The sequence below is a fragment of the Pholcus phalangioides genome, unplaced genomic scaffold, assembly GCF_987345545.1.
Source record: "Pholcus phalangioides strain wild (caught in Gottingen) unplaced genomic scaffold, Ppha-v1.0 ptg000005l_1, whole genome shotgun sequence".
NCBI lineage: Eukaryota > Metazoa > Arthropoda > Arachnida > Araneae > Pholcidae > Pholcus > Pholcus phalangioides.
This window is the reverse complement of record NW_028301598.1, coordinates 6,897,859-7,042,037: the sequence shown is the minus strand read 5'-3', so window position 1 is coordinate 7,042,037 and position 144,179 is coordinate 6,897,859. Positions and strand designations below refer to the sequence as shown.

The 144,179-nt window shown below is 35.8% G+C and overlaps 4 protein-coding genes and 1 non-coding gene across 12 annotated transcripts in view; 2 read left to right on the top strand and 3 right to left on the bottom strand.

Moving 5' to 3' along the window:
• LOC149085812 (uncharacterized) overlaps window positions 1-26,088 on the bottom strand; it is a 50,031-nt gene extending 23,943 nt beyond the window's left edge. The window contains exons 1-11 of one of the 2 annotated variants that reach the window (XM_089232239.1): window positions 25,638-26,088; window positions 23,382-23,554; window positions 21,052-21,122; window positions 18,532-18,698; window positions 17,459-17,547; window positions 13,872-13,981; window positions 13,532-13,634; window positions 10,524-10,610; window positions 10,005-10,095; window positions 906-957; window positions 135-244 (exon numbers count right to left, since the gene is read on the bottom strand). In XM_089232239.1, the coding sequence (XP_089088365.1) occupies window positions 135-244; window positions 906-957; window positions 10,005-10,095; window positions 10,524-10,610; window positions 13,532-13,634; window positions 13,872-13,981; window positions 17,459-17,547; window positions 18,532-18,698; window positions 21,052-21,122; window positions 23,382-23,554; window positions 25,638-25,989 (1,405 nt within the window). In that variant the 5' untranslated portion in view covers window positions 25,990-26,088. The remainder of the gene's footprint in view (window positions 1-134; window positions 245-905; window positions 958-10,004; window positions 10,096-10,523; window positions 10,611-13,531; window positions 13,635-13,871; window positions 13,982-17,458; window positions 17,548-18,531; window positions 18,699-21,051; window positions 21,123-23,381; window positions 23,555-25,637) is intronic. The other variant, XM_089232238.1, reaches the window with a different exon arrangement.
• TRNAV-GAC (transfer RNA valine (anticodon GAC)) lies at window positions 16,758-16,829 on the bottom strand. The gene has a single exon. It is a non-coding gene; the product is annotated as a tRNA-Val (tRNA).
• Window positions 26,089-26,389: 301 nt separating the features above from the next.
• Window positions 26,390-52,031, top strand: LOC149085811 (tRNA (carboxymethyluridine(34)-5-O)-methyltransferase alkbh8). 4 transcript variants are annotated; one of them, XM_089232237.1, is made up of 12 exons: window positions 26,390-26,591; window positions 31,105-31,333; window positions 36,670-36,786; window positions 39,745-39,945; window positions 41,234-41,304; window positions 41,396-41,502; window positions 43,703-43,830; window positions 46,517-46,556; window positions 48,728-48,794; window positions 49,021-49,176; window positions 51,209-51,358; window positions 51,486-52,031. In XM_089232237.1, exons 2-12 carry the CDS (start codon window positions 31,159-31,161, stop codon window positions 51,948-51,950), a joined length of 1,677 nt encoding a protein of 558 aa, XP_089088363.1. In that variant the 5' UTR covers window positions 26,390-26,591; window positions 31,105-31,158; the 3' UTR covers window positions 51,951-52,031. The 4 variants fall into 4 exon arrangements, with proteins under 4 accessions (XP_089088363.1, XP_089088360.1, XP_089088362.1 ...); XM_089232234.1 differs by having other exon boundaries at window positions 26,397-26,564; XM_089232236.1 differs by lacking the exon at window positions 26,390-26,591 and adding an exon at window positions 26,623-26,674.
• A 2,849-nt stretch (window positions 52,032-54,880) lies between these two features.
• Window positions 54,881-70,527, bottom strand: LOC149085810 (uncharacterized). 4 transcript variants are annotated; one of them, XM_089232229.1, is made up of 8 exons: window positions 70,360-70,527; window positions 67,249-67,521; window positions 66,849-66,948; window positions 66,250-66,463; window positions 65,981-66,173; window positions 61,605-61,705; window positions 59,054-59,094; window positions 54,881-55,180 (listed from the first exon to the last, which is right to left on the bottom strand). In XM_089232229.1, exons 1-8 carry the CDS (start codon window positions 70,391-70,393, stop codon window positions 54,976-54,978), a joined length of 1,161 nt encoding a protein of 386 aa, XP_089088355.1. In that variant the 5' UTR covers window positions 70,394-70,527; the 3' UTR covers window positions 54,881-54,975. The 4 variants fall into 4 exon arrangements, with proteins under 4 accessions (XP_089088355.1, XP_089088356.1, XP_089088359.1 ...); XM_089232230.1 differs by having other exon boundaries at window positions 66,849-66,945; XM_089232232.1 differs by lacking the exon at window positions 54,881-55,180 and adding an exon at window positions 57,488-58,791 and having other exon boundaries at window positions 70,360-70,525.
• A 7,802-nt stretch (window positions 70,528-78,329) lies between these two features.
• On the top strand, window positions 78,330-135,097 carry LOC149085809 (uncharacterized). The gene is made up of 13 exons (XM_089232228.1): window positions 78,330-79,144; window positions 81,115-81,209; window positions 85,710-85,788; window positions 88,916-88,983; window positions 94,173-94,244; window positions 100,731-100,853; window positions 102,369-102,422; window positions 109,348-109,490; window positions 115,626-115,679; window positions 121,212-121,282; window positions 125,401-125,478; window positions 127,506-127,611; window positions 133,838-135,097. Exons 1-13 carry the CDS (start codon window positions 78,341-78,343, stop codon window positions 134,893-134,895), a joined length of 2,805 nt encoding a protein of 934 aa, XP_089088354.1. The 5' UTR covers window positions 78,330-78,340; the 3' UTR covers window positions 134,896-135,097.
• Window positions 135,098-144,179: the final 9,082 nt, after the last annotated feature.

The window sequence follows — 144,179 nt, the reverse complement described above, 5'->3', positions numbered from 1 at the left end:
TATATAAAAAAAAATTGGATTTATTAAAAACTTTCACAAAATTTCAATTTTTAAGGTCTTGTTTATTCTGTGAATCTAAAGAATGAAAATAAAAATTGTGAAAAAAAAAGTGTAAAGTTTCCATAATTACATACCAAAAGCTTTAACAACATTGGACAATGCTCCAGCAGCCCCCTGCCTGACAGATGGTATAGGATCTTTGAGGTTTTCGAAGAACAAAGGGTATAGTAAGGACATCACTCCTCTTGGAAAAAAAGACAAAATACGTGTCTAATGAGTAGTTTGCAAAATCAAACAAAATACAATAGAGCCTCCATTAACTAAGTGTCTATCAACAACAAGGCCTTTATTAGCCAAGGAATTTGCTGGACCAAAGTAGCCTATATAAAGTCACATAACCCCTTTACTGGTAATGTATAACCAACAAGAAAATGTCATGACATGCATTCATTTTTGCCATAGTTTCTGATTAATTGGTGTATTTTAAGTCCATCCTTCCTGGACCAATCAAATGAAGATGTCTAGTTCCCGTTACAAACAAAAGAGGGTTGTCAATTTGATAAAAATAGCAGCCATTAAAAGATTTGAAAAAATGGCAAACTTATTCTATATAACTTTTTATTTCATACATCATGTAATTTGTACAATCATTTCAAAGAATCAAATATGTCATATATTCTTTTTTCATTAATCTCCATAAATCTGTATATAGATTTGAAGAAAAATAGAAATGACATTAACTGTTCTTTTTCATATTAGCATTGTAGAAAATTCATAAAAATGATAATTTTTAATTAATAAATGGTGAATTTAGGTTCAATCAAGGTTGATCTTAAAATATCAGTATCAATTATTGTAATTTTTACCTACAATGGAAAAAAAATTATGTTGAATCATCCACTTACCGAGATTCATCTGGGTAACATAACACAAAGTTTCCACAGGCCAGACAAGCAGCTAAGTAGGAAGAAAAGTAGATATAATTTTGTTAGAAATATACAAAATCCAAACACAATGTAACAGTAATAAAACAATAAAAAGACATTGATAAAAATAGTCAAAGCTTAATTTGACTGCTTTCAGTAATTTTAAGACAATGAGCATAAAACACAGCAACACTACCTGAGATATTATTACAGTGAAATTTCCCAATGACCACCACTAACAGGACCGAGCAAATGGAGCAGTTACTGGGAGGTTACCTTTGTTAAGAGGTTCAATATTTCTGAAACTGCTTGTAAAATTATAACAACCCATGCTATAATTAATTAGAAAAACTGTTTTTGTAGCGCAAGACATTTATTTTGTATTGAAAATATATGAAAATTTCATGAAGAAATTTATGATCTTTTATTGTTAATTTAACTCAAAAATTTAATGAAGAAAAATATGTACAGCTGTGCTGCAATCCTTACATTCTGGGACATGCATTCTCCATATCAGATTCATCCTCTGATGCAACCAGTTATTTTTTATTGTTATCTAAGGCAATCTTTTTAATTAGTGCTTATCTGACTCTTTGGTCTATGCCATAGCCACTTGCCAAATTCTAACCCTAATTTCTGCATTGTTCTTTCTGAAACACGTCTAGCACAACCATTAGCATCTACTTGGGGAACCCTGTGGACCACATTTTGAAAACCCACTGATATAGGAAAGTACCCATAGTTATTTTTGTGTTCAAATGGCTCAAAGAAGTAAAAACTCCTTCAAAGCAAATCTTTAGGGTTAATTTTCTTATGTGATAATGCTGATAATGCATTGTTTTTCTTTAATTTTATTTTCCAAAAGTGGGCATTACTTGGCAATCATAGTTTGAAGCAGGGCCGGTCTTAGACCAAGTGGCACCCGGTGCAAAAGCATTAGTCAGCGCCCCCACCCCAGGCACAAATCGTGTCGGAGGAGGAAATTTTTGCTAGTCATTACTTGTCCCGTAAAATACGGGACAGATTTATTCTACCATATTATAAGACTCTTGGTGTGGTGATCGTCCTCATCATCCCCACGTCTTGGTTGGATATTAAGAGACGAAGAAGTCGGGAAAAACTTTCTTCCTAGAATGGGATTACTGCCATTCAACTTGTAAACAAGGATAAAACCCAACTTGTTTGATTTAACTAACAGATTTAAAAACATTAAAAAAGCAAAACGTTACACATTTATGCAGGGAATGCATCACGAATGCATCATTTTTCCGTATGATTTCTTTCGTATTTATAGAACTCATGAACTTCATTTGAAATTATCCCTTTCAGACCCAGTACTAAAAAACGGAAGGGGCAGGTAAACACCAGCTAAAGCACCGGGACCTGCAGCTTGGGCAGGCCCCCCCCCCTAATTATTCTGAGCAACTTGGGTCCCGAGCGGAATGGGGGGGGGGAGGGAACTAGTAAATCCTTCTTTTTCTGAGCATAACTATTTCAAGGAGACTCCAAGAAAAGAGTGCTCCCGAGAAAGCACGCTACGGCCCTGGAGAAGGGGCAGAGCTGTCTTAAGAGCATCATGGGCCCCCGGGCAAACTGGTTTTTCTGAGGCCCTACCTAGTAAATTCTAGGAAATTTTAACTAGATCTCATTTTTGTGAGGCCCTCTTCTCTTGAGGCTTCCAGGCCGTGCCCGGGTGGGCTCATGCGTTAAGACGGCACTGGGAAGGGGTTGTTTTTTCTCTCTAGATTTTTTTTTTAACCTCGGGGACTTCGGCTTAAATTTCAACGATAATTCATTCTTGAAGTTTGGACTAAACATCCCTGAGGTTAAAAAAAGAATATCTCAAGCGAAAAGAAGCAACCGCAAGTTTGTGCATACAGGGTGCTATAAAAGGATTATGCATAATCGCCGGTAAAAGTGATAAATGTTGCAAAATTTATCGAACTTACTGAGACGATTGGCGATTATGCATTACCGATATACTTTACCGATTCAACGCATTTACCGTAACATACATAGATACTGTCTAGGAGCCTCATAGGAGGCTTTACCGTTACTCACAGGGTATCTGGAACAACATCTATGAAACTCCGAAAAGATGTTCAGTTGTGCATATGTACGGTTAGTTAAAATTTTTCATACACACATATGTTGCACTCACGGGCAGCTCGAGACAAAATCTCTACCCGAGTGGGGCCAATTTTTGGGCTCCCTGACCTCCCCAATTAAAAAAAAAAAATGTTTGTTTCTTTCGCTTTGTTTTGAGATTCGTTATAAAAAACAGCGATATTTTATGCCATAACATATGTCGAATTTCTTTTGGCCTTTTACCTTGGATTTGGCGCTCCTAAAGCGGGCAGAAATAATTTTCCTATTTTTTGCTCTTTTACCTCGAACTTAACGGCCCTCCTATAGAGAGGGCACAAATGAGTTTTCCTAAATATATTTTTTTTGCGTTTCCACTTCGGATATAATGACCCTCCTAAAGCGAGCAGAAATAATTTTCTGTAATTTTTTTCACCCATTTACGTCGGATTTGGCACTCCTACTAGAGGGGGCAGAAATCATTTCCCCTAACTTTTTTTCGACCTGTCTACCTCAGAATTGGCGCCCCTCCCTACTTCGGGCACTAATAATTTTTTCAAATTTTTCTTTGCCCTTTCACTTTGGATTTGACGCCCTTTTAGAGCAAACCCAGTGCCGCTCAGCTGCCCCTGGTTGAAGTAAAATAGGAAAGTCTGACGAGTCGGGAGACTGGCCAGTGATCGGGCTTTTCTAAAAATAACCGTACTATTATATACACTCAAACCCTTTTGGTTTCTTTTTTTTTGAAAAAAAAAAAAAAATCTCATCTCGGGCATTTTTCATGTATATTTTATAGATACTTTTTTATAAATACGTATCTTAAAGATATTTTTCTAGTAATGTATATTTAACGCGTTTCGCGCCCCTTCTCATTTGGCGCCAGGTGCAGTTGCACCGGTCGCACTGCCCTAAGACCGCCCCTGGTCTGAAGTTAACCTTAATGTTAATGCAAACCACGTTCTGTTCCAAGAAAATGTGGCTGTTTTTCAGAAGTGCTATTATGGGAGATTTTACTGAAATTGATGCTCATTACATATAACATTCACCAACAACAAGAAAAAAAAATTAGCGTGCAGTAGGTTGTAAAGTGCAATATTAAGCAGAGTTTTAGCAGGTTAGCAAGTGTACATCTCTTATAGAAAGTTACAACATGAACTTGACTTTCAAACATATTCTTTTAAAAAACAGCTTAAAAGTAGGAGCTAGGTGAGTCGTGATAAAATTCAAGATTTTTAAGCACATCATGATGTCTTTACACAGAGAATTATGTTTTTGCTTATTTCAATCTGTTCACTATTATGCTGCTTAGTAATTTTATCAATACATCTGAATCTGCATAAGGAACAAACACATTAAACTAGAGCAGGAGCACCATGACATCTACCACACTTTTTTTTTTTGCACCAGTAACACAAAAATTGCTGTTACATTTAACATAAAGTAGTGATTTTTTATAATAAATTTGGACATTCGTGGCTACCACCCTAGCAGAAATTACACATGCACTTCCAGATACATAATTTACCGCTGTGGTGGTCGAGTGGTTATAGTAACGGACTCGCGATGCGAGGATCCGGGTTCGAACCCCACAGTGGTGGTCGGCTGAAGTTGGTTTTCTGTGGTTCCCAACTTCAAGGCGCAAATGCGAGCCGATCTCCCCGTTAAAAAGTCTCGCCACAGAGAGCAACAGTCCTACAACGATAAATCATTCAATCATAACACTTCACTCATAGTTAGAAAACTAGTGGCAGATGGCAGCACTACACATAACAAGCATTACATAGAAACAACAAAAACTTCACGTCAGGTTTCACTACACGTACACGCACATTCCGTCCCGCATGTACCGATTCGTTGGGGGGTTCCGCGGGGCGGGGTGTGGACGGGGTGCACGTGTAGTGTCGTAGTAGTAGGTAGGGCTTCCAAGAAAATGGCTCGGGGATCCACGATGTTCTTAAGTCAGCCACCTCGTTGGGCAATTTGCCTGTTGTGGCGTTGTATTTGTATTTGTATTTGTATAAACATCAAGTGCCAACAAGATAAAGCTTTTGGATATTTAGCCTAAATGCCCTTAACAGAAAAAATTATAAATCATTCTGGCCATAATTACTACTACGTAACCACACATGCATCTCATGAATATTCCCCTGGGGAATTTCTAACAAATTGGTACATGCTGGAACATGTATTCTGAGTGTATGAGTGGCCCTAACATTATGTAAGATGCCAAAGTTATGCATATTTCCTGTTCAAGTGGTGTGGCCACTGTCTTCCACATTTTGAAGTGAATGAGATAAATAAGCTTCTTTATATGTACCTTGATGAAAGTATGTAGAGAGCTTTGTGTCATTCATGGTTTCAGAAATAGAAATCACAGACATACTTTTAACATTGACGGAAAAAAGTTTGTTTACAATAATGCTTGTGAACATTACATATTTCAAACAGCAACACAGTGAATAGCAGAACTACTTTGTGAGAAAATATTCACCTAATATGCATGAAACATACAACAAAAGTCTTATTTGACATGCTTAAAAATTTAAATAAGCTAAAGCTAACAGCCTTGTCATGGTTTTTATTAGAGATGGGACAAATATTCAGTTGCTATTCAGTATTTAGCCCTTTTGTCAAATATTTGGTTCCGCCAAATAATGCTTACATATTTGGCCAAATATCTGTGTAAATGTAAGCACAAAAAAGTAATTAAAGAAATTATAATATGACATGAATGTCGCTCTTCACTTGTTAATACAAGATATACGGAAGACTGGATGTTGTGAAGATATTTATTATTTGAGATGTTGATTTTTTTATTTCTTTTTTAAGGAAGGAAAAACTCATCTCTGCCTCTACCGGGAGTCGAACCCGGGTCCCTCGAATGCCGGAAATTATATTAATTGGAATTTTTTACATAAATTAAAAATTTACTGATTATATTTTAGTTTTTGGTGTATATTCATTTCTGTGAAAGAGGTTATCTCAGGAAAGAATTTCTAGGATAAGGAAAACATGAAACTGAAAATGGATGTGGAAGGGAGCATGAATTATAGAAGTTCACTAACTTAAGGATGTACCTAGACAAGAAATGTATCGAGCTACTGAGAGGGGGCAAAGAACATCAAGAGAGAAAAAATAAGTTGTACATTTTAAGGTGCATTAACATTTAAAAGTAACTAATGGTTGACATTTTCTTAATTAGATGTAAAATTGTAACAAGTGTTGAAAAAAAATTCATTCTGTAAGTACAGTGATACTTTGGCTAATGAATGCCTCAGCTTATGAATTTTTCAGCTAATGAAAATTTTTCATGATTTTTCTGCCTCGGCTAATGAATATGGATTCAGCCAACAAACACTTTTGATGAAAATGCATAGAAAATACATAGAAATAGAAAATGCATTAAAAAAGGTAACCTACATTTTCAGAGCATGAATTTTTTCAGTGCAAGACTTTTAACATTGAATTGAACAGTCTGGACATTCTAAGAGCTTATTTTTTCCATCTGTATGTATCATACACAGAAACGAGCTGACCAAATCACAAATATATGGGGGAATTATACGAAAGACTAGGTTGTGTCAACACCAGCTTTAGAAAATTTTCTAAAGCTGGTGTCGGTTGTGCGTGTGAGTACATTTGAGTAAAATAAAAAGATCTCCAGTACCTTTATCTTCTTGTAAATTCTCATTTATCCAATTTTAAAGCTGTTCATTTTAGCTTTTGGTCAGTTTTACCAGGGTTGTTCGGTTTAAACCATATTGGTTTTAACCAAGTGGTTTTTTTCAAAAAATCGCATAAAAGTGGCATAAATATAATATTTTTCCCTTGCAAAATATCATATTGATTCATTATTAGCCAAACTTTTTCATTCTTACCACATTTCTAGTCTTTGGGAACATTCTGATGGTATATCTTTAAGTAGTATAAGTGGTTTTTTTTTCTAAAAATTTCATAAAAATGGTCTGAATATATATATTTTTCCATGTAATGTACCTTAAAGTTATATATTGTACCAAAATTTCTCATTACTACATTTTCTAATTTTGGGTTGCATTCTAATGCTCTATCTTTAGCAAATTCATAAATGAAGATCACATTATGAATTTAAATATGGCAGTGGTGTATTTTCTCATGGGCTTTTGTTTTTTATTTTCCTTCACAAAGAAGCAGAAACAATAGTGACTTCACCATCATGATAGAGATAGGTGGTCTTATAATCAATCTAATAAAGACACTATCTGCCCCTAAAGGACAAAGATACCAGTTCATTGCTTCAGCAGCGCAGTGGTAACATGCTGGTCTTTCATTATGAAGGCTGCCGTCAAAGTCCACAGGTTCGAATCTAGGCAAGAACACCAAAAACAAGTTCTTTACCTACCAAGCCTGGGGTGACCACTGATAGATGGCACCTTCTTTTCCCACCCAACTTCACTGATTGCAAATTGTCGTATGGTGATATATAACTGGAGTCAGTGTGCGTTAAAATATTTCATTGCTTCACAGACATTTTCATTTTCTTTAAATAACTAGCTGCACGTTTCGTACTGTACATCACCACCAGGCTTAATATTCTTTTTTTTTAATACTTTCACCTTTACCCCTAGCCCCAGTTAATCAAGTTTTTACTGTACAGTAGTAAATGAGTAATGAAAAAATAATCAGTTATTTACAGGGCATTTATAAATAAAATTCAATGCTATATAATAAGAACCACCGGTCAAAATGACTTGAAAATTTGCATCGATACTCCTGAAGTATTAGAATTTTGTTCTGATGGAAAAAGAAAAAAAATAATTATAAATGTACGAGTAGATGATGCGGTACTTGGCCAGTTGTATAATTTATTTTTCCACTTATCATATTCACACTTCAACTGCATCAGTGTGTACAGATAGCACAACTTTTATCAAAATTCACATTGCAAAACAGCTGCTGAAGAACCATTTCAACAACAGGATGACACAACATCTGGAACCACGTTCACCTGACCTTAATCCTTGTAACTTTTGACTTGGGGGAGGGGTACCTCAAAATGTCATGTACAGTGGTGGGATTGCAAATTTCGGAGAATTGAAAGCACATCCATATCTACATCGACATCATTACAATGGCATATTCTGAGCTGTTGTTAAACAAGCATTTTTGCGCTTCCACCTCATATCTAGAACATGGTGAACAACACATTTAACATTACTTGTGTAAGTTGTAGTTGTTCATTTAAGGATTTCATTTTTGTGATGTTTCCATGAATTATGAAATCGTGGGATTAAGTTATCGTTTTGCCCTGACTGGCAATATAGATTCTATTTCCTGCTAGTAAATTTCCCACAAGTTGGAAGAGTACAGCTTCATCTACTTTACATTTTTTAGTACTTTTCTTCCCCTTAGACAAAGAAAACTTTATCACAGGTTTTACAAAATAGCTTCCTAATTAAGCATATTGAAAGTAACTGGGAAAACATCTCTCTAACTTATTATATGGTTAATAATAACATATATTAATAATTTTCAAACACAAAATAATTCCCTGAGTTAAGCTATAAAGTAATTAAATTGCAAAAGTAAGTTTTTTGTTAAAATGTAAAAAATATTTATAGATCAATTTAATAAGGAAATAGTGTCGATTGCATTAATAAACATTTTATTTTACTTAATTATTAGAAGTTTTAATGATTATTCACAAATTTTATTGTTTTTAATGTAAATGCTATAAAAACCAAAAAAAAAAAAAAAAAAATGGTTTAAACCAAAAACCCCCAGTTTCTGGTTTTTTTTGAAAAAAAAATGGTTTTTTACCACAACTCTGGTTTTTACCCTTTTTATATTGCTCCTTGGTGTTTTAAAAAACTTATCTTTAAATTTAGGGCAGAAGCTCGAATGAATCATCTTCGTTAGCAGAGATATCACTGTAATATTAAAATACAATGTCATTGTTAAATTTGATTGTATCATGGTAACAAAAATCTATCCAGTTACCAGTTTTTTATTATTTATTTAAACAATAAATTGCATAATTAAAAATTCAATATCAATCATTTGAAATTACCAATAATTTTATTTTCAGTTAAAAATGGCAATTTTATTTGAAATTTTGATGAATTTTAAGGAAACTGATATTCAGTTGCCAAATATCCGGTATTCAGCCAAAACATTAGCAGAGTATTTAGGATTCTGCTAAATCATTATTTCTCCCATCCCTAGTTTTTATAAAAATACCAATCAGTAATATTAAAAAAATTCATTATATACAGTGATTCATCTCTTTTGTAGACACTGGAGGGAGAAAACAATTTTTACATAAGAGAGGGGCAACTGTTAATCAGGGTACTTTATTGTACAAGGGGAAATTATTATTTGGTCGTAAAAGAGGGGTGACCACATCTGAGGGTTGTCTGTTAAGAGGGTTTTACTGTATATAGAGAAATAGTTTTCATTTCCTTTCTTTTTTTCAATTTTACAAAAATGTGAGTGTTCCAGTTAAAATTTTGTTACATCCATATTTATTATAGGCATACTTTTATTTTCCATCACCTCAATGGACAATTTGCTAGTCACCATTTTTATAAATTGACACTTTAAATGACAAAATTGTGAATACATATATTGATTATTGACATGTACTTTATATCTACAAAATTACATAAATAATTAAAACTTTATACTCGAATAAGCTAGGTAGAATACATCAATATTTATTATAGGCATAATTTTATTTTTTGCCACCTCATTGGACAATTTGCTTGGTCACTATTTGTATAAATTGTAATACAACTTTAAATGACAAAATTGTGAATATATATATATTGATTATTAACATGTACTTTATATCTACAAAATTACATCAATAATTAAAACTTCATATTTATACTCAAAGTTCAGTTTTCTTAACACTATCGTTTGAAACATAACAAAATTTTGTGCAAGACCATTTCAACTGTGAAAAAAAATAGGATCATAAAAATAACCTGAAATAATTATTATGCAGCATACCATCTCTTACTGGCCAGCTTTCATCTTTGAAACATTCGAGCAAAGTCTCCAAAAGTTTTTCGACATGTGGTTTCACTACTTCTTGATCAATCTGGAAACAAGAAAAATAAAAGATGGAGCCTGTGTACATGAGAAAAAAATAGGCATTTGTTTCAATAATACAGTCAAACTTTGTTAATGAGTCGCTCTTGGGAGAGCAAAAATATGACTTAGTAAGCGGAGTGACTCGTTAAACGGAGTAAGCCATAGCTGTGCCAATTCCTGCCTGAGGACAACTGGGACTTCCAAAAAGTGACCCGTTAAGCGGAGTGCCGTGTTAACCGGATGATGCACTAATGAGGTTTGACTGTATTTATAAATATACATTTATGTTCCTTATATATGTTTTTTCCCCCAGCCTCCTTGTTGGTCAATTTGCTTTGCTGTAGGCTTAAATTTTGTATTTTTATATATTATTGTTGAACTTAAAGACTATAAATCTACAGTATCAAAAATCTTTATAACTCCAACATTTATCACCTTCAATGCAAGTTCAGCAATGCATGCACAGGCTGCTTCTCGTACAGCATGATTATTGGCCTTTGTCTGTTCTATGTAGTAATCCACCTAAAAGTAAAAAGAATCATAATTTTGATGTTATGCATATAGTCTCATCAAAATGAGCAGGGATTAACTGTATGAGTAAACATATTCCTTGCTACAAGAAAAAGAGATAAATTTTGGCTGTCTTAATTTCAGGCAAAAGGAGCTGATGAAGCTCAGCAAATCTTCATCAGCTTTTAAATTTTGCATTAGGCTTTTAAAATTATTCTTTTTACATTTCATACTAGGTGTAGCTTGCCTGCACAACTATTGTTGTAGAATATACCTTGGTATGTTGACAAGAAATTTGTATATAAGTCATTGGTATGACTCATGGTGAGATTTGATTAGTTAATTAACTTTTTGACTTATGATTTTTTTTTGTCTTATTTTAAATTTTTGCCTATTGTGTTGTTTGTTCAATTAAAAAAAGTATTTGGTGGTCTACTTACTGGTCACTGCACTCCTAAAAGTCATCTTAATGTTCAAAGAGTTAGTAATGATTCAACATGTAGAGGCTGTTTATATAAGGAAGAAACAGCAACTCACTTTTTTGTGAATGTCAAATATATTCTGCACATAGGTTTGAGCACTCGGGTCGTCATTTCATCGAATCCTGGGAGCTTCAAGACTTTCCTATTAGATCTTTGCTGAACTTTGTTTCAGCTAAATGTGTCTACAGAGGACTTATTTATTTTTTCTCTTGTATGGAGGGGGGGGGGGGACAGTAAAACAGACCTATGGTTGCACTGCTAGGTTTCATGGAACCACACCTACCATTTCTAATTCATTAATAATTAATCAAAGTATAAACATATCTCTTGCAATTTGCTACTAAAAATGCCAGGACAGTACTGCATAGTTCCTACCAGTGTTGAGATACCTTCCAATCCAGTGTTGTGTGCTTCAGCTTTACTGCTCAGATGTATGAACTTGAATATAGACTCATGTGACATATTTTTAGCGTATTCTGCAATATTTTTCACTTACTACTAATACAAATACAAATACAACGCCACAACAGGCAAAATGCCCAACGAGGTGGCTGATAAAAAGAAGCCCATAAAAATATGGATGTCATATATTTAAAAAAAAAAGCAACCCAATTAAAAATGCAATTAACAAAGAGTACAAAATACAACAAAGAGAGTTTAAACTACTATCACTAATTTAAACCACTTACCAGTGTTTGCCAATATGCATATAGATGTGTGATCACACATCAAAATTCAATTTCACTCCTCCAAATTTTTTTCAGGAGTGAAAATACTTCTTCAAACTTTAAGTATATTTTTAATGGAGTTATTTATGTTTTTCATTAAAAAAATACCCTTTCAAATTTTTGAGGGGAGTGAAATTACTCTTCAAATTTCTTTTTTCCATAAACACTAACACTTACATGTTCTAAGCATTGCTTTGGGGAACTTCTAATGAATTGGTACAGGCCAGGAAGTGCTGTGTGCATATGTATGTTTAATGTATTTATGATGGCAAAAATATGCAAGTTCGAGAACGGAAGTCAAAGTGGCAGATGCAAGAGTTTTTTGTTTTGTAAGTATCATATTAAATGGTTTGTCTAAGGTTGCCAGATCATACCACTAAAAAATCAGGACAAATCCTGATAAAAATTGGGGCATGATGCAAATTCATTAATAAATACCATGACATCTTTAAAAACTTTTTCGGAGGGCATTAGTGTCAAGTTTCAATAAATTTCAATGTGCCCTATTAGCAATAAAGCCTAGGTCTTGTACAATTTGGTTCACTGTTGAATCACATATTTAAAACATAAAAGAAATATAGTTTCAATGTTTTCATATAATTGTTCATTTTGATCATTTTTGTCGCACCACTGTCATTTTCTGCACAGGAGGGCTAATTAGACGGGACCTAAAATTTATTGCTGATTCCGAACGGCAGGCTTGTTTTTTATATTCATCGAGAGGTTGGTGCACTAACCCTTTGATGGGGACTCCCTGTGGTAGCATTTTTTTGCTGCGGTCAAGTCGCCGTTTTTTTGTTGTACCCGTGTCAAGAAAGTTTTCTGACAAGAACAAACTAGGTATTAAACTCGCGACACCTCTAAACATCCTTTGGTACTTTAGGTGAGCATCTTATCGACCTGGGCTACCGTGCCCATATAATTGTTCATGTGAAAAATGATTGCAAATGAGGGGGGATATAACTATGTATTTAGCCATGTTTAAGTGCATAACAATAAGTATTATAACATAATAATTGAAAAATTATAGTATAGTAAAACTAGGTGGTTGAATCGCAACCATTAAAATGTTACAAATAATCTAAATAATGAAATGAACAAGAAAAAAAAATTATTAGGCCCATTAAGAACCCTGCAATTATTTTTGCATCAGTCTTTGTGTCTGGTGAGAGTGGCAGTGAGTTTGAGTACCAAGCAGGCTGTTCTGTACCGTAATGACGTGGGAGATACACATTCCATCTGAACTTGCAGCAGCGTTAATGATACAGCCTTCTCAATTCAAAACTACAAAAAATTCTGATAATTTCAAATTTCAGAATAAAACAGAAAAAACTTGGATGTCTGGATACCCTAAGTCTGTCTGCTTTCTATATAGAGACTTTCAAATGGGAGACCATCTCACATTCAGGTTTTGAAGTAGCAAAACCACAGAAAATCCTTCATATACCTCCCTTCCCACTATTGTGCCACCAACGATTTTGGGGAAACTGAATAATAGCAGACTATGTTCTGTTTGTAATTCCAGATTAGGAGAAGCCATAAAAATTAATTTCAGCTAGCATACTGTCTCCTATCAAAAACTCTAAGTTTGCAAGTTGAGGACCTTGATAAGTTGTCTGTTGAAAAGTTTATAACTAAAAACATATTTCTCTAAATTTGTGGAGAAAAGATCAAGAGGAATAGTTAATTTTTAATGGTATGGAAAAAAAAGAAATCTACTCACAAAGTAATTTGTGTACTTTTTCACCAGAGCTCTACCATTATCCTTTGCGATCAACTGCCATGACTCCTGAGAATATATTCTGACTCCGTCTGCCACATAATACCTGAAGAAATTGCACAAAAGAATTACTAACCTCAATTTACAGATTGTCTTATAACAACAGACCTCCACAATAGAGAAAGTTTTTGAAAAATACTTAAGCTACAAAATTGAATTCAAAAACTCTTATCTAAGCATGATCAGATGATCTCCTTGAATAAAACCCAATATTCAAAGAAAGACATATGACATAACCTATCAGATTTACTATCGATTATGAATGATTTGAAATATTTCAAACCTGTTCAAACACATTTTTGGAAGCAAATCTGGAAAGAACACTTCCCTCTCCTCATCAGTTTTAAAAGACATTAAGAACTTCCTTGCTCCTTCAGATGATGCCAATCTTACCTTAAGCAAAAACAGAAATATAAAAAAAAATTAAGAACAAAAAACACAGACATGCATCTTTGAGTGGCTGATCTGTTGCTGTATAACAGTGTTTCTCAAAGTGTGAGTCGCAGCAGGGGTGTCGCGGTAAGCTCGAGATATTGATTTATGTATCCATTTATGCTCTGAAGTGGTTCTTTCATGAATGCACAATGTTCACAAAATATTATGGGGAGCCACAGATGAACCACAAATTGGGCAAAGGAACTGCAGGTGACAAGAGTTTGAAAACCACTGTCACATAAAGAAAAATTTCATTAGAATGTTATAGCAGACACAGCCTGGAAATGATTATGTTCAAAGATATGACAGGTGTGTATCAGCAGGCGTAATAATCTACTTTTCATATTAGCAGTTATAACTATAGTACAGTGCAAACTATGAGTACCTTAATGTAACCTAGATCAGGACCTAAGCAAATTCTTGTCAGAAAGTCGAGATACATTTTGGAAAATAAGAGGTTCACTCTCTAAGGATAGGGTGGGCAAAAAGTCTGTAGAAACTTTAAAAATTCATAAAAACCGAAAAAATAACCAAAATAAAAAACAGTTTGCAGGGTAAGCATCGCTGGAATGGAATTTTTTTAAGACAGGAAAAAAACTAAAAAAAAAGCAGATTGATGGCGCTGGTACGAGTGACTTCAGTGGAAATATGCAAATGAGATGATTATAAGAACTTGTGCTCCTAATCCACCAGTTCACTGTTGTAAACCGTGTATGTGAACCTGCTGCATTCTGCCATTGCAGGATTTGTGACTCACCTGTAATGTGTTATCCCGTGGTGGTGGCCATGTGGAACACATACTTCTGTAATAAGCAATTTGGGGCATTCTGTTCATTATTTGTGTATCTTTTCTTTGACTTGCATACATCAGCGCCACCTATCGGCTATTTTTTACTTGTCAAAAAAATTCCTGTGATTTAGCGATACTAACCCTGCAAACCATTATTTATTTTGGTTATTTTTCCAGTTTTTATGAATTTTTAAAGTTTCTACGGACTTTTTGCCCACCCTGTATTAAAGCTGTTCCATTGCAAGAGTACTTTAATTTATGAAAAATATGACTTTGGAAGAAATTATATCAATCTAAAACCATTAAAGACTTTCTTTTTACATCTAAGATCTTTCATGTATGACAAGCAAAGTAAGTTGAATAGTAAGAAGTATTTGTCGAATAATATACACAAGAAGGCGCGGTAGCCCAGGTCAATAAAATACTCGCCTAAATTACCAAAGGATGTTTAGCGGTGTCGCAATGTAACATGATGACCTAGGATCCTTCACAAATTCTTTCATTTCAATTAATTCTTAATTCCAGTTTAGGCCCCAGGGACCTCTCAGTTACCTGAAACCACCCGAAATACCCGCTGGCATTCCAGATCGGACCAGTTATGTTTGCTAAGTCTGGCAGTCAAGCGAGAATGGGACCAGAGGTCAGGCTATTGATGTCCCACATAAATTCTGCTTACGCCCATGGATCACTGGTGGGGATCTAGCAGAGTCGACGTCTAACTCCATATAAAGAATATGAAAATATAATTGTGCAATATTAATTGTGATAAATGTTTTTTAATATAGTTGTACAAGACAAATGTAAAATGTTTTTTACCTTCATGCTGTTTGAGGGCCGCGGACCACTCTACGGTTAATAACTTCTTGAGAATTTCAATGCGCAATAGGCCTATTGTTGCAGACCCTGGCCTGATCTTCGATGTTTACTTCTTCTATGTTGCCAACTTCCATATGTCAAAAGTTGAAATAGTGTTTTATTCTGTATGATATGCAAATGAGTTTTACTGTTCAAATATACTAAGTTTTTACAGGCTACTGATCCAGCTGTGTGATTGGATCTTGGCATGGGAAGATTCTCTGAAAAGGTCGCCAGTGTGCTGAGAAGATTGGAAAATACACAAATGCACTCAGCAATTTGTTTTAATAAGACATTTTGCTCCGAATAGGCATACGTCTCTATGTTCTGGTGAACCAACAGTCTAATCAAGTTTAGACATAACGGCTTAGGGCCACCGGGATCTTGTTCCTGTGGACGATGGCTCGGGCATGATGGAATGCTAGTTTTCTCACTGGGCTCCATGGGCGGAGATGCGGGAGAGGGGGGCGTGGGGGCATTGCACCCCGAGCATCAAAGGTGAAGTCGACTGATCTAATGCATATATGTATACATGAATTAACATCATCATCATCATCATCATGCCCACCCCAGCAATAATGACTGTGGCCCTCCCCCCAGACTTCCACGTCTATCTCCGCCTATGCTGGGCTCTTGTTCCTGTCGACTATAGCATGGGCGTGGTGGAGTGTAGGTCCTCTCGCCTGGACGCCAACCTCTCTTCCGTCTGGAAATCTGGTCCTGTACAGATCATGCTCATTATAGCTGAGCTGAGCTGGTACTGTCACAGGGCCTCGACTACCTGCAATGTAGAGATGATGCAGCACCTCCAGGCTTGACCACCTGGGACACACCGGTAATACTCGTGCAGTAAAAGAAAGGTGCCGAAAACATGGAAATGTGAATCTCGTCTGACTGACTGAAATATAGGTGAGATCTTATCAAATTAATGTGCAATATTTACCAAAGTTAAAACTAAAAAATTGTTGTATTTATATGACATGAATGTCGCTCTCCACTTGTTAATACAAGATATACAGAAGACTGGATGTTGTGAAGATATTTATTATTTGAGATGTTAATTTTTTAAGGAAGGAAAAAACCCATCTCTGCCTCTACCGGGAGTCGAACCTGGGTCCCTCGATTGTCGGACGAGTGCTCTGACCACTAAGCTACAGAGGAGATAGAGATTTTCCTAGTAGTGGTCAGAGCACTCGTCCGGCAATCGAGGGACTCGGGTTCGACTCCAGGTAGAGGCAGAGATGAGTTTTTCCTTCCTTAAAAAAAATAAACATCTCAAATAATAAATATCTTCACAACATCCAGTCTTCTGTATGTGTTGTATTTATGTTTAATTCCTTTAAAAGTTCTAAAAGATGTTAAAAACTTTAATGTTGTAATAAAACTTATTGGTGGAAAGAAAATTGTGTATTTCATTGTTGTCATTCGCAAATGCTAATTTTATGTTGGGAAAGATAAAAATAGAATCCGGGATGTAAACCGATGGCTAAAGCAAGCAAACAGTTCGTTGCAGTGAGTTCGATACCCGGTTCATCCTTGTCAGTAAACTTTCCTCACACAGGGATACAACAAAAAAAATGGTGACTTGACCGCAGCAAAAAAAATGCTACCACAGGGAGTCCCCATCGAAGGGTTAGTGCACCAACCTCTCGATGAGTATAAAAAACAAGCCTGCCGTTCGGAATCAGCAATAAATTATAGGTCCCGGTTTAATTAGCCCTAGTGTGCAGAAAATGACGTCGGTGCAACAAAAATGATCAAATGATAAACACAAGATATGTTCTAATTACCTGACTCCAATTATCTCCAAGACCTCGTCCTAATTCTTTTGCAAGATGATGGCCAAAATTTTTGGCAGTGAAAGGATTATGCCTATTTTCTAATGGGAGGAAAAAGAAACTTTAACATAAACTTTCATATGAATGTTCAAGATAGAAACAATGAAACTGAAAAGAGGGATGGGTACAAAAAATTTGTAATACACAGTGAAAGCATGGATTTCAAAGAGTTGGCACATGGTTCATATTCCTCCATCAAAGAAGAAATCATCCAAAAAACATTAAAACCCAAAGTCCATCAGTATACTTAACAAAAGAATACAGCGTAGACTCAACTATATACTTGATACCGTTGCTCTTTTACAATGTAATTCTGCTTGTATCCCCTATTTGTGATAGTCCCTGCTCAAGAATTAATGTTAACTGCTCCCTATTATACCGTTTCTAAATTTTGACAACACACACTGATATACACCTTCAATTTTACATTAAAAGTTATTCTTTTCTCGTCCTAATAAATCACTGAACAGTTATTTTTGACAAAAATGTTTTTATATGTTGACTTTTGGGATGGAAACCACAATGGTCACACATTTGGAAGCTAATGGGTTCAAAACTGAACATCAATATATGAACGTAGCTAGAAAATTTGATAGAATTAAGAATTAATTTATACTGTGATATTAATTGAATAAACAATTGGAATAAGGAAGCCAAAATTACTTGATATTGAACTGATTTAACCTGATTAAAAGATCAGTTACCACCAAAAGTTTACAAATATGATGAGGAAAAGGGAAAAAACAAGATATCATTCCCACTTATGTGGCAAATTTTAGGCATGATTCATTCCTCATGAAGAAAATAAAAAATAAAAGTGTAGGTGTATTTTTCTCTATTCCCAAAACTCAAAATCATGTTTATAGATCTGTTTATGTCTTCAAACTAGTAATTAAATTATAATCCAATAACTAAGCTGAGCTAATACTGATTATATCACATTTCTAGTGAAACTATTTAAGTCCCAAACATTGACTAGTTAAATTGAAGATAATTACAACTAAAACTGGGTAAAAAAAACCCACCATCGCATGTTGTTCCACAGCTGACCAAGGACCCAATCACATAATAACCTGTTTCTCGCACAAACCTGTTCGCATGTGTAAGGCAACGGAAGAGCAGTTCCAACAAATCTTCCTGGATATATGGTTTGAATTTTTCACCAGAACCATCAATCATGCACCGAAGACAACTGAAAGAACAAACAATAATAAAAATTTAAATATTTTATCAAAACCCATGAATGGCAATTGCAGAAAAAAAACCAATCAAAATATCCAATTACCTTTCTTAATACTTTTCTATAAAAAGCTTTGGAGTGAACTTTAATAACATTTTTTGATAGAACGTATTTCAAAATGGTGAAAACAATAAAATTTGAACTACCTGTGTCATTTTCTATGAAAAAGTCCAAAATGGAGTCTGTATGCCCGAATATAAGCAAACTTCACATAATATTCGAAATGTGATTACAAAAAATTCCATGAATGAAATATTTTGTTCTTTTCACAGTAAATTCAGAAAGTGATGATGCAGGTTATGAATCAAAATTTAAAGGATTGTGTATACATATTGTGCCATAAGTTACACCAAAAATCTCTGACAAATCTGTGCAAATTTTTTAAAATTTCATTGAACATATCTTGTATAAAACTTTGTAATGACACAAATACATGAGCTAGACCTTAGAATTTGGTTCATAACCTTAACTATATATGGCAGAATATCATATTAAAATTTTGTAATGATATACAGGGGTTGGACAAAATAATGTGAACACCTGTGCAAAAAAACAACACTCAAGGGAACCTGTTGTATATGCCCACCCTCTAGTGTGGAAGAGTTCCACTTAGTGGGCGATAATGTGCACACATCAGTCGAGTCGTAGCAGTGATAGCATTCGGATGCGATGTATATTTGGGCGTTAAAACTTTGTTATGGCTAACCTCACAGATTTCGAAAGAGGCATGATTGTTGGAGCCCGTCTTGCCGGGGCCTCAGTAATGAAAACGCCCACCCTTGTTGGTGTCGGGAGAAGTACTGTGTTAATGGTAATGACAGCCTACAGCAAATAGGGAAAAACATCATCTACCAAGCATAACAGTGGCTGAAAGTCAAAGATGGCTGATAGACCCAGAAGGGTTTCGAAGCGGATTGTGGCCAGAAAGCACAAAATAATAGCATCCCAGATAACATCTGAGATCAACACACATCTACAAGAAGGTATATCGACAAAAACTATCCGCCGTGAACTGCATGCAGCAAACATACAAGGTAGAGTGACTATTCCAAAATCATGGTGACACCATGCAATACCTTGAAATGACGAACATGGTGTCACGAACATAAGAGAACTGGACACAACAACAATGGGAGAATGTCATCTGGTCAGACGAATCGTCGTTCACATTATTCCAACAGACATTTTTACATTTGGAGAACGCCAACACAAGCCTATGACGTTGATTGTCTCCTTCCTACTGTTAAGCATGGAAGAGGATCAGTGATGTTGTGGGACGCGATGTCTCACCGTGGTCTCTGTTGTCGTGGATGGGCGGGTTAATGCAGCGATTTATGTCAGTATTCTGGCCGACCATCTTCATCCAATGGTGCAATATTTGTTCCCTGATTCTCGACCTGTGTTCCAAGAAGATAACATCAGATGATGTTATCGCCCGTTCACACTACTGGAATTGTCGGAGACTGACTTGATGAACACCATGATGAACTGCAATACCTCACGTGGCCCGCTCTGTTCCCTTATCTTAATATAATTGAACCTTTGTGGGATATTTTGCAGGCCAAAATGTGCAGTAGGATTCCACCTTTCTGAATTAGTGACTTTTTGCAAGAGGAGTGGGTATGTATCCCTGTGACTGTTGTGCATGACTTGTATTTGTCTATCCCACGATGAAAAGGGAAAAATCTTTTTCCCTTTCCGCCCCTTAAAAACCTTTAAATCTTTAAAAGGGAAGAATACTTCCAACCTACTTCTTAAATACTCTTTTGGGAAGTGCATATCACACTATAATAGTTTGGGCGTCAAACGAGTCCAATATATCCAATCAAATAAAAATTGTTTCATTTGTTAGTATGCTCAAAACAATAATAAATCACACACAAAAAAAAAAAAAAAATTGAGAAATTCGAAGAGGAAAAAAATGGCCCATGAAAAGATCAACACGTGTGTGTAGTATAGCTTACTGGCCTCATTACTAAGTCGAATGTGATCCGCGTTGTGTCACCAGTTGAAGACCCAGACTTACAGCATTTGTATTCAAACTTCAACATATGGGTAAATTCATCCCATTTGAGAACTTCATCCAGCCTGCAAAATAATAAAAAATGTCTTGGACACATTTCCCTCTAATTGTAATATGGGCCCCCCCCCCAAACATAATAAGTCTGTTTTATTTTTGTGCTTCAGTAAAATGATTGAAGAGTTTCTTGGATAATTATTGCAGTTGATATCCATCATAATCTTTACACATTTAAAAGAAAAGTTGTTGAATGCAATGTCACTTTATAAGTTCAATTATACATACTTCATACTCGTCTCTAGGAATCTCCAACCGGCAGTGTCATGGAATATTTTTGATGCATCTGAGGATAATCGCTAGAAAAATATAAAAAAATTGCATTCAAAACTACCACACACATTCATCATCGCTGTCATCATATATTGAAATGCAATTTTTAGTAAATGGTGATGCATATTTTTTTACACACAGAGGCCAAGTGCTGTGTATGATATTCATGATTTAATGAATCTTAGACATTTTTACTCATTAAATTGGGGATAATTATTAATTTGGAGTCCAGATGATGATGCACACAAGTATTTAAAAGAAAAATTCAAAAAACTGTGGAAGTTCATTTAGATGGCTCACACGTAACTGTGAGCTACAATACAAGTATACTTGCACAAGAACCAGTTTATACTTGGGTCGTGGTCTGACACTGGGACAGAGCCTGGACCATGTCTGGTTTTACAGTTTATACTTAAAATATATTGAGTTTGGATGACCATGTGCTTGATTTGGCTTACTTTGCACTTGTGTACGGAAAAAAAGGGCCAATGTAGAGATGGGAAAGTGTTGCTTGTACAAGTGCGAATACTCAAAACTCATTAAATTTTCAAGCTACTTGTACAATCAATATGTTAGATCAAAATTCTTCTACAGATGCTTAAGCACACTTGTATGAAAAGATTCAATATGCATGCTCGTCAATCTTGCAGTTATGTGAGTAGCTGTCTCAAAATCTGGGCTATGCAGTAGCATCTCGGCAGGTTATTTTGCCTGTTGTGCATGAATTTTTTCAATGTTGTAGGCCTGATCGCAACAGAGCACTATATATCAAAACTTGAAGAATAATTGAGAGTTTATGGCAGGGTTGGCCTGATTTTGCCAAACTCAAAAAAAAAAAAAGCACACCAAACATTATGCCTCAAAACTATACTTGCTCACAAACACTACGCTTTTTAATGATCATATTGATTTTCATACTCTATCTAGAGGGAAATAAATTAATAAATCTATGTATTCAATGCTATTTAGACTGTAGGGGTTAGAGAAAAACCCATGAAAAACCCGCCAAAAATTACACCTTAAAACTGCACTTACTCGTAAACAGTATAACAATGCAATAACATCATCAGAAAGTATACTGTTTGGGAGTAAGTGCAGTTTTAAGGTGTAATTTTATTAATATAATCTAAATAACGAAGAATGCATAGATTTATTAATGTATATCTCCCCAGGTAGAGTAACTTTATAATAATGTTATTGCACTAATATATTTTATTTAGAGAGAAATACATTAATAAATCTACGTATTTGTTATAGTTAAAGAGTATAATTCAGCTATTTTATAGAATAACCAGTTATTTCATGAAACAACTGATCAAATCAGTTGAAGTGTGTAATAGAAAAATACTTCCACACTTTAACTAGTTATTTTATGAAATAACTAGTTATTCTATACAATAACTAACGGTAGACAGCTAAAGCGTAAAATAAACAATTAGACAGAATTATACAGCATACAAAATGTTATTTATGTTACAGTCAAAGCCTTAAATAGACCAAATTCAATAGGGGTAAAAGAAAGACACATATTACCTTTTACCCCACCCCCCCAACTGAAAAATAAATGTGAATGTATTTCTTTTTACATTTTAACGGAGTGTAGATTATTCTATGAAATAAATAAAATATAGAATACAAAAAAAATGGGTTTCACACTTTAACTGACTCAATCAGTTGAGCCAGGTTTTCTTAGGAGCAGGTTATCTGCACTGTGAAAACGCTGATTGGTTAAAAAAACCTGAATTTCAGGTTTTTAACCAACCCCCTCCTTCACGCTGCAGAAATTCTACTCCTAGGAAAATCCAGCTTTACTCTATGAAATAACTAGGTATTCTATAAAATAATGGATTTCATACTTTAACTATAACATATTCAATGGTACTTGGATTAGAGGGGTTAGAGAAGGAAAAACCCATGTCATAAACAAATTTATCATAATAAGATGTGAAACGGTTTTGTCCCACACCCCCCCCCCAGAATTTTTTGTAATGAGCCACAACTGATATAATAATTACATAAATAATAACCGTATACTATGACCTACTACTATATTTATATAGGCTAAATATTACATTATGTGGGTCTACTGTATTTATATGAAAGCTACACTATATATATAAATTTTTTTTCTTCATTCTCCAGTATCATAAACCCGAAAAAAAACCCCAAATCCTGAAAAAAATCCAGTGGGGTTGCGTTTTTCTGAAAAAACTTGGGTTTTTACAAACCCTACTTTATGGTAGAATAATTCGAAGCTGACACAAAAAATATTTAATGTTGCTTACCCTCCTATGCGTCTTGTACATTTCAGGAGAGTCTGAACTGTTGTCGAAAACATCCTCCTCTGTTTCCATACTTTCTCTCTCAAAATTTGTTTTTATCAATTCAAGCACTGTTTTTCTACACTTTTCATACACTCCTGGACCTCGTACAATGCACAGACTGCCGAGAACTTTTCCTGCAAATAACAGGAAAAAAAAGTGGGGGAGAATGCATTAGGAGTATTATTAAAACACTATTAATTTTTGTTTAAAGCATATTAACATGGCACTGGCCCCTGACTATCTCAAACGAATTTCCTTGTAACAAATTATCTGTTCCCACATCATCTGTGAATTAAACATCTAGTCACAAAAGTGGGTAAAATTCAGTAAGCAGGGTTCTACCAAATTTTTAGATTTCAAATTTTCCAAGGTCATATACAGTGAAAATTACATTTCGTAAATTTACTTGATCACAATTTATTATCTAGGTGTGCGTCCCAATGTCCCTTGATGACTTCAATGAATACTTTCCTTCATTTGTTAAAAATTAAAATAGGGATGGGGAAAGAGAACATTTCCAATAAATGAGAAAAAAAATAGTTCAATTTTTCTTACACCTGAAACAAAAACCCTATTTATAAGATCACATTAAAGTGATTAAAATTTGTTGCGACGAAATGTATATCGTGACAAAATCACTCTGCGACAAATTTTTACCATGCCAAATTGACAGTGGCAACCTGAGCATGACAAATTGCCCTAGACCCTCCTCATAACATACTTAAAAGTAATTTCTATCTTTTAAACATTTTTACACATGAAGAAATCAAATACGCATGGCAATCATATTTGGGCTAATATGAGTGTTTAAGCTCATGTTAGCAATAATTATCTATCAAGGTTTCGGAAATTTTGGAAGCTATATCGTCTGAAAGTGAAGTCACCTCTAGAGGTCGCTATAATAATAGGTTTTTCTATAGAGCACCGGCGACACATTTGAATGAAATCTGTTAACCTTTTAGAGTTCTCTTTTTTTTGTTCATTTATACATTGTAAAGTATATACCGTTTTCAAGGCATGTTACATAGTTTTTCATGTTGGAATATCTCATTTTCTCAGGTTGTACACATTTCATATTTCCATTTAATTCATTTTTTGCGTTATAGCTGTTAAAATTTTAATCCCGCAATTATGTTTTTACTGAACCCAGGGACTGGTTTTTGAATAAACCCAGTTTTTTTGCCTTACTTTTGTATTATTGTATTATTTAAAAGATAGTCAGATTTTTTATCATTTTCAATCCCCTATCTGGTCTAGAATGTTATATTTTCAATCTTGATCCCTTATTTAGTCTAAGAATATTTTGTTATGTTTTAGTCATTCGTTTTTTATTGTCAATCTTTCACTTTAACAGTCATAGTATTATCCCTTTTTGGCAATGTGTTAATGATTTTTTTGCCTTGGCAAGAAAGACGACTGAAAGAATGACTATTTTACTCCTGGAGACTTCTCATGTTTTGGGACATATTTACCACCATCACATAGATCTATAGCATAATCCTTTTTCCCTTTGGCGACTTCTCTTGCCCATTTTATTTCTAGCCTGTTGGTGCTTTTCTTCCTGGTTGGCCATTTTCTTCCATTGGTGTTTTTTTTTTTTTTTGCTTCTAGGCTGCCATTTCTTTCTTTACTGTTGACTATCATTTGAAGGTGAAGTCATCCCTAGAGGTCACTAGTACTAATAGACTTTAGAACACAGCATTTGAATCAATTGAGTTTTTCTTGCAAAACAAGCACAACTCCGGGCAACTACCGACTGAGTTGTGCTGGAAGTGTGAGTGCATATATGGTGTGGTACATGAATTAGTGCTGCTATATATACTTGTAGGCCTTTTGCTCTCTGTAGCGAAACTTTTTAATATGGAGATAGACTTGCATTCACGCCTCAAAGTTGGAAACCACAGAAAACCAAATTCAGCCGACCACCACTGTGGCCACAGTGGGGTTAGACAATCGAGTCTGTTGGATTATGCAGCTTTTTTTTTTTGTTCATCACGGATTTCTTATAGCTGTTCCCCTCTTTTTTCCAAATGGAAAAACGGCTCGAATTCACGACTCGGAGTTGGGAAACCGCATAAAACTAACTTCAGTTGGCCATCACTGTACCACTAAAGTGGTTTCGAACCTGGAATCTCTGAGTCCAGCACGGTGCGCAATTCATATAGCTGTGGCTTTACCGAATAAAAATAAAGCTAGATAACTACTAATTTCTCTTACCAGCGGCCAGTCTGATTCTGACTTCCTCGTGCTCGAGCAACCCCAGGCACAGAGCTGTGACCTGTTCTAAGAATTCAACCGCACGAGCATCCAATGGCAAGTTTTTCTTGTTGAGAATCAAGGAGTTGCAGCCAAGAAGAGAGCCATGGACGCATTCCCAGGGCTTCGCGGACGAGTCTCTGCCCTTGAGCACAGCCACCAAATCATTCTGGATCTTGAGCACGTCCTCCACCGTCGTCGCACGATCAGTTAAGAAAGCTTCCAGCTTATTAACTCCGCGGTCCCGATCCAATTTCCTGTGACTGAACAAGAGAGATGTTATAACACCTTCCTCTTCCCCGTTGCTTTCCATCTCTGAATCAGAATAATGTCATACAACGCCGGGATTTATTGTTATTAAACTGAACCAGAGTGACACTATGAAAACAAAAAGTTCAAGTTCGAGAAGCCTAACTTCTTGTCTGACACTGAGCTATAACTTTACTTAGCTCTCAGTGTCGTCTGATCTGCGTTTTCAACACTGTGACCATACAACCCGTATTTCCCGGAACGGAGTTTTTTTCATAGCATATGGCTGACTCATCTTTTTAATGTGAATGCTCATTCTTTCAAGTTAGCTAAAAAAGCTCGCTCAGAAATTGTTTTCGTCATTAACTCATTATCTAACGTCAGCTGCGATCAAAGGAATGTCCCAAGTTTTCCAAATATGGTCACTTTGTTTTCCTCGTGGTCATAGCCGACTCAAACCCACCTGCACTTCACATGTTGTATTTGTTTACGTTTTCTCACTTGTGTTTACATTGCTGCAACATGGACTCGCCGCAGTTGAAAGCGAAAGTTAAACGCAAAGTCTTGAGAAAGCAAGCTCGTTGCAAGAGTATTCTTTTAAAACATGAGGGTTTAGAAACTGTAGATTATCCTACGAGGGTATGAAAGAGTCATGTTGAAATATATGTAATGTTCAACATGATTTTGTTTTCTTTCCTCCACCAAGCCTTTATTCAACATGCTAACTAATGGGCCGAAAATCCTCACCCGTAAAGAGCAAAAATGGTCACTGGCATGAATCCCCACCCCGTAATGAATTTATAGTATAAAAATTTAAGATTTATGCCGGGAAAGTAGGTGCAAGGGCACTGGTCTAAGCGTAAAGTTGTATCCCGGACCCATGTCCCACCATTTCGAACCCACCTTTCTCCAATGTTTTCGATAACTTTATTTATTTATACAATAATGTTGGCTAGAGGACTAAACATGAGAATGAGGTTGATGGTGACAGAAAAAAAAGTTTTACATTTTTCGAAAATATAAAGGGTGTGGGTGAATTCACGACAGTGGAGGGAAGCGAGTTCCAGTTAGAAATGGTATGTGGAGAGAAGCTAAATTTAAAGCAGCCGGTGGAAGCGGAGATAGGGTTTATTTTAAGTGGATGACTAAGTCTGCTAGAGATGTTGGCTTAAAGATAATACCAGTGGTATCAAAATTTAAATGTCCATGGAGAATTTTAAAAAGCATGGTTAATTGAGAAAAAAAACAGAGTACTCAAAAGTTGAGTGACTTTAACTATGGTCACTGGTTTCATATGACCTCCTGTCGGCAACTTCTGTGACACCTTACAGATTTTTAAAATCACATCATTTGTATCTTAATACACCCCCCCCCCCAGACAAACGGTGCTCAGAATTGCTATAATATAATCACTTTTTGGCGATGTGTTCGCGTTTTTCTCTTTGGCGAGAAAAAGGTCGAAAAGCAAGAAGAGAATTTGCCAAGAGTGAAATAGGGGGATCATGATCTCGGACATTTTTCTTGATAAAGAAAGAAATCATCAAAAAGGGGATTATATCACATCTGTTAAAATGAAAGAAAAAAAACGAACAACGATAAAAACAATAGCAATATCGAACAACATTCTTAGATGAAATAAGGGATCAACATTTTAAAAATATAACATGCTAGATACTGGATAGAGATTGAAAATGAAACAACATATTGTAAAATGAACAAGAGGGTTAAAAATGAAAACATGGTTCTGGAATAAAAATTCTGCACTACGTTACAAAAAAAATAACCTGTGAATAATTAATACAATGGTCATCCAAATATATAATTGATTATTTTTGTCGCAACGCAGTCATTTTTTGCACACGAGGGCTAATTAGACTACCTACAGCTATTGCTGTAGGTTTATTGCTGATTCCAAATGGCAGCCTATTTTTATAGTCAATGAAAAATTGATGCGTTAACCTCTCAATGTGGGACTCCCTGTGATAACAATCTTTATCTGTGGTCATGTTGTACCCCTGTATCTGGAAAGTTTCTGACAAGGACTCCTGATATACAAATATTCTTTGGAATATAAATAAAAACTGGCATTGCAACTGGAACAGCCGAACAAATAATAAATTATGTATCATAAAACCCACAATTAGTCAGTGGCAGGGTATAAGTTAGATAAAAAATTCCTTTAGCAAAAAAGGGAAAATGTGGGGGGGGGGGAAGCTTTAGCAAAATGCTACAATACTGATGATTTAAGGTTGGATGTCTTCTCGCTTCGTACCTCCAGTATGCATTTTTGCAAAAGTGGCTGCTACTTCTTTTGCATTCTAAGATTTTCTTTTGCATTTTGAGAAAAATGTGACCGTAGCTTAAACCCTGGTCAGTGGCATTTGAGCTACTACTAAACCAAACATGCACCTCGCACACTGAGTTCGGGCAATCTTGGAGTCCAGTGATGTTTAACTGAATCGTCAGGTCCTGTATGGCTGATCCATCGATTAGGAATGTGATTGTTCAAAAATTCTCAAACGTCCAAGCTCCAGTGTGATGGTGCCCCGTCCTGCTGGAAAATGAAGTCATCCGAATCGGTTTCTAACTGTGGGGAATGCCAACTTGACAAACACTGAAGTGGCAGCCAAAGGAAGAGCATTAGCGCTACCTGTCGGCAACTGCGTGAAACTCAAGATTTCCCTCTTTCTACCTATACATTATTCGATCAAAACGGATTAAAAGCTGAATAGTTATGGTTGTTTTAATTGGCTGATTCTTCTTGAAACAACCTGTATATCAGGGTTAGTGTGACCCCCTTTTTGTCTTTCTAGGTATATCTGTACTTATCTTCATTGCTAAGAAAGATAATGAAAAAAGCTTTGGTGTACACTGAGAACATGATAATTCAGGAAAAGTGAAATTTTAAAGGTTTTGGTTCATACTTTCATTGTTACTTGCGATATGGAAGCAGAAAGAGTGCGCATGGTCAGACAGACCATTTCTAGTGTTAATCCTCTCCGATAGGCAAATAGGGCTCTTAACCTAAAGGTCTGTTTACACGGGTTTAACATAATAGTCAACTATATAGATTTTAAGTCATCAAATATTAGTTGATGTCTATGCCAATGTTAAGGGCCATTTACACTGGTTAAGTTGGTAAGTGATTTAGCGGTTAAGTAGAATAGGATATGATCTTTTTTTTTTATGATTAAGTAGGCACTATGCACATGAAGCAGTGGGCATGGTGTCGAATTATCCAATGATCATTCACTAATTGATTACTTACATTAGGACAGATTTTAGAGTATGACTGCTAATTTTAGAGTACTAGACTAACTAAACTTGAGTTTAGTTAACTACTAAATCACTTAACTCTTGCAAACAGGTCTTCAAAGCTATCACTTTTGGATACCTTTAACTAGATGCAGATCCAGGGTAATGTGTTGGGAGGAGAGTGGTTTATTGTGTAGGTTCATTGGATCGTCCCATATTTTAAGGGACAGTCCAATTTTTCCCAATGTTATTCGTGGCTCTTGGGAAGGGTGCCTGCCTTTAACCCAGTCACTCTGCACTGCAATGTGAAGTATAGCCTATTGTATGATTTTTACGTAATATTGGGACATCGCTAAAGTTCTGGGCATTTTCTTCTCATTAGGTTTTTCGAGCAGAGGAAATAAGTTAAAAACTCAAGCTGTATTCTTCAACGTATAGGCCTACTCTATTTGATTTGCTGATTCCCGATTTGTTTTTTCATGCAAGCAAAACAGCAAGTTTATATTACCATTCATAACAGCCAAAGAAATTTCCATGAAAATTTTTATGTCTTTTAAAGGAAAATCAATGTTTGGATTATCATACTTGTGTCACTGATAGAGAGCTTCATTTCTGTGTACTGGAATCAGGGTTTGTTACACTTTTACACATGGCTGAGGATGCATACATAGCAAAGTGTGTTCTTTCTGTGTAACTGGGCTGGCATAATGGAACTGACTTCAACCGAACTGTCATACCTATTAAAGGTGAAGTATGCAATGCATTTGTTTGGTGTAATGGTAGCTAATGTCTTGTCATATCTTTTGAAACATTAGTACACCATGCATTTATTCATTCAACGTATGGCTGCTAATGGCTTGCTGTATCTTTTGAATGTTTATTCTGCCTACAACTTACATATAAACATAGGTACATGCCAGCATCAACTGTGCCACATAGGCTGTATTTGAAACCACATTTCCGCAGGTTTGTGTGCGATCAGCACCAACTTGAAAATGGTTGACAGCATCATAGGCAAGTATTAAAAAAAACCACTATATGAAGGAAAATAAATGAAAGGTCATCGAAAAGCAGAGATGAAAGCAGTGATCGCCAATACGCATTTACATGCGAGATTCACACATCATAAGTCAATTTTACTCTTCCAAATTTTGTCGTCTTCAAATTGTAGGTAATTTTTATTTATGTGGAGCCATTTTTCTGTTTTTCATAAAAAAAATACCCCTCCTTTTACAAAATCACCCCTTAAAATTTTAGAGAGGAGTGAAATCACTCTTCGAAATTATTTTTTCAGATGGTACTGGATGAAAGGGAAGAAAAAAAATCTCAAAGTCGCCAATTGGATATAAGCCAGTGATCATTGCAGTACTAATCCCATGCCACCAACTGGGCTAATTTTGGTTGCCATTAGTAGATATAATACAGCATTATATATCAACTTCGACAGTAGCACACATGTACATTACATCACTTCTGTTGTACACCAAATAACCAAATATATGTATTGTGCCGTGTACATATCCACAGCCTTTGCAAATTTATCAGAGCTATTAAAACTTTGTCTGCACTTCAATTCATCAACTCTTTGAGCACCTTGCAAAACAACTGCAAAATGTAACGTCAAAGCCCATCCTCGAGAAAAACTCTACTGTTGTAATAATGCAATATTTGTTTGATCATTTTGATTATTTGATCATTTTTGTCACACCACAGTCATTTTCTGCTTAGGAGGGCTAATTAGACTGGGACCTACAATTTATTGCCGATTCCGAACAGCAGGCTTGTTTTTTATACTCATCACCTCTCGATGAGGGACTCCCTGCGGTAGCAGTTTCGCAATATTTCATTTTCTATTAGAATACAATGTTCCAATTACTACTTTTTTTCAAATCTTTGTATTATATTTAACCTTTTTTATTCTCAGTACATATTCATTGGGAATGGTGGCCTTGTCGTCGGGGTTCAACAAGAGTCTTTGATGGACTTGTTTGCTTGTCATGGTGCTGTTCAGGACATTATCATGGTTCCAGATAAATCCTACTCGTTCGTGATTTACTCAAATGAGAAAGAAGCTGAAATGGCTATGGATAAAATAAATGGTCACAAATTGAATGAGAGCAGTGAATCAGTATTATATCTTTGTTTCATCAAAGGTGAAATTTTATTGTTCTTGGTGCGAAAACTATGTACAGTCAAATCCTGTTATAATGAACTTCAAGGAACTGAAGGAATCACTTCATTATAACAGAATTTTTAATAAAAGAACTTCTGATTTCATGAATTTTAACATTCGTTAAAAAAAATTTGTTGTGAAGTGGAATTCGATTCTAAGGAAAAAGTTACTTTTTTACGTTCTAGATTATAAAAAGAATAAAATAAAATTTCAAAAATAACTCAAATCAATTAGGCATGGAATTTTTTTTTAGACAAGTTTTATTGAAGCAAATAGTCCTTTTCTTTTTTAATAAGTATTGTGGAAGCCCAGAAACAACAAATTTCTCTGAAGTACATGCATGCTCAAATGTATACAATGCTTGAAAGATTTCACATCCAAAAGCACATGCAAATTCTAGTCTTTTCTCATATGAGGGGACTGGTAACTCGGGAATGAATTTGCTAAAACCACGTATGTTTCTGGAAAATGTCTGGAACGAATGCCCTGTAAAGATAGCTATATCCATATCTTGAAAATTTGGGTTGGGCTTAGTTCTATGGGATCCTATAACTGCTGTTTGAATTTGAAATTCCAACTTTGTCGGATTTTTCAAAAATGTTGAAAGAGTTAGATGTAGATATGCTTTATTCTAATGCCACATTGTTTATATTTACTCCAGCATCAACTTCAAAATTGATCTTGAGTTTTTCTCTGATTGAAAACTGTTTCCTTTCGAGGCTACTTATTTTGAAGCAGAAGAAACATGAAACATTCCTATCACTTAGCCACTGGCTTTCCACAGGTTTTACTTCTTCCCCACAAGCCGTAGAAACAACCCTTCTTCCCCAACAGTTCAGCAAGTTGATTCTCTGAAACTTATTAATTATTATTAATTCTCATAATTTTATGCTATCAGTTTTGGAATGTTCCATACTCTTTTGTTGATTTCCAGAAACTTTTTTTTTGATTCGCTATAAGATTTTTCACTTCGTAATATCAGAATTCATAATACATTGTTCCGATGCAAACTTATTTAATGATTAGAAATTTTTTTGTTAAAACAAGATTTTCACTGTAACAGTATTTTTTCAAACATGATTGGACTATATATAACCAATTATTTTTATTGACTTAAGTATTTAATTGCTGTAATTAAATTGCATATCTTCTTTTATTATTATGTTACAGGCATCTTTTTGTTGGCGATCTCGTTAGGCATTTTGCCTGTTGTAGTGTTGTATTTGTATTTATTATAAAACTTGTGTGTGTGCTCACACACACACACACTGACATGATGTAAGGGTAGCAGGATTAGGGTTTTTGATGCATGGCAGTTTCATGTCAAAAACCTCAAATATTGCTTTTCAATATAAAAATTCCAGTTGAAAATATGCACATTAATTTCATGTAATGTTTAAAGTGACTGTGTTATACAAAGAATAAATACTTAATATATGATAGTAAAATAAATTTATACTCTCTACAGAATTATTTTGGACAATATATATAGTATATATTTTTTTTTCGCTTATAAAATTTGAATAGAACATAGCATAATAGCTGCACGAAAAACCATGGAACTGTTTGATGCTCTTCAATTCACTATGATTCTCGTCCTTCTAAAATTTCTTCAACTGCTTATATATGTGTATGGATATAAACATCTACTGTACTCTTTTTATAAGAGATAGTTGTGTGTTTAAAAATGCCATATATGTAGTGTTGTGATTTCTGTTATTATTAAATTACCTAGATAATAACTGAGGTACTTAAAACAACATCCTTATTGTGCATAATATTAGAATATATCTAGCAATGAAAATACTAAATTGTAAGACTAAAATGCCCTTTAACTTGTCAGTGATGATTGTATATGATGCTTTTAAGAAACACCTATAACTTATTCTTAGTGCAATAGTAAGAATGACCAAGTCTGACTATGATATGGTATATTTATTAGCATTTATATAATGCAATGGTTTACCAATTGAAACTGTATCTAAATGTGGCAAACAATGTTTTGGGTATATCAAGACATTTGATTGAAAATACTCTTTTAAACTTTGGATTTATACAACCTGAGCTAAGAAATTTTTAGGGGAGAATAAATGAGTCTAATTAGTGTATTAACACAGAAGCAGCATGAGAATTTTCAACATGAAATAAAATTTTGGGCAGATCAGAAAATTTAAAATACAGAAATATGTATTTTACACTTAGTAATTATAATGCAAAATATAATACACTTTAATATACCTGAAAGTAAATTTTTTTGCTATTTAACAGAATGTCTATCAGGTTAAAAAAACTATTGGCAACATTGACAATAAGGTTTACACTGTTTCAATACTGTGTTTCTGAGATCAAAAACCTAACCCTGATCCCCATCACACATATTTTGAATAAACAGCTTGATTTCGCTTAGTAAATTGAACATAGATGATCAATAGTTTAGATAAAATGAACCAGAAAATTATATATTATCTGTTTTAAATCCCTTGTGTGTAGATAAATTCAAAATTGCAAATTGTAATTGGTATTTTGTTTTAATTATTGTAATAAATTAATGTTTAAAGATAAAGCATTGTAATATGCAAAAAAGGTAAGTTCTTCATAATGTTATACAGTATATCTATTGTGTTCAAAGCATTATCCAAAAGCATTCATTTAGGTTTTTGATGGTTTTTTGACATACCCTTCAGGGTTGAGTTTTTGACATAAGTTTGCCATGTCAAAAACTCAACCCTGAAGGGTAGTTATTGGTTATGGGACTCCTATGCACATTTTTTGTGGTTCTTTTTATTTGGCAAGTTTTGGCAAATTTTCAGGGTGTCAACCATCATGGAAAAGTCATGGAATTAGAAAGTCATAGATTTTTTAAGAATTGATTTTTGCATTTTTTTGGGAAGTTCCTATGCTTGATTTTATGGGCAAAAATCATAGCTCTTCCCATTGCAACAAACTGATAGATACCCTGTGAATGAGCCATTACTTGCCCCATCGCCATCTTAATTTAAGAAAATTAAGAAGCAGTCCTATAAATGTAGTCGACTCACCTTAATTTGACAACTCAAGTAAGTAAAGTGATGCCTAATTTATAAATAGTGATACCTCAGCTAATGAAAATAATTTTTTCTGGAATCGCATTGGTTAGCCGAAACCCTATTTTCCTTAGGTTTCTATGGGAAATCTATCACTTTGTTCACAATATGGTCCAAAAGAGCACCATAAAAAAAGGACAAAAATTGATTAAATGCTAAAATGAATGGTGTCAAAATTGAATAAATGAGAATTTTTTATAGGAAGCCTATCAAAAATACCTGGTACTGCTAAAGTTTTCTGTATTCTAGAAACATTAAGGAAGTGGCAAACCATTTTCAAATCAGATACATGTCTGAAACACATTGTTTGGAAACCACTGTAACCAAAGTAAATATTCCGAGAGCCACTGTTAAAGCCCACAAACAATTGTTGCCTGATAGTTTTTTGCCCATTTGGACATTTGCTTAGCTGTGAAAAACTTTTAAGTAGCCTATCGATCAAGTCTGGTCCTGTTTGGTGTATATGTAAAATTTCCCGGAGATCTGGACTAAAATCATAGATTTGTATAGCGAACATATGCACAGACACAGGCAGAAAATCAATTATATATATATTATATAGGAAGATGAAATATACTGAATATAGATCTTTTTATTTTATACTAAAAAACAACTAAAACAAGCCTGCTGGAGCTGGTGCCTTGAAAACATAAGCTCCCTTTTTTTTTCAATGCATTTTCTATTAGCCGAATCCTTCATTTTACATGAAATGGTTCAAAAGCTTTCAGAAAGAGAAAAGGTACATCTGGATTCTGGAAAAAATTCTGAAGTGGGCGTGAATTAATTGGGCTCTAGTGACAGTAATTCTGATTGAGATGATTTTTAATTTTTTTCTCAGCCTAATGTATGAAGGGAAGATTTTTTCTGAATACAGGGCACTCCCTCAAAAAGAAAAAGTAGGACCGGGAGGGAGTACCCAGCACCTCCAAGAGATATAAGTCCTCCGCACGGGTTGCCAAGCTCATCTATAATATCATTAAGACTACCTAGCAAGTTTACCACATTTTGAACCACAGTATTCTTTTTTTGTTTCTTCTTATTTTGGCGTAGAATCTTCCTGGTTGGCTCACTGATGTCATGAGCAGCATACTGAGGCCTTCTATCTCTAGGAGGTGCTGGAGTACCCCCCCTTCCCCCTAGACAGCATAATCATAGCATATTTTAAAAAATCCCTCAAAAAAATTTTTTTAATTAAAAAAAAAATTTGTAGCACTATTTCAGTATCCTATAAGATTGACTCAAGTCAAAGCAAAATGACAGAAATGACTTGGTAACAAAAATAATTTTTGACAAAAACTAGCTACTACACATAATTCTTTTCTGTCTCACCTCACAATATATTACATTCTTTTTCGTAGTCTTTTCAGAGTCTAGTTTGTCAATTCTCTTCGACAGTGTACAGAAAATTATGAAGAAATATAAGTTTTAAGAATAACGCTTTTTCAAGACCAATTTCAAAAGCACAGTGCAAAATGTGAAAATTACAAGGTCCAATGTAAATAAGTCAAGGTGAACCGGATGGTTTTACTACGCTGTCCATCCTTTTTTTAAAGGGATTTGTTTACATTTTACGGTGCAATATAGGTGTGAATTGTTTTTAACAAATTAAGCACTTTAATTTCTAGCTCTTTGCTGAGCATTGTAAATATTGTTTATGCCTCTGCATGCCCTAAAAATACTGAAGACAGTGCTATTGTATAGCATCAGAATCACCAAACCTAGAATAAATCGAACCTGGATTCGATTCCCAACGGAGACTAATAAAGTAGACTTCTTTCCGAGTCCACAACTTGGCATAATATCCAGAGAAAAGTCTTTCCTTCAGTAATTCTGATGGTGATTGGTACTAAAGTTTGGCTGTCAGTGCAGCTGTTTTATGTTAGCTCGGGAATCCACATCAGCAAAAATGTTTGTTAGCCGAATTCGTATTCATTATCTGAGGCATCACTGTATATGAAATGATACAGCTTGAAAATGAGTCTGAGATGTAAATGGTGTTAATCTGTCCTTGGGGGAGAGTAATTCTGATGATGATTGGTGTGAAGTTTAGCTCACAATGTGACTGTGTTATGTGAGGGTATGTATCCATGTCAACAAAAACGTTGTGTCAGAATCTGTATTCCTTAGAATACAATAAGATACGATCAATCCATAATCAATAAGTATTAATTGACGTATTCTCAGTGTAAAATATGAGTTATACACAATGATGATATGCATTTGCATTTCTTAGATGTACCACAGAAGAACGTAATCAAGAATGAGCTTCCCCCTGGACTTGTGTTGATTCCAGATTATGTGACTGAAGATGAAGAGAAATTGCTACTTGCTACAGTTAAATTTGACAATGGTTATTTTTTTCATCCTGTTTAAGTTGAAATTTTTAAAACAGCTTATTTTTCATTGGTTGTTACTGAAATTAAATTCCTAAGTTACGTTTGTCATCAAAATGTCTGATTGAGAAGTCACATGTTCTGAAAAGAACATTGAGCAAATTAATAGGTGTAATTATGCTTTTTGATAAGGGTGTATCAAAGTTCCAAAGCAGTTACATTCAAACTCAGTTGTAACAACACCTCGGCTATAACATCAGTAATTGGTGGTCTGTACTGATTCCCAAAGAGAGTAATGTTAATGAACCTCACTTATAACATCAATGAAAACCCCACAAATTCAGATATAATGGCACATTTTTTGTCACTTTTGCTTCCATTTTTATGATGTTTCCCAAGAAATTCCCAGAATTACAGCTCGTCACGTTAAAGGAAACACTTGTCTATTGTTCTGTTGATGCCTAATGTTGTAAAGACGTTTGACACTCTGACTACTTCACCAAACACCAACTCTGGCCATATTGCTATAGTGCAATTTACTGCCATTAGTGAGATGGGTTGGAAGTGAAGGCGCTGTCTATCGGTGGTCGCCTCGAGTTCGTTAGGGAAAATATCTTATCAATATCCTCCTTTGGGTTTGAATCCGGGACCCTGACAACAACCTTCACGATGGTAGACGGGCATCTTACCACCATGCCACTCGGTCACACTCTGACTGGCTCACATGGCCCATATACGAGATATTACTGTATTTTTCTGTTACTTTGTTGCTTCAGACTTTTTCACTTCATAAAAATGGACTTTTTCCTATTTTTTTCAGCGAAGCTTACTCTTAATTTTCACTGGAATCAGTGTTAAAGTAAAATTTCACAATTTATAAGTTGTGTTATGACAAATATGACTAATTACTCGTATTTATCTCTTATATTTGCCATGTTAATTTTTTTTCCAATGTGAAATATATTTTAAATCACTGCAAACTTACTGTTGTACATTATTTCTCACAAAATGTTATTTAGGAACAATATTTGGCTACTTCGCCTGTAATTTTGTCGCTGAATCTTTTGTGTTATAACCAAATTTGACTGTATATAGTGGGTCAGTAGATGGCGGTAAGTAACCTGAAGAGTGGAGCCAAAATATAAAACCAACCGACTGTTATGATGTTGCTCCATTTACATTATTCACTCAACTCTGTAAAATGTTATTGCTCAAATCTGGTATTGCAATATGAACAGTATTATTTCAATATGAACTATGATCAGCCATTTCAATAGCTCAGAATCAGTATTAATATTTTAATAAATGAGCTGTTCGATCCCAGTTCAACTGAGGTATAAATATGACACACACGCACTAGCAGAGGTATCACAAGTGTTTTAGATCTGTGGGTGATCAACTTGATCTATATACAGGAGATTTTTATTTCTGAATTAATTCCAGGGGTGCTCAGACTGGTGCTACAAAATACTGTGGGTGCTGAAGCACCTAATGCACCTCCAGCTCTGATGTCACTGGTCATCAGAATGTTTTGTAACATTTATATAGACATAGAGGTGGGTGGTTCTATGGAACCTAGCACTGTGACCAGAGGTCTATTGTACTTCACTGGGGTTCAAAATTAAGAGAATTTTCACTTTTTGGTTGATTCCAGAACTTCTGGACAAATTTTAATATAATTTGGTATGCAGATAGGTTGATATATAATGCGAACAAAATAGCTATACAAAAATTATTACACACATGCATGGTCGTATGTGTGTGATACATTAGTGCCAAATGGTCTAACACAGAGCTCACAATATTGAGGAAAAAACAGAGTTAATAGGGAGTATGGTCCCCTCTTATTGTTATGCAGGTAACTCATGAATTCATGCTGAAAATCAAGCTGTTTAGGAGTCACTATGGCAATCGGCCCCATTCTTCCAGCAATACAGAAGCAATTCTTCTGCTCCTCGATGGTTATTGGAGTGGGATGACAAGCTGCAATTATCACCCTCCCAAGAACGTCAGGCACGTTCAGTAGGGTTCAGTTCTGGAGATACAGGTGGCCACTCCATCTGGCAAATGTCTTCACTTTCTAGAAATTTGTCAACTCATATCAGCCTTGCATGGACACACATTTTTGTCCATTGAAATGAAATCAGTGTCAACCTCACCCCGGAAAAAGTAAACATAGGATTGCAAGATGCCATCCCTGTACCTGACAGCAGTCACAGACTCTCTGGTGAAGACATTGAGGTCTGTGCGGCCATCCAACATGATGCCTGCTCAAACCTCCTCTGCCATAGTGGTCTCTTTCTCTGATGTTGGGGGACAGGTAGCTGGTGTCTACTTCTTTCTGGATAAACATACTGTTCCGGATAATTTTTCACAAGACTTCGAGATTGCAAAACAAGAAGCGGTTCGACGGACAAACACAGATTTATTTACAGAACAGCAATTTACACATATTTACAAGCTAATCAGAAAGCTAACAACTTTCTCGCAAAGTTCAATCACAACTGACTTTTCTACCAGTCTCTCTAATCTGGAATCTCTCCTCTTGTGATCGCCTCACTATTTTTAGTTCTGGTTGAAACTTCGAGAAAAAGAATATTCCACAAATTTCTATTTCATAGTACCAGGTTTGTGGCGCCACTGTCTGGAGGGACGGATCCCTCTGGAATGTTCTTTGCCAGCCCACCACCAATCGCACGTCTTTGCTCTAAACTTAAACCGGTATTGATGTTGCCAACAGATTTCGATATGCTTTAGAGCCATCGAACAAATCGTGCAATCTATTATCTAAAGATCGTTAACAGTACTTTGAGAATCAGTGGTTATAGGCTGAATCTCTGGACCCACTACCAGTCCCCAACATCAGAAAAATAGACCACACTATGGCGCAGAGATTTGATGGCTTGGGCATAGCATTTACATAAGCTTTATTTCCAAATACTTCACTGATTAATTTTTTTTTAATGTATTTTTAGACAAGGGAACTATGAAGCACAGGAAAGTGAAACATTTCGGTTACGAGTTTAACTACAGCAATAATAATGTCGACAAAAATAAACCACTGGATGAGAGAATTCCAGACATTTTTGTTCCTCATTTGGAGAACCTTGTGGCACTTGGACATATTTCAAAGATTCCCGATCAACTCACAGTGAATCATTATATTCCAGGCCAAGGTAAGATGGTTGGAAATAATAGAAACCCAAAAGAAATTCATTTTTTATAAAACAAATTGTGTACAAATTTGCCATCCATAACTTTTATGTTCTGATGATTCATTGCAATGAAACCTCTGAATAACCAACACCCTTGATATAGAAAATTTTGTCTGTTAACAAACGAAAGTGTACGTTAATGGGTAGTAAAATATATTAAAGCCAATTGAAATTTTTTCCAAAAAGTTCTCGTTAACGGGAGGTGCATGAAGTGTTTCAGTTGAATTTTCTCTGCATTACCCCCCCCCCCCCCCCAAACAAAGAGTTTTATACTACAATGCCAATTATGAAAGCTTTGAGTTCTTAAAGAAATCGTTCATCTCAGGAGAGGCTATGCTTTGAGCAGAATAATGTTTTTTATACATAGTGTATGTTACATTAAATGTGATAAATAGGTTATTTATAATAACCAGTTATTATGCATAATCTCCACAATTGCCTTGATTCGTAATAAATTTTCTTGCATGCATCTCTTTTACCGTGATTATGCATAATTCCCGAATGAAGTTGGTAAGTTTGATGAGTGTGGAAAAAATCATGTGAAAACATCACGCTGGAATTCAACCTCTTATTTTTTTTTTTAAACACGATCCTCACATATTCCCAAAATATCTGTACGATCTGTCCAGGGAATTTCTTCATGTTAGTAGACATTCATGCCCAAATCGGGATTTGAACCCAGACCTGCACAGTCAGAAGCTTGCTCCCTAACCACTTGACTGTCGCCTGGCAGTCGAGTGGTTAGTGCATCAATAACGACACATATTTTTCCATTAAAACTAAATTAAAATAATTGTTATAAGAATAAAAACGTATAAATTATTATCAATCTTGTAATGTTTGTTAACCTTTGATGGTAACCTTCACAGTGGAAGACAAGCATCTTACCACTTTGCGACTCAGGTGCCATCATCCTAGACTGAAGTTTGAGCAGAATGTGCAGTAAATTTTGATTTTGGTAATTTATTGATGATTTATCATGTTTATCAATATGAGCTGGGTATTATACATAATAAAAATACATTGTGAATTTATCAATGTGATAAAATTTCACAAAATTTATCAATTTTACCAAAATGGCCAGTTTTTGGCATTACCCATAATAATCAGATTCATCACATTTACTGTAACATATACATCGTAGTTGATCTAGTGGAAGCTTAGTTCAGTTGGAATTTATGTAACACTGCTCTGACTTACCTTAATTCTCGAACTTATCGATTAGAAATAAATTGTTTTTCTCTTTCAGGAATTCCCCCGCATATCGATACACACTCTGCATTCGAAGATGGCATAATTTCCCTAAGCTTAGGTTCTCAGGTAACAAATGTTGTTTTCAAACCTATTCTTTATCACTGATGTTTTTCCTTGAATTTTGCTTTTTATGATACGGCATGTGGTTCTATTATAGGTTGTAATGGATTTTTATGGTCCTGGAAACGTTCAAATCCCTGTTGTTCTTCCTCAACGCAGCCTTGTAATAATGAAAGGGGAAAGCCGATATCTTTGGAAACATGGGTAAAGAATTATATATTATTCTTCATAATATACGAGGGCGAGTAAAAAAACTTTGAAAGCATTTTGCAGTCCAGCTCGATATGGTATCTTGGAATGTTTACATTGACTTATCATATTTACTCGTGTATAGGATGAGGTTTTCATTTAATTTTCACTGCTTCAAAAACCTAGATAGTCTTATATGTGCAAGCTAAAGATTTGTTGCATTTTTTAGTAATTCTTTTTAACCGTCTACAAAATTATAGCTTACTGCTGATTAGAGTGAGATAGATGGCTTTTTTCTCAGCCCTAGATATCAAGGAAACAGTTATTTTCCGGATACTATGCTGAGGTGAACTTCGAAAGAAAAGTCATATTGTCTCCGCCGGGACTCGAACCCAGGCCCTCTTGCATGTCCTGAGCATGCTTGCCTGGTATGCAAGAGGACCTGGGTTCAAATCTTGGCGGAGACAAGATGAATTTTCTTTTCGAGTTCACCTCAGCATAGTATCCGGAAGTAACTGTTTCCTTACTGCTGATTCTTCCAATTTTTAGAGATGGATCCCCCTTAGACATATGCATCAACAAATCATTTGTATATTGCAGGAGGAAACTCTACACAGACTGACTTACTGCAAAATATCACGAAATGACCCCAATCAGCCATATCAAACGGAGTAATACTTCACAGCTTGCTACGTGGGTGTCAGTTGCATTGAAGAGTATACCTCTGGAGCTGATGTCGGTCATTTTGAAGTGGTCCGATAGTTGTGCTAATACCTCTCTTGCAACTGAAATAGATATTAGTCACTCAGGAAATGCTGCATTTCAAATGCACTTGACGGATCAGAGAACAATGTTTTATAGAGTGAAAGGAGGGAGAGTTGTAGCGAAATTCGAAGGGAGAGTCCGTGCAGGCAAAAGACGATAGCATTAATAAAATGTGGTCTTTTGCCATAATAAGTGGATCTTATGCTATTATCTGTGAATAACAGAAATAAGGATTTACACTAATAAATCTAGTTTTTCTTATTTTGATGTCTAAAATCATATCTTGTGTGAGTAAATACAGTATATGCACCAGTGTTTCTTAACCTTTTTCAGCTCATGGCCCCCTATGGATCACATTTTTTTCTCGTGGCCCCCCCCCTACCCTCATCCAAGAGTGAGATACTTTCTATTTTTTTATATTATGAATGGAATTTTAATAAATCAGATCAATCTCTGGAATCCTGGGTAGGCACGGATTCAAATGGTTGATTATCATCTCAGTAAAAAACAGTCTATGTAAAATACAGGGCGATCCAGCGAACCTGCACGATAAATCAACCCTCCTAACACATCAACCATTGCTCTGGCGGCCCTCCATACATAGCTGGAAGTAACAGCTTACGTATGAAAATAATAGTACCAAATCCCATATAGTGCAGTCCCCTCCCTTCATTATAGACATGAAGACCCCGGTCATCATACCAGAAATTTCGTTCGGGGGGGACCAAAGTGACAGAACAATGGATTTGGCCATCTTTTTCCGGTCATTTTCTCACATTTCGGGGGGGTCCCCCCCCCCCCACATAGACCCAAGGGTTAGGATGCCCCTGGTTCTATGGATGGATCTGATGGATTCTGAAAGTAGTAATGTTTTTTAACTATGTTTCACTTTTAAAGCTATTTTTCTCTTCACAGCTCTCTCTATGACTTCCTTCACCCCCTCGTCGTGGATCACATTTCTTCTGATTTTCTCCCGTGGCTGCCCTAGAATATCCCAGGACCGCAAGGAGGCCATATGGCCCCAGGTTTAGAACCACTGGGCCTATAGTGCATAGTTCTCCGCAGAGGCAGTTGAATTATTTCTCTTTCCTAAATATATCTTTGCATCAGCCAGCTGTTAAAAACCTTAGTGTGGGTCTATAGTGTCTGCTACTCTTTGATGAAGTGCTGGAACCTTTCTTTTGACATGACTTTTGGAATCACTTTTTTTTTCAGTGCTACTGTTAATGACCCAAGGTTGGTAATCTTCACATTACTGATGTTATGCAATACTTGGTACAAAATAAAAAGAATTTTTTTTCCAATTCTGGAAGAAAATAATAATTTTTCTGACTGTTGGGGGAAAAAATGTCAGTTAATGATTTCACTTTAAAATTTAAAAATTTAGCGTTTCTTTTCTTTATGCAATTCACTATTATTTTGTTGTATTCAAAATTGTTTTTCATTTCAGAATAACTCCGAGAAAGACTGATGTTGTACCTGTTTTTGGTAAAGACTCGTGCTATTTGACTCTAGCTCATAGAACTGCACGTACTTCTTTCACATTCAGAGTTATCAACAGAGAACAATGCAGATGTGGTAAATTTACTATATATATTTTTAAATATATTTTGCATAAAGCAGTGAGTGATGTTTACAGATATATACAATGATACCCAAACTTACTTCAGTAATTTGCTCCGCTGCTGTGGTGGTCGAGTGACAAACTCGCATTGCCCAGACTCGGGTTCAAACCTCATTGCCACCACAGTGGTGGTCGGCTGAAGTTGGTTTTCTGTGACTCCCAACTTCAAGGCATAAATGCAAGCCAATCTCTTCCATTAAAAAATCTTGCCACAAAGAGGAACAGGCCTACAATCATACAAATATTTAAACATCACACTTCACTCAGAATTTGTAATATAGATAGTACCATTAAACATTCACACACAACACTATATACACATTCAGAATGTTAGTTACACATACCCACACTTCCGGCCTACTATTTCCCCTACTAGGTAGTGAATTGCCCATGGTGATTGACCAGAGTTGTGCACCGTTTGAAAGAAAAAAAGCAATTTGCTCGAGGACTCACAGCATAAATCAGGAAAATTTTTTTTTAATGGTAATGGCCCCACATGAAGAGCCAAAGACTGGATACTAAGCGAAGATAAATTTCGAAAGGAAAAACTTGTATGCTTCTGCAGGTACTTGAGCCACCGTCTGCATGCAGTATGGTCAAGTGCTCTACCATTAAGTGTAATGTTATGAGCTGTCTCTGTAGCTTAATGGTAGATCACCCACCTGAACTGAAAAAAGGTGCAATGGTTCAATTTCCTTCAGCAGCATGTGAATTTTCTTTCCGAAATTCATTTATGCTTGGTACCCAGTCTTTCATACTTTGCATGATAAATACAGGGTTAATATTGGTCACACTGGTCAACAAAAACCAGGAAAACCTGGAATTATCAGGGAAATTTTTTTTATGAAAATTTTTTATGGTCAGAGAAATCCGGAGAAAAGGCCCATTTTTGCCATTATCATCTGATCAAAAGCAAAAAAAATAGTAAAGAAAACAATAATTTTTTCCTCGAGGAGGGAAATCGAGAATGTAAATTGTTAACTGATGACATAATGAATATTGATAAATGTATAAATCTCTCAATTGAACTCAAAGAACTGTAGATGCTGCAAAAGAGAAATGAGGATTTTGTACGTTTGCATGGAAGAGCTTATTGCTGCAACCTTATTGTAACTGCATCCAAAGTGTTTCCGAAAACTTATCATAACTGTGTATCATAAAAAGCTGTGGGTAAAAAGTGCTGAATCCGGTTGCGATAATTTTGTAAGTTAACTACAGAGAGAGCATAAAGTATGGTGTCAACTTTGCAGAAAAATGTTCAATTTTAGCAACATGATGGACAGACAAGCTATTCAGAGGTGTGCCAAAAGCATGTGAAATCAGAGAAGTTTTGTAAATAACACCTAGTCACCAAACTTTTCAGTTCTAGCGCTAACACAAATACAGAGAGTAAAAGACCACTGCAAAGAATTGTGATGCAGTGAAACTAACTTCATGTTTGACTAATTATAACACAAAGGAAACAACATTGAAGGCTTAAATCTTGTTTGTATTGAAATTAGTGATGTCCCATTCAGGGCCATTTTTTCCGCCCCCACAGCTTAAAAATTTGATAATTTTATAACTGTGTTCTTTCTTCCCACCTAAAATTGCTGCCCCCTAAATTTTGCTTCCCAGGATAGTTGCTCCCCTCTCTAAGTTCCAACTCTGGTTCCACTAATCCTATGATAATCTAAGAATGTTGGAGAAAATCTTGTATTCCTTGATTGTGTTTCATTTTTCCATCAGGTGTGTTTTGAAAAGCATAAATGTGTATAAAAAATTGATAATTATTATGTATGATTATGATAGTAATTATAATTGATTATACTAATCAATTATATAAATATTATTTATTAATTTATCAATTATATTATATATTTTTAATTAAAAAATTACCTGGAATTCTTTGAAAATTTGACTGAAAAATCTCGAAAGAAAGGAAATTTTTATACCAAAATAAGTGTGGAAGCCTGTGAACAGCAGAGAGCGACATTGTTTCCCTCTGTTGGCAATGCACTTAACCACATCAGAAAGAGAAGTAAGTGAATGGTCAGATTTTCTTTATCGTTTCGTACGTTGGATTATTCTTTTTAACACAAATCTTGTGGGAGAAACATTTGCCTCTCAAGAACACAAACTCTCAAAAATCTTGAAGCTTTGCTCTAAGTGCATGTGATTGGACAAAGAAAAGATATTGATTTTAGGATGAGACAACATAAATGTAATGTTATGTAGGTTGAAGAGATGTAAGTCCAGGTAGTGTTGTATATAGTAGAATCTTCTTTAACCGATTAATGCAACTGGCCAGACTAATGTCTGCTGAACACCTATCCTTTCTCTGTGCGATGTAGCAAGATGTGAAAAGGAAATAGCAGGTATTGAAATACTTACAAATGATGAATCAATCAAAAGAATTGTCATTGAATATTGTTTTTTTAAAAGGTTTCATAAGCTCAAAACTGGCCCCTTTCTTGTCAGAATTTTTTTCTTACAGAGTTACAACTTTCATTTTTTTGGAAGATAGATGGTGTGAGGCTTTCGCAAAAAGTCCATGTTGAGTGGTTAGCGACCGTGAGTTGACCATGGTTGCACAAAAGAAGGTTTTTTGATTTTCTTCCTGTTTATATTTTTGTGTTTACATTTTGTGTTTCTTCGCAGATTACAAGGACAAATGTGATTCTCAGATTGATTCACAGAGGTTTGTATTTTATTATTTGATCTTTTTGCATTTTTAAAAAATATAATTATTTATGATTAATAGCACCATGTGACACGATCTTTGTCCCTGGGTAGCCATTCTCATTTCCCAATGACTCATGAACTAAAAAAGGGTAGAAAATAACAATTTTATACTTTAAACTTTGCTTTCGAATTCAGGAGAGCAAATTTTTGTTAATTTGATTGCCAAATACCTTAAAAAAGCAGGATTATGTAAGTTGTAAGGAAGTACCATGAGAATATTATTGAATAAATCACACAGTCCCCCCCCCCCAAAGTTGCTTTTAAATTATGAATACCAAAGAGTGACCATATCTCATTGAAACAAAACTCTGTCTCAAAGAAGAAAAAATCTCTGCTTTTACTGTGTGTGTAATTTCGCATAAAATATTTTGATTTTGAAATTCTTACACTAGATGGCACTATGTGTTTCATAAAAATTATTTCATGCATTTACTTTGAAAATTTGTTCATCACGGTGAGTGTGTCATGTTTTCCCAATAGCAGCGAATATTCATTTTAGAAAGCTATTTCGCTAATAATTCATATTCTCATGTGAGAAATGCATTTTCGAAGAAATATTCTGATGAACCAGCACTAAATAATTCAATGATAGCACATTTAGTTAAACCTTTTCCTGAGACTGGATCTGTTAATGACAAAAAGCAAATATTATTTCCACCCAATGCGATTGGAAGCTGTGAAAACTGCTTTACAAAAAGAACTTGAAAACTTACAGTACAGATTGGAATATCTCATTCTACAGCATGGAGAACCATGAAAAAATTAAAGCTTAGGCCTTATAAGGTTCACGTGAGTTGAAGACTCCTGATTTTGAGAAAAGTTTGACTTTCTTCAGTTGGCTTCGATCATTTGTGCACATGTAACGTCAAAGTTGGATTGTGTGATTTCAGTGTTGATGCATGGTTTCATCTGAGTGGATATGTGAAAAGCCAGAACAGTCAGTATTGGTCTACTATAAACCCTCATATTGTTCATGAACAGCCCTTACATGATGAAAAAATTGTTGTTCGGTGCACTTTATCACAGCGTCATATTGTGGGGCCTATTTTTTCAATTCCACTGTTAATTCTTAAGTCTACACAGACATTACACAATTCATTTCACTGATGAATAGTGATGAACCATACTCCTGGTTTCAACAGGATAGTGCCACATGCCACACGTCATAAGAAAGTATACATGTTTTAATTGAATTTTTTGACTATCGTGTCATTATGTGCAGAGTTTGGCCACCTCGTTCACCGAACTTGTCATCCCTAGACTTTTTTCTTTGAGGCCATCTTAAACATGTGGCATACTGAAATAATAAACCGATGAATTCACATGACTAACATCATTAATGCAATATCAGACATTAATTCTTGTAGACTTCGTAAAGTCTTGAACAATCTGCTAAAACGAATGCACCTATGTGTCCGTGAAAAAGACCAACATTTTCAGCATTTGTTTCAAATTCAAAAATTTTGAATGCATCTTAGTGTATTTGAGCATTGTAAAACTTGGCAGAATTGATGTAAGTGTTAGTGTATCAGACTGTGGGTCTGAAGGCCAAGGTTCGAATCCAGCCGGTGGAAGTTGTTATAATCAAGTTCTTTACTTTCCGAACCTGGGGCAACCACCGATAGATGGTGCCTTCATTTCCCACCATCCTCCTCCTAACCAGATCATGGCCCACTGCTCTGTCTAAATGAAGAGATTGTAGCAGGTGGTCAAAAACCTGGGCCATGCTGGGAAATGTGCATGTATGTGTTGGGAAGCTTGTTTCTGTGTAATGCTTGTTATAGTGCTGCCATCAATTTTTTGCTACCTCATTAAGCATTTTGCCTGTTGTGGCAAAAAATTAATTAGTACTATGTAGTAATATTTAGTATTTTAGCTTTCCCTCAATCTAACTTTTTGCCATTTTTTACATGTTTTTCCTTTCTTGCCCAAAAACTCTATTTCTAAAAAAAAATATCAGCCTGTTAGTTTTGACCATATATGCTGGAATGTGTAAAAATAACCAGAGAATGATTCATTGCCACTCAACTCAGAAGCCCTCTTTCTGTATCTTGTAATATCTGGCTCTTTATGGCGACAAATATGCAAAAAAAAAAATTGAAATGTTTTTCATTTTATGGGATTTAGATGCTGTTCACATGAACCAGTCACTGAAAAACAAGCGAAGCAGCTAGAAAATATCTATGTGACACAGGTGAGCTTCGCCAAACTATGTTTTTGAGTTATACTGAAACGCTAATTTTATATACCTACATCTGAAAATGACGGAAGCAGGTTTGAAAAGTCTTTGCTTCCAGAAAAAAATTCTCATTATGTTTGGTTTCTCTCCCCCTCCCCATGCATTGAAAAAGTTTCTTCACTGCCATTATTCTGTTTTTTACTGAATATAACAACTAACTGAATTTTTTATATATTGTCAGGTTTATGAAAACATTGCTGAACATTTCAGCGAGACTAGATACAAGCCTTGGCCTCAAGTTGCTAGATTCATGGATGAAATACCTCTTGGATCAGTGGTGGTTGATGCCGGCTGCGGCAATGGCAAAAACATGGGTGGGAACAACAGCTGTTACAAAGTAAGTAGATTGCATTCTAAGCTGTATAATATAAGCTGCTGACCAATAGAATGGCAAGAAAAAGATTTTGTAATCCAACTCTCAATACAAAAAAGTTTTCAGTAAAAAAGAAATAGTTAACAATCGACCATATAAAAATCTCACTGACCTATCACCCATCAGAACTGGCCTGAGTTCCATGGGTTGCTCAATGGATATATAATGATAGCATGTGCGAGTGTGACACACACACACACCAGAGGTGCAAATTTCACCCTTTAATTTCTTCAACACTACAAGGGAGTGAGTGCTTGCTCTGGCTGACCAAGTACGTAGTTGCACCCCTACCAGATGCCAAGGTCAAAATGAAGGTGAACTCCTGATTGTGCTTTCACCTGTTTTTGTCTGCTACTCGGTTGTTTCCTGATTAGATGTCTGACTTTCTTTGTTGAGTTATTACTGTTACAATAGAATAATTAACTGGTTAGGTATCAAACTATTGTAGCAGCTCTTTGCCCCAGCAGCCAATCAGGACATGACCTAGTAGTAGATAAGAATGCGACTAAGGGGTTCACTTTCATTTCAACCTTAGCGTTTGACCAAGTCAGATATAATATCATTTTATCTGTCGTTCTGTTAACCTGAGGAGAAATGTCAGACTAGTTCTGACAGGAACCCCATGTTAGTGATATTGTATGATTGTTTTCTATTTCTTTCCTGTTTGAAAGACAGCCCCTATTTGTGCGCCGTACGTGGTCAAAACATTTACATCATATGTTTACATGTGTTGAAACATACATAAAGATTTAAAAACATTTTTATTTGCCATTTTCGTTGTTTATGGGAGTTTACGTAGACAAACTTAATCATGAAACAATTTAATAATACTAATATAAGTGTACTATAGCAGGACTTGACAAATTCCTGGCACCAGGTCGCCATGGCAACTAAAAGTAGGATTAGCACCAAATCCGGAGTCTCCCGCTTAAATCGGGAGAGTTGGCAGGTCTGTTCTTGTATGAGCATGGCCACCACTTTTCAAAGATACTTATCTTGTATGTTTTTGCTTTCCACGAATACAGTAGAAATTATTTCAAACTTCACTCAAAACTACTTTGGTGTCACGTTTGAAACTCTTGACGGAACATTTGCAAGTGAATCTGTCAAGAAGAGTTTTCTGAGTGATTGCCTTACTTTTGTAAGTGGCATATTCTTTGTCCTAAACGTGTGATTTATATATATTATATTACGTCTGTACATACCTGGATTAACTGCACCTTTTCTTCAGAGTTTCCACGTGTGATTGCAATTCGCTATACTTTTCTAACTTTGTAAACAGAGAATGGAAAATAATCACTAGATCCCTCGTAACACAGAATAATCAAAAACAACCTGCTCAATCTCTTTACCATCTGATAAAACCCGCCAGTGATGTCAGTGCTGCTACCTCTCATAAATTTTTAATGCAGAAATCCTGTAAGTGATGTCACGTAAGGTTTCTGCACTAAACAAATATTTCAGGGATGCAAAATGGGGGTATACAAAATGTTTTTTAGTGGGTTTCTGCACCAAACGAAGCGTTCATCAATCCACTACAAGAAACCAGTATCAACTCAGTTTTTAATTTTTTATCAACTATGGGGCTTCTGAAATAAGTGCTTCAATTGCTGAGGGATTTTTTTAGGGATTTTTCATTTTTGCCAAGCACAATATGAGGATTTTTCCATAAAGATACGAAAAATCTGAAGAATTTGATTTCCGATCAGCAGATTTTAATAAGGCTATAAAATCAAAGACTTCCGGGTAAATTAGAAGCACTCACACCTATGCATTTATGTCCATTGAAAACTCAAAATAAACTAGAAATGCGCTCCTTTTGAAATCTGTTGATAAATTGAATCTTGAAATCAGACAATTGTTATTACACAAGTGTATATGTACCAATGTGTCCCTTCTATATGGAAAGTTAACTCTGATATCTATTCTTGAAGTTTGGGACTAGTCTATTTTTTACTAGCATTAAATTTTCTCTATCACTTGCATGCTTTCTCAGATTGGATGTGACATATCAGAGAAGTTGATTGAAGTATGTGTGAAAAGAAATCTCCAGGTGGTCGTTGGCGATATCATGAACTTACCATTCAGAGATGAATGCGCAGATGTGTGTATTTGCATAGCAGTCATCCACCACATAGCAACTAAGGTAACAAAACACTTTTTACTTAATGAATATTTATGGTCGCTTATGAATCATTAATTATAGAGCTGCGAAATTAACTTTTTCTGCAATCATCATCATTAGTTTTTATCAAAAATTATTTCCATTGCAGTCGAGAAGAGTTCATGCAGTGAAAGAAATCATCCGAATCCTGAGACCTGGAGGAAAAGCTCTGATTTATGTGTGGGCGCTTGAACAAGATGGTCCAGAGGGACCTTCGAATTATTTGAAGTACAACAAGGTGGCGAATAAGGAAAATGAAGATTTAGGTAAACCTAAAAATGAAGTAATCAGCGTGGCTCTTTCTGGAGAAGACTTACCTCCTTTGGATATGTTGGTGCATAATAACAGAACACATTTTGTCGAGCAAGATGTTCTCGTACCTTGGCATAAGACCATCAGTGGTAAAAGTTGTTCTTCTACTAGTGATAAAGATACATTATATCATAGGTATTATCATGTTTTCAAACAAGGTGAGCTGGATTCTCTTGTCGAAGAAAATGGTGTTGAGGTGATAAATTCATATTACGATAAAGGTAACTGGTGTGTTGTGTTCAAAAAACCTGTGGAAAGCTGAATTCCATTTTTTGATAAGTGCCTATCATTTGTTCAATAAAACCTGTTTGAATTTGTGTAATAAAATTAAATTTACCTCTGATTTTATAATCAAATTAATTTGCAAAAATCTTTGATTGCCGTCTTGCTCTTAACTCACTAAATATGTGTGCACTGAAAACTTTTAAGTCTGGGCTTCAAAAGAAAACAATCCATATTTTGCTTCTCTTAACTCTTTACCAATAGAATTAAAGAGCGGTCATTCTGACCACTTTTTCAACTTCGATCATCCAGTACATAATTATTTTTCATAATTTGACAATTTCACTCTGTGACTTCCTAATTTGTCGAGAGAAACCATTTAGTGCAAAAAAATGCTGACATTTTTTAAAATTAATTTTACATTGATCAATCATTTTGACCGCAGTTGGAAATTTTGTCACTTGACCAGATTTTAAACACTACAGTCAAGCACACTGTATCTCCAAGTTTGCTAGAGATAGCAGCAGGCCTACAACGTTACAAATATTCGATTATTAGTCTTCACTCACAATTTGAAGTATAGATGGCAGCACTGAAATATCAGGCGACACTAGCTACACACCAGACTGTTAGGTGCACTCACTTTGTTCCAGACTCTGCCACGAAGCTGGGCTGGAAGAGATCTCGACAACAGGATAAGTCTGGTGGCAGAGCCCCTGATATTCATTCATTCATGTATTTTATAGGACAGAACCCTGATTTTCCACATTAATTGGGCTCTTCTGGGTGGTGATCCCATTCCATCACCTCTCCCTGGATCTATGCCAGGCAACGGATCTATATTATTATACCAATATCTATGATGAAATGAATAATATTTAATAATTTCCAAAAAATCACTTATTTTTGTGTGTTCAATCAAAAATTTTACGGTAATTTCAGTTGATTTTAGTTTTCCTTCACTGGTGGCAGTTGTATCCACAGCTGCACTTTCTCTGCATGGTGTCTGAAGAGTCAGGCCGTCTTTTCTTGAATTTCTACTGACATCCATCTGATCTTTTGAAATCCTTCAAGTTTAACTTTGAAGCAAATAATTTTGTTTGTTGTTTCAGAAGATTTCATCAATTGGAATTTTTAACTCTAATTTTCCTCTGCCAAGCAAAAGTGCCTTTTCGAACTCTCTCTCTCTCTCTCTATATATATATATATACACTAGATATAATACCCAGCGCTGCTTCTTTAATTACTGGGAGGATTGAAAAAGTAACAAACAATTATAAAGGAATAAACTATTATATATATAAAACTGGCAGCATTAAAGAAGTGACAAACCATTGTAAAGGCATATGCATGTTTGAAACGCATTGCTTGGGAACCAAAGTAAACATTCCGAAAGTGATTGTTGACGCCCAGGAATCATCGTTGCCAGACAGTTTTTTGCTCATTTGGGGCATTTGCCCAGCTCTGGCAAACTTTTAAAGTAGCCTATATCATTCAATCCGGGCCGTTTGGTATATATGCAAAATTAGCCTACGATCGGTCTAAAATTGCAGATTTGTATGGAGAACATGCACACAGAAAATCAGTATTATATATATAGATATATATTTGGGGGAATACCGCTGGATCCACTTGCCGCAGAAACAAACTTTTACGGATCTTTGATAAGAGTACTCCCTGATCTACTTTTCGGACTTTGTACCTTATGTATGACAATTTCTGTCTTAGGCTGGTATTACACTATAAAAGTTTGATAAAACCCCTTTTATAAAACTTGAAAAATCTAACCAATAAGGTTATTGGTTACATTCTAGAAAATGGAGCCATTGACCTTATTGGCTGCATTTTTCAAGTTTTATAATAGGACTTTTATCAAACTTTTATAGTGTAATTCCGGCTTTAGTAGGAGTTCACACAAGAGTTTATTTCGAAGTCTTTTTTTTTCATTCACTGTCAAGCACAATCTTTTCAGTTTTGTTGAAATTGCGAAGAGGAAAGTAGACAAACAGCAGTTATTTCAATGAACTCCTGACTTAGAAACTGTATTACAAAATAAACGAATATATCATACTATTTTTCAAACCACCGGTTTATCCAATCATAATACACAAAAGGTGAATTACATTGCCAATGCATCTTCACTTCATCATCAACCCCACAAACTATCAAATATGGATTTTCATGTTGGTGATGACAAAATGGTGACCATTTTACCTCCCCACCTTTATCCTTGTTTTCTCTGAAGGGATCATTCAAGTATTACATCAGTATAGAAGGGGGAAGGGGATTTGCTGACTTTTGATGACAAAGGGAAGGGTTTGAAGATTGCTTACGTCATCAACCTCCCTTTCTGAAGATGTGAAATATTCTAAGCTGCTGAAAAGGGGGCGGGGGTCAAAAATGGCTAAAAATCTGCTTATGTAATACTTGAATGGCCCCTAAGCATGGGCGGAGATACGGGGGCATGGGGAATTGCCCCCCACCCCCCAGCATCAAATGTGGAGTGGGCAGATCTAATGTGTATGTGTATATATGAATTGACATCATCATCGTGCCCCCCAGCAATAATGACCTTGCCCCCCCCCCCCTCAGACTTCCAAGTCTATCTCCGCCTATGCCCCTAAGACACGAGAGAATAAAAATGAGAATTCGTAAACTAGGGCAGATTTTAACATTAGTTCTATGGCATGCTGTTGGGACACAGCTGGCAAAAAAAAGAGTGTGTTCATAAATTGCAGGTTCATAAAATCAAGCATCAACTGTACCAGGCTGTGTGAGAAAAATTGTTTTTGTCTGATTCTTTTTAATGACTTACAACATTTTAATATGTTTGAAAAAATTTTATATTATACTTATACATAAATGTAACATACTCCCGACCAGGACCATTTGTTTGAATTGCGCATCACAAACTAATTAGGTTTAAACACTCAGGCACTTTATTAAAGGAATGGCATACGAAGCGTACATACTAATCAATAAATATAACAAATAATCTACAACAAATCATTTTCAATGTCGGATATACCCATAATTTTCTTTTATTTCTCCTTTTATAGCAGAGATTAATGGTGTAGGATATAATCTTTATTGCTACTAGAATCATCACTAAAAATTTGATTTTTTTTCCATCCTGGTTCATGAAGTACAAGATATGGAGGTGAACTAATAAAGACTGTGCCATTTTTACTCAGTTTCCCTGGCTTCAGAAACTTCAGAACTTCTAGTGGTGCACCTCTTATGTGAGACAGCCAATACGGAGGATGCGATCTGTAATTCCAAATATAGATGAAAGCAATTAACAAGAATATCATTTTGTTGTATAGCAGTTCAGATGAAAGAGGGCTGATGATGTCAAAATTAATTATAAATGAAGCAATTAATGAGACAGCAATCTAGCTATAAATATAGTGTATCTGCTGCCCATTCCCAAGATGTCTGAAGGTTGGTAGTTTTAAACTTGGTGAACAGGTACAGAGCTTCAGCAAAAACTATGTTGAGTATATTCATTCTATGCATAGAATAACGGATCCATTGGTGTACATAACTGTGGACTCGGCTGAGTGATTGACACATAATAATGTTAAAATATAAATAAATGTGATGGGGAAATGAGTTAATAACAAATATCTACATGTTTATATCTATGGGTGCACTTGTATAATGAGTATGTTGCAGCCAAGCGCTTCGCGAAGTTGCTGACAAAATCCGGCTGGAGTTGGAAGAGGACCAGCTACTTTGCTGCTTGCTTTTTGGCTGCTTTACCCTATGATATCAATTTTGGTGGCTCTGATCATGTATTCATAGAGTTATATATATTAAAATCCCCTTTACGGTTTGTCATCTCATGGCCCATACAATGGGCCGTTTGAGAGGGAAGCCCCAGAGTATGTTTTGTTCACATCCAATAGGCTGAGTTTATGCTATACTTTGAAGAGGAAGAATGGCAGAAAACCATCAGTTAGATGGTAATTGATGGCAAGATCTCACTAGATGCTGTCTTTTACAAACCTGGTCCACAATTGTCATCTTAGGTGAGTCTAAGCTCGAGGGCCTCGTAGCGGAGGTAGTCTTGAGATTCTTTTCGAGGAATTTGTTGGAAAATCATTGCACCTGCTCGCTCAGATTTGTTCTGTTGGGAATAGGCATCCATTTGGGTATCTATTTTGTATTAACAATAATTTTTTCCTACCAAAACAGAATTGCTATGTCTATTTTTTCTACATCTGACCTGCCACACATATATATTTGCATACCTATAATTTTCATCATTGCCATATATAATTTATGTATAAATGTACATATCAGAACAATCAGTGCTGCTGCAGAACAATCTCGAGAAGAATTTCAAGAAAAGTGTAGAAAGCACTTATGGGAATTGTTACTGCAACTACTAAACCACAGATACACTTTGTCTTTATTTCTCCACAGAACCTCTAACGAATTGATACATGTTGAAATTTGTGTGTTTTGAATCTAACTCTTTCTGTGTAATGCTGCCATCAATTTTTCTAAGGGGGATCTGGAATTTTTACTGCAGAACATTTTTAGTCAGCTAAAGGTTTATTGCAGGACAATGCAAAAGCATTCTGCTCTGGGTACTGCGATGAACAGTTTGAACTACTGATATGTGGTTCTTTATAATAAAATTGCACCACCCCCAAACGAAGCCGCTTCCTTTAAGGCCAGGTTCTTTCACTGGCATGATTTTGTACATCACCTTTTAGAACATAGTGTAAATTTATAGTAAAAAAACAAAACAAAATACTGTAATAAATTCACTCGGGCTAAAGCCCTATATCAGTCCCCCCCACAAGAGAATTATGGTTTCATGTGACGTGATAGTTTCAAGTAAGGGAATCAAACAATTAAGCCAGTGATTGAAGTGTATGAATCATTAGATTTTAATCCCCTGAAATGATTTGCAATTGTAAACAACATGATCTGTTTCCAGGAATTTTCAATTTTATCCAAATTATAGGCCAATTAGAGATAAGGACAATTACATGTTCATATTATCCAAATCGAATGTCTTTAGAACAATTAGATACTCAGCCACTTAGAATATCCCACTAAAGCATAAAGCTATTGTTCCACCCATGAAAAAGCTTTATTTGCACTGTTTATTATATTATAACTGTTTATTGAACTAAAATTCAATAAACAGTTCTGATTTGAAAACAAATACTTTAAAATTTTACGAGAATTGTGATTTATATAACATCACAATAATTATATATTAACATTTTAAGTGAAAAAATAATAATTCAAATTGTTATATGGGAAATAAAATGCATCTATCGGTGAACCAACCCGTACGAACAAAGCCATTTAAAACCATGTGGGAGGAAAAACAAAGGAAACTACTTGTACATTTACATTTCTTCTTTTACAACTGAAAGAAAATGAGAATTTTACTAATCTCAATTTATTTCTCACCTATATCACAGAAATAAATTGTAATTGAAATAACTTAGAAATAGACAATAAGACAGACAATACTCCATGTTATAAATATGTAAAAAAAATTTTTTTAATTATTGTAATTATTCAAAATTATAACAAATTTTTGGAACCAATTATAATTATTAGTGTACAAACATGTACACTAATATAAACATGTAAGAGTATGTCACCTCATGATATTACCTAAATAAATTTATAAATATCTTACATATTTTTCCTCATATTATTAATTGTGGTTCTAAAAAAAATCCATAACTCTTTCACTGGTGTATTTGCTGTCAAAGAACATGATATTGCTCAACACAGAGGAATGCATTCAAGGCTTAATGTTAACAACTTGAAAACATAAATTAATAAAAGTGTACACACTGAAAAAAAAATGTATATACTCCTTATTCGTTAATATCTTTTAAAACTTCAATATAATTTATATTTCAATATCAAATCAAATTTCTAATTGAGGGCAAGAGTGTTGATTTAATAATAACAATTCAAACCAAACAATGAGGTAAAATACCACAAATGTGCTTACCAGGCCTGATCCACTACCATCAGGGTATATTTTAATAAAACTCTACTTGAATGACGGATAAGCCAAAGGTGTTTTTGTGTTCAAACCTGGTCTCTGGACCCGATATCTTTCAACTCTTATCTATAGAGGGTGGTCTTAAATGATGACAGTTATTGAAGAAAGCTAGCCCACACTGATTCACAATAAGCAAAAACATTGAAATGTAGTGAACAGCTATTGCACTAGATTGCATTATATAATTTAGGTTGTGAAGTAATGCAACAGCATCTGCAGTGCCGAATATGGCCATTTTCAACACCTACATTGAATCTGAAATTCAAAACCTCTTAGGTAGTTTACTTTTCATGGGAATGTTAGTAGTAATTATATTTTGGAATAATATTTATTATTTTACAGTGTATACATTTTTTGCCCCGTCTCCCCCACATACAATACGATATACATATACACAAAATATGCATCTAAACTAGTCAATTCTGACTAGTTTAGATGCATATTTCGTTACACAGGAAAACACAAATATTCTAATATAAATTTATAGCCTAGGTCACCAAACTGTTATCAAACAATTTAAGAAAAAAAAATTGGGTAAGTTATACACAATATATATAAATATATTGTTTGAGAAAACTTTACCTTCTTTTCATGAAATTTTAAGGTGTACAGCAGCTGTGAATATTTGAATAAAAAATAAATACAATTGTGAATTGCTGACAACCTGGTTGAATATTTTAGTCCTTAAATCTTTGAGCGTAGGAAGATAGCCATTGCACGGCTGTTAGCACTAAGGATTCTATCCAGTACACGCAGCTCATCAGCAGTTGCAGAGCGAATACTAAGGCACTGAAATGAGCTGGTTCCCTTCCTCAATAATCCAATACATCTAAGTAGAAAATTTAGAAGCAAATAATATTAATTCTCTATTTATACTTTTTGTAAATGTTTTATTTTTAGGTTTTAAGTGATACATGCCAGTTAATGATATGAGTTATGACGTATATTTTATCCATGCGCATTCATAAACTAAAAATGATTTTTCAACTGTACATTATTGAAATTAAATCAGAAATTCTAAATATGCATTGGAAATTAATTATAATTTCAGAAGTATTGTAACAAACCATTGTTTAGAAACTTTTTCTTACCTTTGCCACTTTCCAGTGTTGTCCAGAGACAAGGTCCGATCCTTTGAAATTTGAATAAAATACATCAATTGTGATATCTAACTTAAAGACCTTAAGAAGAAAATAAATGTATATGCATTTTATTTATTTTATTATTTTTTTTCTGTGCCTTAAACTTTTTACTTCAATTACCATTTTTTTAATAAATGGAATAGTTTACCCCTGAGGGTCGTGAATTATAACACAACTGACACAATAAAAAGAAATACAATAAACATATTGGGATAAATCGAGAAGCTATCCATATTTAGATGAGACAACCATAATTTTTAATAGGTTGTATATTTATATTTTTTTCATAATTATCAGTTTTTTATTGCTCTTATTGGGTTACTGTATTTTTGATATAGTTTAGATATACAAGGGTTGGACAAAATAACATGAACACCTGTGCAAAAAACAACACTCGAGGGAACCTGTCGTATACGCCTGCCAGGGAAGAGTTCCACTTAGTGGAGGATAATATGCACACATCAGTCTAGTCGTAGCAGTGATAGCATTCAGATGCGATGTATATTGCGGTGTTAAAACTTTGTTACGGCTGACCTCATAGATTTCGAAAGAGGCATGATTGTTGGAGCCCGTCTTGCCGGGGCCACAGTAATGAAAACGACCACCCTTGTTGGTGTTGGGAGAAGTATTTTGTCGATGGTAATGCCAGCCTATAGCAAATAGGAAAAAGACATCATCCACCAAGCATAACAGTGACCGGAAGTCGAAGATGGCTGATAGACCCAGAAGGGTTTTGAAGCGGATTGTGGCCAGAAAGCACAAGATAACAGCATCCCAGATAACATCTGAGATGAACACGCATCTACAGGAAGATGTATCAACAAAAACTATCCACCGTGAACTGCATGCAGCAAACATACAAGGTAGAGTGACTATTCCAAAAGCATTGGTGACACCATGCAATGCCTTGAAACGATGAACATGGTGTCATGAACATAAGAATTGGACACAACAACAATGGGAGAATGTGATCTGGTCAGACGAATCGTCCTTCACATTATTTCAGACTAACGGACGTGTTTACGTTTATAGAATGCCAGCACAAGCCTATGATGTTGATTGCCTCCTTCCTACTGTTAAGCATGGACGGGGATCAGTGATGCTGTGGGACGTGATACCTCACCGTGGTCTCAGCCCACTTGTTGTCCTGGATGGGCGGGTTAATGCAGCGATTTATGTCAGTATTCTGGCGGACCATCTTCAAATGGTGCAATATTTGTTTCCTGATTCTCGACCCGTGTTCTAAGACGATAATTCGCCCGTTCACACTGCTGGAATTGTCGGAGACTGGCTTGATGAACACAATGATGAACTGAAACACTTCGTGTGGCCCGCTCAGTCCCCTGATCTTAATATAATTGAACCTTTGTGGGTTATTTTGGAGGCCAAACTGCGGAGTACGTTTCCACCTCCAAAGACACGTTCTGAATTAGTGACCTTTTTGCAGGAGGAGTGGCCACGTATCCCTGCGACTCTTGTGCATGACTTGTATTTGACCATCCCACGACAGATACAAGCTGTAATTAATGCAAAAGGAGGACCAACAGCCTATTAATAAAGATTTTGTCTCATTTCACAGGTGTTCATTTCATTTTGTCCAGCCCCCTGTATATTCGACATTCATATTTTTTATGGCCATATTTTTTCAGCCACTTCATTGGGCATTTTGTGGCATTTGTATTAAGCAGGAAATACAAGTGAACAAATCAATATCAATAAGTATTGAATAAATCAATCAATTTGTAGTGATGCAAAACTTCAGAAATTTTACACTTCCATTTTATGAAAAAAGTAGCTAGGCTGCTGTATAACATTTTCTTAGGGATTTAATAAAGTTTGCCACAAATTAAAAGACTCCTTAAAAACCTCCCACACCCAGTAACAACCAAAATTATTTTAAACATGTATATATTAAAATATACGCAAAGATTAAGCTAGTGAAAGCAAGGTCAGTGACGAAAGAAATATTGCAAATGAATTACAAGATGATTCCGTTAGATTTATGCTAAAGTACTTAACTAAAAATAGCCATTTTTTTATACAATATTATCTCTTTTGTTAACTTCAAATTAAATCCTATTGTGTAACTTTCTTAACTGCTACACCCATAACTCTCACATCTTACAACTGTGCCCAAAAGCTGGCATCTTCCGCAGACATAGTTCATTTACAGTGTAAAAAAGAAGTAATAAGAGATTCATCATGCCTCCTCTGCCACTCCCCTCCTGGTTGAAGCCCCTTCCCTTCATGTGAAAGCTATAAGCACAATGATTGTTTCACAAAAATCTGATGGTCAAATGACTCCTTAGTTTCCTCTCTAACATGTTTTCTAAGCTATCGATTGCATTTAGGTCAGGATATACTGTGTAATCTCCTAAATGTTTATCATTTTAAAAAGAAAACCATCATCAAATATATTATTTTATTCTAATCATGTACTCTTATTTTTTCAAACTTATAACACCATCAGCATAAATTTCAGATATCTATATTCACTCACCATTTCATAGAAAGAGCAATCCACTTTTCCTTTTTGCTGGCCTTTGATAACAAAATGCTTGGCTTGGAGCTGGGAATTCTTGCTGACCGAATCCAAGATACCTGTATCAAGATTTATTATACATGTATGATGTTATTTATCGCAACAGGTCATTGTCTTTTCCACATGTAATTAATGAATTATTGTCAGATTAAAAACTGGTGTATTCTAATTCAAGAACATTGAAATGGAATGTTTTAGTATGCACCATGTTTTAGAATCTGGCAAATATTCCATTAAATTCCATTCTATAAACAAAATTTAATATTTTAATATAATTGTCTACTTAGTTGGCAAAATGTTATGTCACTTTTTTCAAAAAATTGAGTTTTTCCCATTCTGGAGTCTCATTTGTTAATACTTAGAAGGTGGCAAAATAAGAGGGAGTCTTTCTTTCAGTTTATGAGAAAAGAATGGTAATGTGTTTGCTCATGTAAAACAACTTAGCGTTTTTTTGTGGCATCTTAAATCTTGAAATCACTGCCACGTAAAATTTTGAAAACGTGACATAACATTTTGCCACCTGTGCACAAAATTGTTGTCCTCTAAATATGAAGGGTCAAATTAGAATGAAAATGAAAACATTTTGTTTCTTCATCAGCAGAAGTAGTTGAAAAGTATGTGTAATTTGCAGCACAACCAGATTTATTGGAAAGTTTAATTCTGCAAAGCCATATCATTATTTTGAAATATGCTATAACAAGGGCTGCGTTTTAATTTGATGTGTTTATAAAATAGAATTATATAAATGCATTACTGATTTTGGCACAATGATAAGCACACTATCAGTGTTTTCCATTCTGTCTATATAACATTTCTAGTAAAATTTGGTTTTTAACTCAATAAAGTTAAATGTAGCTTTTGTTACATGTTCCTTAACCGTTTAAGCAGCAATTAGAAATCACTAAATCCCCCTTCAAAATGCTTTATCTTTTTTAATTGAATAGGTTTTCTTTCGATTTTCAGTAAGTGCAAACTAATGGGTATAGGGAAACGTTTTCCATTAAGAAATTATTTTTTAAAAATATCTGGGCTTGTCAATGCTAAAATAAGAGACTTTTATGGGGACGAGATATCTCATCATTGCTGATTAAAGGGTTAAGTCAGTTCCTGCAGAAACCAAGAAATGTCATTGCTATGCCACTTTACACAGCTGCAATCCAGGAAAAAAAATATGTTTCTCTAATTCAGCGATGACTTTTAATGTGTCTCCTCTAAAGTTTAAAAAACCACATAGACCATCATTCAGCCGAACCCTTCATTCATATTTGCCATGTAAAGCTCTCATACAGCTTGCAAGGGTAAAAGCCTGGGTGAAATACAGACCACTTGCAAAAACATTTATACACCTCCTACTTTAGGTTAGTATTTTCCAAAGAGGGTGATTGAACATACCAGGGAAGTGATCATAGCTATGGATACAAAGTAGGATTCTATGGGATCGCTCAGGAAAAAGGGTGATGAGAAAACTGTGAGAAAAGAAAGCAGACAGTAGAAGAGAAAAGTTTGGGAAACTGCTTTTTAGAATACCACTTTGTGAAGCTAAGAACCTGTAAATTCAGAATAATAAGCGAAATACTTTCCTACTGCATAAAATTTGGAATATCCTTTGGTTTGATTTTAAAAAAAATGAACATGCTGACTTCTCAAAACCTTTTTGGCAATTATTTCATTTTTTATTTTAATATACAGTTAACCTCATAGATAAGTTCGAAAAAAATATATAGAAAAATTAACTGTGTTTAGAAACTAGTTTTGAAATCGCAAAATACCTGCCACTGGGGTAATACACAGTGTATTGGAAACACTTTTTTTTCAAAAATGTTACCACAAGATTACAAAATGACCCATTTTACTTAAACAGTAATTATAAGATCTGTTTTTATAGAAAATATTTGTTTTTCCACAGTAGGCATAAGTAACCAGAGTTTTGATGAACCTTAAAATATGTTTCAAACATTTAAATAGCATTATCTTAATTATGTTAATATGTACAGGGTGATTACACGTAATTCCCCTTGCTGCATTTTACTGGGGAAACCGTTGATCCTAGAGGCATACTTCCAATTAGAAAAGTTTTCGAAATAATAGGTAGAACTTAGATACGTCATTCATGTTGCAAGGGTTTGTATAGTTATTAAAATAAAAGAATTAGCTTCTTACATAAACACCCTGTCCTCAAAGGTTATTAAAAAAAGTTGATTCCCTATCTTTCCTGATGGGCAACAAACCTCCACAAAACCTCCACATTTCTAAGTGCAATATTCACTAAGATATTTGATTTCAAAACCAGAGGACAGTTGGGAAGGAACAAAAAAATTAATGGACAATATTCTTATACAACTTCTCTTATTTATGCTGTTCTTTCCAAGCTCTCCTTCAATTTTTGAATTCTGATACAGTAAAACCTGTCTTTAACAAATCCTGTATTAAGCAACATTGGCGTACGCAAAGGGGGTTTTTGGGATTCTAACCCCCCTCAAGCCGAGATTATAGTGTTATTTTGCAGGAAAAAACGTGAAACCCACTTGAGAAAATTCTGCATATGCCTATGAAGCAGAAACCTGTCTTCAACGGTAAAAAATTGTGGCCCCCCGTGATTTCGATGCCAAGATACACTTTAAAAATCTGGATTAAATGAAACCTGTCTAACACGGAAATGGAAAGGAAAATTGTATGGTCTTAACAGAAAATTTCACACAAACACTTAGTATTTGGTGACCAACAGACCAAAGGATCATACAAAATGTTAAAGTGTGCTCCACTCAAACTTTTTATGCAATCTATGAGTTCTACATCATCCACCCTTAAATTAGTGAAAATCTGTTTCTGTATTTGATACTGTGGTTTTGATAAACCATGTGTAGTAAAGCAGTTGCTTTCTGAAACAAACAAAATGTTTCGGAAAAACAGGCCTCTCCACGGTAGAAATCAGTGTAAGGGTTAAATTTCCAAGTGATATGCAAGACACAAAAATGTATGCAAGCTGCGTGAATTCCCTGATGGCAAGGCTGACCAGGGCTGGAATTAATCAGAGAGGCAAAGGAGGCAACTGCCCTGCGGCAAAATTTAGATAGGAACAAAAACACTCATAAAATCATTGAATTTCACAGTAGTAGAGGCGACAAAATCATGTTGCTCTCTTTCTTCCCCTCACAAAATTCTTACTTATGGCCCTGATGCTGTGGATTACATAAACATCGACAATAATGTACAAACTGAATCTGACACAACAGATATTGACATCCTAATTGGAAAATTTTTTGAGGTAGTTAAAAAGGAGGTATACAGATGCTATTTTAGAATAAAGACAGTGTAAGCTGGAATTTTCTATAGCTGCTGTCAAAACCTAAATACAGTATTTATTAATTATAGACTAATTATTTTTTACTTACTTTATCTCCATTTTAAATTATTTACTTTATCTTTTTTTTCAACTAATTTATTTTTATTTTATTTTCATCAAACACAAGATCATTACATAATTTTACATATTATATCAATTGAACCTTTGTTAAGCAGAAACCCGTGTTCAGCAGAAAAAAATCTTGGTCCCTTGCAATTTCGTTGAAGACAGGTTTTACTGTATCTCCACGAACATTTTTCTTGTTGATCTCAGGAGACAGGGCAACAACATTCTAATTGAGTTTTTGAGGATAGGTGCCTGTATAAAAAGTTAATTTTTTAATTTTAATAACTATACAACCACTTGAAACGTGAATTACGTATTTGAGTTCTACACATTATTTGGGTAATTTTTCCAACTGGAAGTATGCCTCTCTCTAGGATCAACGATTTGCCAGTAAAATGAGGAATTTGCCAGTAAATTATATAAGTAATCACCCTATATATTACCAGTGTTTCTCAAAGTGTGCATCGCGACTCTTGGGGGCATTGCCAACCTTTGTCAGGAGCATTGCAACAACCTAGAGATATTGTTTTATGTGCTTATTTATACTTTGCAGTGGTTCTTTTTATAACTGAAAATATCTACAAAACTATCCTGGAGAGTTACAGATCAACCATGAATTGGGCAAGTGAGCTGCGGTCGACAAAAGTTTGAGAATCCCTACATTAAACCCTTGATTCAGCAGACTAATAGGAGCTAAGGAAGTGTGTGTTCATTAAATCAAGAATCTATTGAATCATGAATTTTTTCAAAACACAAAGCATCAAAAATATTATATTTATTATATTGTTATCTTTGTAAAAGCTAATCATGAAATAAAAGGTTTACATTTTATTATTTTCAGATGTGTAAATACTTTATATTTTATATGTCTATTCTCTTGTATAAGTCTCAGTGATTTTTTTTTTTAATATTCTAAAATGGTTACCAAACATTTCAAAGAGTATCTCTCCATTAACTGAAGAACCATTTTCCATCCATGTTTGAAGCTTGGCAACACTAACTGTGAACATACGAGGGAAATTCTCATGCAATGACTTCAGTAGAGGAGCACCATTTTCAACTTCTCTGTGCACTGTAGCAGGTTTGAAGGGTTTTGATGAAACAGGCTGCTGCAATGACTAAAAATAGAGAAAAAATTATACCATGAAATCTCAATATATCAAAACTCTGTGAACCAAAAATAAATTACCTTACCTTCTTTTTTGAAGGAGGCTGCTGATAAAACTCTTCTTTCTCATCTTGAAAAAAATCACCAAAATCAGGAAATTTCCCCTCATCATCATAGTGGTGCATATCAATTGAATTGTTGAAAGGATGGACGGCTTTGTAAGATGTATTTTGTTGGTAGCTGTACCCAGGACCAGCGATTCCACTTCCTCCAAAGTTATTTTCACGTCCACGAGTAAACCTAGAAATAAAAATGAAATTCTGTCTCAAAATGTTTTGATAAGCCAGCTAATCTAGGAAAAATTTTCACAAGGAATATGACTGCAACTTTTTGGCTTATGTTTCGAGTATTTATACAGAACAGTTGATCACATTTAAGTCTGTATTGAGTTCAATAGCCATAAATATCCAAGGAAATAGATTCACAGTGTTAGTGAATAATTAGGCTTTATTTTTTTAAGCTTCGTTTTGTTTTTCTTTAAAATAAATATAAATATTTATGATTTTAATTATTGATAATTTGTTTATAATTCCCAACACAGAAATAATTTGAAAACATTCGAAAAGTTTATAAGTTTTTGGTAAATCCATTAAATTTTGCTTTTTAATGATATGATAGAACATACGTTTTTGAATGAGGACGACTCATCAAATTCTTGTGAGGTGGTCCAATGTTCCTGACAGGTTGAGTTGACCAGTTTTCATTGAAATCATTTACAGCAGCTGCTACAAAGAAATATGTGCATTTATAAAGAGGCATTAAAAAATATTAAAATTTATGAAAAGTAAGGTTTATTGAAGAAATAAAAACTTTATTTTTAGAACACTGATCGGTTTGTTAGATGGTGTACATTTATTTTTTCTATAGAGAGCAGATCATTACAGATATCTTTTTTTCAAAAGCTGTAATAGGTGAGATGGTATTCTCAATCAAAAACTGTCAAAAAGTCATTTTTGAAAAAAAAAATGATGTACGAGGTTTTCATTACAAAGTGATGGTATATATGTGTTTATTCTAATACTCACACCACAAATCTTCATCTATAGCAATGTTGGCTGGCCCACTTCTGGGTAACTCTTCTTGAATATTTCCTAGACCGCCTGGTCTGAGAGAACGAGGCTTATAGATGGACTGGATGCGAGAATGAGCATTTCTGTCGCTTAAGTGATGCATACCAGATCCTCTAGCACTAGAAGAACTACCAGGAGAAGAATAGTATTCCTCAATTGTCTGCTGCCGAGCACTGTTTCGCTTATTAGATGCTGGGAATCTTTGCATCTTGCCTTGAGAAAATTTGCCTGGGAAAAATGGTTCAATAAATATTAAAACTGAATTCATTATGAAATAATAATGTGGAAACCATCTAAAGCAATTGGTACAATTTTTCCAGTCGGTTGGCTGAGTATGTCAGATGTCTATCGCTCACTGGCCGCATACTGATGTGCTTATGTTCCATGCATTGATATTTTTTATGTACACTTTTTGAAGGCCCTATTTGGCCAACAGGGGCTGGAGGTTGTGCACCCCTGATTTTAAGTAAAAACATATGCGAGACCTTATATATTTAACATTTAAAATTTCTTTGTCATGAACACAGAATGTCTTTTTTTTATTACTTCATTGCATTTAATTGTTCCAAATGGTGAAATAATCAATAAGTGATTATATTAATTTGAACAAAAATTGTATCAAGATTCTCTCTCCCACATTCTTTTGCATAGGTCTCAGAAAATATTATTGTATAAATATGCTGAATTTTTGACACATTCTATTCAAAAGTAAGCATGAGTGTTTCTAAATAAATTTTATTGATCATTAATTAATTATTTTTCAGAATCTACATAAACTTGCATCCCTATGTTTTTTTAATATATGATTTTACCTCCAAAATATTTTGCAGTACCCTAGTGTATTTGCTGCTGTATGGGAATAGTGCTGGATTCATTGCATCCTCGCAGTGAGAGTCATTATTATTACCACATCATCCAGGTTCAACCCTATTGGTGGCACAGTGGTGGTCAGTTGAAGTTGGTTTTATACGATTTTCTAACTTTGAGATGCAAGCATGAGTTAGTTTTTCCTTTGAAAAAGTCTCTCCACTGAAAGCAGGCAGACCTTCAATACGATAATCACATAAGCACAAAAACATGGAAGCTGGATGGCAGCATCACTAGAACACACAAAACATGTATAACTCTGACAAATTACATACATTAGGGCTACACATATACTCAGAACATTTGTTCCAACATATACTGATGCATTAGAAATTCCCCACAGGAACGTTCATAAGGTGCAGTTAAGAAACCAATAGAAGCTGGTCTCCCATTTGAAAAGGCTTTTGTCACAAAGAGCGTGCAGGCCTTCAACACAATACTTACATAACATAAAAATTCAGGCAATTGTCATTTTTATTTCAAATGTGGAAGGCAGATGACAGCATCAATAGAACATTTAGTACTCATAAATCTGACAACATAAATATGTTAGGACTACACACACTCAGAACACATATTCTGGCATATACCGTTTCATGAAAAATTACATAGAGAATGTTCATATAGGTGCAGATACGGTTTAGTAGTTCTTTATGGTTTAGTAGTGCACCTTGACATCATACCCTGTGCCATGACACACTGTTCAGAAATAACAGCCTTACTATTTCAAAACCATCTGTTATGACCAATTTTTTCATTTTCCAAATTAAACCTTGCTTATAAATTTTTCTCCTTGATTTTCATTTAGCCTACATTGTAGATGAAAAAATTGTTTCGAGCTAACATCCCTGAAGTACCCTCAAGTCCAATTTATAAATATGAAAATAATTTACGTAAGTACAAGATTTTTTATACAATAATATTGTTCATTATTTCAAGAAAGAGCTCACAATTCTCTCACATGTACGAACCTAGCATCCCCTGAACCCTGCCTCCCACTACAGTGTTTTCAACTTATCGGCACCTCTTCACAGGTATTAATCTTTTCTGAAATCTAATTAGCTTGCCTGTGGGCTGCTTGAAGCGTGGAACCTTAAGGCAGTGGTCTTTAACTGCTGGAATTTCCTGCCAGTCCATGAAACATTTAGCTGTAACTTTTTAAATACTGTACTTTTTAATTTAATAAATAAAATATTGTTTCTATATTGATTTTAATTTACCTTAGCCATCAGCAGGTCTGCAAATTACTTATATTTATTTTTTCCGGTTCTTGACATTGTTAAACTATTTTCACCGGTCTGCGGGTGCAAAATGATTGAAGACTGCCCTAGGACACTTTTTTTAATACTGTACTTTTAAATTTAATAAATTAAATACTGTCTCTATATTGATTTTAATTTACCTTAGCCATCAGCAAGTCTGCAAATCGCTCATACTATTTTCACCTGTCTGTGGGTGTAAAAAGATTGAAGACTGCCCTAGAGGGCATTCTATTGGTTAACCTGAGCGGGTGTACGCATCAGTTTTAAGAGCAAATAAAAAGTGGTTTGAAATCAATATTGAATTAATTTTCCATGTTTTATTCCTTTAAGTCCGGGAAATTTTTGAAAACATGAATTTTTGTTAAGTATTTCATCTGCACAATCGATCAAGCTTTAAGAGATAAGCGCAGCTCCCATGTAGGCAGTTCCTCAAGAAGGGGCCCTCGTAATGATGAGATTGAGTTATAATTTTCAAGGGTAAGTAAATACATAAATTGATAGGCAGGTATATGGTTGGCACCAGGAAGGGGGGTCTCAAAAAAATTGCTTTGCCTGGTAGGAGGGGGGGGGGACTATGATGCTTTTAAGAGATGACTCCGCACATGGGGAAAGGTTTAGCAGAGCTTAAGCCCACGCAAAAGAGATGAACCTCACACTTTCCTATTTCCACATTTTAAAACAATTTAACAATTTCCATGGGCAGGTGAAAAATACTGGCCTCTGCCTGCCCCCCCCCCCCCCCAACGATCTTGGCTAAACAGAATGTTAGAATGTGGGGCCATGGATAAATTCACATATTAATTATTAAAATCGAAAATTTTCGATTTTATGGAAACAAGAATTTCTCGATTATCAAATGCTAAAAAACGTACACAAAATCGTTTAAATTCAAGTGACGATTGTTTATTTTCGGAAAGAATATAAAATTCTATTTTACCTTCGTAATGCTTAATTATCCTGAAATTATTCATGATAATTTATTTGATAATTATTTCACGAGGAGTAAAAATTATCACAACGTTCCTGAAGAAGCGTGAATTCCTTTATGAATGGCGCTAAAATATTTCAACTGGCGCTTCACGCAAACAGAAACTTGTAGAAAAAGCAGACGAGAGAACCAGAGTGTTGCCACTTGAATTCAACGAAATTCCGAGAAATTATAGTGGTTGTATGAAATTAGGTTCAACGAGTTCATTCCGATCGAAAAAAATCATAAAACTATTCTTTCATTTTAACTTTTGTTGCCTAAAATGTTTGTCTTCAAATTTTTTCATCTCATTTTTTTAATGTGGGGGATTGTAATTTGTAGGTTAATCGTTATAAAGACAAAAGTTTAAATGCACTTGTGTTTACATGGAGTCCAGAACCAGAACCAGAATAAAAATTTTAAGGGGATGCCTGGCCCTTAAGCGGGCCATATATTCCTACATGGAGTCGAAATGCAAGTTCACCATATCTACAGACAAAATGTTCGAAAGTCCAGGTTCTGCGCTTTGATTGGGCGAAACGAAAGTTGCCGTGCCGGAGCGCTATCTGTTTGGCTACTTTCCCTTTACTTAGCTAATTTCTCTTTCCATGTCGTGTCATTTTTTATCAGTGATGGTAACTCGTGAGAAATTTCCCATATTCGTGGGAAAAATTGGCCAAAATTTGGCCAAGTGGGAAATTTTGAGACTTCATCGAGCAAAAAAAATTTTTTTGAAAAAATAAAAAATATTAATGCAGTGCAATACTTTTCTACTGTAAAATACTTGACTAATTTTTAATCTTACGCTTAATTGTATTAATTTAACAAAAGGCGCTTCTCAGGACCAAATCACATTGATCGCAATGAAGGATCTTCCTAGTAATTACTGTTATAAAGTAATCAGAAATGAGGAGGAGAGAAAACCCGTTGGTTTTAGAGTAAAAGATGTGACAAACAAAGAAAAGCTATGGTAAGTACTGTATAGCCTTTCCGTTATACCAGGTGTCTTGAACGTGTGGCCCGCTGATCATTTTCTGAAAATAGTTGAAAACATTGAAAATCGATTTATTCCAGAGAATTTTAATGGAAGAAATAATTTCGAAATCAATGAAAAAAGTAATTTCAGAATTTATGCAAGAAGAAATAAATACTGTAATTTCGGAATTTATAAAAGAAATAATTCTAGAATAAATGAAGGAAATAGTTCTAAAATAAATGAAGGAAATAGTTTTAAAATAAATGAAGGAAATAGTTTTAAAATAAATGAAGGAAATAGTTCTAAAATAAATGAAGGAAATAGTTCTAAAATAAATGAAGGAAATAGTTCTAAAATAAATGAAGGAAATAGTTCTAAAATAAATGAAGGAAATAGTTCTAAAATAAATGAAGGAAATAGTTCTAAAATAAATGAAGGAAATAGTTCTAAAATAAATGAAGGAAATAGTTCTAAAATAAATGAAAGAAATCTAAAATTTAATTAAGAAATTATTCCAAAACTAATCGAAAATTCAGAATTAATGATAAAGATAATTCCAAAATTGATGAGAATCCTGAATTATTAGAATAAATAATTCCAGAATCGATTCAGAAATAAAAAATTTCCTATGTGAAGCTCAAGACAATCACCCACATTATTGAAACACTTCTGACACCATGGGGAAGTGATCAGCCCAGTTTCCCAAACTTTAACTTTTTTCCTCCTTGTCAACCAATAACTTCTGAGGGGGTGATGAAATGGTCCAGAGGAGCGAAGGCTGCAACGAGATGAATTTGAATTTCCCTATAGATTAATGATTTAAAACTCATCTCACCTATTGCTTGCTAGCACCCAAGAGTTCAACAGCCCAATTGGAAACCGCTTCAAGAATTAACATTATGCTGGGTGTAGTCAAAGCACAAGGTCATTGAAAGGGATAGATTCCTCTCTCCCCGCAGAAAAAATTTCTGGCTATGTAAGAGAACTTCAGATCTTAAACAGCTACCTGAGGCGCGAGTGGATGTCTGGCCAAAATTTTTCTGAGGTCCTACCTGACTAAAAATGGTCTGCCTATGAATTTACATGTATACTAAAGAAAATTTGAAGACGACCTCGCCAGGCTCGGGTGAGTTAGTGCTAAGATGACACTGTTCCACCCGTCTAAGGCATACATAGACAAGTTCTGGGGGAAGGGCACGATGATATGCAATATATAATGGTCGCCATGGCCCCGCAAGGTTAGGTAGGGCCCGGGACAATCCAGCCCTTCATGCTACAAATTCACTGTTGAAGGACCCATGAAAAGTTTGGTCTGCGGGCCCACAAAATATCCCAGCCTAGGGACCTTTCTTCAGTCTGTGGGGGCCATGATGGTCCATAATCACCGGATTTATTACATTTACGGTAACTTACACAAAAAATGTATAGGTTACCCCACATCCTTCGGCTGGGATCTTTGGCGTCCCATCCCGCACAGTAAATTTGTTCTGTGAAAAATATAAAAAAGTTAAAAGAATTATCCTGAGCTGTGTCAGACCCGTAATTGTGGGTGGACATGGGTCACCAGCATAGACGGCGATAGGCGTGAACATCTGGAAGAACACGATGACGTCAATTCATATATTATATATATATGCCTACGGCTGGAATCTCAGGGCCGCAACCACGGCCCCCACATGGGCGGGGCTGACAGGGCTTTATCTCTGGGGCACGAGACAATTCTCATAATTTTTGCTTTTTCACGCTATAAATTAACTATAGAAGAACCCGTGGAAAGTCTGACCGGGAGGGGCTCGTAAAAGATCCCAGCCTAGGGGCCCTACTCCAGGATGTGGGGGCTATGGCCGCAACTAGGGGGGGGCAGGTGGGTCAGGTGCCCCTGGCGCTGAACCAGAAGGGGGCGCCGAATTCACCTTTTAACTGTTTCTTCTACATCAAGGGGCGCCAAAATACCGGCTTGCCCCGGATGACGAAGTATCTAGTTGCGGCCCTGCTCGGGGTATCCACCTCAGGAACCAACTTTTGCAAGGCCCCCCCCCCCCCGAGGGTGGGGCTGACAGATCTCCAGCCCTGGGGTCCAGGAATATGGACGAGATGGCCTGGGACGCTTCTCAGTATTTTTCACGTTATAAATTCATGATATAGGGGCCCGTGAAAGATCCCAGCCTAGGGAGTCCTGCTCCAGGATGTGATTACCATGGCCTTGGGCAAAGCAGACATTAAACAAAACCCAACCCCTCAACATGGGGGAGGGAATTTTTTTTTTCATTATATAATCTGCATTAATAAATCCGCGTGAACCGAATAGGACCATTTCCAGTCGACAGAAACGTAAAAAAATTCAATTATACTAGGTATTTGTATTTTCCTAGCGTGGCGCATCTGTTCCATCGTTTGCATATCCACATATTTTTGCCTTTTTACACAATAAAGAAGAAAGAGGAAAAAGCGATGAAATGAAAAAAAAAAAAAAGATTATTTCTTGAAATTAATATTCATATCACAAAAAAATCCAATGAAAAGGGAGGGGGGGGGGGGGGGGGCTTTTCTTTTCAATATTTGCTATTCCACTTTTCCCGTGGTATTTATGTTAGGATGTTTGCTAACGTTATTATTTTGTCGCCAACGATAAATGGCCAGGCCTGACCACCCTCTACTAAATTAACCAATCAAGGAACAGATTACGGGCTACCGAACATTTTGTCTGTAGATATCGTGAATATGCATCGCCGATATCGGAGGTTGCGAGCCGCCCGACGGTACTGCACAGGTACTAAAACTAACATGATTCTTCAAATAGAGATCATTCCGAATTTCTTGCGAAGAGCTTGCAAGCGAAGGGGTTAAAAAAAATGTAGAAATAAATCTTTTTTTTTTTTTCTTTTCTATATGGGAAGTAATATATCGATTTTTTTTTTTTCAAATTCAATTTTTTTATCTGCTTTTTTTGATTTCAGAAAATTCTCCAATTGAATCTACGGGATTTTTTCATTGTATTTCATGTGCCCGTTGTCAATTTTGAAGCGCACAACTGAAACAAGCCGTCGGAACATAGGGGCTGAGGTCATTTAAGCCCCGTCCCAATAAATTTCGTAAAAGAGAGGGCTGATTTCCCCCCCCCCCCCCATTGATTTTTTGAAAAACCAATGCAATGCACCCTTTCTCTCCAGCGTACGCTTTTTGAGTCCCGTACATACGTGACGACCAGCAACTCTTTCAGCCTCCTCAATGTCGGTGCCTCTGACCTTAAATTTTATGAATTGATGTAGGGGCGCGGTAGCCCAGGTCGATAAGGTACTCGCCTAAAGTACCAAAGGATGTTAAGAGGTGTCGCGAGTTCGATACCCGGTTCGTCTCTGTCAGAAAACTTTTCTGACACAGGGGTACAACAAAAAAAAACAGCGACAAGACCGCAGGAAAAAATTGCTACCGCAAGAAGTCCCCCATCGAGGGGTTAGCGCACCAACCTCTCGATGAGTATAAAAAACAAGCCTACCGTTCGGAATCGGCAATAAATTGTAGGTCCCGGTCTAATTAGCCCAAGTGTGCAGAAAATGACCGTGGTGCGGCAAAAATGATCAAATGAATTGATGCAGTTGAATATCAAAAGACAACACGGAGATTTTCATTTTCATGCTTGAAAAGATAAAAATAAAAAGCTGAAATCAATGTTTTTGGATTGTAGTAAAAATCAGCTCGAAAGTAGGTTCGTCTAATTATTTTATAATTAATTTTCTGCACTTCACATCTCCAAGCAAACTCAATGTTTCCAGAATCAAGAGTACAATTCAATTTCTAGAATTATTGATGTGGCGGAAAAGCTTCACTAAATTTCCATATTTCTACAATAAAATCGGCAATTTTAACAATGATTTCTATGAGGATCATCCTGTGCATGCCCCTCAAAGTGATGATGATTATGACGTCTATGAGAAAAGCCTCATACAGAGATTTGTGGGACATCTATGATTAATATTAGTTGCTGCAGTAGGTAGCGATTTTCGACCGAGGAACAAAAGTACTCGATATCTCATTTTAAAACAAGCCTTGTTTTTTTTAATGTTTGTGTGTGTGTGTGAGAAGAGAGAGAGGTGGTGGGGGGGGGGGGAGATTTTAAAACTTTCAACATTAGGCACTGTTTATATATGTAAGTGCTAATGCAGCCTTTATCTCATACCGTCCGTCGTAAAGGCATGATTCTAGTTTAAAAAATTCTCAAAAGGCATTCAAAAATTACCTTGTACCAGTTTAGAAAATGCAGTGTGTAACAAAATAAAAAATCGAGAAAAGTTGGGAAAGGACACCATAAATGAGGGAAAGGAGTGTCGTTCGTTAGTTTAAGCCACTGAGCTATAAGTAAAGTTTACTTATAGCTCAGTGGTTTAAGCCAGGCATCTTCAACCCGCTGCTTGCCAGCATCACGGTGCTCCCTGAAGTACCCAGAGTGCTCGATGCTCGTGTTCGATTTGGTGCTCGTGAGCACTTGATCAACATTCCCAATTAAACACCTTAGAGGAACTGCATTCAAGAATTGAAATCATAATCATTTCATGTATTCGTATTTTAAATTTGCCGTATGGGTGCTCTTCTTTTGATGATGGGGGTAGAGGCAGTGCTCGCGATGGGAAAAAGGTTGAAGACCCCTGGTTTAGCTGTTCTTTCATAATTTTCCTTCGATTTTTGAATTCAAATATCTCAGCGAATATTGCTGTTAAAAACATGGGATATTTTTTGTTGGCCTAAGAAGAGACAGAGCAACAATTTTCTAATTGGAAGTTAGAAAACAAAGGGTCCATATAAACATTTAGATTTTTTTATATTTCGTAACACACTGTGTTTTCCCTTTCCAAACTGGTTTCGGGTAATTTTTGAACGCCTTTTGTTAGTTTTAAAAATGTTTTTATCGTTTTTAGTTAAATTTGCTTTTATCGTTTTTAGTTAAATTTGCTTTTATCGTTTTTTAGTTGAATTTGCTTTTATCGTTTTTATTTAAATTTGCTTTGATATTCATTTTCTTCTAATTTTAATTACATTTTCCTCTTTTAAATCTACTTTTTTATTCATTTTTGATTTATTCTTATTTTTCATTCGTTCTTATGTATGCCGCTGTGGTGGTCGAGTGGTTATAGTGACGGACTCGCGATGCGAGGATCCGGGTTCGAACCCTACAGTGGTGGTCGGCTGAAGTTGGTTTTCTGTGGTTCCCAACTTCAAGGCGCAAATGCGAGCCGATCTCCCCTTTAAAAAGTCTCGCCACAGAGAGCAACAATAAATCATTCAATCATAACACTTCACTCATAGTTAGAAAAAAAACTAGTGGCAGATGGCAGCACTACACATAACAAGAATTACAGAGAAACAACAAAATTTCACGTCAGGTTTCACTACACGTACACGCACATTCCCGCATGTACCGATTCGTTGGGGACAATTCCATCATCGGTGTGATGTGATCACTTGGAGAACTTTGTCTGGAACCACGGAAGTTCTCTCAGAGGCCACGGCATCGTCTCTTATATAAAAAGCGGTCTTACTCTTACAATTAAATTGATAACTACATTTTATTCGGGAACAGGGATGATCTAAGTCGAAGATAACAGATATCTGTTATGATAGTTGTACATAGCAAGTAATTGAATAACCAGAGTGATAACTAAACAATGTTATCACACCCAGAGCCGGACTCGGCCATTGAGCTTTAGCGGCCCTATACAATATCCATAAACACGTGCTCCCCCCATAAATCTACAGCCCGTTGTTCGTGAGCACCGTGGAACTTGCAACCAAGCGGTACCAAAAGACACTCTAAATCAAACAAAAGTGACCATAGAGATACAGACGTTATTTTATAATCCGCCACATGCGCAGCTTATTGTAGTTACCACACAGCTTATACAAAAAATTGTATGAAATCGAACGTATTAGTATGGTTAAATATGCGCCGACACTTACAACCAAATATGTTTCCATCAAATATGGAAAGACAAAATGGGAAACTGGGCTCTCAGTGTATTTAATAGGAGCTTAGTGGAAGCATTAAAAACAAAAGGAGAATCTGCGGGTATAATAGATTCTGATGACATTGAAATTATTGCATGTTGGTGGGAAGTGATGAATGGCAAAACTGTGTAGAGGTGTTCACAAAAATAATGTGTGTCAAGAGCCGCTGAAGTTACACGATTTTAGTTTTAAGTTTTTGAATTGCATTTTCAATTAGCTGCATAATTGGAAAGATTCCCCCCCCCCCAAAAAAAATGGACGTTTAACATATGAAACAGATCTCGCCATAACATTGATTACCCACAGTGGCGTCGGAGCCGGGGGTGCACAGAGCTAGTTCAGCAGCAGCGAGTAAAATCGTAGGCGAGTAGCTAGTAAACTCGCTCAATGTAAATGAGCCTTAACTAGGCTGACCATATTTCCTCGGGAGAAATACGGTTATTTGAGATTTCAAATACCAGACATCGCCAATTATCGCCAAAACCGAAACAAAATTGCCAAATATTGTTGAAATTACGGAAAAATCACAATGGTGGGAAATGAAGCATTACTGCAAATTGCAGTGCATTAAAATGAATTCCACGAAAAAAAACGTTCACGAAGACAAAAATGTGGGAGATTAATATTCTCATTTATAGTTGTAATTATCATAATATAATTTATGAGTTGAAAAATAATTTCAATCTTTAACTTCAATAAAGAATAGAAATTCAAGTACGCTTCGTGTAAAATACGGGAAAAACCGGGACACTTCTGTAAAAAAGTTGAGGCGACCAAAAAAATACCGAGGCCGTCCCGAAAAATACGGGACGTATGGTCACCGCAGTCAACATGGACTTCAAATAGCATTTAAACAGCTGACCATATCCAGCTCAAATATTTTGGGCTACTTTTGAGAATGTTTTTCCGGAAACGAAATACTTTTAGGATATGGGAACTGTGTTGGCCACACCCGCCATGTAAACAAAAATAGACATGGCGGACGCAGTGGGGCACGCCAACAAGAAGAAACGCAAGAAGCGTAAGCACACGAAGAAAAATAAAAACGAAGCGCTAAATAAACGACTTAAAAGAGACGACGACGAAGAGATCGAAATCATAACCGTCGATGACAGGCAGTCGAACGTTAGGCGACCCTTTTGGCAATGGGATCCTCCAGGAGGAGACAAAACAGACGGAACTCCTAGGGTCGACTCGAAAAGTGACCAACGGGAAAGAGCTTCTTCTTCTAGTCGCAAAGTCGGCGATGACAGGTGCGCGTCCAGCGACCAGCAAAGTCGGTCAAGTTCGCGGGGCAGACGCGACAACAACGACCACCAAAGAAATAGCCAGCCCCTCCATAATGAGAGGGAACAGTCCAATCGTTACAGGAATGTCCATAATGATAGCCCGGATCGGCACAGCAATACGCCAGCGGCGGCTCTCTCCAAAGCTGCATCGAGAGTTTTCAAAGCGGCCTTGGCTTCCACCGTCGAAAGTCAAAGAAGCCAATCACATGTAAGACCAAGTTTGGATCAACAAGATGTGCCCCTTCGTAATAGTAATTCGAATTTCCAATGTAATGTGCAAGGTTACTCCCCTCCTATCAATCAAAGTTATTATCCGATGAAAAGTTCGAATCAATCCGACAACTATTCCAATATCAATTCTTATATCACGTATCCTAATTTAAGCTTCCCGCAAAATCATGAAACTGGGTCTTTCTCTGGGTATTATGGTTTCGAAAACCATGATGTATATAGGCTAGAAAATGATTATAGAGTTCTTCAAGAAGAAAATATCCTTTTGTGTGTGTGTGTTTTTATTTTCGAAATCAGTTAATTTCTAGTGTATGATATACTTTTTTGTCTGCAAATTTTTGACTGTGCCAAAACACAGTGATATGTCGCCAACATCATCCTCTGTAGCACTGAAACATACACAGTGGATTGTGCCTATAATGTTTTTAAAAACGTGTTGTGGGAAAACATATTAAAGGGGAAATCTCTGAGTATTAATAACAGTTGGGATCATAAAAATATGTGTAGTACTTAAGAGGAAAACATTCTAAATAGGAGCATTATAAGGGGGATTTACTGTATGATTCTGATACTCCTGTTGTCCTAACTGAAATCCCAGCAAATAATGCCAATTAGAGTGGCGATAAAGGAAATCGCCAAACAGTGGTATACCGTATATTGGGAATCTTTCTCTATTCTGGGAAAATGACTGGTGTTGTATAGACTATAACTTTTTTCTTGTTGAAAGTTTGTAAGCCTACAGTGAATCCCACACACATATAACATTTTTTGAAAAAACTTTGTTAGCTGGAAAACACTCTAAATGAGAAATATCAATGGGTATCAAGAATTGGTACCATAAAAATAATTTGAACTAGGTGGGAAAATGTTCTAATCTAAGTGGGAACGTTATCCACTGTATATCTAGTATTTAGAAAGAGAACAGCTAGGCTAGCCATCTACAAGAAGATACTACGAGCGAGAATGAATCGTGTATGCTACCACTATAGTAGTCCAGTTGACGACCAGTCTTACAGTATAATCTCCCTGTTTTATGACAACAAATGGTGCTGGTTTTAGTGGTCAGTCGTTATTATCTTACTGAAACAAAATGTTGCAAAAAGTAAGCATTAGGCTTTGGCTGTAACGAGAGCTATACATAGTTGATGTCACTCTTAGTTATTCATATAAAGTGTAGAAGATCTGAGTGGAAATAATTTTAGATATAGGCCTATTATGACTAAAGATACATAAATTTTTTGTAAGTAAAAAAGTCTGAAGTGTAAATTTTGCATTTATTCACAAAAATAAAAAAATAATCGAATTAAGAATTTCATATTCATTCGCAAAACATTTGGTCAGAAATTTTTCGTTCATCCATAACAATATGCTTCAATTTGGCATTCATCTGTAAAAATATTTTTCAAATGAAAAATTTGGCATTTATTCACAATAATAAAATTCCAATCAAAAATTTTACATTCATTCACAAAACAAAAAATTTAAAATGAAAAATTTTGCGTTCACTCACAAGAAAAATTTTCAAATTAAAAATTTTTACATTCATCTGCAAAAATATTTTGCAAATCAAAAATTTTGCATTCATGTACAAAAAGATTTCAAATCAAAAATTTTGCATTCGTTCACAAAAAATATTTCTAAAATCAAAGAAATTATATCAGTGGTTCTGCATATCGTTACTGCATTTATCCGGATTGCGAAAAGGCCCGATATCTCAATTCCTTTCTAAGAAATCAAATTAGGCATGTCCAGATCTTCTATTCTTTGTATCTAGTATTGTATCAGTGAAAAAAAAGGGTAATTTTTTCTAGGCTATAGATTACTGTTTTATCACCAGTTTCTAGATTGTGCAAATTCTATGAGGTTACAAGCCAGAGATCATTGCGAGTAAACTTTTTACTTGCTTTGACGCTGCTCCTCTTTGGGGAGGAAGGAGAATGCATGGTACAAATGTTTGTCCTACGATATATCGTGAAAATATTTGCTGCATCATTGCATGCAACACAAAGTGAGACAGTTGTGTTTTTAGTCTTCTGTCGATTGCATAATTTGATGGTTTTTTAGTATTTTTGAACATATGATGCATTTTTGCCTAAAACATTAAGATGTATTACAGCCCATTTTTCTTCCAAAATGTGGACTGATGGTTGCTTGTTTTTCCCCAATATGTAAATTTGTAAATTTTTATGCCCTGGCGAATAATTATAAGTCCTTAATTATACTTTACATCAAAGGTTAAAGATGGCTTTGGTGAACGTTATATCCGAACCTGGTGACATCAAACCAGAAGTCCAAGTAACTTTTAAACATGAAGGGCTGGCAGAGTAAGTACTTTTACGTGTTTTTATAATTCTATTGAAAATGACTAAGGTTAACACAGCTATGCAAAATATTACTTATAGTGACATTTTGAAACATGGCAAGTGTAACATGGCACGTTTAACTTATTACAGCAAATAAATTAACAATGTTTTAGCATCAGGGTTTGATATCTCCGTTTTACTTGACATTAAAAAGTTTCTTCAAATGTATTTTTATTTATCTCTCTGAATTATATAGAGCAAAGTCCAAGGTGTAAATCATTTGACACATGAGAAATCAAAATCTTGAGTCAGCGAAACGCACTGATAAAATATTTTTACTATTTCTGTTACTTTTTCCTTTCAAACTGAGCACAACTCCAGCATATCACCATGGGCAATTTATTACTGAATGAGTTGTGCCAGAAGTGTGTGCTTCTGTACCTAACAGTTTGAGTGCATATCTAAGAGTTTTGTATGAATTTTTTGGTGCTGCCAACTATTTTTCAAACTATAGGTGAAGTGTAATGATTGAATATTTTTACTAGTGTAGGTCTGTTGCTCTTTGTGGCAAGACTTTTTAAAGGGAAGATCATCTTACGCATTTGCACCTCAAAGTTGAAAACCACAGAAAACAAACTGTAGCCAATCACAGACTGTGCTGCCGATGGGGATTCAAACCAGGTTCTTGCGGTGTGAAGTTTTTACATCACTAATTACTGTACCACCACACAGTGACACTTTCTTGATATTGGCCTATAGACCAGGTCAAAGGTGGGTCCACTCTTTGTATGACTTAGGCTCGTCTAAAAACTTATCTGGCTTGTGGTCAGTTGGTCCTAATGTAAGACAATATGATTTTTAAGGAAGGAATGATTTTATTTTTAATTTGAGCAATTTGAAAATTGGTTATTGACAGAGAATGTTTCATTATGATTCTTTTCATTAAATCATTTTCTTATATATTTATGCATTTCAGTTTTACAGATTCACAAAGTTATAATTAAAGGTGATTATAATTAAAGTTCTCATACTCTGAGTTAGTTTTTCTCAAACACTGCTTATCCGAATACATTCAAATTTCTTTACGATATCTTAATGAGCCATGTGAGAGAGATTTATGAAATTCAAAAAAAAATTCAATTTTCAACCACCAGGTGAAAAAGTGGAGCTTTTTGTTAAATTTTCCTCTTTCCCATGGACCATATATCATATACACCAAGTTTCAATGGAATATGGGTTTCAAAACAGGTGCTACATAGGTCGGAGTAGTGTCAGTATACTGAAACTACTCAGACCTATGTAGCACCTGTTCTGGTAGACATATTCCATTGACACTTGGTATATGCACTATATGGACAATGAGAAATGTAATAAAAAGTGCCACTTTTTCATCTGGAGGTCAAAAATGTAACTTCTTTTATTTTATAAATCTCCAATGGTTTCATTAAGATATCCTACAAAAAAAATTCAGTATTCGGAAAAGTAGTTTTTGAGAAAAACTACTCAGAGTACACACATGATAACTTTAATTCTAGTCACCCTGCATATTTACACTGAAGAGACAAAAAAACTGGTACACTTGCCTAATATTGTGTGGGACCCCGCAAGCCGGCAGAAGTGCCGCAACACGACGTGGCATGGACTCGACTAATGTCTGAAGTAGTGCTGGAGGTAATTGACACCATGAATCCTGCAGGGCTGTCCATAAATCCGTAGGAGTAAGAGGGGGTGGAGATCTCTTCTGAACAGCACATTGCAAGGCATCCCAGATATGTTCAATAATGTTCATGTCTGGGGATTTAGGTGGCCAGCGGAAGTGTCTAAAGTCAGAAGAGTGTTCCTGGAGCCACTTTGTAGCTATTCTGGACGTGTGGGGTGTCGCATTGTCCTGCTGAAATTGTCCAAGTCCGTCGGAATACACAATGGACATGAATGGGTGCAGGTGATCAGACAGGATGCTTGCGTACCTGTCACCTGTCAGAGTCGTATCTAGACGTATCAGGGGTTCCATATCACATCAACTGCACACGCCCCATACCATCACAGAGCCTCCACCAGCTTGAACAGTCCCCTGTTGACATGTAGGGTCCATGGATTCATGAGGTTGTCTCCATACCCGTACACTTCCATCAGCTCGAAGCAATTGGAACCGAGACTCGTCAGATCAGGCAACGTGTTTCCAGTCCTCAACAGTCCAATGTCGGTGTTGTCGGGCCCAGGCGAGGCGTAAAGCTTTGTGTCGTGCAGTCATCAAGGGTACACAAGTGGGCCTTCGGCTCCGAAAGCCCATATCGATGATGTTTCGCACGCTGACACTTGTTGATGGCCCAGCATTGAAATCTGCAGCAATTTGCGGAAGGGTTGCATGTCTGTCATGTTTAATGATTCTCGTCAGTCATCCCGTTCTTGCATGATCTTTTTCTGGCCGCAACGATGTCGTAGATTTAAGTTTTTACCGGATTCCCGATATTCACAGTACACTCGTGAAATGGTCGTACGTGAAAATCCAAATTTCATTGCTACCTCGGAGATGCTATGTCCATCTCTCGTGCGCCGACTATAACACCATGTTCAAACTCACTTAAATCTTGATAACCTGCCATTGTAGCAGCAGTAACTGATCTAACAACTATGCCAGACACTTGTTGTGTTATATAGGCGTTGCCGACCGCAGCGCCATACTCTAATTGGTTCCATATCTCTTTATTTGTATATGCATGCCTGTTTCAGTTTTTTTTGGGTCTTCAGTTTATGTGTTTTAGAACTTGCTGTTTTTTGTTATCAGTTTGATTAATTAATTACTTCAACCACCCTTTCATTCTTTTATTTTTCTCGTTTATATGTATCATGTTCTTTGGAAGCTTTAGACCTTGGGGGGTTCTTCAACGCCGTATGTGGCCTGCCAACAGAAAAGCTTACATAGTTAAAGAATTTATAGAAATGATTGGTAAAAAAAACCTCACTGAAGAAATAATTTTCTGAATTTTTGAAAGCAATGATTTCATAATAATTATGAAATTCATAAATATTTCTTTCAATAATTATTATTAAAAGAAATAATTTCAGAATTAGTGGGAAAAGAATTATTCGAAATTCATGATAATTCAAAGATCTACTGAAACTCACTGAAAATGTAATTCTAAAAAAAAGCATATGTTTGATAAATATGCAAAATGGATATATATAACTGACTATAAAATTTCAGTAGAAAATTAATTTAAGAATTAATAAAATTTAGTTCAGAATGAATGAAATTCTCCAATAATGAGTTTTCAACCCTCAAAAGAATGAATTTAAATGGCATTTAAGAGTTTTTTCCAAATATTTTTCCCTTTTTTTTTTTACAATTTTTTTGTTAATTTCTGATTACCCTGGGAGGGGGGCATGGGGCCCCATATCCCACTCTCTGAGTGTCTCTAAAAAAGGGGAGGGGGGGCATCACAGGATTTTAGAAGATGCTTTCGTGGGGCATTGTGAAAAAAAGGTTGGGAACCGCTATTGTGTGGGTGTCATGATCCCCAGAGCAGAATGTGCCAAAATCAGTGATGTCACAAAATCTTGTATGTCGCAGAACAATTACAACTACTGCAAAACAATTTAGAAGAATTTTAAGAAAAAGTGTGTCAAAAAACTCTCTTACATGAATGGGGATTTTAACCGCAGAACATTTCCAGTCGAAGGCTCATTGCAGAACAGTGCTAAACATTCTGCATTGGGGATCATGATGAACTCCTTTGATGAGTTCCCAAGTTTGATTCTAACATGCAGAATAGTTGTGGTTGCCTGAAACTGATTTTCTGTAGTTTCAGAACTTTGACGCAAACCAGTCTATCTTACGGGAAAAAAATCTGGCCAGAGCAAGTAACAGAGATTCTAACATTTAAATTGCACTCATAAGAATAATATTTCTTCATTGTCAGTTTTTGGCTAGAAGATAGATTTTAGCACCTGAACACACTCTACTCTAAACTTACGTAAATGCATAGGTAGGTTCCATGATTATTAATTTCTATGCAGCCACCTCTTTGGAAGTAAGATGGTTGCAAATTTCCTCTGTGCGATAGTCTAACCATAGCTATATATGGTTAATGAGCAGCTAAGATAACGGATGGCTTCACATTATGCTTCATTTAGTGCTCTTGCTCCCAGGTTCATGCCCTCCAGGTTACGTGTCTAGCTTTCGTTTTCTTTCTTTTCATTATTACACAAACTGGTTGAGACCCCTGGCCATCCTTGAGCATATATAGCTGACTCGTTGTTTGTCTTGTAACTTCACATCCAGTCTACATTACTCAAGCTCAGCAAATCACTTGAGTATAAGCTCAAGTGCTCGTAATATGGACCACCTTAAATAGGAAAGGAGCGGAGAACATTATTGTCTGAGAGGAGTGATGTATGTACCTGCATTTTCAATTTAAACCTGCAAGACATCTATTTACACCATTTGCTATTTATCAATAATTTTTTTAATGGAATTTTATTACTTCTGGAAGTTTTATGATTGACATTTCATTATTTTAGGAGATTCCGATTAAGAATCGAAAGTTTTATAGAAGATTTATTTTTGAAAGAAGGATATGCTATCAAAGACCTGTTCCTGGTTTGTGATTTTTTCTTCCCTTTATCACAATGTATTATTTGATGTCTGAGTGAGGTGAAAAATTTCTTCATTTAAGCAATTTCCCCTTTTGTAATATGATTCCTCATTTTCGTATAGCCCTGGTCGCTGTATAGAGGAAGAGTGCGTTTTCAAAAGATGTATGCCATAGTTTTCCTCTTTCAGGGTGATGTTTCTGATATCAAAATAAATGTTTGTGTTTATTGTACATGAATGCCTTGAAAGAAAAACTGTATGATTATCATTATTGCTTCTTGGTTAATAAATTATGATGACATACCTTTTTCTGAAATTATTTTCTCCTCTCTCTCAGAAAAGATTTTTTTAAAACAGTAGGTTAGTTTCTCAATAACGGTTTTGCTATATAGCGCAGGTGGCTTCAAAAGTTCGTATAGTGTAGGCCACATTTGATATTAATAAGATCAGCCGGCCTTAAGCTATACTGCACACATGTTACCATATAGTTCAGCAGGCCACACACTGGAAACTGCTGGTATAGAGCGTTTTTCTTACTCTGACCACAAAGTTTTGCTTACAAAAATCAAACTATTTATCACAATGTGATGAAATTTTTTATGAACATACCTTGGTGTATGTGAAACACTGTAGCAATATCAAAAGTTCTTCCACAGTTTCTCTAGTTCTTGCTTGGACATGTGTCTGTGTAAACAATTCTGTCCTTAAATGCTGGTTGTATTGATGCATGCTTTTGTCACTTGTCATGCACCTGATATCAGTCGATAATTTTATGTTTAAAACCAATTGCTCATAATTACAGTCTGAGTCATTACTTAGTGGAAAAGCACTTTTGTACTATCCAAATGTACTCAAAAATATAGTTCACTAGCTATAATACCCGGCGCTGCCCGGGTTTTCTTTAATGAGGCTTTTTTGGATCACATATCTTCCTCTTTCTTTGAGGGACATAGAAACCGTGTCTAAGTCAAGCAATATGGCAACTTCCTGCGCGACTTCATGAAATAAACAAATCTAGATTTAAAGAAACATAGAAACAAATATTTTTTTTCCTTTTTTTAAGGGGCGCTGGGTATTTCGACCCCCCCCCCCTGAACTTTAAGTTATCCATCTGCCCGTTTCAGCTTTTAAAAATGCTTAATTGAAGCTGTGGAATTTCTTCGATGTACTTTATGGGCTCATAATTAATTTTAAAACATCCTAAACTATGAATTTATGCAGTTGAATATCAAAAGACAATACGGAGACATTAATTTTCATGCTTGAGAAGATATAAATAAAAAGTTGAAATCAATGTTATTGCATGAATGTCCAACTCAAAAGTAGGTCCAGCGTACTTTACTTAATATTACTTACTTAAACAGCGGTTTTACTTAATATTTAATCTCCCGTGCTTCGTATATCTCTAATCAAACTCAATATTTCAGAAATCTAGAATTCAATACAATTTTTAAAATTATTGATGTAACAGAAAACTCCACAAAATTTCAGCATTTCTACAGTAAAATCAGCAATTTTAACACTGATTTCTATGAGGATCACTCTTTTCTTGACCCTCAAAGCGACGCTGATTATGACGTCTATTCAAAAAGCCTTGTTACTGGCAGGATTGAATATGTATCAAACCATTATAAAGGCATAAACTATTATACATATGCATATACTAACAAAATTAAAGAAGTGACAAACCCTTGTAAAGGCATACACACGTCTGAAACGCATTGCTAGGGAACCACGGTAACCAAAGTAAACGTTCTGAAAGTGATTGTTGATGCCCAAAAACCATTGTTGCCCGACAGTTTTTTGCCCGTTTGGGGCATTTGTCCTGCTCTGACGAAATTTTAAAGTAGCCTATCGTTCAAGTTGGGTCCCATTTGGTATATATGCAAAATTTGGCGACGATTGATCTAAAATTGTAGATTTGTATAGAGAACATAGACACACACAGACAGACAGAAAATCAATTTTATATATATAGATAATGGCATGGTGTCGATAATTTATTGCATTGTTTGTGGAAATCTCTCCTACAGTATCTTTATTTGTGTTTGATTAGACTGTTGGATGTGCATGAAAGAGGAAGTCCAAAACTGTCACAAACTATAACATAGCTGCCAAGTCTCCCAAATTTTTACTCTATTTTCCAGACTCAAAGAATTCTTTCATCTCCAGAATTTTTTTCATAATCACAAAAAATCCTGCTTCTGGGAAAAAAATTTCCTAATGAATTTACCTTCATCAAAACTTCCCCCCCCCAAAACAATGGCACGTGTAATGTTAGTTGTCGCCACCATGCTAAAACGCATCGAAATGTTTTAATTTGTCAAAGAAACGATTAAATTTGCTGATGCTGTCCCTTGACATATGAATCCGAGAGCTTACCTTTTGTTTTTGATCAGCATATGTCCCATTTTTGAGCCAATGCTCAAATTTGGTTATTATTTCACTTAAGATATGAATGGGGGGGGGGGTAAATCTCTACAGTATTACTTTTATGTGTAAAAAAAAAAAAAATCCATACTTTCCTTTCAAAAATATTTTTATTTGTGTCTGAAAGGTTTTCATACCAAGTCTGTATTTGTGCGAGAATCTCCCCAATTTTCATTCTCCAGTGGTAGCAGCTATCAGGAGTCTGTCCAGATTTTTTTTAGGGTTCTGCTTTTGTAGAAAATTCTCTTTATTTTTGTGAAAATAGTCATTAAATTTGTTAAAAGTAAATAATTTTGCGAAAAGCAAAGCAATCCATTTAATTTATCACAAAAGAAATGCCAAATTTATGGTTTCATAGTTCATTATTATTACCAATGATAATAGACTATTTTCACTACACCGGGAAGTTGCAATTGTTTCATAGCAGTAATTTGATAAGCCCGTACCTCTGCTATAAATGATAATCAGGTTTAGGTTGTAAGTGAAATGCTCTGTAGTACATATGTATAATTTTTTTTAAATAATATCTGATTGAAAATGTTTCAAGACGTGTTTGTCAACAAATGTTTCAAGCAAGCACATTCGATTTCATAGTTGATTGCAGAAATTATTTTGAAGAATTCATAAATGGAAGATATGGAAAAGTTTTCTATGAACACTTAATCTTTTCATCTAATCATAATTTCACTTATTTGCTTTACAGGAGAAGCCTTTATTCAGGACGAATGACACATCTGCTGTTGAAAATTACTGTGACTCAAACGTGCCTTTGTATCCTTATTTATAGGTATTTTTAAATCTCATTTGCACAAACTAAAAATTGAGATGACTTTGAATCTTATGTACCAATTTCCTGGCTGCAACTACCGAAATATTCAGATTCAACCCCTTTTTCATTCTGGTGTGAAACGCTGTTAAAATGCCCAATGGAAATGGACAGAGATTGTGCATCTGATCCAATCTGTATGTTCAATTCAGCTGTAGTTGTAATACTCTGTAGTTTAAAGCAGAAATGTGTCAGATGTGATAACACTGAAAAAGTTGATTCTATTATGCCTCAATATCTCATTTTAAGCCAGAGGTGTGCAACCTCTGGTCCATAGGCCAAATGTGATCCATCAAGGGGTTTCATCTTACCCATGAAAGATATTTCGGTAAAAAGAGTATCAGTAGTAAACGGCTTACCATCCTTCACGCAAAATGTGGAAAATTGGGATCCATACGGGTCATTATCAGTTATCACCAGAAAAATTGTCAAGAGGAAGTAAAAGCTATAAATAGCCAAGTTGCTAATTATAGCCAAAAAAAATTGTCAAAGGGAGTAAAGTTGCCAACTATCATTAAAATTGCTGAAAAATCACCGGTGGCAGGAAATAAAGATCTACTAAAACTCATTGAAAATGTAATTTTCAAAAAGAAAACGTTTGACAAATATGTGAAATGAATGTATTTAACTGATTATAATTATGATAATTAGAGTTTTAATCAGGATTAGAACTAGAAGGGGGCAACTACCTGGGGTGGCAAAATTTAGAGGGTTGTAATTTTAGGTAGGAACAAAGAAAAACATCATAAAATTTCCAAATTTTCAACTTGTGGAAGCAGCAAAATCATGCTTGCAGCAAAAATCTTAGTTATGGCCCTGGTTATAATTATAATATTATTTATAACTAGCTATAATACCTGGTGCTGCCCAGGTTTTCTTCAATTACTGAGAGGATTGAAAAAGTAACAAACCATTATAAGGGCATCTAAACTATCATACATAGTATTGGCAGCACTAAAGAAATGGCAAACGATTGTAAAGGCACATACATGTCTGAAATGCATCGCTAGGGAACCATGGTAACCAAAGTAACAATTCCGAAAGTGATTGTTGAGGCCCAAAAACCATTGTTGCCCAACAGTTTTTCACCCATTTCTGACAAACTTTTAAAGTAGCCTATCATTTAATCCATGCCCTGTTTGGTACGTATGTAAAATTTGGCGACGATCGATCTGAAATTGTAGATTTGTATAAAGAACACACACACAGAGAAAATCTATTTTGTATGTATAGATCTCAACCCTTTAGTGAAAAATATAAAGACAAGTAAGATATGTTGATAATCTCAGAAAAAGGGGCATTCTATAGAAAAGTCGGGAAGACTGAAATCATGGTAATGTTCCAGAAAATAAGACCATGTGGTCAACTTATATATTCCAGTTTCCAGAATACCATATATGTTCCAGAAAATACCATATATTTGGCCCGCGGACTGAAAAGGTTGGGCACCGCAGTTTTCAGCATTCAAAGATTTATCAAACCACAGTGAATATAGTTGATAGTTGACCTTGAAATTTTTATACAATAATTATTTACTTGCAATGCAAAAATTTAAAGTGCTTTGTAGCCAAGTGATTACCATACTGACATCATTTTTAATAGGAAACTTACTTAGTTTCAATCTTTTATCATTCTAGCAAAGAAGTATAGTAATTTAGACATTTCAGGGGGGCAAATTTCTGGTTAACTTACCTTTACATGCATGAAAATGACAACACAATGTAACACAATCTAAAACTGGAAACCTAAGCTGGTCGAGCTGATGTTAATATATTAGGAAAAATAAACAATTTGAAACCGTTCCCCTATTCTTCTTACATTCATTCTACCTTTATCTTCATACTTTCTACCATATTATAGACAATATTTTTGTTATTGTTACATTCTACGACCCTTGTGGTATTTCTTTTTTATAGTATACTAGCTATAATTCCCAGTGCTTTTCTTCAATGAGGATTCTTGGATCATGTGATATCTCCTTCTTCCTTTGAAGTACATACGAACCGTGTCTAAGTTAACCAATATGGCACCTTCCTGCGCGACTCGTGAAAGACACAAATCTAGATTTAAAGAAACGTAGAAATGAATATACAAGGTGTTTCAAGAAGAATTATCCGATTAAAAAAGTCATAACTATTCGGCATTTAATCTGTTTTGATCGAATAATGTATAGGCAGAAAGAGGGAAATCTCGGGTTTCATGCAGTTGCCAACAGGTAGCGCTAATGCTCTTCCTTCCCGCTACTTCAGTGTTTGTCAAGATTGCGTTTTCCCACAGTAGAAACCGATTTGGATGACTTCATTTTCCAGCAGGCCAGGGTACCACCACACTTGTGCTTGGATATTTGAAAACTTTTTGAACAGTCGCATTCCCAAATGATGGATCGGCCGTAAGAGACCTGACGATTCAGTTAAACATCACTGGCCTCCAAGATCGCGAACCTCACAGTGTGAAATTTCTTCTAGTGGAGGTTTATAAAAGACTACGTTTATGTGCCTCCCCTTCCAGCTACATTGCCGAACTGAAGATACGCATAACATCAGTTGTGAAAATAAATGTACACGCAAAAGTTTGGGATGAATTTGACTACTGTATGGACATATGCCGTGCATCCCAAGTTGGACCTGTTGAGCACCTTTAATTTAGTTTGTAATAAAACTTTATGATTAGCCATGTATAATATTAAATTAATCTTACGTGTCTATGTTCAGTATTTTTTGTAATATACACATTTCAAATCGGGTGATTCTTTTAGAACCACCCTGTATTTTTCCCTTTTTTTTAATGGGAGTTAGGTATTTTGATTCCCCTTCCCTGAACTTCAAGTTATCCATCTGTCTGTTTCTGCTTCAAAAAATGCTTAAATAAACCTGTGGAATTTCTTCAATATACTTTACGATACGGGCCCATAATCAATTTTAAAACAACCTAAACTATATGAATTTATGCAGTTGAATATTAAAAGACAATTCGGAAACATTAATTTTCATGCTTGAGAAGATATACCTATATACAGGGGTTGAACAAAATAATATGAACACCTGTGAAATGAGACAAAATCTTTATTAATAGGCTGTTGGCCCTCCTTTTTCATTAATTACAGCTTGCATCTATTGTGGGATGGACAAATACAAGTCATGCACAACAGTCACAGGGATACGTAGCCATTAATTCAGAATGTGTCTTTGGAGGTGGAAACCTACTGCACATTTTGGCCTGCAAAATACCCCACAAAGGTTCAATTATATTAAAATAAGGAGACCGAGCGGGCCACATGAGGTGTTGCAGTTCATCATGGTGTTCATCAAGTCAGTCTCCGACAATTTCAGCAGTGTGAATGGGGGAATTATCTTCTTGGAACACAGGTCAAGAATCAGGGAACAAATATTGCGCCATTGGATGAAGATGGTCGGCCCGAATACTAACATAAACTGCTGCATTAAGTTGCCCATCCAGGACAACAAGTGGGCCGAGACCACGGTGAGACATCACGCCCTACAGCATCACTGATCCCCCCTCCATGCTTAACAGTAGGAAGGAGACAATCAACGTCATAGGCTTGTGCTGGCGTTCTCCAAACGTAAACACATCCATTGGAATAATGTGAACGACGATTCGTCTGACCAGATGACATTCTCCCATTGTTGTTGTGTCCAGTTCTCTTATATTTGTGACACCATGTTTGTCATTTCAAGGCATTGCATGGTGTCACCAATGATTTTGGAATAGTCGCTCTACCTTGTATGTTTGCTGCATGCAGTTCACGGCGGATAGTTCTTGTCGATACACCTTCCTGTAGATGTGTGTTCATCTCAGATGTTATCTGGAATACTGTTATTTTGTGCTTTCTGGCCATTTCAAAACCCTTCTGGGTCTATCAGCCATCTTCGACTTTTGGCCACTGTTATGCTTGGTAGATGATGTTTTTTCCTGTTTGCTATAGGCTGTCATTACCATCGACAAAATACTTCTCCCAACACCAACAAGGGTGGCCATTTTCATTACTGTGGTCTTGGCAAGACGGGCTTCAACAATCATGCCTCTTTCGAAATCTGTGAGGTCAGCCGTAATGAAGTTTTAACGCCCCAATATACATCACATCTGAATGTTATCACTGCTACGACTAGAATGATGTGTGCACATTATCCTCCAATAAGTGGAACTCTTCCACACTAGAGGACGGGCGTATACGACAAGTTCCCTCGAGTGTTGTTTTTTGCACAGGTGTTCACATTATTTTGTCCAACCCGTGTGTGTGAATAAAAAGTTGAAATCAATGTTATTGCATGAGTATCCAACTTAAAAAGTATGTCTGGCTGATTATTTATATTGAAGCAAACTCAATATTTCAAAAATCGAGAATTCAGTACAATTTTTAAAATTATTGATGTGGCGGAAACCGAATTTCAACATTACAGTAAAATCATAAATTTTAACACTGATTTCTATGGGGGGGGGGGTCGTCCATTGCCTTACCCTCAAAGTGATGATGATGATGATTCTGACGTCTATTCAAAAATTACTGGGAGGATTGAAAAAGTGGAAAACCATTGTAAAGGCATAAACTATTATACACATACTGGCAGCATTGAAGAACTGACAAATTCTTGACATTTGAATCAAACACAAAATTTGAACAACACAAAAAATTGACATTGTAAAAACATATACACGTCTGAAATGCATTGCTATGGAACCACGATAATCAAAGTAAACGTTCCGAAAACGATTGTCGAGGCCCAAAAAACCATTGTTGCCCGACAGTCTTTTGCCCATTTTGGGCATTTGCTCTGCTCTGACGAACTTTTAAAGTAGCCTATCATTTAAGTCAGGTCCCATTTGGTATATATACAAAATTTGGTGACAATCGATCTAAAATTGCAGATTTGTATAGAGAACATACACACAGACAGAAAATAAATTTTATGTATAGATTGCTCATATTCAAGTCTGTAAGACTTATTCCCTGACTGGTACATTGGTTGGGAATTTTTCCGACTTTACCATTTCTCTCGAGGCAATGAATATCACCATGATGAATGGGCCTTATCATGTTTGATTCTTTCTGTTCTTGTTTGTTAATGAATTGCTATCTACAGCTCTAAAAGCATGTTGACTTGACTCTTGGTAAAAGATATGATGTGGATTCAAATGTTTCTGTAGATCAAGATAACACATCTAATGCTTGGAATAAATTTTCCATTCGGTAAGTATCTGTTAAGCTAAGTTTTGAGTTTGTACGTTCTTATTGCCAATGCAGACAAAAATAAAATGCATAGAATATTCTATTCTTTGAGGTTAAGGCAAGTTGAATATTCAACCATAGATCAACGGTTACTGATTGACTCTATGTGTTTTTTTAAAATAATATTTTGGAGAAATAATTTCTTTTAGCATCTGAAAGTTGTTCAGATTATTGTGAAGCTAGTCTGCCATTTTTGTTAACCCTTCAAACAGCATCGACAAGATATCTTTTCCCTATACCCCTTAGTCTGTACATACTGAAAATCGGAAGAAAGCCTACTTAATTTTGAACAAGGTTTAGTGATTTCTACTGTGCTGTGGGAAAAAGGTTAATCAGAAATATTTAATAAGCATTTTTTAATTTAAAATATTCACACAAGTCAAGTTGATAGTGTTGTTGATTTTGGGTCACAGCTAAAAGGTGCAAGTACCCCTGCTTTATAGCATCACATGCCAGAGATATAGTTGAGGAAAGGGCTACCACACAGCATGAGAGTAGTTAAAGTGTAATCATTGAACAGGTGTGGAACCAATGGAAATGTTGTTTGCCTAAATTCAATTAAAGACCACAGGCCAAAAGACAATTTTTGACTCTGATGGGACAGGACATTGCCTATGTATAACAAAATTTTAATGTACTTGCATCTTATACAAATACAACACCACAACAGGCAAAATGCCCAACGAGGTGGCTGAGAAAAAGATACCCATAGTAAATATGAATGTCATATACAGGGTGATCAGCGAAAGCCCTTATTTCAAAATTAAATATCTCTACAACAAAGATCAATAGAATTATGCTGTAAATGGTATGTTTATTAGCAAAACTGCAAGAATGTTGTACAGAAATGTCAAAAACTTAGTTACAAAAACTGTTAACAGATGGCGCTGTAATCAGAATGATACCTATAAATAGCTTTTAAAACGTGCTTCGAAGTCTAAAGCGATCAGTACGACTGTTGGATAGTGAAAAGAGGCTAGCGTGTAGAAATTGAAATAATGTATTCCATTGAAGAACGTGTTTTTTTGGTACTGGAATATCACAGTCCTACGGCAACAAGGTGCAGTTTTCAAAACCAATTCAATGTTCCAGTTGGACCCGATGCGAAAACCATTCGCATGCTCTTCGCCAAATTCGAATGGACTGGCAGCGTGGATGATGATCGAAAGGGAAATGTTGGGCCTAGGCAAACTGTAGTCACTCCTGAAAATGCAGCCAAAGTTTCTGGAATTGTTCAGCAAAATCCTAGGAAAAGCATCCGAAGAATTGCATCACAGACTAGTTTGAAGTACACGAGCACGCAAAAAATATTGAGAAATAGCCTACGGATGTTTCCATACAAAATCCAAAGTCATCAGGCCATACCTATGAAAGCTGTTCGACAAAGGGTTGACTTTGCGAATCAGATTCTCACAAAGACTGACAACGAAGGATTTGATGTGGGCTGCATCTGGTTCACAGATGAAGCACATTTTCACTTGAATGGATTCGTAAATAAACAAAACTGGAGAGTTTGGGGTTCCGAAAATCCTCATTTGTGTGAAGAGAAACCACTGCACTCGACTAAAGTTACTGCATGGGCTGCAGTATGCGTCAGAGGCATTATCGGCCCCTTCTTCGTGCGAGAAACGATTACTACTGAACGTTACATGGTTCATGCAAGATGGGGCTCAACCACATCGAACAGATAAAGTTTTTCTCTTTCTTCATGAATACTTTGGGAATAGAGTAATTGCGTTAGATTATCTGAAATTTACTGACACAGGAATAGATTGGCCTCCATATTCTCCCGATCTGACTCCTTGTGACTTCTTTCTGTGGGGCGCATTGAAAGACACTGTCTATCGAAACAATCCCGCTTCTCTGGATGAGCTTGAATCGTTGATTGGTGTTGCATGTGATTCCCTTTCCGTTGAGACATTGCAAGACGTGATATTAAATTTCATTGTTCGTTTACGCCACCTCATTGTTATGAACGGTGAACATTTTGAAAAAATTGTGTTCTGATTGCAAAGACTGCTTGACTTTATTATTTTTTTTGTTTTAGACTCCTTTCAGAGAAAGAGTTTTCAGCGCAGAGCACCATCTGTTAATAGTTTTTGTGACTAAATTTTCAAAATATCTGTACAACATTCTTACAGTTTCAATTTCAATTTATTTTATTAAATAACAGTTACATTCACAAAAATAACACTACCCAAGAGCCAAATGGCTGCCAATACTGGGGTTATGATCATGAAAAAAAAAATTAAAGTTTTACTAATGAACGTACCGTTTACCGCGTAATTCTATTGATCTTTGTTGCAGAGATATTTAATTTTGAAATAAGGGCTTATTCGCTGATCACCCTGTATTTAAAAAATACAGCAACCCAATTAAAAATGCAATTACAAACAATATATATACATGATGAAATATACAATGCCCATAAGAATACTTATGTTGTCTTATTCTAAGTATGGATAACTTTTCGATTTACCCCAACATGTTATCGTATTTCTTTTTAAACGTGTCAATTGTGTTACAATTTACTACCTCCGGGGGTAAGCTATTCCATTTATTAACAACCCTATTAGAGAAAAACTCCCTGCAACACCATAACCTCGCATTGTCCCTTACCAATCGATACTGGTGATACTGATGTCCCCTTGTAAAAGCAGTCGATTGGCGGTGTACTAATAATTCATGTGTGGTCTGTCCTATCCATCCCATTCAAAATTTTGAAGGCTTCAATCATATCTCCCGACCAGGGTTCGCGCTGCCGATCGCCATTGCGCCAAATCGCGGTAAAATATTTCATTTGGCGAATAAGTAAAAGATCGAGTTCGCCAAATCACGAGTGTCCATTTGGCCTCTTGATGGTGAAATCGTGCATTTGACGCATGTGCAAAAATTCGGAAGTGAAATTTTTGTAGGCCAATCGCGAACAATGTTCAGCTACTTTCGGTACGGTTCCAGAGAAGGGTGGGGGGCTGACAAGGACGATGAACTTCATCTAGAAGCTTTATTAGTTGAGCGCACCCCCAAGAGACTGCATGCAAAAAACAACATGTTGTTTGAATCCTTTACGCGATGATAATCTTTCCCTCGGCAGTGATGCCGCCGACGCGCTATTGAGCGTCAAATACCCGGAATTTCGGGAAAAGGTGCATAAAAATTTTGTTCACGCTTCCCGTGGAACGCGTACTTCCCGAGTTTTACGAAAAAAAATACAGAGGGGTGAAAACCCCGTGTACCAATTTATTTTATTACGAACCCTAAAAACGAATGAGGCTGACGAAATATCAAGTTGCTTCCCGGAATGAGAGCGGCTATTACACCGAATTTTCCAAATTCTGAGGGTTTTCCTCCTGCTGGTTATATATCGGAAATTACGGTACGTTCGTGGCTACCCACCCACGTCAGAGGCAGCGTATTTACCGCGTAAATTTCCTTCGTTTTCACGAGATTGCAAATGCGATTTTTTGAAGAAATGCCCATTCGAATCGTAATACAATTTTTCCGAGATCGTTGGAGAAAAAAAAATGGAATCTGTAAAAAAAAACCTATCATAAATATCCAGTCATCGAGCCGCTATGCGGTCGTGAGTTTCACGTCACGAAAATCCGGGTTTCGGACTTGCTAGGTCGCTAATGCACTGTGGTGGTAGATACGATTTTCTGAAGTTTTTCAACTTTCAGTTGGCTATCCTTTGAAAAAAAATTCCGTTGCCACGACGCAGAAGAGGCTCTTGGGATACGTGACTCACACGGGGTGCCGCTCCAGGAGGGTTGCAAAATCCGAGATGAGAGTGCACAAAAGTTTATTATTTTTTAGGAATTGCAGGGCCAATACAAATCTGACATAGCTCCCATATTAAGGCATGAAATTTGTGGAAATTAAATGGCGGTAGACCACAGTTGTGGACTATCGGGGGGGGGGGGGGGGGGGGGGAAGAAAATCATTCCAGCTAGGAATTGCTCAAAAAGGATTTATATGAATCAGAAGATGATCATTTATTTTAAATTTATTATTGGAGCTCAGGTTTTCTGAAATGAAAAATCAATGAGAGAAATTATACTGATTTATTATTAAATACCGTATATAATTTGCTTAACTTAATTACATTCGTTTTAAATTAATTACACTTGTTAATTCCTCAGTGTCGATGGGTTTCTTTGCTGCTCTTTTCTGTACCAATAGAATATTTAGCAATGAATGTAAAAAAAACTATCCAGTTATACTTAAATTAAATTTTTTTGTTAGTAAGGGAAAGTGCCCAAATACCGCCCCTAAAAGCGAAATTGTTGATTCTGAAAAAAACTGTTCAAATTTGATTTCACACTGTAACAACTTCTAACAAAAAACATTTTTGAGAAATTAAAGTGTGAATGAAGAGAGCAAAGCAACTGCATCACTGCAAGTAGTCAACTGAATGGGTTTGAAGAGCGTTCTGACACTTCCACAAGATAGCAGCTCTGTACATGCAAATTAGATGGGGATGAATTTGAGGCAGGGAATGGATTTCAGGCACTTTCCTCTAAATCTTTGGATTGAACTTGTTTTTATAAATCAATTATTTGTTTGAATCACAGGGGTGCCTGTAAATGCTGGGGGCAGGGGGCAACTTTATTTTTTTTCGCGAGGAACCCACTTTCACTCACAAAGGACCCAGATTTTGCCAATAACCTGTGTCACAGGACTCAGGTGAATTCGAGTGGAGTGGCATCTCTGCCTTAGTATCGTGAATCTCATTAAAACACAGTTGTGGAACAGAGTAAATGTAAAAAAATATAAATAACAGTATTTCTGTTCCTGTTAATGGTCCCAGCAGGCAACAATTGAATTTCGAAAATGTTTTTGAATTGTGGAAAGCAAAAAAAAAATCTGCAAATTTTGGAGAACTAAAATATTTTTTGTACTGTAAAAAAATTTACATTTTATATTAAACAATTTTTATTTACACATGATTTGCATTTTGATTTATATTTTCATCTTGAACTTGATATAAGTTGTTTTGGAATCTGCATTTTATGACGCGTTAATTTGGCTAAGGTTCTTTCTCATTTGGCTACAACTTTTTTCATCTGATTAGCCAAATTGCTACAATTGATAAAAAGTCAGGGTGAACCCTGCTCCCGACACCCGGGTTTATCCAATGTAAACATATTCAAAAAATGAAGTCTCTCTTCAAAACTCAATTACTTTATCTTGTGAAAAAGTAGCATTTTAATTGAATTTCACTTATACACTTCTCTCACTTATGCATCATTTTTTCTCGTTCCCTTGCACCGATGTTAAAGTGAGAGATTACTGTAGAGTTAAGTTTCTGATGTCAAAAACTGGTTTAAACCATCAAAAACCTAAATGAATGCTTTTGAGTAATGTTTGAACACTTTGTGTATATACAGGTATCCCTCACTTTACGCGGTTTTAAAAGTTGATTTTGGGAATTCCACCCTACAAAATTCAGCTTGGAGTTTAACTTAGTTACTTACTAAGGAAATAGGCTTGCAAATGGAAGATCTAACATACTTATATGCTTTGATGATGAAGTACGCTAGATTGGATGATGTACCTGGAATAAATATTATATAAATTCTCTTAGATACAACTCACCAGATCTCACTAATGAATAATGTTTGGTAACACACTGACAATGCCAAGAGAAATTTAAAAAAAAAAGGGTTCCAATGAAACTAAATTTTTCATATTTGAGAGAAATTCACGTAATTCTCCCGCTTTGCTACTAAAGTTTTTATAAGGAGACGACGATTTTTGTCAGCTGAATCTTGACTGCTTTCATCAAAAAAGTTATCAGCCAATTATACCAGGCTTTTCAGGAAGGAAAGCATCTGCACTCACTAGAATCAATCAGAAGTAGTGAAGACAAAAAATATTAATTCATTCATAGATCGTTTAACATAGTGTTGGTGAGGTTTTATTGGCCTTGCTAACTTGTGGGCTAGAAGCGAGCATCAGTCACAAGCAGCAGTTCATTTCCTCTTAAGGTTAAGAGCAAAAAATGTTGAATGAAATTAATGATAGGTTAAAAAAATGATTGAATACTGCTGGTATGTAAATTTTTTGTTTTAAAAATTGTGAAAAAAGAGTGTTTTAAAAGAGAACTTGATGATCAGTTCAGTTTATTATATTTACATAAATTTACACTATTAAATTCTAGACTAACCCAAATAGCATGTGAAAAATTCTTTTTCTGTCATGTTTATCGGTTAAGGTGAAAATATTTTGCCAAATCTTGATTTTCATGCTAACGAGGTTTGACTGTTCTTGATTTTATCTATTTATTTTTGTAATAAATCAAATTTTAAATAACTCTAAGTAACATAGATTGCTGGAAAAGAGCACTTAGAGGTATCAAAGTTCAAGTTACATTTATTGTGCTGAAATAGGTGGTGTGATAAAGATTTATTATTTTATTATATGTTTCTTTTCTTTCTTTTCAAGGAGTACAACATGCTTCAACTGTAGTGGAAATCATTTTATGTATGAGTGTCCCGAAGTTTTATGTCCTCAGAGAATAGCTGAAAATAGAGCTGAGAGGTTTGCGACCACTGCTCTTCAGAATGTGTACGTTTGATTTGAATGGATAAATGTTTTTCTTTGTTTGATTTGCAGTAAAACCTCAATATAATGATACTCTACAGACCAAGAAAAATATTGTTGCAAAGAGATTCATTGTTATATTGAGGTTGTCGCAATGTTTCACTTGTTTCACTGTATATTAATTATTTTATGTTGCTATTTTTTTTCTTTCAAATTGAGCACAAACAACTCTATCTCCATGGGCAATTTACCGCTGAATGAGTTGTGCCGAAAGTGTGCATGTGTATCAGCGTTATGCAGTCTGAGAGTGTACCCAAGTGTTATGTCTGAACTTTTAGTGCTACCATTTTTTTTCATTTTCCAACTATGAGTGAAGTGTTATAGTTGAATATATGTACCACTGTAGGTCTGTTGCACTAACAGTATGATTGACTCGCATTCACACATCAAGTTAAGAAACCAACTTGAACTGACCACACCAGTATGCTGCTGGTGATTTTTGAACCTGAGTTTTTGTGATGCAAGTTTGTCACTGTGACCACACAGCAGTTCTATGTTGCAACTGCCAACTTAGATTTTAAAAGTTTAAATATTCAAAAAGAGGGGGAGGGAACAGAACTCAATTTTTATTTCTCTTAATCCTTTCACTGAATTATTTGTATCAAAAGCACATGATTTAAATGTTTTTTTCTGAAAATTTCTTGTTATTTCAATCAAAGCTAATTTCTGAAGCTCTAAGAGGAAAAACTCTGTGCTACCAAGATGTCATGTCGGTGTGAGCCAAGATTTTAATATTTGCATCACTTTGTTTGGTACACACAAAAGCAACCAGTATGAATGTTTTTAGAGCGTGATTCCCATACTGAGCAAAGTACACCTTGAAATCTTTTGAAGAATGCTGCCTACTGATAGAAAGTTGCTACAGTTCACACCGCTTAATGTGATCATGTTGGGACTGGGAGGTTAATGATAACAATAACACATTGATAACTGTATACAAAAAAAACACCCTGGTTGCAAGTACAATGACCATTTATTTCTTTTAAAACCAAATGCTCCCTTTCTCAGACATTCCTCCATACATTTTGCCTATCCTGTGGTTTTTTTAGAAAACAAATTTTAACCACAATTTTATCAATATTGTGAAGTTCAATAATCGCTCTATATCTATGATCTATGTGTAACTTTCTTATCACTTTTTTAAGTTTATAATAAATTGGTAATAATTTTGTCTTGAGCCCCCCACCATAAATTGTATGGGAGCCAAACTCAAAGAAGGAAAATTTTCAAAACACATTCTAAAAATTACATCAGAACCTGTTTTAGTTAGACAACATACCAAGGTATTACAAGTCTTAATAACATTGAAACATGATAAGATTTTACTTCTGGATTACAAAAAGTTTCAGACTAGAGGCATTCTACTGTATTGGTATTTAAACATTGTCTAGTGTTTTCTTTTAGATTGTGTTCTCCTTAATAATATAATCTTGTGTTGAACTAATTTGTTTCTTGTCTATTTATTCATTGATGAGACAGAAGGTATCACAAGAAAGAAACTGCGCAAGAAAATTATAAGCCAGGTGTCATAAGGTAAGTTACATCCTGCTTCACTATAGTATTTAATTAGAATGAGTAAGGCTTTTTGTGTGGTGGCATGAAATAACTGGCGTGAAAAGAATAATTTTTCCTTCCGAAAAGTTTTTTAAAAATCGGCATATCTACATATAGTTGAGTCTCTGTATATCATATTTTAACAAGCGGAGAGGAGAGACATACTTTTCTATATATATGTCGCCATTTGGTGGCCCTGCTGTCATTTACGAGCCATTAGATCACATTCCAACTAGAGTCACCGATTTGGGAATTCTCATTGACGAGCGACTTAAGTTTTCTGAACATTGTTCAGCGGTTGTCAAAAAAGCAAATAGAATGCTTGGTCTCATTTTCAAAAAGGTCTCTTCGCGTTCTCCTAAAGTCATTCTTCCACTTTTTCGAGGCTTAGTTCGTCCTGGACTGGAGTATGCTGTAAGGTTTTGGAGACCATACCTACAGAGGGACATAGACTTGGTTGAAGGGGTGCAGAGAAGAGCTACGCGTGTCCTTATTGGCACACAGGGCTTGAGTTATGAAGAGAGACTTCATTTTTTGAATATGTTTACATTGGATGAACGCAGGTGTCGAGGAGATATGATCGAAGTGTTCAAAATTTTCAATGGGATGGATAGGATGGACCATGAACTTTTAGTACACCACCAATCAACTGCTTTTACAAGGGGACACCAGTATCGATTGGTGAGGGACAATGCAAGGTTATGGTGTCGCAGGGAATTTTTCTCATATAGGGTTGTTAATAAATGGAATAGCTTACCCCCGGAGGTAGTAAATTGTAACACAATTGACACGTTTAAAAAGAAATACGATAAACATGTTGGGGTGAATCGAGAAGCTGTCCATTCTTATAGTTTGTTTCAGGTTAACTTTGCAGTGGAGAGAAAGGTAGAGAGTGTATTCCTTCGCCGCAAAATATAGTTCCCATACATCGGAGGTTTATGATGATCATTTATATAGAATATTTCAAATTTTTTTATTATTTCGAAAAAGATACTGAAAAAATACCGTTTTGAACCAATGTATATTCCTTTAAAATTTTTAAATTAGAAAAATATTGGTTACCATTATCAAAAATCCATGGCGAGCTCAAGAACATTTTGACGCGATTTCCAAGAAATTTTCCCCGCCAATATTACTATCGTGCTTCTTTTTTTTTTTGATTGCACAGTTATATATATATATTATATCGTCAGTTTGTTGAATTTTTTCCGATATAATTTTTCATTCAGTTTTGCATGTAGTTATAGGCCTACACACCCAGACGAATATTCAATCAGGTTTTTTTTTCTCGCGAAAATAACCTCCAACGAATTCAGATATTCACTCATAGATTACAGGAAGTGTCCCTCTTTCACGACAGCGCCGATACCGTTGTGAGAGGCTCTCTTTATGGGGGTAGGTTACGGTTCCGGACCCCCCTTTTTTTATATCTATTTCTTGCCGTGTTCGTAGGATAGGGGTGGTTTCTTAATTCCAATAGCCGATAGCGGCGGAGGGTGTTGACATAAGTAATGTCTCTTTTGCACCTACACCAACTTCCTCCCCCACAGCAGAGGCTGTTCCTCCAGATGCCCCTTCAGTGTCTCTCCAGATAAATATAAATAAGCAAGAGAGAGAGACCCACAATGGTTTAGGCTTGCAGTGTATTTTTTTCTTCTGTGACAGTTGTATCTTTCTTTTCACCAGAGATAGACACGCTAAAACGTTCTCCATTCTTTTTGGCAATAATGCATAAAGCACGTTATTGAAAAAGAAGAGGAATTTTGGATTGCAGGTGGCTTGATGGAGCAACAACAATTAATAAGTAATAGAGAATCAGATAGATCTACAACGTCAAGTGAGGATGCCATAGAATGGGAATCCGTGAAAAATGACTAAAACTGTAGTGATAATAAGTGGAATCGACGTATACCGTGCGTTTGGGTGGGTGAGCGACGGAAATTTCGGCAAGAAAAGTGAGTAAAAGAATTCTAAATTTTTCCGTATCATTTTTATTATTATTTGGGGGCTATTCCCAAATTCAAACGTGAAAACCAGGTTAATAGGAGTTACTAAGATACTTTTCAATAAAAAAAAAATGATTTAAAAAACCGCCCTTTAATTTCTGAAAGTATCGACAATGATTTTTTTTTTCATTAGCTAATTTTTTGTTACTAACTGATTGCAATTTTTTCTACAAGCATTACGTTACACGTAAAAAATATTTTTTTCTGCGCGATTGGCGAGAATCAGCCATACCTTACCGAGGCTGCGCATCGATACATAGGTTAAGAGGCTTTCGTTGTCATAGCAACGAGTGATGTGGTTCCCTCGTAGCTTCCTCTTCACTGCAAAGTTAACCTGACTATAGAATAAGACGACCATAAGTATTCTTTATGGGCATTGTATAATATTTTATCATGTGTATATATTGTTTATAATTTGTGTTAATTGCATTTTTAATTGGGTTGCTGTATTTTTTTAACATATGACATCCATATTTTTATGGGCATCTTTTTATCAGCCACCTTTCTGGGCATTTTGCCTGTTGTGGCATTGTATTTGTATTTAGATGATTGCTGTCCTCTTTTTTTCCCCTTGTACACTGGTGAAATAAATTAAGAGAATTTTCATATTTTATCGAATTTCATGAAAAGAACTGAACTGTAAAACCACTGCTTCTAGACAAAAATGCAAATCTTGTAAGTCAAATACTCAAGCATACACGTGTGTGTGTAGGCGGAGCCAGTAGAGAAACAGGCTTTATAAGCGCGCGTAAGTTAAGATGCATTTCGTTCGCTAGCACACCTTGGCGAATTTCTTGGTGTTATTTTGCAGCAATCGGTTAATTTCAAATTGAAACAGTAAAAATGAGTAACCACCAACGTTTAGATGATGGAATGAGGTGGCGAATTGTGGGGAGGCTAGAAGCAGGCCAATCTCAAATCCAGATTTGTAGAGAGTTCAATTTAACGCCCAGCGTTGTGTGTAACTTATGGAAACAGTTCCAGGATACCGGATCAATCGAGAGAGAGCCTGGGCAAGGTCGTCCAAGAGCCACAACGGCCAGAGAAGATCGCCATTTGTCGATGATAGCGAGGCGTAACAGGAGTGCTACAGCTTCTCAGCTCTCTCGTGACTTGTATGCAGCCACAGGAACCCGTGTACCAAGGGTGACTGTTTCCAAAAGACTTCATGAGCGAGGGTTGTTTGCAAGAAGACCTGCTGTTTGCGTCCCTCTCACTTCTACAGACAGGAGAATCCGTTTATCATGGTGCAGAGAGCATAGAGATTGGAGTATGGATCAGTGGGCGACCGTTGTCTTCACTGATGAATCCCGGTTCAGCCTAAGCACCGATTCTCGCTGTACGTTCATATGGAGAGAACCAGGGACCCGCTACCTACCCTCCAATGTCTGCGAAATCGACCATTATGGCGGAAGAGGTTTAATGGTCTGGACAGACATCATGTTGGATGGCCGCACACCTCTCCATATCTTTGAAAGAGGCACTGTGACTGGTGTGAGGTATAGGGATGAGGTCTTGGAGCCCTATGTTTGCCTTTTCAGGGGTGCAGTTGGCCCTGAGTTCATTTTAATGGACGATAATGCGAGGCCACATAGAGCTCTTCTGCTCGACGATTTGCTAGAGAGTGAGGATATTCGCTGGATGGATTGGCCAGCCAGATCTCCAAACCTTAACCCTATAGAGTAGGGGTCTTCAACCCGTGGCTCGCCAAAACATTTCGATCGATTGACACAATATCATTCAAAAATAGGGTAAAACGAAGGTTTCGACAAAAAAAAAGTCACCCAGCTTCTTATAGACTTATAACAAGGACAGGCTGATCAGTGTACAGTATTTAGCTTCTTAATAAGGGCTTTAATGTAAAAGAAACCACACCATACACTTTTTCACTATAAAGGTGGATGTATGCATCTTGATTGGTTGGGAAAAGGATTTGTATAATATTGGTACAGTTCGTTTAGTTGTGTTTTAGGTCTTTGAAGCCTTTCATCAGAAGTCTTTTAGTGAGTGCACGATGGCAAACCGTGATAACAAAAAAAAAAGGAAAGTTGAAGAAAAATGAGATTTTTTTCAAGAAAAGTGGTCATCCCTAGATGCTTCAGTGCCTGTTTTCCTTGAAGGAGGAAGGTGATGAATTCATGAAATCCAAAGGAAAACTTACTGGAGAATTTCAAGATAAAAAGTGGGTGGGAGATTTCACATTTCTTGTCGATGTCACTGGTCATCTGAATGATCTAAACTACCACTTACTGGGAAAAGACTTACTTGTCCATAATTTTTATGACAACGTAAAAGCGTTCGAAACCAAATTAGTCCTTTGGAAACGTCAATTGCAAAACAAAAACTGCATACAAAATTATTGAAGTTGGTAAATAGATCTAAAACTTTGAAACCGGATGCACGATTATGGGCAGTGCATTTCAAATCTGAGAATGGAATTCAGAAGCAGATTTTCCGACTTCCGCAAGAACGAAATTTCTATGAAAACATTTTCCTCACCATTCTCGGTCGATATCGAAAGTGTTCCACCTGAGCTACAATTAGAATTTGTGGATTTGCAATGTGACTCTGCAGTTAAATGCAAGTTTTTTTTGTTCTTTTTTTAAATTCCTTCATTAATTGATTTTTATTCTAAATATGTGTCCGAAGAAAAGTATCCAGGAATACGCAAACATGCATTGTTCATATCTTTTATATATAGGCAGCATATTTTTATTATATTTGCTGCCTTGTAATTTATTGTATTTGGCAGCACTTACATATGTGAATAGTTGTTTAGTTGAATTAAGAATACAAAATCAAAAACTAGAACACGTCTGACTGATCAGCATTTGGAGGATACTTCACGAATAGCAACAACACAAATTTTGCCTAACATTGAAGCTTTAGTCAAGCAAAAAAACAGTCAAGTTTCGCATTAATTTAGGAATTACATCCACTCGCATTCCTAATGTAAGTAACCAAACATTTTCTTTTTTATTTGGTGCGTAATTAATTCACCATATATATATGTATAAAATCATACATTTTCATTCTGTTTCATACAATGCAAAAAATACCTAAAATAATTTGTCTTACTTCAATTCAGCTTATTTTTTTAAAACGAAAATGTGACATAATGGAATGAAAGTATGCAGTACGCATCTCATTTTAATTTGTCGTATCTGAGCGTACGTGGGATCAACCTTTGGCGGGGGAGTTGGACACACTGAGATTGATCGTAGGCACAAGAAATCTCTGAGAAAAATTCAGATTTACCAACTTACAAAAGTATTTTCCAGTAACAGAAATGTATTAGTATAGCAAAAAAAGGAATTTTTTGACACTATAATTTGAAATGTTTTTCTTAAATCATTCAAAATTAATATTTGTTAAAATTAATTGAATTGAATGTTTAAATTCTATAAAATATTTTGAAATATATTTAATTTGTGATCGTCTTTGGGGGGGTGCCTCGCAACCCCCAGGCACCCCCCCTCCAGGAACCATTGAGGAAATGAAAACAGTGTTGCTGAAGGAGTGGGACCAATTGCCACAGGAAATGATAAACTGCCTTATTTCAAGTATGAAATCACGCTGCGAGACCTGTATATCTGTAAGAGGGGACCATACTCCCTATTAACCCATTTTTTTTATTATTCTGCAACCGCTGTTTCATTCCTTCCGACTCCAACGAGTGTTACGCACGATCATGCATGTGCATTACAATTATTGAATGGTTATTTGTTTTGTATTGTATCAATGTATGTACATATCAAATTTCATTAAAATCGGTACAGTAGTTCTAGAGATAATCGACCAAGTCTGCAAATTCTCTTAATTTCTTACACCAGTGTATATATCACGAATCCTTGAAACTAATTGAAAAGGCTATTATGCTCATCTCCCATCTATGTACAATGGACAGATTAAGAGTTAATAATTTTTGCTAATGATTATTTCTGATAGTGATTTGTTTTTATGTATGGTGGAATAAGACAATTTCGGAAAAGCTTGTAACAGATGCTGTTCTTATCTATATACAGTCACTTCAGATTTTAGAGGCGAAAATTTTTTTAAATCATAAAGTTCATTGAGAGAGAGAGAGAGAGAGAGAAACATGGTTACCATCTTAAAATGGAGAGTCTCATCATGAATATCCTATCTGTTTATCAAACTTGTCTATTATGGTAAAATTTACCACACTAATACCCCAGATTATGTGGCTCCATATTTGCATTGTCACATCCTAAAAAAACTTTTTTTTTTAGTTATATGCTCTTTAAGCAAAATTTCCGACCCACATTTCACGACATTCTGGTTTTTCCCATATTTTCAATGAAGCATTCTCAATTTTATAATCTTAACTGAAAATTACATATCTTAGCATGTTTTTTCCATGCAAACATATTCCAAGGCTCCCAATCGTCCTACTTTTCCTACTTTTTGGTAAAATGTCCTACTTTTCCTACTTTTTGGTAAAATGTCCTACTTTTCCTACTTTTTGGTAAAATGTCCTACTTTTCCTATTTTTTTATCAAAAGCTATCAACAAAATTTGTATAATTGATTTTAATTGAGGAGGAAATCATCAATATAATGCCAAATAATACAAATGTAATAGATTTCAATTAATGATTCTGCCAAAGCAGAATTTTTTGATTATGCTGTCTGGGGGGGGCCCCCCCATCCTACTCTTTCTAATGTAGTTTTTTGAATGGGAGCCCTGATATTCTCACACAAATGATCAAGTTTTGTCATAGCTGAAGCCTTGCATGCCAACAAGGGTCCTTTAGTACCTTACCTCTGTGTTCCAAAACTTTTCAGATTGAAATAACTTTTCTTTTATGCACCTATACATTTGTTGAAAGGAAATAAATATTGAGTTGCTTAATTTTATACTTCCCTTCCCCTAAATAGTGATGATCTGAGGAGGGCTCTAAACCTAGACAGAGACCAGGTACCATTGTATATTTATCGCATGCGAGTGTATGGTTATCCTCCTGGATGGCTAGAAGAAGCTGCGGTCAAAAGTTCTGGATTGTCAATGTATGGACTTCAAGGTGAATAACAAGCATCATTCTCATTACATGTTTTTTAAAATGCTTAAGAGTTTACTGACAGATACAGCAGGTAAGTACCAGCATTGATATAGGTTTTGTTTTTTCTATCATTGCATTCAGATTTAATAGAGTAAAATATTATTCTAATGGCAACTCACAGTGACAAGAAAAAATATTTGTTATAGCAGATTTCTTGCTATATGCAAATGTTTTCATTTTCTTTATGCCCCTAGGAAATAAATTGTCGAACAATAGACAACTTCACATACATTATAATAGGCTTTTAGATCATTTGGTTCTGATATTAACAAATGAACAGAATTTTTTAATGTGAGATTGATTTTTTTAGCTTGCAACAGTCTCTAAAACAGCTGTTCTCAACCTTTTTGACTCCCAGACCCCTTTTTGGTATATACTTGCCATGGTGGTGCCCATAGGCCAATTTTTTATTTATTAATCAAAGTTATTAGTATATTTTTACTATTTGAAAATTTTTTATTTTCCTCGAGTGGCAGCAGAGCTCCTGGGTAGTGCACCGCTGCTCTAAAACATTTTTGCATGTAGTTTTGTAATATCAAAACAATTTGACTGACCCAAAGAGTTAAATTTCTTAATTTTTATCTCACTGCTCAATTCCATGGCCTTGCAGACATCTAATCTTGCTGATCAGAAAAATTTTCTAGAACAATTTGTCCTGCCTTTTGAAAATTATTAAAGTGTCAGTCACTGGAAGTTGAAAGTGTACATGTGTAATATAGTAAACTGAAGAGCCAAAAAAACTGGTAAAGGCATGCGTATGCAAATAAAGAGATATGGAACCAATCAGAGTACAGCGCTTTTCTGTTAGCAGGCCACATACTGCGTTGAAGAACCCCCCAAGGTCTGAAGTTTTCAAAGAACATGGTACATATAAACGAGAAAAATAAAAGAATGAAAGGGTGGTTGAAGTAATTAATTAATCAAACTGATAACAAAAAACAGCAAGTTCTAAAACACATAAACTGAAGACCCAAAAAAAACTGAAACAGGCATGCATATGCAAATAAAGAGATATGGAACCAATCAGAGTACGGCGCTGCGGTCGGCAACGCTTATATAACACAACAAGTGCCTGGCATAGTTGTTAGATCGGTTACTGCTGCTACAATGGCAGGTTATCGAGATTCAAGTGAGTTTGTTGCCACATACTGCGTTGAAGAACCCCCCAAGGTCTGAAGTTTTCAAAGAACATGGTACATATAAACGAGAAAAATAAAAGAATGAAAGGGTGGTTGAAGTAATTAATTAATCAAACTGATAACAAAAAACAGCAAGTTCTAAAACACATAAACTGAAGACCCAAAAAAAACTGAAACAGGCATGCATATGCAAATAAAGAGATATGGAACCAATCAGAGTACGGCGCTGCGGTCGGCAACGCTTATATAACACAACAAGTGCCTGGCATAGTTGTTAGATCGGTTACTGCTGCTACAATGGCAGGTTATCGAGATTCAAGTGAGTTTGAGCGTGGTATTATAGTCGGCGCACGAGAGATGGACATAGCATCTCCGAGGTAGCGATGAAATTTGGATTTTCACGTACGACCATTTCACGAGTGTACTGTGAATATCGGGAATCCGGTAAAAACTTAAATCTACGACATCGCTGCGGCCGTAAAAAAAGATCATGCAAGAACGGGACGACTGACGAGAATCATTAAACATGACAGACATGCAACCCTTCCGCAAATTGCTGCAGATTTCAATGCTGGGCCATCAACAAGTGTCAGCGTGCGAAACATCATCGATATGGGCTTTCGGAGCCGAAGGCCCACATGGTACCCTTGATGACTGCACGACACAAAGCTTTACGCCTCACCTGGGCCAGACAACACCGACATTGGACTGTTGAGGACTGGAAACACATTGCCTGGTCTGACGAGTCTAGGTTCCAATTGCTTCGAACTGATGGACGTGTACGGGTATGGAGACAACCTTATGAATCCATGGACCCTACATGTCAACAGGGGATTGTTCAAGCTGGTGGAGGCTCTGTGATGATATGGGACCCCTGATCTGTCTAGATACGACTCTGACAGGTGACAGGTACATAAGCATCCTGTCTGATCACCTGCGCCCATTCATGTCCATTGTGCATTCCGACGGACTTGGACAATTTCAGCAGGACAATGCGACACCCCACACGTCCAGAATAGCTACAAAGTGGCTCCAGGAACACTCTTCTGACTTTAGACACTTCCGCTGGCCACCAAAATCCCCAGACATGAACATTATTAAATATATCTGGGATGCCTTGCAACATGCTGTTCAGAAGAGATCTCCACCCCCTCTTACTCCTACGGATTTATGGGCAGCCCTGCAGGATTGATGGTGCAAATTACCTCCAGCACTACTTCAGACATTAGTCGAGTCCATGCCACGTCATGTTGCGGCACTTCTGTGTGCTTGCGGGAGCCCTGCACGATACTAGGCAGGTGAACCAGTTTTTTATGGCTCTCCAGTGTATATCAACAAAGCCCAAGAATAGAAAAAAGGGGAGGTAAAAAATGTGATGTTTCTGTGTCCATCCTTCGTTAAGGACCGTATATACGGATTTATGGGCAGCCCTGCAGGATTGATGGTGCAAATTACCTCCAGCACTACTTCAGACATTAGTCGAGTCCATGCCACGTCATGTTGCGGCACTTCTGTGTGCTTGCGGGAGCCCTGCACGATACTAGGCAGGTGAACCAGTTTTTTATGGCTCTCCAGTGTATATCAACAAAGCCCAAGAATAGAAAAAAGGGGAGGTAAAAAATGTGATGTTTCTGTGTCCATCCTTCGTTAAGGACCGTATATACTCGTGTATAAGCCGACTCGTATATAAGCTGACCCCCCTACTTCAGGACCACCAAAACCGCAATAAATTGAAAATCCGTGTATATGCTGACCCCAAAAAATCCATGCATTTCAGAGAAAAAAAATTCTTATATTTCCATGCAAAATGAATAGCTTACAGAAATTTACAACAGACAACGATTCAAACTTTTAAAACCGTTTCTTCTGAGTCTCCAAGCTCATCGTAATCCATCAGATCATCATAGAGGGCGCGGCATCGCCCCTATGATGGGTACGCTGTCATCACCATTGTCACTTTCAAAGAGGATATCATCTTCAGTTCCGTCCATTGCATTGCTGATGCAACATTTTTTGAAGGATCGGATGACAATTTCGGTGGAGACAGAATTCCACGGCTCATGTACCCATTGGTAAACTAGGCCAATGTCAGGTTTCTTCAAGGCACCACCTTTTGTGATTTCTTTATCATCGGAACTCATCCATTCGATCCACAAATTCCTCAAACAGTCTTTGAAAGGCTTGTTGATGCTTACATAAGGCTGTAAAATCGACATTAGCCCACCTGGTATGGCCAATGATGTTTTCGATTTCTTTGCCTCGGCTTTGACATTATCGGTTCTGTGGGGTTTGAACATATCCCATACCAATAATGCCGGTTTCTCTAACACTGCTACAAAAATTACTACTGATTGTGGGGTCGAAATTTTCTCATCAAAAACTGACCCGAGTATACGCCGACCCCCCCCCCCCTTGAGGAACGAATTTTTCCACAAAAAAGCTCGGCTTATACACGAGTATATACGGTATTCTTAATGATACAGGATTCTGATCAACCTGGAAAGTCAAGGAATTGAAAAATGGTCAGGGAAATATGCAAATATGTGATAAACGTCAGAAAAAAGATCTTTGAAGATAAACACAAACTCAAAAAACAAAAATTTGGAATTCAAAATGTTAAGATTTTCAATTATATTTATTTTTTCTGGAGTTTTTGTCAGGGATAGTTAGGGAAATGATCAAGTAGATTTTATATGAATACAAAGGCCACAGCAGGCAAATTGCGTAACCAGTTGACTGAAAAAAGATGGCTCTAAAAAATATAGATGTCAAATATAACCAAAATACAGCAACACAATATAAAAGCATATATCACAAAAGAAAAAAATTAATAATTAATACTATATAATGCACTGACCATAAAAAAGATAAGGCTGGGAACCCCCTGTAATATTTACAAAGAGCAATGAGTGATAGCAACCTATTCTAATTCAATTCTTGAAGAGGAAGAGCAATTGACATTATAGAGAAACTTCATAATTTTAGAATAGCTATACATGTGTGTGTGCATATTTTTTTGCAACTTTAAGATTTTGCTCTCTGACAATCACTTTCAAATTACTTCTAACAAGATTCCTGTTATAAGCCATACTCGTTATATCAGACTTTTACTATAGAGTTTTAATAATTCGAGTTTCGAAATTTTGTGGTTCCGGATAATCCAAGGTGCTTGGATTATTCAAAATTCCCTTTTCAAAGCCTCTTTGTTTTCTGCAGATAACAAGTTTTTTTTCATTTTGTCTCATTTTGCCTATGAAATACAAGTAATTTCAGTCTTTAGGGAAAGTGGTCGTAACAGGTACTGAAAGGGTCTTGATTCCTAGGCTGAGTTCTTCAGTGGCCTTTCGGGTCAGAACTTCTCAGAAGCTCCTCTGTAGTATATTTGTGGTTACTGTCATTGCAGTGGTGGTCAGCTGAAGTTGGTTATCTGCGGTTCCCAACTTTGAGGCACGAATGCGAGCCAATCTACCTGTTAAAAAGTCTCACCTGCCTACAACATTACAATTATTCATTCATTACAGTTCACTCACTATGAGTTGAGAAAAAACACATAGTTTAAAAGAACTGATTGCAGATGGCAGCACTACACATAAGCATTACACAGAAACAAACTTCATGGAAGGTTCACTATACATACACACACATTCCAACATGTGCCAATTTGTTAGAAGTTCCACAGGGGAATATGGATGAGGTGCATGTGTGGTGTAGTAGTAGTATATTTGTAGTATACAAAAAAAAAAAAAAAATTAGGCCTTCACGCTCCTTTCAGTCTTATTAGTAAAAAGGTCAACAATATTTTGGCAAGAGAAAGCAGGCTTTCATGGCTGGAGTTAAAAACTGAATCCTTACCTTTTGGGCTGTTATGCTGTGTTTGAATACAATACAAATACAACGCCACAACAGGCAAAATGCCCAACGAGGTGGCTGAGAAAAAGATGCCTATAAAAATATGATCATATATTTCAAAAATATAGCAACCCAATTAATTATAATATTGCAATATAAAAACCAAGTACATTGAAATTTTGATGTACTTGGCTTTTTAAATCCAATGCAGCACTTGCTCAGCTTCACAATGACGAGGTTGATTCTACTAACTCTTCAGTCAAAGTACCAGTAGATAACAGTCTTCCAAGGAGGTTGTTTTGTCTCCTTGTTTACCACCAAGTGCACTGATGATGTTCACCTCAGTAGGAGATAAAACATCTGCTTCAAAAAAGCCTCGAACACGGCATTACAGCCTGAAAGGTGTAGATTCTCTTATAATATTTTGGCAATTGTGTTAATAAATTAAGGACAAAACACGTAATAGTAGATCTTCCCTCCCACTTAAATACATTTTCTATTACTTTTTGGATAATCTGAGTTTTCATTAATCTGAGGTGGTCTCGGCCCTGTTCATCTATGATTATTGAGACTCTAAAAAAATTCGGGTAGGCTGTGTCGACGCACAGTGCAAGTCTTTAACATAAATATGTTAATTGGTGAAGTATTAGTGACTTTGAAATCTCTACTAGTCGTTATATCCTCTAAAATTGTTTTTGATGTTCCAAAAACAATTTATTAGTCATATCTCGCATTATTTTGAGGGAAAAAAATCATAAATTTTTAGACCATAATTTTTTTAAACCATCCTTGTTTTTTATTTCATTACATTCTTGTGCTTCCTAAGAGGAATCTAATGACACCTCGCATATGGCAATGAAAGGCCAGGGTCCCTAGCTGTACACCAATTTTCGATGTGTGAGATTGCTTATGTGCAAAAATAATTAAAGAAGGATTTTGTAAATAAATATTTATAGTGGTGGCTTAATTATTATAAAAATACTTTTGTGTTCGAGAAGCTCTGCAGATAAGAACTTCCCTTTTGTACCATGAGAATAATTTGGTTTCGAATAAAAAGTTGTTTTTTAATGTATTTGATGGGTTAAATTCTGATTTATAATTTATTTAGATGATGGTCCTGTGGAAGAATCTCAAAACCAGAATCAGCAAACAGGAAGTAGAAGTAAGTGCTCTTTACAATCATACTGCAAAGGCTCTCAAATCATAGTGAGGCAGTTAATTCTGTACATCTAAATTTTTATTAAGGTCTGCCCAACCATAATTTGGATCCATTTCTAGGCCTTCACAAAATTCCAGATCTGAAAAACTGCATTTCACAAACTTTGATAATTTTTCCAATATTATGTAAAAAAAATCAAGAAGCCATGATGCATGCACATCTGTTTACATGTGGGGGGGGGGGCAGTGGCGTGCCAATCAGTTATGATTCTAGCCTAGGTAGGCCTCTATGGCCAGATCCTGCAACTGCAAAACCGGGAAAAATCTCGATGAAAACCTGGACATAATGCTAATTTCTTGATAAAAACCAGGGCATCTTGAAAAGTATTTCTCAGAGAAAATACAACAAACTGTACTGCAATGGGTAAAATTTCCTGTTGGTGATGAAGCCTGATCCTTGTCACATGCATACAACACTCACAGTAAATAATAATATCTATCTATAGAAGGTATTGGTGCATGCGATTTGTGCAGTTCAGTGTCAAATTGCAAATGCACAATGCAATCGAAATATTGTGCAATTACTTTGTATGGGCATAAAGTTATATTAAGATGAATAGAAAGACACTATATTGTTAATAGTGTTCGTGTTTGGACAAAGCCTGATAGAAAATATGAATTGAAAAACAATTTTGTACAACAAAGCAAGGTAGCTGCTTTAAAATCATGAAAATGTTCAGAATATTTTGAATAATATAACAAATTATGGAAAATAATTCTTTCTACGAAGGAATCCGTGATTCTTTTCACACTGTCTCACATCTCACAGGAATGGCCTTGAGTAATGAAAAAGTACCAAAAATTGGCCACTTTGTACCATTACGATGCATAACAGGGACTTTCTGTCAGAACTTGCAGCTGTGTTGTTACACTAGATCCAAAGCTAAAAAAAAGGGGGTAATTTGAACTTTTGGAACAAAACAGTTCTGCCAACTAAAAATAATTCAATTTATTTAATCCCTGATCTCAGAAAATTAAAAACCAGGACAAACAGGCATCCCGAAAAAACTTTTCGAGGCAGTGTACTTTTTAACAAAAAACCTAGACATCTGGCCACCCTATTCCAGCCCCAACTTCAATCTGACAATTGCGCTACATGTCTCAAAAGTATGCATCACAAACTGCCAGAGAACTTGACACCTTGAGAGCACCTTGTTCATGCATGTGGCCATTTAAAATTGTAGAACCTCAAACAGACAAAAACAATGGTTTCTCTGCCTCAATGATAATTTTTTGGAATGTTTACTTTGGTTATACCGTGCTTCCCAAATAATGAGTTCAGTTTTAGACATGTTTATGTACTCCTTTATAATGGTTTGTCACTTCAATGCTCCCAATATATAAAGCAGTGCCATCTTAATGCATGGCACGGGGCCTCAAGTGCAAAGGAAGCCTCATGATAATGAGACCTGGTTATGCTTTTCAAGATTAAGCAGGCATTTACAGTCACATAAGGGGCCTTAGAGAAATCAATTCACTCAGGGTCCCATGATGCTCTTGAGACAGTCCTGATATAGAAAAAAACCCAGGCAGGGCCAGGTATAATAGCTGGTATGAATATAAAAATGAAATAATTTCACCCTCTCTAATATTATTATTATTTTTTTAATTTCACAAATACAAACATGTAATACACAAATACAAACATGTGTTACACAAATACAAACATGTGTTACACAAATACAAACATGTGTTACACAAATACAAACATGTGTTACACAAATACAAACATGTGTTACACAAATACAAACATGTGTTACACAAATACAAACATGTGTTACACAAATACAAACATGTGTTACACAAATACAAACATGTGTTACACAAATACAAACATGTGTTACACAAATACAAACATGTGTTACACAAATACAAACATGTGTTACACAAATACAAATATATAATACACAAAAAAAAAAAAAAAAATGGATGCACACATATTACAAACAAACACTTTGTAGCCTCAAGGGACTGAAAAGTCCTTCCAGCAGGCCTAAAGGAATAAGCCATAAAATATTTTTTCTTTCTCTTGCAACAGCATTATTATATCTATTAGATATGTGTTCACAAATGTATTTTCGCTTATCTATATATATCTGAACATAGGCGTAAACTTATTGAAAATGTTGGGGGGGGGGGAGGCTCAGGCTGAAATAATGGAACCTCGTTTATACGACTCGTCGTATAAATGCAACAGCGGTATAACTGGAATTTTTTTCGAAAATTTCCCCCCTCCCCTTTTTTTTTACAGACGGTTCCCAAAAAAACAAATTTTTTTTAATCTGTCGTTTTGATTCAAAATATTATGCTTAGGGGCCATTCAAGTATCACGTAAGCAATTTTTTAGCCATTTTCGACCCCCTCCCCTTGTCAGCAAAATTTTGTCATCAGCTCTGCTCCTCTGAATCCTAACACAAAAATCCAAAGAGACTTACACGGGGGGGCCATGAGGGGGCAAAGGCCCCCTCCCACGATCAAAATTTTTTTTTTTTTAATGCAAAAAATATTTTTTTAATTGAGTTATTATAATCAATTTCTGTTAATTTCAATGTCATTTGAAGGCTATGTATGAACGCAAAATTTATCTTTAATAAATTCATTGTGACCTACCCTCTAAGCCAGCGGTTCCCAACCGGTGCTCCGCACCCTTGTGCACCCTCCAGGGGCTCCGTGGCCGCTCAAGGAAAATATTTAAAAAAACCAGTAAAATTAAAAAAAGTAATTACAAATATTTTTAAATAGTAGAAGTAAATTGGCCTACGTGGCTCCGCCGTAGAATTTTTCTACTTAAAAGGGCTCCACGAGTCAAAAAAAGGTTGAGAATCGCTGCTCTAAGCCATACAGTGATAAATCGTATAAAGGCCGTTGGCCCGTGGACCAAATATGGCCCCTGGGGGTTATCTGATGTGGCCTGCCCTCCTAAAACCTAATTTTGTAAAAAAAATGAACTAAGCGGCACATCTACAGATCAGTTAAGTGTCCTGTGGTACAATTCCAGAACATTTAAGTGGCCCATGGCTCATTTTCAGATCACTTAAATAACCCGGGACACAGTTCCAGAACATTTAAGCGATCCGTGACACAATTAAAGATCCCTTGAGTGACATGTGACGTAGTTTTAGAGCACTTAAGTGGCTCCCAGTACTGTTCTACATCACTCATGTTATCTGCGGCACATTCTCTGATTATTTAAGTGATGCACGGCATATAATTACGGATCACTTGAGTGATGCGTGGCACAATTCCAGAGCACTTAAGCAGCCCGGACACATTTCCAGATCACTTGGATCCGCGAAAAATTTAGAGATCACTAAAGTGGCTCTGTAGGGCACTTATCAATGGGAGGGGGGGGGGGAGGATGTTACTTCAAGTGCCCACAAACTACCGAAAGGTGTTTCTCGTTTTTCGCGCGCCGAGTAAGATGCTATTAAAAATATTTCATATTTTCATAGAGGGTGGTTGATGACGTAAGCATTATCCAAACCCCCCTCCCCCCCTTGTCATCAAAAGTCAACAAATCGGAACCCCCCCCCCCATCATAATGATAACGTAATAATTGAACGTCCCCTTAATAAGAAATATTATACTATTATAACATTACTATTGCTAAAGTCTCAAGCAATTTTACAGTATTCAGTTCAAGGTTTAACAGAAAAAAAAAATGTTTAAACCTTGTGTAAAACGTCCTATATATACACTGACGAGTCAAAAAAACTGGTTCACCTGCCTAATATCGTGTAGGGCCCCCGCCAGCCCGCAGAAGTGCCGCAACATGACGTGGCATGGACTCAACTAATGTCTGAAGTAGTGCTGGAGGTAATTGACACCATGAATCCTGCAGGGCTGTCCATAAATCCGTAGGAGTAAGAGGGGCATCTCTTCTGAACAGCACGTTGCAAGGCATCCCAGATATGTTCAATAATGTTCCTGTCTGGGGATTCAGGTGGCCAGCGGAAGTGTCTAAAGTCAGAAGAGTGTTCCTGGAGCCACATTGTAGCAATTCTGGACGTGTGGGGTGTCACATTGTCCTGCTGAAATTGTCCAAGTCCGTCAGAATGCACAATGGACATGAATGGGTGCAGGTGATCAGACAGGATGCTTACGTACCTGTCACCTGTCAGAGTCGTATCAGGGGTCCCATATCACGCCAACTGCACACGCCCCATACCATCACAGAGCCTCCACCAGCTTGAACAGTCCCCTGTTGACATGTAGGGTCCATGGATTCATGAGGTTGTCTCCATACCCGTACACGTCCATCAGCTTGAAGCAATTGGAACCGAGACTCGTCAGACCAGGCAACATGTTTCCAGTCCTCAACAGTCCAATGTCGGTGTTGTCTGGCCCAGGTGAGGCGTAAAGCTTTGTGTCGTGCAGTCATCAAGAGTACACAAGTGGGCCTTGTGTACAAAAAGCCGGTCAAAGATCTCAGCAGGCTAGAAGCCCTTTTCCAGTATGTGGGAGTCCATAGCCCTGCCTGTATCCCCCCCCCCCTGGGAAACACACCACTAGATGCTACGGACGGGCTGTAACTATAGAAGTGCAGATCATTTTATTGTCGGTAGGGGGGGAAGCATCGAAATGCCTCCTTGAGATCAACTGTGATGCCGCAAGATATTTAAAATTTCTAACAGTGCTGTGAATGTAAACAGGGTATATAACCCCCCCCCCCTTTTTTTGCGGTCACCGGCGGGACAAAAAGAAATTCGTCTGTAAAAAAGAATTGACCGAGAAAGGGGGAGCCCTATTTAAAACCTTGAGAATAATTCTTCATTTTGAAATAAACACAATTTTTTGAATAACATAAGTAAGAAATACTACATACTTTTTAGAAAAATTCCCCAATTTAATTTACAATGGAACATAGAAAAAATTACAGTATTTTCCGATAAATAGGTCGCATCCTGTAAAATGGCGGAAAAAAGTTTTTGTGAAAAAATCGTCACGTTTTCTTTTTATACGTCACAGCTGTAAAGGCCGAAACACACTACTGACGTGACGTAATTATTCGGAATGTAGGTGTGGAAAACGTATAAATGCGATTTTTTTTTTTTTGTGGTGGGGGGTGGGGGGTGGTATTGAGCCAGCTCTCCAAAATTAATAAGGGAGGGGGAATTCTTGATCCCATGTTTTACACCTGTGGTTGCTTGGCTTGAGGTTTATGTTCATAATTTTCTTTGTGGATAAACTATAGAAAGAGCTCAAACCCATACTACAAAATACTGAGTGATCAACCTTTGCTCTGGTTAAATAATTACACTTTTTATAATGGAAAATAATTTCAACCAAGAGATGAGAACTATCTAACACAGTTTTGAAGAATTAATTTTTTTTCAAAAATTCATTAATTCTCTTTTCATTTAATGAAATCCATATTGAATAAACCTAAGTAAATCAAATTTTATGTATTTACAGGTATCGTATGACAACCTAAACAGTTTTAAAATGATAACAGCCATTTTCTTTTCATTTTCAGTTCAGTATGATTGTGACAAGCTCATAGATTATCCGGGTTTCAATGTACCATTGCCACCAAATTATGTGGATGTAAGTGTGTATATTAATTAAAGATTTTTGACATAGAGTAGATCATAGATAAAAACAACCATTTTTTTTTTTTTTTTTTGATTGAAATTCATCCCTATAAATTTTAGAAAAGGGGGCCATTCAAGTATTATGTCAGCAGATTTTTGCCTTTTTTGCCCTCCCTGTCAGCGAAACTCTAACCCTCTCCCCCCTTGTCAGCAAAATTTTGTCAGCTCGGCCTCCCCCAACTTATATTGGGATCAGAGATGTATTCAGGAGGTGGGGCACGAGCTCCCCTGTGCGCACCCCAGACGATCAAAAGTGTATTTATGATGCAAAAAAATGTTTTTTAAATTAAAATATGGAAAAAATACCTTAAAATGTTATTATAATCTGTTTGAAGGCTAAGAACTAAAAAAGAATTTCATTCAAGATATTCATTACACCCACTCCCCTAAGCCTTTTGTGCCCCACAATCCTGCGTATGCCTCTGATTGGGGTTGTCCTTCAATAATATAGAGTGGCAGGGCAAAATTAGACAATTCCCCCCATTAACCATGCGCACCCTCTGTGAACACCCCCCCCCCCCACAGCTCCTTGTTCAAGGAGCATGTATCCGCTTATGTGCAAGAGTCAGCAAATCATTCAAGGACAATGAATGCGCCGCACTGAGTGGATACAAAACCATTTAACTGACCCCCCTCCATATCTGAGAGGTCTACTAGCCATTAGGAATATTTCATATTTTTATAAAGGGCGGTTGATGACATAAGCAGTGGTCAAACCCCACTTCCCCCTTATCAAAAGCCAGCAAATTCGAACCCCACCCCCCCTTACCCCATCAATGCTGATGTAATACTAGAATGGTCCCAATGACATAAGAAGAGCAAAAAAAAATGTGCAGTGGCATGTTTTAACCAACATATTTATGCATTTCCAGTTTTTGTGAGAATTGTTAAAATCTACATCTGTATGGTATTCAAATTAAATCAAAGAAATCGCCTTTCGTATCAAAAGGGAAGCTTTAACCTTCTTGGTTCACCCTCATAAAAAAATTATTGAAAAGAACTTTTTTTTTTATAAAAATAGATGTAAATTCAAACAGTGCTGTTATCATATTTTTCATTGAAAAAATACACCAACGCACAATAATTTAATTAAAGTGGAATTCTTTTAGCTAGATTCTTCCGGCTAGAATAGTTAATTAAGAGTAAAATATACAGTTTGTTTTGATTTTAATATTATCTGTAAACAGATAAAATCTTACTTTACAAAGTTGAATGCTTTTTACCTTGAATTTTATTTCTGATTCCCTCAATTTGGTGTGATTTTATAAATCTTTGAACAAGTAAAATTTCAGCAGCCCTCAAAAAATGACACTCTGACAAGGAATCAACTCTTTTTAGATCAAAAAGTGCCATACTTATGTAGCCATATTTTGTACTGAAATGACTCTAAAAGATATTTCTAAAATAGCAAAAGAAATTTGTGTACCGGATTTTTTAACCATGTATTTGCCATGTATATCCAAATATATATGGAATCACATAGAGGGTTAATTTTTTCTTCACCAAAAAGCAGTCATATTGAAAGAACGTGCAATTTCAGCATTGGCACAATGATGATTTACCAGTTTATTGGGATTTCAGTTTTGGTTGTATGAGAATGTTTTTCTCTGCATGTGTTTAAAAAAATCCTCGCAATAATGAGTTATATTTAGCATAAGATCTTACATATAATTTACGGAAGCAAATTTTGCTACTTTCTGAAAAAAATGGCATCATATAGCCTTCAAAGGCATATAATGCTATATGTGAATTACATTCGTTAATAATGAAATCTGAAGGAATGGAGAAGATTGTCACATTTTTGTAGAAAAAATATTAATTTTTTATTCGCATGCATATATATCATCTATAAATCATTGAAAAAATATTTTTGTACTTAATTGAATTTTAAAATATTAATTTCCATTCTGCCCCCCCCCCCCCAGAAAAAACAGAAGCTGCAGAAATATATTACACAGCGATATATTATCCTCACTAAGGAGTTACATATAATCTGCCTATACATTTTGACTCTACAGGAAAATAAAATTCTAGCTTTGTGAGGTGCCCCTCATCCTCATTATACTTGTTAAGTTCATCTCAAACAGATTCAGGTTATGAAGGTTTCAACAGCTGACTGATGCAAACATAAATCCCAGAATAAAAATGTAACTGCTTTTGTGGGGAATCGAACCCATGGCTTCTCACTTATCTGATTGAGCGTGTGCTAAACTTTGTTCCTTCTAACTTCAGTCCGAATGTTAACAAAAGCAGATGTATGATACTCAAAATGACTCTTACAGTACAACACTGCCAAAAATATAGTCCTTTGCTCCCCATATCATAAAATACCTGACAATGTTTATTTTTTATTTATTCCGTATTATTTGAAAGTTATCTGGAACATGGAAATTTTTTTTTAAAGATCGGTCAAAGCATTTTTGCTGCTATGTCTTCAGGGTGGGTGTTGACAGGATATGCCTTTCTCACTCAAACATTACTGTCTCTTTTTAATGGAAGTTTGGTTTTTATTATTATTCGCAAATAGATTTGATATACACTTGTATACCCTTTAAGAGTTCTTGAAAAGGAGCTTTCTTTAGGGTTTCGTGACAAATGAAATTTGCGTGTATCTAGTTTGGCAGAGCCATTTGAAAATTCTTTGCAGCTGTTCGCGACTCCTATTATAAACAACAAGGATTTGTTGCTGTTATTTTCTTTTTTTTCACCCACAAGATTTGACATATACTGCACGGGAAGGGTGGTCAGTTATCATGGTGAATGTACGCATTTCCAAAGACTTCACAGTTCAGTTTGAGCAGCTTGTTGGGAGGCAGTAATACTGGTTTCATCGAAGGTGGTAAGCCGAAAAGGTCTGAGGTTTTTCATGAACACATGAATGTAAAGTTTTGAAAATCTGGTTCAAAAGTGTACTGCTCATTTTCAATTCAGTTAGCCGGATTGTGACAGACACTATAGATCCACTATGGAGTGGCCTGTGAGAAAGTCTGGCCTGGGGGGACCCCACTAAAGATATCAGTCTAGGAGCTCCTGCTGCTGGATGTTGGGTCATAGCTTGCAACGTACGTGCAAATAAAAAAATCTGTTTTGACAGAAACAGGATATCAACAACAGGTTGAAGTACACAAACAAAATACTGGATGACTCTTTCATAAAATTTGAACTGCTACAGCCTGTGGATAATTACGAAATATTTAAATATACAGACCCCTCAAGAAAAATTGAAAGTGGCAACGCAACGGCAAGTTGTTCATAATTTGTTTTGTGTTATAATCAGCAGCATATCCCACCCAGGAAAATCATATGCAGTAAATTAGCTCATAAACGAAATTGTAGAATTTGAGAAAAAAAAAGTAAGAATAAATGAGGATTTCTCAGTATCTGTGATAAAATAGGGGCTCACAAACTTTGTTAACGACCATGGCCCCCACATCCTGCCACAAGACCCCCTAGACCAGGATCTTTGACTGGAAACTTGTAGCATGAAAAAACAAAACTTCAAACAGGGAAGGGTACATAGTCGTTGTGAATGGTGCCATTGCATATTCTGCTTGCAGTTGCGTTTCAGTGCCAATTTTCTTCCCATTTTACTATGTTTGTTTGGGTTTTTTGTGCAGAAAATGTGTAACACTGTCTAAAATAGTGGTTTGACCTCTACCTTTGCCAGAATTTATATATGAGAAAAAATTTTGTTTAATTGGAGAAATTATTGTATCGGGGTCCAACTGTAAGTATTAACTTGAGTCAACATCAGTGGTTCCCACCTGAGGGCTCTGTCTGCACTTTCCAAGGGCTCCACTGCTGCTCCAGGAAAATAAAATAAATCAGTAAAATTTAGTAGTTTTTATAAATTAAAAAAAAAAACCTTAGTGGCTCCCCAATAATTGATTCTAAGAAAGTGTTCCACAAGTCAAAAAGGTTGGTAACTGCTGGTGTAGATATATTATGTGCACCACAAAAAAAATCTGATCACTTATTCTGTGGTGATCAAAATTAGATTTCTTCCCCCATTGCTTCTTTGCACATTTTTTTGATAATGCACGATTTATTTATTTTTTATTTTTGTTTCAGGAGTCTGATCAATTAGGCTTACCTCCATTTCAACAAAGCCAATCACGTTCATTGATGGAGAGCAGTGTCGAAAAATCTGTGAGTTCTTAAAAAACTATGAATTGAGAACATTGTAAACACTGTTTAATGTGATCGGTTATATTGACTTAACTTCACATTTGTAGGCTAAATTATTGTGGTTGAAACTCTCATCAGAATTATTTTGAGCAAAGAATGGAGTTATGTTTTGCTTTTTGCCCTAATAAGCTGAATGTTTTTTTGGAATTATTTAAAAGCCAATTTTTTAAATCTGCTGTAAATTGCAAGCTGTTGCTTAATTTAATTAGCTCTTGTCATAATCTATCAAAAAATTAAATAAGAAATTTGTAATTAATGTAATTAATCTAATTGAAAATGTAATAAGTAGTAGAAACTTTTTTCATAAAATTCCATATTGCATTATCAATATTGGTATATTCATTTTTTTGGCCTATTGTATGTTTTTCTCATGTTTATGCAAATTTTAAAACTGCTTGTTGAATTGCCAGAATTTTCATTCTTTGCTAAATTTTCCAAGTAATGGCTAACATATAAAAGAATGCCAGATTTTTCTAGCTTCTCTTATGAATTGTATTTAATTGCAATGTGTGAAAAATAAACTGTTGATAGGCCTCAGACTATCACAGGATCAGTAGTCTTTTCCTATAGCATTTACCATCTAAACTTCAAAATATAGAAGCCAGTTGGCAGCTCTAGCCATAACATGAAATCAGTGCAACTCTCTGTCAACATAAATATGTTTAGGGGGGCCACACACAACTCTCAGAACACACATTTCAGCATGTACCGATTCGTTAGAAATTCCCTAGAGGAATGTGAACGAGGTGCATGTACGGTTAAGTAGCACAGTCAAACCTCTCTACCTAGAAACTGGCAGAACTGAAAAAAAAATTGAGATAGAGTTTTCAAGAAACTGTTTTTTGTTTAAGAAGGGGGAAAAACATGCCAAAAATGGCTAAATTGGATTGACCACGTTGGAAATATTGTACTATATTTTACTACATACTAATGAAATTATTAGTTCAGTTACACTATATCCAAATTCACTAAAATGCGTTAAATTTTTTATTATTCCATTAAATATTTATTTTCACGTACCTTATTTGAAATAATCCATAATCTTATATTGATGCATATTGGTCATTTTTTTATCTTGAGCCTTCCTAATGTCATCTATGCTAGCAAGAATTGTAAATATTTTGGACCCTGTCTTATTCAATTTGCTCCAAAAAATGACGCAGTGCTTTTATAGGATGTTTGGCATTTTTCACTGTTACTTTTACTAGATCCTCTGAATCATCTTTCACTGTATTTTCATCGCACTCCTGAGTTGGCCGTACATTCAGCAATAATTTTAGTATCAGTTAAGGTGCTGTAAGTTTGTAGTGAAACACTGTGTCCACAAAATTAGAAAATGAAATTTATAGATTTAAATGTTTATTGGTAATGCCCCCAATGTTCTGATATTGTATCCTCAGTATTGTTCTGAGAATCGTTGAAATTTGAGTGAAAGATCTGAGCCTTCATCACTGAGATGACTGCTTCCAAACCCTATTTTCTTGATGCAATTTTGAATTACCTGTTGGCTGGCTTTTTGCCATGCTAGGAAAATAAAGCCATTCACACACACCAATCATGATACCCGCCTTTGATTGACAAGATCCATCAACACAATGGGTTACAATAAAAATAAAAATTTATTATCAGTTTCTTCCCCATCTGTAAAAGAAGCCAGATTTACGTGAAATAGTAATTTCAGTGTTTCCTTTTTCTATCACCATATCGTGGCTTGGTCTTTGAGATGGTTTTTTTCCAAAAATACTTTGAGACAGAGGGTAAAATCCATTGGTTAAGAACAGTAAGGGTAGGATTTTTTCTTTTTTTTTTAGATATAGAGGTTTTCGAGAAAGAGAGGTTTGACTAGTAACTTTTTCTATAAAATTTCATATTGCATTATAGATTCTCAACAACACAAGGATTTTTTTCATTTAGATTATGTTTGATGTTGCCTGAGTTTTAGAACTGGTGTAGCTATCTCTGATCTGATGTATAATAATTCATTTTAGGTTGTCAGGCCAAAACGTAGGAAAGAACTAGAAGCTGAGTCATGTCAGAAACCTACCACGATCATTCGCGCTGATGAAGACATGGAAGTTGTTGATGAATGTTCAGGTAAAAGAGTTGGATTCTCATTTTATTGTGATCCATAAATTTTAGAATTTTGATGTGTCAAACCCACCGATGAATAATAATGAATGTTCTTTCATGCTTTTTGGCTGCAATGATTACAAATTTTCACACAAGGTTTCAGTTGCTTAAATGGTTGACATCTCAGGAGATTGGGCATCCATTATTCTTAAAGATTCTTGTCAGTTGAGTGAGTGTAATTTTGAGTAGATATTCTCTGTCAAAGCAAGTGTCACAAGCATTTTACAACCATGGTGTGGCGATCAAATCATGATTTAAATCACTTGATTTTTTTAAAAAATTGTTGATTTAAACCGCAAAATCCCAATTTCATTTTCACTTTATTTAACTTCAATGATATTGAAGTTAAAGACAACCACTTATGGTATGTGTGTTATTTAAATACTGTAAAGTTACGAAGTATACAGATGACTGGATACCAAGTGAAGATAATTGGAAAGAAAAGTCTGTTCCTGTGTGAGGAATCAAACCACCAACCTCACACTTTCCGAGTGTGTGCTCTACCATTAAGCTACAGAGGACAGATATTTCTTTCCTAAGAATACTGTGTTCCTTAGGGACTGTGCATCGCTATCAGGAGGCTAATTTTGTTACAAGTTTCTGCTGAGTTGGGAGGCTGTCTTTTGTTCAGTCCTGTTCAGCGCAAAGGAATACTGTGTTCTTAATAAAGAAATGTCTGTCCTCTGTACCTTAATGGTAGAGCACACACCTATGAAGTGTGAAGTTGGTGGTAGTTTGATTCCCCCACAGGGGAATGTGACTTTTCTTTCCAATTATCTTCACTTGGTATAGTCCACCGATCACGAGAAGAACACGTTAGACGATTCGATTATTTACTTTTAGGTAAAGCAACTGCCTATTGAGAATAGCGCATTAGCAACGCTGCTTTCCTGTTTGGCATCTCTAGCACTATTTTGGCCTCCTAGAAATTCCACTAAATGCACCACGGCAGTGCTCTCGATAAAGTTGTCATCGCAGTGTTTTTGTTGCATAAACACCGGCTGTTTGACAGTGTCGTCTTAAGGCATTGTCGCATTAGATTCACAAAAATAAGATCTGGTTGAAATTTTCCAGAATTTACATGGTAGGGGCCTCAGAAAAATCACTTGGTCCAGGAAAGCCTGTGATGCTCTTAAGACGGCCCGGCTACTCAAGCACTTACGCCACATTATTTTAATACAAAAAATGTATTTTTTATATATAAGAAGAAAGAAGGGATTGAAAACTCTAGCCTTTTTTTAATAATCAGTTCCATGTATCAAGCTGAAGCCGAATACTGCTCATATAAAACATTTCCCACCACGGCCCCCAGAAGGATGGGCTACTATACTGCACACCAACTCTGGTCATATATCACCATACGGTAATTTCCAACCAGTGGAGTTGGGTGGGAAATGAAGGCTCCATCCATCAGTGGTCGTTCTAGGCTCAGTAGGTAAAGAACTTGCTTCGAATGTTCTATGCCCGCATTTGAACCCATGGACCTTGATGGTAACATTCGTAGTGGCAGACGAGCAGAAGACGAAGGATGGGCTGACAAAATCCAGCCTATAGGAGAATTCTTATAATTTTCTTTTTTTTTTCCACACTGTAAATTCAGAATGGATGGCCGGTGAGAGATCCCAGCCAGGATCCCTGCTGCAGCATGAGAGGACCATTATTCTGATCCCCTTAAGCATGGCCTTCCACATCTTGCAGCCGGGTTCTCAGATTGGAATCTTCAACGGGTCACTCTAAAATGAATTTATAGTTGTAAAAAATGATTAGAATCATCCAGGGACCCAGGACTGGGTCCCTGTCAGCCCTGCCTTTGGGAGGACATGCCCTTAAGGTGGCTGCAGACGTAACTGCAAACTTGACAAGCAGGCATGCTCAATCTTTTTATTTGTCACTACTGCATTTGTCACCTATTTAAAAAGCCCATATGAGTAGCTTCTGTCGAGAAAGTAAAAAAAGACGATGATATATGGCTATGAGAGAAGGTAAACAGAAGAAGAATGGCTAATTGCTAGCGGGTGGCATTCTCTTGCTGCGGTATAGAAATTAAACCGAAGAAAATGCCATATAATTTACAGTAGTAATAAATTATTATTATATTAATAATACTCCTTTTGCATTAAATTATTAATTTAAAGTAATTTAACAATTAATTTATTTTATTATTTTAGGAATTTAATTACTAATTTAAAGTAATTTTGCACCCTTTATTACTAAATGATCACTACTCCCTTCGAATTTTTTTCTGTATCAAATATTTTAGTTCAAAATATTGAATTTAATAAAAATTCAAATTTTTTAAATTAAAAAATGTACTTTACTTCTAAAATTTATAACAATTTTCGAGTACATCTTTTGACAAACGGCAACACAAAAAGTGCAGCTCACTCAAGCGTGAAAACTGACAGTTCACTGAAGCGTGAGGAATACCCGCATACAGAGATTTGCGCCAAGACAGCCTTTACTGGCAACCCAGGATAATTTTTATCCTTTCCCCGCACCGAAATGGACCCTCTCCAGAGGGGGGGAGGGGGTTTTGCTTAACTCTTCTCGCGATCTGAGGACCATATCCAGTCATCTGTACTTCATGCAATTAACGGAGAGGTTTATCGTTTTGTTTACTGTAAAGTTGCCGATTAAAAGAAATATAGAAGACCTTGTACATATAGACCCAAACCTAATCCTTAGATACAGTGTGGAAAGACGGTTTTCTATTCTAGATTTTGTGCATGGAGGAAACTTCAGAAAAATATATGGCGCTAAATTTAGATATAACTGGAATAAGCATTTGCAATGCATGGGATACAATACATGGGTTCCCTGATCAAAAAATAGAGAAATTAGTTGTATAAAGTCTTGAATTCTATGCCCCTAATTGCAGATTTTAAATAATAGATGTAACAACATAAAAATCATTGGACTTTTTCACTTTTTGTATTAAAATTTTGAGTTTGCTTGTTTTTCTACCAAAATAATTTAATCTGTGAAAGAATAAAAATGTGTAAATTATTAAACAACATCATGCAACATCAGTCAATTATAAACAAGCATCATGTGTTTCACATGATGATAAATGCACCCATCAATTGTGCAAAAAACAATCTTGTCAATAGAATATGTTTTTCATTTGGTTGATGTTGAATGACCTTTTGGTTGTACACCGAGTGAATTGAGAAACCTTGCACCACACACACACATAATACGTGGTACTGAATGGCTAGATCCCAGGCAAAAAACTGTCTGGCAACAATGGTTTAAGGGCCTCAACAATCACTTTCCGAACGTTTACTTTGGTTACCGTGGTTCCCTAGCAATGCGTTTAAAACGTGTATATGCCTTTACAATGGTTTGTCATTTCTTCAACGCTGTCAGTATATGTATAATATTTATGCCTTTATAATGGTTTGCCACTTTATTCAATCCTCCCAGTAATGAGAGCTTTTTGAATAGACGCCATCATCAGCATCACTTTGATGGTAAGGCAAAGGGTGATCCCCTATAGAAATCAATGTTAAAATTGCCGATTTTAATGTAGAAATGAGGAAATTTGGTTGGGTTTTCTGTCACATCAATGATTTTAAAAATTGTATTAAATACTCGATTTTTGAAATATTGAGTTCGCTTAGAGATATACGAAGCCCAGGAGTTTAAATATGAAGCAATTAGCCGGAACTACTTTCGAGTTGGATATCCATGCATTGATTTCAACTTTTTATTTATATCTTCTCAAGCATGAAAATTAATGTCTCCGTATTGTCTTTTGATATTGAACTGCATAAATTCATGTGGGTTAGAATATTTTAAAATTAATTATGGGTCCGTAAAGTACATCGAAAAAATTCCACAGCTTTAATTAAGCATTTTTTGAAGCAGAAACAGGCAGAGATGGATAACTTGAAGTTCAAAAAGGGGGGGAGGGATCGAAATACCTAGCACCCTTTAAAAAAAGAAAAAAAAAATATTTTTTTTACGTTACTTTAAATCTAGATTTGTTTATTTCATGAGTCGTGCAGGAAGTCGCCATATTGGTGAACTTGGACACGGTTTGCATGTCCCTCAAAGAAAGAGGGAGATATCAGGTGATCCAAAAAAGCCTCATTGAAAAAAACCTGGGCAACGCCGGGTATTATATCTAGTTAAAGATAAATTTTGAGTTCATAGCCTTCAAATAATCTTGAAATTAACAGAAATTGATTACAACAACATATAAAGGTATTTTCTTCCGAAATTTCAATTAAAAAATATTTTTATACATTAAAAAATAAATTTTTGATCGTTGGGGGCGGGATATTAGCCCTCCTATTCCCCCTCCCACCTGTGTACGTTTGATACCACCAATATGCATTAGGATTTAGAGGGGCAGAGCTGATGACAAAATTTTGCTGACAAGGGGGGGGGGTCATAGTTGCTGACTTTTGCTGACAAGGGGGAGAGGGGGTCAAAAATATCTAAAAATTTCTTACGTAATACTTGAACGGCCCCTTGACAAATCAAAAACATTTAGACACCAGCAAAATTTCTAAGGAGCCAATCATGGTTTTTTTTGTTCACGGAAAATGATCCTGAATAATATTTTTCCAATTTTTTCGGGACTTGATAAGTTGCTTCCATGCTAAGAGACATACTGTAATGAAATCAGAAAATTTTGTGTCCTCCTTTGGCTCCAAAATTTAACAATCACATATAGAAAATTTCAGGCACCAATACTGATATTCTAGTTTTCATAGCAACCTGGCGATTGGGATTTGTCAAAGCCTTGATATATTCAACAATATAAGTATGAGCACACTAAACAAATGCTGTCAATGCTCATTATAACAACCCCTTCGTTCCACAGAAAACAGATGTTATATAGGATGTTTTTACAAAAAATTGTATATCATGTTGATGGACTCAAAAAAAAATCTTTCATTTTGTTATAATCTTACCATAAATATGCAATGATTCTGATATTTTAGCTTTAAATTTCAACTTCTGCCAAAACTTAAAACTTTCAATTTCAGATCTAAAGATATGGCATTCCGTTTATTTAAAACAGCTATGTAGAATGAATAATTTTTGGCGTGACAACATTTAGCAAACAATTTAGAATGAGATTTAAAAAAACCAACCATGTGGGAAGTGGGATTAAGCCACCATAAGAGAAAATAAAACAAAATGGGGGAGGGAAGCAACACCATCCAGTCGACTTGCATCAGCACAGTGCACCCTGCTATGATTCACCCCATTTCCAGTGATGGTGCTTGTTAACTACCGGGTTTATCGTAGAAGTGACAACGCTTTATCTTTAAACAACCTATTTTTCATACCTTTTCTCCTCTTCAAGTATCAAAGGTCAAAAAAGTCACTCACCAACAGATTTTTTCCATATGTTTGCAAAGAAAAACAAAAAACAAAAATGTAAGCTGAGATGGCTTTGGTCATTGTAATGGATTGAATGATATTTATACTGGTCATTATATTGGATAAAAATAACATGGTGGAAACGGGGAAAATATTTGGAACCTGTCATACCAATCATTATAATGGAATGGTCACTAGAATGGTTGGTGTTATAATGAGTGTTGACTGTGTTGAATAAAATTCTCAAGTGATGAGTATTTGAAATTAACGGAAGATTGAAATAATTTTGGAATAAATAAAAAATTTCAGTATCCATGAAAAATAATGCCATAATTGATGAATTAAATGATTGAAAATTAATGAAAGAAATTATAAAAAATATTAATGAGAGAAACAATTACATAATTTATAAAAATTGTAATTGTATGCAAGCTATGTGCATTCCCATGATCACAGTGCTGGACCAATTATTTATTCTTTTTTTTTTTAATTATTTACTTTATCTTCAATTAATTTATTTTTATTTTATTTCAATTACACATGAGATCATTACATAATTTTGCACATTATGGCAATTGAATCTTTATTATGCGGAAACCTGTTTTCAATGGAAAAAATCTCATTCTCTGGTGATTCTGTTGGAGGCAGATTTTGCTGTATTTGAATATTAGTTCCAATCTGATGTTTCTCATCTGTGTGACTGCATATTATTAATTTTTACATTGTCATCTACTTTAACCAGCAGCTAGATTTGATAGGTTAAATTTTGGAATTTTTTTTTTTTTTAATTTGGTTAAGCATGGTATTTGTACTTATTATGAATTAAAATAAGACTTTTTTTCATGTATAGATGATTGTGAAATTGTTGAAGAAACAAAGACTTCAAAACTGGACTTCATTCCCCCACTTCCAGCCGAAGATGGGTACTCTTCTCTATTGCTCTCACTTCCAGCCGAAGATGGACACTTTTCTCCATTGCCTCCACTTCCGGCCGAAGATGGGTACTCTTCTCCATTGCCTCCACTTCCGGCCGAAGAGGGGTACTCCTCTCCATTGCCGCCTCTTCCCCCTACACCTCCTCTGCCTCCTCTTCCCCCTACACCTCCACCACCTACAACACCTCCTCCCGATTTTCCTGCTCCTATCCCTTCCGCAATGTCCATAGTATTTGCTGAGAGTCTGGAAGATGCATCGTTATCTTCTACGAATAGTGTCACAGAGGTAGTACAGCCTGTAGTGACGTTAGATTCAAAGAACTTAGAACTTATAAAGAATAATATGTCTAGCAGTTCTGGTACTGTTATTGGTGATAATCTTCTGGCATCATGCACACCCCTTTCTTCAGAATCAATAGAATGCATTGATTCCAGTTCACTACCCTCGTTCCCATGTTCTACATCATCGGATCATAATGAAGAGATTGCGAAGCTAGACTTCAAAATCCCATCTAAAACAGGCAAGGAGCTGAATTTTATTGAAAGATTGGAATCAGTGGATCAACCGTTCAGAGACTCTCCGTCATTAGATGAGTTAGAAGAGAAAAAAAGGCTCATTATGTTAGCTCTAACAAATGCTGTTGACGAGGATGATGCAGAAATTAAAAATTTCTCATCTCCGGGAGAGCACAGTGCAGAAAGTGCAGAAACTTCTGCAACAATTAACGAAAGCTGTCAGATTGAAGAAAGTGCCAATTCATCTAGGAGCTTGGAATCAGCTTCTTCATTTCTTGGGTCTCCCGTGGTTCCTGCGTTTACCACATTCAGGCGATTGCCAAACTTTGAGAAATTTGGTGAGGGCATACAAGACCATCTACCTTATGAAAACATTCCAAACAGCACCGGGACTTACGAGCAAATGAAATTAGTACTCAAAGAAGTCAAAGAAAAAATGGCTCGGCTTAAAGAATGAAGATGATACAATATTGAACATCAGTCCTAGCATGTTCGAGATCTAGGTAACATCACTGCTTCTTTCACATTCACAGAAGCTACGATTAAATCAAATTGACAAGTTGATTTAACATCTGTTATTTAAAGAAAATCTCATCAAAAATTTGACATTGTTTTAATTGCAAATTAAAGAGATATAACAAACACCTTTTTATTTTAAACCACTGTTCACATTGATTCTTTTTTTTTTAATCTGGTGTGGGGTTTTTCTGTGAAATTTAATTGCATATCCTTTATGCGACTCGTACTGTTTTACAAATATTTTTAGATTTTATCATATCATAGATTATTACTTACATTTTTGAGATCAGACCAAAAGCTACAATAAAAACTGATTCTGAGTGGTTTGCCAAACCAGAAATTCGTGATAACCCCCTCCCAGGCACGGCAGAGTGGCAAGATGCTCATCTACCATTATGAAGGTCCCCGTCAGGTCCCAGGTTTGAACTGGGGGAAGGGGAGAATATAGATAACACAAGATATTTTCCTTATAAGCTTCAGGCGACCACAATAGAGTCACCTTTATTTCCAACCCAGCTCGTAAACGGCAGTAAATTGCGTATAGCGATATGGTCAGAGTTGAAAACTACTTTACCAAACACCAACTCTGGCCATATCGCTATATTGCAATTTACTGCCATTAGTGAGATGGGCTGGAAGTAAAGGTGTAACGTTCTTAATCGTTACCTCCCGGTTCTTTAATATTTTTTCCCCCAGTAAACATTGAGTGGATGACAGGTCGTCATGTTACAAAGGCGCTGTCTATCGGTGGTCGCCTTAAGTTCATTAGGAAAAATATCTTATCTATATCCTCCCTTGGGTTCGAACCCGGGACCCTGACAACAACCTTCACGATGGTAGACGAGCATCTTACCACCATGCCACTCGGGCACTTGGTGAAATGGACTATTATTTTTATTAAGGGTATTTTTATTTATAAAGGTTGGCGAGATATCATAATTCAACACTCCAAATTCTGAAAAGAGCAGAAAAAATGTGACACCAATTTCATTGAAACATCTGGTTTTAATGGCGAGCTACTGGCTACGCAAACACCCTTCTAGCTACAATCAGTCATATTCACCAAAAACTAGTCCATTCCACCAGCTTCCCGTCATCCATCTTATTCAATGACACAAACTTGAAGTTGATAATTAATCATCAGTTAACTCAATCAACTCTTATGACGTGTCACATGCACATGCCCTCTATTAGCTGCCTTGGAAGTTACATGAAGGTGTACAACGTTCACGTCAATGGAATTAAAGGCCCAGCAATGAAAGGATGAACGTTATACGTCATAGGAGTTGATCGGGTAAAATCGGAGCACAGTTTTTGTACATAGGGTATTTAACCGAAGTTGTTTGGTTAATCTAGGGTGAATGAGGGTCACCAGCAGGGCCGTCATTTCAAATTTTTCTGGGGGGGGGGGGGCAAAGAACATGTACTCAATGTATGTTTATACAGGGTGGTAACTATCGACCACCCAATAATTACACACGATTCCTTGTGAAAAACTAATATGGAAAAGTGTTTTCCATTTTTTGATGGCCCATAATTAATGAGTTATAACGATTTAAAAATTGGTGACGTCACTTAAAAATCCGCCCAAATTCACCAAACGTACACCAAATGTATAACTTGGCATTTTTTAAACTGCACAATAATATAACCCTATGCAATCGAGAAAGTAAACCAGTTTCTTTTCCATCTTTTGTTGTTGTTGTTGTGAAAACTTTTTAAATTTTTAAGTGGGTGTTAATTATTACGATTTTATAAAGTTGCAGATGTTTTTGAGTTCATCCATAAGATTAAGAAAAAGCTACTGCCACCCCTGAAAATTCTGAAATTTTGCTCAAATGTATTACTTGCCGTGTTTAGTAAAATAACAAACTTTGGATTGCTAAGTTAACCCTAGTATTTTTTGAAACAAATATTGAATATTTTCTCATATATTTGAAAATTTTTACATTTTTTCAAACTTTAAAATTCGTAACATTCTAACGGATGATTAAACATCGAAGTTTGAGATTCATCTCACTAAAAAATGCCTTGTAAATATTTCTGCAAAATTTCATAATTTTTGGTGTAGTATAGATTTCTTTCAAATCTTAAACGGATGAGCTCAAAAACTGCAATTTGTGAAAATCGCGATCAAAGCGTTTTTTCTTGTTCACATTTTTACACTATAATTAATTTTTAATTTCATTTTGAAAAAAAAAATTAACCCGATTGACAAGAAATTTTTTGTATTTGATTTCCTTGATTGAATGAAATATTTTTAAAGTCATGTTTGAAAATTCGACTTCAGGGGTCATGACACCCCTTAAATGAATAAATCATATCCAACAATTTTAAGATTTTTTTCCAGTTCCAATTCAGAAGTTCTGGAAGATTTGCATGTTGCATCACAGCTTTTGATTAAAATTCTGTAACACAATTAACTGAGTAACACAACAAACATAATGAATGAAATCGATCACAGTTACAAATTTTCACGATTACAGTTTAACAATTACAGTATAAAATTTTTACGGCATCTCATTTATGTTATGAATGTGCATATGAAAAAGTAGGCTCTACTCAAAATCATATTTTGAAACAGACAGTAAAGACATGGTGATAAAAAATTCACAAATTTCGAAAATTGAGAACCAGGAGTGGGGGTAATCATGAGTTTTCGGAAAAAAATTAAGAAATGAAATACACATATAAGAGCAACGGGGCGGCAAAATCCTGAAGTCTGTCTCTGTTAAGAGGGGTCCAAGGGCAATTGCCTCCTTTTCTGACATGACAAGCACAACTATTTTCAGTTGGTCATTTGTTTTGGCGCAGTTTGACCTAGCTGATTCTTGCGCTACAAAAGTCAAAGTCCAATCGAATAAATACACCCCTGAATAAACCTTCATTTTTTTAAAATGACCAAGTTCTGCACGAATCATGTAGGCCGGAATCTTTCTTGTGAAAAGATAAAAGTAAAAATTTATTAATATTTCATCATGATAAAAATCAATTGCAGTCAAAAGGAAATGAAAAATCGTCATTGCAACATGCAGAAATCTGTATGAAAATGTGACTCGATGAATAATCAATAGAACATATCTGAGAAACCACTAATTATTTTGAATATGCCAATTCACAAAATGACTAGTTTGATTGAAAGTTTCTGATCGAAGCTTGTTATTATTTCAGTGTTTTCACAAGTCACCTTCATCAAGCTACTATTTTTGCAATCTTCTTTGAAGTTTATTACACATGGCTATATTTCGATAAGATTTTAAAATAACTCAAAAATATTGTCCTGTTTCATTGATTAAAACGACAGCGTATAAAAACGATCGCGTAGTAAACAGAACGCACTGTATGCACCTTCCCCAAAAAATGTTGACTCGATAGTGAAAGAACAAATTACCACATTTTGGCAAAAAGCATTGATTTGGTTTAAAAAAATTTCAAGTAGATCTGATTTGGCTAACACTTTGAAAATCTGGTGATAAATTTGTCAATTTAGTGGATGAAACTAATATGTAATTATACGTAACAACAAGGTTATACTATCTCACTGCATTGAGAGTAAAAGCGCCAATCGTGAAAGAAGAAGGTCGAACTTGGCTTCTAATGGGATTGAATATTTCAGTTCATTTTTAAAAAGTGACAACCCGCTGCTGGCGGAGAAATGCAATTTGGTTCGGTGTTTAGCATATAACTGACCATTAGAAAAATGACAAAATTTAAAAGCTTATAACTCACTTAATACTCATCCGATCGAAAAACACTTTTCTATTATTAGTTTTGCACAAGGAATCACGTGTGTAATTATTGGACGGTCGATAGTTACCACCCTGTATATATTTGTATATCATTTTTAGTGTATTTTCAAAATCTGGGGGGGGGGGCAACGGCCCTTCTGCCCCCCCCCCCCAAATGACGGGCCTGGTCACCAGCACTGACTTACATTGAATCTTCATGTATACAGGCTGCCCCAAATTGTTTCCCAGCTGAAACCATTGATGTGAGAAACATACTGTCAATTACAAAAGGTTTTTAAATGATGTACAGTTACTCAAAATGTTTGCAGGGGGTCATGTGCATGAAAAATAATTAACTTTTTATATAGTCCCTGTGTGCTGAAACTTCCAATTATTCAAATGCACATCCTGGTCTGAAAAATCATTTGCACAAATTTTCGTATTTTTAAATGCAATATTTATAGAGACATTAAAGATATAAAATCAACTATGTTTTTGTAAGGTATTACTGTGTTACAAAGTTCTCATTGGCTCAAAAGTTGCCATTTTTAGGGACTATACACAAATAGAATGAACTCAACCATTTTATTTTTTTTATTCAATAAATAACAATTACATTTTTTTTGACAATTACAGAATTTTTAAAACTTTGAATTCATGTTTTACAGTTTGTGAACCACACCCTCAACAACTGCTGAAAACTTCAAAGTCAAATATCTCCACTAATATTGCATTTGAAAATATGAAATTTTTTGCAAATGAATTCTCAAAAGCCTTGTTTAAATTTCACTAATTGGAAGTTTAACACACAGGATCTACATAAAATGTTAATTTTTCTATTTGTTTAATTTTATATAACTTCTTGGGAAATTTAAAACAATTTCAGTGACGGCATGTTATTTCGAAACTTTTTGTAATTGAAAGTATGTTTCTAGTCAATGGTTGCAGAGATATCCGCTGTGCAAACAATTTAGTACAGCCTGTGGGGGGGGGGGCTATCCCAGGCAGCAATTTTAGGTGGGAACAAAACACCATTATAAAATTATCAAATTTTAAAGTTGTCGAGTGGTGGCAAAAATCTTAGTTTTGCCCCTGTACAATGCAGTAAAATTGACAAGGACTAAAAAATAATGCACAGTGCATTATAAAAAGTGTCTTACTCAGTTTAACATAGAACCACCAAAAAACAGTCAAGCCTACAGTAAGAAACTACAATATCTGCATTGCATGTTCTTATCAAAATGAAGTATCCAAGGAATATTGAACATGGGTCTGGATTTGCTGAGAGGTACAGTCAAACCTAAAAGATCGACAATTTGCAGATCGCTATGGTGACAAACATTTATATTGGTGCCTAAAATTATCTATGTGTGATTACTAGCTCTCAGACAAAAGAAATACCCTTGGCTTAAAAATAAAATTTGGTTTGTTCCTAGATGTTTTACCCTGATTTGTCAAGTTTTGGTCCTAGTTAATATGAATTAATTCACTTAATACGTATATTCCCTCAATACAAATCCAATAGAAGATGCACACATCAATGAAAGGCAATCACACATCATATGAAAGAAGCTGGGAGGCCTACTAGTGCTTACAAACAATAATCTGAGAGAAGCCGAGGTCTAGCACTTGTGATTAATATAGGTGTCCATTCTGTGAACACTTGCGCATTAGCGACAAATAGATGTTCGAGAATTGATATATTTAATTAGGACCCCTACTAGCAGCAGTTGTTGGAGCAGTATGTAGAATCAAAGGCAATCAAGCAGTTGATGGTTCAAAATTCCGCCCAAAATACTATTTTTTCCCTCTCCCTTACTTTCATCTTTCATTTGTTATTTTTTTTGTTGTTGACTTATAATCAAAGCTGTTATTAAACATCCAGACGTGTCTGGAAGGTGCATCCCCATTGCTGCATGGAGGTGGCAGATCAATGGGCGAAGCAAACCAGCTGTCTCACACAACAAAATGAAAGCATTTGATGATTTTGTTATTGTATTTTTTTTTTCAAAAATAAAAAAAATTCAATTTTTTAAAAATTCAAAATTTTAGAAAACATCAGTTTATTCACAAGGGTTTTTAGTACCTAAGCAATTTACCAGGTGACAATATGTTTTCCCAGCGGCTGAGAAAAATTAAAATATGAATTTTGCCCATAGGTACAGCAGTCTCCTCTATTATTCACATGTAGAATAAGAAAGAAAAATCATTGGAGCCCCAGAGCAGAATATGCCAAAACTTGCAACATAGGTCGAAGAACGATTAGTGTGGCAACTACTGCAAAACAATCTGAAAGAATTTTAAGAAAAAGTGCAGAAAACCCTATTGTGCATATTTTTATAGCAGAACATTTCCAGTCAACTGAGGGCTCATTGCAGAACAATGCAAAACATTCTGCTTTGGGGCAATCTGCACACAGCTAGCCCCCAAAGCAGAATGTTTAACACTGTTCTGCGACGAGCCCTCGGCTGACTGGAAATGTTCTGCGGTAAAAAATCCCCATGCTGTAAAATAGTGGGGTTTTTTTTTACTTTTTCTTAAAATTCTTCCAAATTGTTCTGCAGTAGCGCTTTTGGCACATTCTGCTTTGGGGCAGCTAGCTATCTTCAGTATTCCCGATCATGTGATCTTGGTCATGCACCTGGCACAACCCTTGCATGTGACACCACACTCTTACGACCCCCAAAGCCTTCTTTGTGAGGGGTTCACAAACCAAACACACCTCAAGAAAAGAAATTTTTCCTGGATATTATACTGAGGTGAACTCAGAAAAATAATTCTATTTATTTCTGCTGGGATTAACCCCAAGTCCTCTAACAAACTAAGCAAGCATGCTATACATATACACCATGGGAGATACTTTGTTTTTCTAAAACTCCGGTGTGATGCATTGAAATTGCTACCTCCCTTAACTTCATTAAATTACTGCCAGGTAGCAGCAGTAGAGAAAGAGATTTTTTTTTCAGCTTAATAATATCAAGGAGAGGCTTTTTCCAGATGCTGAGAAGAACTCTTCCCTGGATTGCAAGAGGACCATGGTAGGTGGTCTTCAATTTCTGGTGGAGACAGCAAACTTTTCTTTCAAAGTTCACCAGCTGAGAAAAACCATCTCTCTCTTTGTGTACATATATAAAACGTAAGTAACTGCCTTGGACCTAAAAATAGATCCCATTAACTGTTGCTAGTGTTTCATCATTGACTTTCGATGGCCTTTCCATTTCACTGATCTTCGTAGAAGAAAATAGAAGCATGTTGTGCTTCAATTCAATGGTTCTAGGAAATTACATTATTGCTCTTCAATTCTTTCAAAAATAAATTGATTTTAAAAAAAATGCTCAAGTTAGTTGGAAAAATTCACAGGTAAAACAAAATCAACAATTTTATTCATTTTTTTTATGTCTTTCGTTAACATAGTTCAACAATTTGATAAAATTCCCAATTCAAAACTATATTTTTTGCTCTTTCAAGTTTCATAGCAATATTATAAATTACATCACAGATCAAAAACTAATGAGACAACTCGACAAATCATTCAAACATGTAAATACAATATTGTTCTTCCATAACATTGAAGAAGAAAGTTGACTGAGAGGAAAAACCAATTGCTATGACGACTCAACTTTTTTCATGTTACTATGGATGGCAGCAAAATTATTCTACTTGCTTAACACTATTCTTTCCTAATTTGAGGAAACCACATCTTCATTGATGTCAAGAGTAAGCAGAACCCGTTTCTCACAGATGTCACACACACACTAGGAATTTGTTCCTTTTTCCTCATTCTTTAAAGGTCTCTGCATATGGCCATATTCACAGACAGAGTTTAACTGCCATCGCAAGTTAAAGGATTAGAGATTGATAATACAGATTGGTTAAAATTCAGAATTTAACCAATCTGTTTCGATCTTTGATCCTTTAACCTGCAATTGCAGTTAAACTGTTGATGAATACGGCCGTAAGTCTTACTCATGCTTTAAATATTTTGGCAGAAGACTTCCAAATTATCCAACACTCACAGAACCTAGGGTATATCAGATAATTAAAATTGTTAAATAACCGGGAGATCATATTATCAGTGAAGTTTTTTAAGTGTACATACACTAAACCAGTGTTTTCTCAACCTTTTTAAACCCATGGTCTTTAAACAATATTTTCTTGTGCTCCACCCTCCGTTTTACTTAGAGGCCCTACTAAGAGTGAGACCCTTTATACTTATCAAACTGAACTTAAATCCAAATTCATAGTAAACAAAATTTTATAAATAAGATAAATCTCTGGAACCCTGGACCAGCTGAGAATCCAGAAAGTGGGTTATCATCGCTCCCAAGAGCTGAATCATATGTGAAAAATAGGTCTGCATAAAATACAGAGCAATCCAACAAACCTACCCTCCTAATACACTACCCTGGGTTAGTGTTCAGCTAGCTTCTTCCTCATAGAGGTTTTATGCATGGTAGTCTCAAACTGACCTGGGTAAGGCCATGGGCAAAGTGATGCTCTGGTGTGGTGCTCCATACTTAGCTCAAACTAACAGTTTACGTATTTACTTACATCGCAAATCATAATACTAAATCTCATCATGTAGGACCCCCTATGGATATGACGCTCAGGATCATATCCCCATGGGTTAAGATGGTCCTAGTTCTATGGATAGCTCTGCTGGATTTTCTGAATGTAGTCACTTTATTTCTCCACAGCTCTCCATGGCACCCTTCACCACTTCTCGAGGCTCCACTTTCATCTGATTCTCACCTGTGGTCCCTTAGAATGCAAGGACACTATATGGCCCCAGATTGAGAACCACTGCACTAAACTATAAGTAAAATAACTATTAGCATAAATAAAAATATAATACAGATTACACAAATTCAAGAGAACCGCCTGTAATTAACTTTTTGCTGACCACTTTTTCTCATGTAGCAGATTTCGTCCATTGCACTTTAATTTTGCAAACACTGGTGCAGAGGTCACTAGTGAGTGGCTAGAGGTCATATCAGATAGTTGAGAAAGTCTGCTGTATGGTTAATATAACATTGGTTTTCACATTCTTCAACTCAGGGTTCCAAAGTAACTACAGTCAAACTCGATTGCAAAGACACCTCAGCTTGTAACATTAAAATTTACTAACTAACGTTGTGTCAATCTGTAATGTTAATAATTGGTGGTCCAAATTGATTCTTATAGAGAATAGTGTTAATGAATCTTACTTATAACAAGGGTTGACAGGTTTTTGACAATTTAAACCGTCACATCAAAAATCCTGTTGAAAACCTCACTGTTTTCCAATATAAAAATTCCCATTGGAAATGCACTTGTTAATTGCATGTAATGTTTAAAGTAACTATGATATACAAAGAATAAATACTTAATTTGATTGTAAAATAACTATTTTACAATACTACTACTATAATTGTAAAATACTAACTATAAACAAATAGTTTTCTACTCTCTACATAATTATTTTGGACAATACATGCTTTTTTCTTATAAAATA

Bases quoted from the DNA above. Each gene is read 5' to 3' on its own strand.
- LOC149085809 (XM_089232228.1), top strand. From the start codon at position 78,341: ATGGCGGACGCAGTGGGGCACGCCAACAAGAAGAAACGCAAGAAGCGT. The intron at 94,245-100,730 runs GTAAGTATCTGT...TTTCTTTTCAAG, and splicing joins TGGAATAAATTTTCCATTCG to GAGTACAACATGCTTCAACT. The intron at 121,283-125,400 runs GTAAGTGTGTAT...TTTTTGTTTCAG, and splicing joins TGCCACCAAATTATGTGGAT to GAGTCTGATCAATTAGGCTT.
- LOC149085811 (XM_089232234.1), top strand. From the start codon at position 26,400: ATGTTGTATTTGTTTACGTTTTCTCACTTGTGTTTACATTGCTGCAAC. The intron at 26,565-31,104 runs GTATGAAAGAGT...TTTTATTCTCAG, and splicing joins CTGTAGATTATCCTACGAGG to TACATATTCATTGGGAATGG. The intron at 46,557-48,727 runs GTTTGTATTTTA...TATGGGATTTAG, and splicing joins TCTCAGATTGATTCACAGAG to ATGCTGTTCACATGAACCAG.
- LOC149085810 (XM_089232229.1), bottom strand. From the start codon at position 70,393: ATGAATAATTTCAGGATAATTAAGCATTACGAAG. The intron at 66,949-67,248 runs GTGAGTATTAGA...ATTTCTTTGTAG, and splicing joins TATAGATGAAGATTTGTGGT to CAGCTGCTGTAAATGATTTC. The intron at 61,706-65,980 runs GTAACCATTTTA...ATCTTGATACAG, and splicing joins GATACTCTTTGAAATGTTTG to GTATCTTGGATTCGGTCAGC.